This window comes from Trachypithecus francoisi, unplaced genomic scaffold (genome assembly GCF_009764315.1).
Source record: "Trachypithecus francoisi isolate TF-2019V2 unplaced genomic scaffold, Tfra_2.0 Lachesis_group19, whole genome shotgun sequence".
In the NCBI taxonomy this organism is placed as follows: domain Eukaryota; kingdom Metazoa; phylum Chordata; class Mammalia; order Primates; family Cercopithecidae; genus Trachypithecus; species Trachypithecus francoisi.
In genome coordinates this window covers 24,184,988-24,293,831 of record NW_022681464.1, presented here as the reverse complement: position 1 = coordinate 24,293,831, position 108,844 = coordinate 24,184,988, and the positions used below count along the sequence as shown (strand labels likewise).

The 108,844-nt window shown below is 41.2% G+C and overlaps 1 protein-coding gene and 3 long non-coding RNA genes across 6 annotated transcripts; 3 read left to right on the top strand and 1 right to left on the bottom strand.

Annotated features, from left to right (window-relative positions):
• Window positions 1-41,238: 41,238 nt before the first annotated feature.
• LOC117064014 lies at window positions 41,239-60,260 on the top strand. Of its 2 annotated transcripts, XR_004429222.1 has the most exons (4): window positions 41,239-41,980; window positions 58,881-58,941; window positions 59,201-59,401; window positions 60,189-60,260. It is a non-coding gene; the product is annotated as an uncharacterized LOC117064014 (long non-coding RNA). The 2 variants fall into 2 exon arrangements; XR_004429221.1 differs by lacking the exon at window positions 41,239-41,980 and having other exon boundaries at window positions 58,779-58,941.
• A 16,927-nt stretch (window positions 60,261-77,187) lies between these two features.
• Window positions 77,188-78,889, bottom strand: SLC25A52 (solute carrier family 25 member 52). Its single transcript, XM_033178055.1, has one exon. The coding sequence runs from the start codon at window positions 78,275-78,277 to the stop codon at window positions 77,363-77,365; it is 915 nt and encodes a 304-aa protein (XP_033033946.1). The 5' UTR covers window positions 78,278-78,889; the 3' UTR covers window positions 77,188-77,362.
• A 686-nt stretch (window positions 78,890-79,575) lies between these two features.
• LOC117064009 lies at window positions 79,576-98,269 on the top strand. 2 transcript variants are annotated; one of them, XR_004429217.1, is made up of 3 exons: window positions 79,576-79,660; window positions 92,315-92,413; window positions 98,226-98,269. It is a non-coding gene; the product is annotated as an uncharacterized LOC117064009 (long non-coding RNA). The 2 variants fall into 2 exon arrangements; XR_004429216.1 differs by lacking the exon at window positions 98,226-98,269 and adding an exon at window positions 93,917-94,128.
• A 47-nt stretch (window positions 98,270-98,316) lies between these two features.
• Window positions 98,317-103,993, top strand: LOC117064012. Its single transcript, XR_004429220.1, has 3 exons — window positions 98,317-98,353; window positions 99,468-99,616; window positions 103,765-103,993. It is a non-coding gene; the product is annotated as an uncharacterized LOC117064012 (long non-coding RNA).
• Window positions 103,994-108,844: the final 4,851 nt, after the last annotated feature.

Sequence of the window (108,844 nt, the reverse complement as noted above, 5' to 3'; positions counted from 1 at the left end):
CCTGCTCCGCCTTCTGCTCCGGGCTGCGGCGTCTCGTGCCTGCGCGGGGCTAGCGTGGGCGCCGGGGCCGCAACCAGCGCGCGCGACGCGCGGGGGCCCGCGGGGGTCCTGGGGGCCGAGGAGCTGGGCGCTCGCCTTCACCGAGCCTCCTCCTCCTCATGCCGCGCCGGGCCCCGGCGCCCCGCGGCCGCCGCGGGAGCTGAGCACAGGCCAGGGCGGCGTCCCGGCCAGCGACGAACGCGCTCCGACTCCTGCCGCCGCCAGCTGCCTGCCTGGCCGCAAGGGCGGCAGCGGCATTACCGCCGCGCGCCCGGGGTGAGGCGCCCCCGCCGGGCCCGCGGACACCAGGCGAAGAGCGACCGGGCGACGCGCGCTGCGGGAAGAGCCGGGGAGCCCGAAGAACAGGAGGCCGAGCGCCGTCGGAGCCGCGTCTGATTGGAGAAAGAGGCGGACGTGAAAGGGCGGGGGAGCCGCGGAGGAAAACCGGGACCGGCGGGCGCGCCCGGAGACCCCCGCGGGCTCCGCGCGCTCGCTCGGAACTCGGCAGGCGGCGCTGCGCCGGCCCCGAGGAACCCTGGAGGCCGCCGCCCTCCCCGCGCCCGAAACACCGCGCGTCCTGATAGGTCCGCGCCGAGCAGCCCCCTCCTAGCGCCGGCCGCACCGGGGCCCCGCCGCCTCCTGCGTCACCGCCGCTCCCGCCCGCCCGGGGACCGGCGGTGGCCGCACTGCTGGGGACTAAGGGTCGCGTTGCGAGCCCTGGATACATTCTACCCTGGGGGTACATAATGAAGGATGTTGTACCTGAAAGGAAAAGGGCATCTCCAAAAGGAGACTTCGCGGGTGGAATTTCCTTCCAAAATCCTTCCTCGAGGAACAAGGTGTATTTCTGACCTGGATTAACGAATCCCCCCTCCCATCCCGCCCTTCTTGTAGAAACTGTGTCAGGATGTGGCGCGGACCTGTGTGCGTCCCTTATACCAGGACTTGCCTTCACCGCTGAAGGTGAACCCTGGGTCGTCCTTGCTGTATTCAGGCGGGGCTGAAAAGGCTTCCGGGCAGCCAATAGGCCCTTGACGCCTCAGCCCCATCTTGCTTCAGGAGGCAAACGGACGGGTGTCTTCATCCACCTCCTAGGTCGTGGTCTACCGTTTGTTCAAATGCTTCTTCCTGCTAGCTGATTTTGTCCAGGTCCTTAGCTATATCACATTGTTCAACTATGTGTGCGCAGGTGTTTCTTTTTCAACTAATCATGCAGGAAATGGCGGGATGCCCTACTGCCATTATTTGCTCAGTATTTGCAAATGGAACTGTCGTTGATAACCAATAAATTTGGTACGTTTTTATCAGGATGCCCATGCCCTAGATAGTCTCTGAGATAGTGCTGTGCAATGTGGAACCTGAAACACCTAATTTATAAGCCCAAGCCTTACATTAGTATTAACTGTGAGACCCCTGGAAGCTACTACTTTGTGTGAGCCTGTTTCCTTCACCCTCAAACAGTGGATATAATACCCCCTTGCAAGGCTCTGAGATTAAATGGGTAACTGTGCATAATGCTAAGCACGGTGTCTGGGACGTAAGAGATTCCGTTATATCCCGTTAGTTCACTAGGTGGAATCACCAAGTTGAAATTCATTTTTTAATATTTTGCTTGTTGGAGTACTCACAACTCAACTTCTTTGGCTAATTTGATATTTAATATGAAAGGTAATGACACTATTTTGTAACATTTTTAGTTGCTTAAGGGAAATTTGAAATGCAAAGTGGAACAACATTAAAAGGAAACTCACTTGTAAACTAAAGAAAACCTATGCAAGCAAATTAAGTCATGAATGCTGAGGAAGCAAAAATTGTGGTATTCCCCTCTCCAATCCCACTGACTTTTCTTTTTATTTGCATCAGTTCAACTGGTTGATTACAAAGCAAATACCACCATACCACTAGTCAAAAGAGAGTTACATACCTTTGCTGACCTAGTAGTAGACCATTCTTCTCAGGCAAGGTTGGCTTATTCAAAGGAACGGTTACGATAAAACTAAGAGAGAAGTAGTAACATGGTAGGATTTGATGATTCATCTTTAAGAAATCTGAAGACTGTACAGATGACAGATGAACCTAGCTGGCATAGATGACTGCCATCGGTATCTCTCCTCATTTTAACCCTATCTCTTGGCAAGTGTCCCCCACAGTACTTGTTAAGACTGATTCTGTCTCCCCAGGTGTGGACTTTTATCTATTGTACCAGAAAACAACCCTAGTCAGTGCAGTCATTGTTGTGAGGATTAAATTAAATGAATCAATGCCTGTAAAGAGCATGGGAGAGGCTGGTACATGGTAAGTACTATTTGAATATATGTAAAATATATTTTTAGAAATCTCTCAGTCACTCTCTGTCCACAGTAACAAATGATGGTTATCTCTTCCTGTTTAAACACCAAATTTCCTAGTGGGTCACCCGTTAAGTCTGTCTCTGATAGTCTGAGGGATGCCTCAGGGTCTCAGCTCATGTTTAAAACAGAGATAGATTAAATACTCAGTGCCCAAGAAATGCTAACTGAGCCTTTCCAAACCCACAATATCAACTGATACTTCCTCAGGAGCCAAGTAAGCCCCATAACAGAGGAATGACCTGGCAGAAATCTAAAAGTCTATCTTTCAATGCCATTAAAAAGATCTTAATCCTATAATAGTAAGACATGACTTACAACAGTAAGACAAATAAATTTTATTTAATGGCTTTGTTCTAAGTTTATTACCACCAAGTATTCCTTTTATTATTTTCTGTCCACTAGGGACACCATGCTCTTAAATATTTGGGTATCAAACGGAATAAATTAAGTCATAATTAATGGTTTTCTAGTTGTATTAATAAGTATACACAGAGATTACAATTAAAACAAAAAAAAGAAAAATGTACTTGTTAATGAGATGGATGACATTTTACTTGGTCTGTGCTGTCTGAGTGAGGATGAACAATATACACTGTGTTTTGAATTTGCTCGTGAGCATGGTAAAATAAAAATATCTAATTTTTTTCAGTGAATTGGGGAAAGAAATGAAAGGAAATAGCGTATAGAATCTCACTTTTACGGTGGCTAAAGATTCAGATATTCATGTTACAATCACTGATTAAAAATAGTAATTATATCTGTTTAAATGCATGGTCTCAGCATCTGAGACTCAGCTAAAGAAAATTATTAGGTTGATGAATTATGCTTAGACAATTGAATTTGTATTTATATAATTGTAGATCATATAAAAGACATTGGCATGATTCATAAAATGGAATATTTATATACATATAATTGAGTATATATATGTATATATACATATGTAATTCCAAAATGTTGTGGTACAGATACTTCTCATAAATACAAATTTGCATTGTGAATATGGTCAGATCTCTGGTGAGAAAAATGATATTGGTCCTTGTATCTTATTTAGATTATATAAAATAAATTTTAAATAAGATTTACATTTCAGAACAAATATGATCACTTTAAAGCCAAATTTTAATAATTCTATTTATGTGAAATAATATATAACTCTATGATAATTCTGTATTGTAGTTAAAATTTTGAAAGAAAACTGCTGTAGTGGTAGCAGCCCTACTTCAGCATTTGACCCAAATTTCTTACTAATCTCAAAGTGCCTGAACTCTTTGATCTTAGATCCAAGATCATTCTTTGACATCATACAAATGTCCTAGCATTTTCAAGCATTCCAACCACTTTGATATCGTTTTCACAACATCCCTTTGGGGTTGGTATGGCAAGTATGATTATGTCCTTTTGAGATGGGGAAACCAAAGCTCAGGAGGTAAGATACCGGGCCTGAGGTCACATAGTATAAAGGTAGCAGAGCTGGGAAAAAAGTCCAGATGTTATCAGCCTAGTTCATTGCCCTTACTACAAACCACACCAGCTCTCATCTTCACACAGATTATTTTGCCTATCAGGGTATGTGTTTTCTTCATGTATTTTTTTCATTTTTTAGAAATAAATATGCATAATCCATATTTCAAACTTTCTTTACCAATTTTGCCTTAGACCTCTCTGCCAAGAAACTATATAAAGTGTACTACTACATGGTACACTGATAGGGAAAAAACTGGTACATAAAGTGAAGGCCCCACTATCTAGTCCTTGCTTGTCATCAGTTGGTAAGTCAAAACGAGAAAATTAATGGATGGTGTTAGCTTTGTTCATTATTTTTCTCGGCTTAATGCTAGGTTTATTCAGTAGATTGCTGGTTTTGCCTTACAGGGGATCTGAGCTGCCAAACAGTAGCCACTGACTGGACTCAAGGCCAGCAAATCCTAGGCTGATTGGAAAAAGAAGCCAGCCCAACAGAGATGAGAATTTGTTCAGAAAACTATGCGGTTGGAAGGTGGGAAGGCAGACGAGGAGAAGCAAAGATAGAAGACTGAAAGAATCCAGTCACACAACATGGTGCCTACTGCCTTCCATAGTAAGGGATGATACATAAGCACTCACCAGGATAAATAGAAGAGGCTGGGCCGGGCGCAATGGCTCATGCCTGTAATCCCAGCACTTTGGGAGACCAAGGTGGATGGATTGCAAGATCAGGAGTTCAAGACCAGCCTGGCCAATGTGGTGAAACCCCATCTCTACTAAAAATATAAAAAATTAGCCAGGCATGGTGGCGCATGCCTGTAGTCCCAGCTACTTGGGAGTCTGAGGCAGGAGAATTGCTTGAACCCAGGAGACGAAGGTTGCAGTGAGCCAAGATCGCACCACCGCACTCCATCCTGGGCGACAGAGCAAGAAAACAAGAAAAAAAGAGGCTGCCTTCACCAGCCTGAGGCTTAAGCTTTCTGGGTGCCAGGCAGCCCCCTGAAGGTTGAGGGAAATCAGTCTTGGCACCTATGTAACCCAGACACACAGGGCACCTTAGGTATTGTGCATACCAGCTGGGCAACTCAACCCTCGAGAGAAAGTTCGTAAACTTGGCTACTGAACAGACAAAACAATATCCGCAATACTAGATCTTCCTTGAATTCTACACACCGTTACTCCTGAGAATCTCAAGAGATAGCTTTCTCGTAGACACATGCATCTTTCTTAAAAGGATAAAAGAACTATTACTTCACACAGTTCAAAAGAATTAACTTATTATGGCCAAAATAGCCTACCTTCAGTCATTTAATGTTTTGGGAGTTTTTTGTTTGTTTTAATGAGACAGATTCTCTCTCTGTTGCCCAGGCTGGAGTGCAGTGGCTTGATCTCTTGGCACACTGCAACCTACGTCTTCTGGGTTCAGGCGATTCTCCAGCCTCAGTCTCCCAAGTCGCTGGGATTACAGGTGCCCACCACCATGCCTGTCGAATTTTTTATTTTTAGTAGAGATGGGTTTTCACCGTGTTGGCCAAGTTGCTCTCAAACTCCTGACTTCAGGTGATTCGCCTGCCTCAGCCTCCCAAAGTACAGGGATTACAGGCATGAGCCACCATGCCCAACCCCTGCAGTCATTTAATATTTTGTTGTTGTTGTTTTGTTTTGTTTTGTTCTGTTTTTTAGATAGAATTTCACTCTTGTCGCCCAGGCTGGAGTACAATGGCATGATCTTGGCTCACTCTAACCTCCGCCTCGTGAGTTCAAGCGATTCTCCTGCTTCAGCCTCCCGAGTAGCTGGGATTACAGGCGCCCACCACCACGCCCAGTTAATTTTTGTATTTTTAGTAGAGACGGGGTTTCACCATGTTGGTCAGGCTGGTCTCAAACTCCTGACCTCAGGTGACCCACCTGCCTTGACCTCCTAAAGCACTGGGATTACGGGTGTGAGCCACCACGCCCAGTCCCCAGTCATTTAGGTGCTTTTAAAAGTCATTTTCTTACTATGTAGCCATAAAAAAGAATGAGCTCATGTCCTTTTCAGGGTCATAGATGAAGCTGGAAGCCATCATTCTCAGCAAACTAACACAGGAACAGAAAACCAACACCGCATGTTCTCACTCAAAGAGGGAGGTGAACAATGAGAACATAGGGAGGGGAACATCACACACCGGAACCTGTCGGTGGGGTCGGGGGCAAGGGAAGGGAGAGCATTAGGACAAATATCTAATGCATGTGGGACTTCAAACCTAGATGACAGGTTGATAGGTACAGCAAACCAGCATGGTACATGTATACCTGTGTAACAAACCTGCAAGTTCTGTACATGTATCCCAGAACTTAAAGTAAAATTTTTTAAAAAGTCATTTTCGGCCGGGCGCGGTGGCTCAAGCCTGTAATCCCAGCACTTTGGGAGGCCGAGACGGGCGGATCACGAAGTCAGGAGATCGAGACCATCCTGGCTAGCATGGTGAAACCCCGTCTCTACTAAAAATACAAAAAACTAGCCGGGCGAGGTGGCGGGCGCCTGTAGTCCCAGCTACTCGGGAGGCTGAGGCAGGAGAATGGCGTGAACCCGGGAGGCGGAGCTTGCAGTGAGCCGAGATTGCGCCACTGCACTCCAGTCTGGGCGACAGAGCGAGACTCCGCCTCAAAAAAAAAAAAAAAAAAAAGTCATTTTCAGAACATGATTCTATTTTGGTGATATATGTTACTATCCTAGAACCTAGTACAAAAACAGGGCAATAAGTAATTATTGAATGAGTGGATAAACATAGTCTTAACCTCTCACAAAATTATATGTGTGTGTATGTGTGTGTATATATATATATATATGTTTTGTGTAATGGAATACAAGTTAGTTCACCTTAACTCATCCAGAGCATATTATCAAAAGAGCCGTCTTCATAGGTGAATGGCTCACAAAAGAAAAAGATAAAATATATAGATGAAAGGTAGTATGCTATGAAAGTGTTCTTTTATCATATCAAGAATCTTATTCCTGTAACCAAGAGAAGCAATTCAAGAAGTGTGATTATGATACAGAGTATAACTTTTAATGAAGAATATTTCTAGACCATTTTCTATTCATTTATCATATTTAATGTCATAAGGCTCATACAATTTTCTCGGTCTGTTTTAGTGACTGAGTCGTTCTGGGGGGAAAACAGTTTCTAAGCTTTAATGGGTTAATATTGAATTAAGAAATAGTATTCAGGTAAATTTGATAAAGGATTTCAGTGTTTCTGTGTCTGAAACAGGAATTCTGGAATAGCAAGGTCCTCTCTTAAGCTAAAATCCACAAGTTTATGGTCACAGGAATGATTTAAGTTACTGTAAAAAAAAAATAATAAGTTTAGGTATATCAGAGCTATTCAAAAGAGAGAAAGAAACCGACCTTTTCAGTCTGCAAAGTAATAATACCAGTTTGCCATGACCAATATGAAACAGCTAGAAATGGAAGCACCTGGCAACATTAAGCAAGTTATTGACATAATTCAACATATAAAGTCAAAGAAAAAAATACAGTATCTTTTATTTTTTAGAATGATTATATATTCTAAATATCTATTATCATATTATTTGTTAATGAACATTGCTTTTCAATTTGAGTCAATAATAAATTGAACTAGCATAAATATATGCATATGTGCATGCATTTCTGTTGGTTATATACTTAGTAGTCAAAATTGCAGGTTTTCTGATGTGTGTCTACTCAGATTTAAGAGATGCTGGCAAACACTTTCCCAAACTGGTTTTACCAATTTACGCTCCTACCAGCAGCATTTAAAAATTCAAGTTGCTCGCATTCTTATCAGTACTTTCTATAGCCAACCCAATTTTACTATTACCATTTCAGGTAGAGCATAGTGATGTCTCATTTTGGTTTTGATTTGTACCTTTCTAAGAGCTAATGGGATTGAGCAGTTTTCATACATTTTTGGGGTACAATGTCTTTTATAGAGGCTAGGAAGCATTTGATATGATTAAACAATTTCTGATATTAAAACTCTTCATAAAATAGGGATAAGAGGATGTGTTCTTATTTTGTAAAGAGCTATCTTAAACAAGTTGGATCAACATGATTAATGTAGGATTATCTCCATTCAAATAACAAAAAAAGACATGATTGATAAGAATTAGCTAATGCATGTGGATGAGAAAACTAAGAGGTAAAAGTAAGGAAAAGAAAGTTATAAAAATTATTGTTATTTGTAGTTTATACTATTACCCCCAAAAATAGTGTTCACTAGGAAACTCATTAGAAATAACAGAAGAGAGTCATTCAAGAAACGTGCACACTTACCCAGTTTAGCGTGGGGATACATTCCTAGATGTTAGGGCTCTAACTGAACTTACTTATATGGGGTCCTGTAGTTTCTATGGAGATGTAGTATAGGTATTGTACTTAAGTGATTGCTTAACCCTCAGTTTTAGCAATGTTTAGAATGTCCTTCAAAATGTCAAAGACTTCTACCAATCCTCTAATTTTCTTTATTCTCTGCTTCCTCAAATATTTCCTTAAAAGCATCACAAATTGGCAGAAAATGTGTGTCCTCAGCTCCTTTCTGATTCTCTGCCCTTGTTGGTACCATAGCTTTGGAAGTCAATACATATAAAAATGATTTACTAGAACTTAAGACAAAAACTGGAAGGAGAGGCTGAGACAGAGAACACAAGAACAACACACGTTCTGGAACCACTCAGCTCACAATGGTTTGGACTTTGCTTATTGCTTGCATACACCAGTACACAAGTACACCAGTACATCACTGGTGGAACATATGATGGCGCTCAGTGCATGAAGAAAAGTCCTATTAACAGAATATCATAGGTGAATATGTAAATACCTGTTACACATATAGCATATTCTACTTTTTAAAATATCATAAAGACAAACAGCAAATGGGAGATATAATATACCTCATTATATTATAAAATTAATAAAATATTATAACTTTATACAAATGTTAACATGAGATCACATGATAATAGCCAAAAGATCTCAAGTGCAGTAGCAACAAAATATACATAATACTATAAATAAACTGAAAAGGAAATATACAGAACTAATGTGAAGAAAATACTCAACAAAGTGAAGACAAAAAAGAAGGCTTGAAAATGAAAAGGGCTGGCTGGGTACAGTGACTTATGCTTGTAATCTTAGCACTTTAGAAGGCTGAGGCGGGAGGATTGCTTGAGCCCAGGAGGTCAAGACCAGACTGGGCAATATAGTGGGACCCTGTCTCTATTTAAAAAATGCAAAAATTACCAGGCGTGGTAGTACACGCCTGTAGTCCCAACTACTCAGGAGGCTGAGGTGGAAAGGTCACTTGAGCCTGGGAGGTCAAGGCTGCAGTGAGCCATGATCGTGCCACTCCAACCTGGGAGACAGAGTAAGACCATGTCTCAAAAAAAAAAAAGAAAGAAAAGAAAAAGCTAGCCGGGTGTGGTGGCACACACCTGTAATGCCAGCTACTCGGGAGACTGAGGCAAGAGAATCGCTTGAACTCGGGAGGCAGAGGTCACAGTGAGCCGAGATTGTGCCATTGCGCTCCAGCCTGGGTGACAGAGTGAGACTCTGTCTTAAAAAAATAAAATACATATATAAATAATGAAAAGGATAGGAAATTCAATACTATAAAGATGTGAATTCTTCCTAAATATAACCATGAATGTTGGAGAGTAACCAAGCTAGAGAATTACAATCAATTATCTCAAAATAGATAAAGGCAGGACAGTAAGCATGCCTCCATGGCAAGAGAAAATACCCTTAAACATAACAATATTTACAATCATGACCGATTATGTTTCCACTATTCTTCACCTGACTAGGCATGAATAATAAGCCTGAGAAAGAAGATTAATCTTTCTATGAATAAATGAAGTCTTTCCTTCGGGAAGCTGTAAATAGGAAGAGCTTCCAGATTAGTCTTCTAGAGTCTGAAACAGAGATCAGTACATATAAACAAGACTTGCCTTTGTAGGTGGAAACACTATTGCTTGCATTAAGCACAACACTTCTTTCCTTGGCAGAGATGTGTCCCAAGCAAAACTGAACATCTTCAAACACACCAACCTCTTCAGGACAACTGAGCACTAGATAAAGAACAATCGCTCAGAGTCTCTCTCTAAACTCTGCAGTTAGTTGCAAGAGCCAGTGTACCAAGGAGAGGCCATGAATGACTTCAATCAAAGTCCTTTGCTACAAAGAATGAAAAGTGCCTGTTGGACTTTTGTTCACAGGGATATTTGCAGCAACTGGCAATTATTACTGAGTTATAATTGACTTAGGTTGTAGTCCTGATATAAGTTGTCTTAAAATAACTTCTTTCAATAGAAATATTCCCGGTTTTTGCTATATGATAGAAAATTTTCAACTGAAATATCACTTTACCAACATGAAATTTCAAAATAATATGTGTAACTGTGAAACCAAGGGTACAAAACAACTCAAATTTTACCCCTCTGCATCTCACATACTAGTTATCCCAGACCCTGTTTGTCTTTAAACTGTTAACGGTAGAATAACTTTAGAAATATGAATTGCATAGTGATTAATACATAGATATTTAATTTTAAACATTCTTGATTGAATCCCTGACCCCTGTTTATAAAATGACATTAAAATCTCCTAGGAGACTTCATTGTATAACAATTCTTAAGAATCATGCTATACTGTGGAGAAGGAATATTAATGCCATCAAGTACAAATCATTAAAATAAAACAAGGGCGACTTTTTTCCTATCTTTGAGAAAAAAATTTCCCACTGCCACAGAGAAAATAGGCTAGAACAAAAGTATTACACATGTAGCAGGAGAAAAACTTGTTAAAGGAGGGACTGGCAGAAGGTGGTTTCCAGTTTAAACTAATGAAATAAAAATAGCTCTGCCACTTCTCCTGCCTGGAAAAAACAAAATTCAAAGATGCCAGAAAATGCCTAAAATCCTGAACAATAGTATATGAAGAAAGCCTGGGAATATTGTCCCCACAGTTAGGGAGAATGCCACATGAGGATTCCTGCTCAGTACACTTGGGACAGAGCAGAATTCTTTGTAGTGGAATCCCCCCGGAGGCAAAGCAGCCACTGCCTCCTGTAGGAGGAGAGGCCAGATCTAGGCTGCCTGGACCTCTCTGACCTCTTTTGACAATGCGGGAATGGAAGACGTTTTCAACCAGCAATGCATAGACACAACGTTTCTGTAAGAAGTAAGCTACTGATGTGCAATTAGAGGCAAAACCTTGGATCATCTCACAGCCCTGAGCTCCCAATTTCTGTAATCTGGAGTTGTGAAAGCTAAGGCAAAGGTAAACACACTAGAAAACTATATAATATGGAGATTCCTGGGAAAAATGGTGCAACTTCTTCCAACCAGGTTAGAATCATGCCACAAGGCAAAATGTCAGTGAGAAAACTTTCATAGGCAACATCTTGTAATCCAGTTGCTCCTCAGGTACACTCCCTAGCCCATACCTCCAAATAGACCAGAAATAAGTCCATTCAAAGCAGAAATAACCAAGAAGGAGCCAGGACACAAAAAGAAGAGGAAGAAAAAGAACATGGCATATGAAAGATAGATAATCAAATGCCAGAAAGATTATATGAAGAATGAGATTGAAATTGATTTTTTTTAAAACTTCAAATGAATTTTACACACACACAGACACACAATCCCTGGGAAACATGGAGAGTTGGAAGGGTTCACGAAAGCTGATGCAAAATGAGCTGGCAGAGCTCAAGAAGAAAAATGAAAGAGAAGAACAATATCATCACAAAAATCATGGGCACATGGAGAACAGACATAAAAAGATAACAGATGTTGCTGAAAACACAACTTGATGTGAGATAGCAGGCTTGAGATAACTGAGCAAAGTAAAATAATAGAGAAAAAATAAATATGGAAGACAGGCAACATGATCCATCATATGCATGTTTGGCATTGCTGAAGAAGAAAACAAATGCAATAGAAAAAAGTTCAAAAATACAATTAAACTAAAAAGAAGGAGGCCCTCCATTCAATTTAGATTCTCTTGGCTTATTTTATTCCTATCAAGTCTTGCCTTTGATTTATCAAGTTTTAATTCATTGCCTTTTCTTCTTCTTCACTTTTCTACATTCTATTATTTTATGGATAATCTTCAAATTTTTAATGTATAAATTTTTATTATTTTTAAGTAGTTCTAAAATTATTGGTGTCTGTTTCTCAACCAAAGATATAGAACAATTTAGCTTCTCTCCAAATAGTTTCCATTCCAGATAACATGCCATGTCTACTATTTCATTTCGTTTTGCTTTAAACACCATCAAATTGCTTTTTAAAAAATTGTTGCTATTGCTTTTAGGAGTAATACTTAGGTAGATTTTTCTAAGAGGTTTTACCCATTTCTCTTCTCACCATGGCTTTTTAGATCTGTTGCTTCATGTGGGCTTATTTTCTTCCTTCCTGCAGTATGGCCTTTATAGTTCTAATAGTAAAGGTCTGTGGATATTAAACCCTGAGTCATTTAACGCAGAAATTTGTCTTTATTTTGCCCTCACTACTAACGATTGTGTAGTTGAGTCCAAGCTTGTACCACTCACAGCACAACAGCCAGTTAGCTGAGAGACGAAGTGTTGTGGCAAGGCAAGTGACTTTAAGAGGGCCAGCTAGGCCGGGCATGGTGGCTCACACCTGTAATCCCAAAACTTTGGGAGGCTGAAGCGAGTGGATCATTTGACCCCAGGAGTTAGAGACCAACCTGGGCAACATGGCAAAACCCCATCTCTACTAAAAAATACAAAAATTAGCTGGGCATAGTGGTGCACACTTGCAGTCCCAACTACTCAGAAGGCTGAGGTGGGAGGATCACCTGAGCCTGGTAGGTAGAGGATGGCTGAGATTGTGCCACTGCATTCCAGCCTGGGCAATGGACTGAGACCCTGTCTCCTCCCCAGAAAAAAAAAAAAGAGAGAGAGAGAAAGCCAGCAAATGGAGAAGACGGCAGACAGACTAATGTCCTAAAGAACCACCATAAGTTAATAGAAATTTCAGACTTCTTGAATGTTAGTGGAAGGGGGAAGAGGGAGGGGGTTGAGGTACAGAGGTGACCAGTGATCACAGACATCTGGGTGGCAGCAAGGGTCGGGGGTAGGTGGGAGGGTTGGATTGAGAAACTTTGTCCTTTGTCCTTGCTTCTAGAAGTCCTTAACATAACATTGTTACTTATGTGTACACCCTCATTATCTCTTCGGTTAGTTTAGGGGGAATTATTATCATCCTTGCTTTAAAGTCAAACTACAAACTAAATTCCTCCCATAGTTAGCTTGGCCTATGTGCAGAAGAAAGCAAAAACAGTTAACCTAAAAATATTGCATGAATGAGGGGACTAGGAACAAAATGGGTTTAGTCATGCTAAGCCTCCTTTTCACTGTTACATTGTAAGCTTGGTATAGAAATGTAGGTTGATGGGTTTTTCCCCAGCCTTTGAAGATATTATTTAATTGTCTTATGGTATCTGTGGCTGCTATTTGTCTAATTATCATTCTTTTGTAGGTAATTTTCTATCACTATTATAGTTTTTTTTCTGATGCTCTGTGGTTTCAATATCTTGTTTCTCAATAATGTATTTTCATTTATCCTGGTAGAGACTCGGTGTTATGATGTCTTTCTTAAAGTCTGGAAAGTTCTCAGCCATTAGCCCTCTGAATATTGCTTTCCCCTCATTCTCTCTATAGGCTCCTTCAGATATTCTATTTCGCATATGTTGGATCTTCCCATTCTCTGCCTGTCTTTTGCCTTCTCTTTTAATTTTCCATCTCTTCATCTCTATATGCTTCATTCTGTGTTAGATTCTCAGCTGTATATTTAATTCAATTATTGCCTTACTTTTCTCTTCTTGTTTTTGACCTTTACAATGTCTTTAAGAGGGAAAGGAGGCTTCCCTCTTAGATACTCAGTCTACCATCTTACAAGAAGTTGAAATCTTAAATCAACAGGTTCAAAGAACACAACATTGGCCAGTTGCAGTGGCTCACACCTGTAATCACAGCACTTCACTTCGGGAGACCGAGCGGGCAGATCACTTGGGTCAGGAGTTGAGGACCAGCCTGGACACCATGGTGAAATCCTGTCTCTAGTAAAAATACAAAACAATTAACCGGGCATGGTGGCACGCACCAGTAATCCCAGCTACAGGAAGGCTGAGGCAGGAGACTCGCTTGAACCCAGAGGTTGGAGGTTGCCATGAGCCGAGATCGTGCCACTGCACTCCAGCCTGGGCAACAAAGCAAGACTCTGTCTCAAAAGAAAAAAAAAGCGGGGGGGAAAGAACACAACATGTCCCAAGAAAAAATTAATATAGATTTGATCACCACTGACCAGTATACTCAGGAAATAGCAGAAAGGAAAACATCTTAAGAGCATCCAAGCAAAAAAAAGTTCAGCTCATTAAAAAGAAGAAGTAAGGCCGGCCATGGTGGCTCATGTCTGTAAAGCCCAGCACGTTAGGAGGCCAAGGCGGGTGGATCACCTGAGGTCAGAAATTTGAGACCAGCCTGGCCAACATGGTGAAACCTTGTCTCTACTAAAGTACAAAAATTAGCCAGGTGTGGTGGTGCACACCTGTAGTGCCAGCTACTTGGGAGGCTGAGGTGCAAGAATCACTTGAACTAGGGAGGTGCAGTCTGCAGTGAGCTGAAATTGCACCACTGCAGCCTGGGTGACAGAACCAGCCTGGGTGACAGAGCAAGACAAAAAAAAAAAAAAAAAGGAAGGAAGGAAGGAAGGAAGGAAGGGAAAGAAAGAAAGAGAGAGAGAGAGAGGAGGGAGGGAGGGAAGGAAGGAAGGAAGGAAGGAAAGGAAGGAAGGAAGGAAGAAAGAGAAAGAAAGAAAAGAAAGAGAAAGGAAGGAAGGAAGGGAGGGAGGGAGGAGGGAGGGAGGGAAAGAGAAAGAAAGAGTAATTTTTTTCCGCCTTTAATGGCTCAGACTTCTCTATAGGGACATTGAATTCTAAAATAATTTTCAGAAGTAGTCATCAGGGAAAGAAAACACCATGTAATAAATTTATACCCACACACATGGTTGCTTAGAATAAAGACAATAGACAGATAATTTCCTTTTTTTTTTTTTTTTTTTTTTTGAGACAGTTTCTTGCCCTGTTGCCCAGGCTGGAGTGCAATGGCATGATCTTGGCTCACTGCAACGTCCACCTTCCGGGTTCAAGCAGTTCTCCTGCCTCAGCCTCCCAAGTAGCTGGGATTACAGGAGCATACCACCATGCCTGGCTAATTTTTTGTATCTTTAGTAGAGATGGGGTTTCACCATGTTGGTTAGGCTGGTCTCAAATTCCTGACCTCAGGTGATCCGCCTGCCTCGCCCTCCCAAAGTTCTGGGATTTCAGATATAAGCCACCACGCCCAGCCTAGACAGATACTTTCAAACATGAAAGAAATCAGGAAATACACTTCCCATGAGTCTCTTCTTGACAAAAAGAAAAAACCTACTATACGAGAACTGTGACTCTCAAAGCACTAAAGGAAGAAACAATGGTGAAGGGAATAACAGTGACCATTGAATCAATAGAAATTTAGAAAGAACAAAGACTGAACAATTTTAGGTTATTGTATATGATGTGTAATAACTCACTAAAATGGGGAGGAGGAAGCAAAGAGAAGATAGACAGTAGTTACGTAAGTTTATTTGTTTCCCCATCTATCATAAAGGGAAGAAAAGGAATTTGTTTGAAGCTGATTAGTCATGTGATAGAGATCTAATGTGTTTGAAAATAAAGAGGAAATTACAAAATAATTATTTTAACCCAGCAAAATCGGATGGTGGGAAAGAAGGAAGTTTATATGAAGATCAAAAACAGGCAAAACTAATCTATGAATTATTTTTGGCAGGGTACTAACGGAGAGGGCAAGAAAGCATCTCCTGTGATCCTGGTGGTCACACATAAAGAATCATCAATCTCTACACATATGAGGTGTGTCCTTTACTATATGTATATTATAACTCAATACATGTTTTTAATTCAAAGAATTAAGTTTTTAAAAATTGTTCAGCAAAGCTAAAGAAATGAAAAAAATAGTAGAATAAATATAATTTATTCTTCTTAATCTAAGAAAGTCATGTAGACATGAGTAAAATATAGAGGAATCAAATGATGTAATTAAGCATGTAGATCTAACTAAAATATATGTGAAACTTCATACTCTGTGAAAGAGAATATACTTTTGCTTCAAGTGCTTATGAGACATTTATAAAATTGACCTTTTTTTTGTTTGTTACGGAGTCGTGCTCTGTCGCCCAGTCGGGAGTGCAGTGGCACAATCTCAGCCCACTGCAAGCTCTGCCTCCCAGGTTCATGCCATTCTCCTGCCTCAGCCTCCTGAGTAGCGGGGACTACAGGCATCCGCCTCCACACCTGGCTAATTTTTTTGTGTTTTTAATAGAGATGGGGTTTCACTGAGTTAACCAGGATGGTCTCGATCTCCTGACCTTGTGATCTGCCTGCTTGGGGCTCCCAAAGTGCTGGGATTACAGGCGTGAGCCACTGTGCCCAGCCAAAATTGCCCATATTTTAGTTAAACTACAAGGATGGTCTTTGGTGTCCTAAGATCAGTGCTGCCTGTATCAACCTGGTTCTGGTTCTCTGAGTGACGATGTGGATCAAAGACCCACCCCACACCCATTTGCAGCAATCAATCCACATTGATATAGAGTCTGAGGGAGAAATGGTCCTTCATTTTATTAAGCGACTGATATTTCAGGAATAATTTACATCATGGCATAGCATAACCTATGACAACTAATAAATTAGATTAACAAAAACAATGGAACAAAATAGAAATTCAGAATCAGACCCAAATAAACATGGAAATTCAGTATATATTAATATGGTTTGGATCTGTGTTCCTGCCCAGATCTCATGCTGAATCGTAATCCCCAGTGTTGGAGGTGGAGCCTGGTGAGAGGTGATTGGATTATGGGGACAGAGTTCTCATGAATGATTTAGCACCATCTCCTCAGTGCTGTTCTTGTGATAGTGAGTGAGTAAATTATCACAAGATCTGGTTGTTGCAAAGTGTGTAGCACCTCCCTTCCTCTCTCTTGCTCCTGCTCTGGCCACGTAAGACATTCCTACTTCTCCTTCACCTTCCATCATGGTTGTAAATCTCCTGAGGCCTCCCTAGAAACAGAAGTTGCCATGCTTCTGCACAGCCTGCAGAACCGTGAGCCAATTAAACTTCTTTTCTTTATAAATTACCTAGTTTCAGCTATTTCTCTATAGCAGTGTAAGAACAGACTAATACATATATAAAAGTGGCATTTTTCAAGTCATGGGGAAACATTAGAATAGTCATTAAGTGGAGAAGGAACAATGTTAACATCTGGAAGAAACTAGACCTGCTTAATTTTTTATATCAAAAATTTCCACAGTTCAATGTTTTAAACATAAAAATGTAAAAAGTAAAATGTTTAAAATACTAGGAGAAGGTGTGAACCTTTCTATTGTCTCAGGGTGGGGAAGGTCTTGCTAACAAAGAAAATAAATGATTGATGAATGTTACTGTACAAAATTTAAATTTTCTTTATTGGAAGTGTTTCAAAAGTAAAGTTATAAATCAATGCAATATGAAAATAAATATTTGAAATGCATAAGAGAGACAAAGGATTAATTTCCTTAATATTTAAAAAAGCACTTACATAAGAATATATTACATAATATTTTTAAAAGCACTTATATAATATTTTAAAAATCACTTACATAAGAGAAATAGAGAAAGGAAGTTCTCAAGGAAAAAATCATTTTAAGTACATGGAAAGTTGTTATACATCTTAAATTTTGAATATGCAAGTTAAAATGGCAATAAAATACCTTCTTGCACCTATTGGTTTGGCAAATAATTTGCTATAATGGCAAGACACTGTCAGTGGCAGTATAGACTAATACAAATCTCTTTTTTTTTTTTTTTTTTTGAGACGGAGTCTCGCTCTGGCGCCCAGGCTGGAGTGCAGTGGCCGGATCTCAGCTCACTGCAAGCTCCGCCTCCCGGGTTCCCGCCATTCTCCTGCCTCAGCCTCCGGAGTAGCTGGGACTACAGGCGCCCGCCACCGCGCCCGGCTAGTTTTTTGTATTTTTTTGGTAGAGACGGGGTTTCACCGTGTTAGCCAGGATGGTCTCGATCTCCAGACCTCGTGATCCGCCCGTCTCGGCCTCCCAAAGTGCTGGGATTACAGGCTTGAGCCCCCGCGCCCGGCCTAACTAATACAAATCTCTAAGTGGCACACTTGTCAGTACTTATTAATATTTCTAATACAAATACTCTTTGGTGTAACAATTACTATTTTTAAAAATTAACCTGCAGTTAATACTTATACATATGTGCAAAGATACAAGCACAGGGATCTATGTTTGCGGTAAAGTTATACACAGGGTGACTGGAAACAACCTAATTGCCATGAATAAGGGACAGAATAAAGAAATTACATCAGTGCAATTGGAAATTATGCTTATAAAGGCCTCAGGTTGATTGCATGCAAGTTGATACAGCCTGACAGCTAAGCTCTAGAAAATCATATGTGTGGTGCTCCCGTTTGTATCTTTGGGATCCCTATAGGCAGCAAATAGCACAGTCATGCAAGATAATCTCAGTTTTTTTTTTTTTTTTGAGACGGAGTCTCGCTCTGTCACCCAGGCTGGAGTGCAGTGGCCAGACCTCAGCTCACTGCAAGCTCCGCCTCCCGGGTTTACGCCATTCTCCTGCCTCAGCCTCCCGAGTAGCTGGGACTACAGGCGCCGCCACCTCGCCCGGCTAGTTTTTTGTATTTTTAGTAGAGACCGGGTTTCACTGTGTTAGCCAGGATGGTCTCGATCTCCTGACCTCGTGATCCGCCCGTCTCGGCCTCCCAAAGTGCTGGGATTACAGGCTTGAGCCACCGCGCCCGGCCGGATAATCTCAGTTTTAACAGGAGACTGTTTATAAGTTCTGGGTGGGGTGCGGAGAAACCTCCAGAAATAGGATGAGCCACTGTAACCACAAAAAGGCCTAAACAGGTGAAGGAAAGGCACAAATACCATAAATGGAAGAAGAGAGTAGCCGGAGAGAGCCACAGTGGGATCTCAGGAAACCAGGCCAAGGCCCTACTTCTCTTCTCTTCATTCATCTTCCAACATGAAGCCCAAGGTGTGGGAGCCAGAGGATGCATCCAAGGGGAGCTCTAAGTGGGAAAGGAAAGGTCAAGAGTGGATATGGAGGGGAAATGGGAGGTATGCAGCACAATACTTTTCAAAACATGGGGACATAGACACACTTATGTACCCAAGAAACTGCCGCAAAGAGATGCCTTTGAGTAAGAACCACGAGAATTAGGGCCTTGCAGTATGAGATGAAAGGAAATCACACTTTCTCTGCATTCTCTTTTCTACTGTTGAAAGTTTTTTAATCTTATGCATGCATTATTCTTTTGATTTAAAAAATCAGCTGGTGGCAGAGTTTCTTTTAGAGGGAAAACTCTTTGGTTTGACAAAGCATCTTGATAGTCATCTTAGCTGAAGGAAGGGAGGTCTGAAAAGCAAAGGAGCAAGGAAAAGAGGGGAAATAACCAATTCTGTCTTCATATCAATGGGTAGAAAGTGGGGAAAAGTGAAAAATTTGAGGAGAGATACAAGGGCTCAGAAAATGCTGGGTAGCTGGGGTCTGAGGAAAAAAAAAAATACAAGAATGACACAGATTTCTAAGGACAAGATTTTTCAGTTTTATATTACGTATAGCCTTCAGAAAAGCCAGCTACATCCACTCCCTTGTTTATAGTGCGTGGTTAGTTAGGGTCAGTGGGAGAAATTAAAGGAATATGGACTCTACTTCCTGTTTGGATTGTTTTAAGACTGAGAATCAAAAAGAGTTACTGTTAGATCAATACGAAAGAGAAATTTTCATCCTCAACCAGAAATTGGGACAGAATGTGACTTGAGAAAACATAAGCCCCTAGAAAGTCTTCTGCAGTATAGGAGAGATGCAGATTTTTACCATATTTGAGGTCGGAGGTTAAGCCAGTATTAGGAAAAGAATGAGCCTAAATAGCTTGTGCTTTGAGCATGCCTGGGGAGCTGTGTGATACATAGAGAATTAAAGCAGAACTAAACAAATGCATTCGAGGACAGATCTGTCTCAGGTATTCCCATAGATGTCTAAGAATCCATATGGAGAAATATGTAAAACTCTGAGCTCAAGTATTTTGCATTGGTTATTTTGCATATATATCAGCAGGGGTAAGAGGTTTAAACATTATTCTGAAAGTGAATAGTCAGTGCTTTATGATTCAGAAGAGGCGAACCATCAGACTGTCTTCAATCACAATAAATCCAGAATTTTAATCCTTTTTTGTTATCTCCATTTTCCACAAAAACAACATTAATGACAACAGCAAAAACTGAATGTGAAAAATTGGTCTTAAAAGTTTTGCAATAAATGTAAAAACATCAAGTACATATAATAATAATTTTATAATTAGCTACTAACCTGAAGAGGATTTCAAGATATCTAAAAATAATATAATTGGTTAGGCAAAACCGATATCTTTTTATGAAAGAACATGAGAATTTTTTTTTTTTTTTTGAGACAGGATGTCACTCTGTCACTCAGGCTGGCGTGATCTCAGTTCACTGCAACTTCCACCTCCCAGGTTCAAGTGATTCTCCTGCCTCAGCCTCTTAAGTAGCTGGGATTACAGGAATGCGCCACCACGCCCAGCTAATTTTTTTTGTATTTTTAGTAGAGATGGGGTCTTACCATGTTGGCCGGGCTGGTCTCGAATTCCTGACCTCAGGTGTTCCTCCTGCCTCAGCCTCCCAAAGTGCTGGGATTACACGCCTGGCCGCAATCTTTCTTATATCAAAGGCCTGCATCTATTTTTAGTACAACTTTTGTCATACCATATTCCAAATATCTAAAATCTCTGATAAACACTCAGGTATTTGGACTTGTTTTTCTAAGAGTAACAATGGGTTGCATTTTTAGAAGATACAATATGTAGGGTTTTGCTCTCTTCTCACCAACAATACATACTTGTGAATTAAACAGTTGGTTTAAGGATACTAGCAATGACCATGGAAGAGTTTTTTTCATATTAAAGTTCAACAACCCATAATAGGCTCAAGTGTACAATACATACAATAACCAAGTAGAGTAAGTGGCTCAGAGTCTTAGGAAAATGAAAAGGCTCACATAGTTATTAATTAATTTACAGTTTGAGTGATATATGTAGAGAAACATACTTGGCATACAAAGTTAAATCTTTTTTGAGGTAACTATATTTTCTGTCTACCTACCAAAAGAATTTGACATAACTTGTAATTTTAAAAAATCACAGACACAATATAATGCCAAATCAGGCAAACAAGACAAATAAGACAAAAGTCAGGTAATAAATATGAAACTAGACAGATATAGTTATTCTGTATTTATAGATAGGAATATAGACTAGAGATGACCTACTCAAATTCAGGTCTTTTTACTGCCATCTAAGTATATGTGATTTAACATATTCAAATCTGATTTATTTGCTTAACACTACCAAGTGAAAGAGGATAATAAATGTACTTATACAACAGGGTATGTTAAAAGGTATCATCTAAAACTTGAATGTAAAGCAAGGAGAGTACCATATGTGCTTTCAAGGTCCTACTAGGGCATTTTTTAACCAGCTCACTCATGGATTATTTCATTAACTAGGGCAACTTTCCTTTGACTTTTATTTATTTATTTATTTATTTATTTATTTCGAGATGGAGTTTCAATCTTTTTGCCCAGGCTGGAGTGCAATGGTGCAATCTCGGTTCACTGCAACCTCCACTTCCCGAGTCCAAGCGATTCTCCTGTCGCAGCCTCCCAAGTAGCTGGGATTACAGGCACCCACCACCATGCCCAGCTAATTTTTGTATTTTTAGTAGAGTCGAGGCTTTGCCACATTGGCCAGGCTCTTCTCGAACTCCTGACCTCAGGTGATCCATCTGCCTTGGCCTCCCAAAGTGCTGGGATTGCAGGCATGAGCCACCACACTCAGTCCGTTTGACTTTTATATGGATCTTTTTGTATGATTTGTATAAAAATTAAGAGCTTAGACTCTGGAATTTTATGGTAACTTGTATTAATAGATAGAGTCAGTGGAGCTACAAGTAATTTCTGAACGGTAGAAAAGATAACCTCAAATGTTATGGTTTTTTATTGCACTATAGAACAATCTTATTCTAATGTTTTTCTCAAATGCCTATAAACACCCAGTTCCTCAAAATACTCTTTAAACCACTTTGTCATTTTGCTGACTCCCTCATTAATGAGTTAATACATCTTTAACATGTGCTTCTTCTACATTGAAGTGAGAATCATGTTTTTAGCTTTTTGGAAATTGTATTTAGACAGGTAGTTATGCTGGTTAAATGAGACAACATGCCTAGAACATAGTAACTGTTCAATGAATGTTAGATTTAAGTTTCATGCCCTAATCCCTCCAACATTATAAGAAAAAAATACAGCTCTGTTTACAGAGGGAATACACATATGTATAGGTATAAATGTGTTTGATGTACATATATATAGATACATTCATAATACATACAGGCAAGAGGAGTATATATAATATATATTACATATGTAGGTATATAATATATAGATGTATTTCTATTTATCAAACACTATCAAGAACATTATATAACTTTTTGGCTGAGCACAGTCCTCATGCCTGTAATCCCAGCACTTTGGGAGGCCGAGGCAGGCAGATCACTTGAGGTCAGGAGTTCAAGATCAGCCAGGCCAACATGGAGAAACTCTGTCTGTACTAAAAATACAAAAATGAGCCGGGTGTGGTGGTGGACACCTGTAATCCTAGCTACTGGAGTGGCTGAGGCAGGAGAATTGCTTGAACCCAGGAGGTGGAGGTTGCAGTGAGTTGAGATCACACCACTGCACTCCAGCCTGGGCGACAGAGTGAGACTCCATCTCAAAAAAGAAAAAAAAAAAAGAAAAGAACATTATGTAACTTCTAAAGACTCTCTTCATTTCCATAATTTTATGGTTGATTTTAATGTTTTCTAGCAAAATGTAACATTAATAACCAGTAACAATGTACTCCAGCCTGATTTTGGTTTAAGATCCCCAGCTGAAAGAGTTTAAACAGACCAAATCAGAAACAGCAATAGCAGTGTCATAAAGATAACTTCCTAAGAACTGTGCTGTTTCATCAGAGAAACTTACTGAGTACTCTGTGAGAATTCTAAGACATTAACCATGTTAATATACCTAAATTGCAGGAGCTGTGAATCTACAAACACTCATCTTGAATGGACATTTGTCTGCCGCGATATGTATGGGGGTGGGAGGTGTAAACGGCAGAGGGAAACAATACAGAGAAACGTACATTACCTCTACTACTCTGTCCTTTTTCTCCTTCATAGGAGTGACCACACAGCAGAGTGTCTGGGAAACTATTTACCTTGCAAATAAAAGTATGGTCAACTTTTTCCAAACGTTTTACTCAGGGACTCAAAATTATTAACCATGCCCTATCTGAGAGAAATGGTACATTTATTATAAAATTTCTTTTCTTTCTTCCTTTTTTTTTTTTTTAACATTTAATGACATGTAGGAAAAACTGAACCTATTCTCTGTCTCCAATAAAACATTCACTCACGTTCTAAGATACTCCAGTGTTAGTATGCAGTAATATATTTCAGGATTGCCTGTGACCCAAACAGTGTGTCTGTCCTGAAAGATGATCATTTTATTCTTTCTCTTAGGAAAGCTAGTCAACTGGCCTCATTACGAGTCGTAGCTTTTGCCACAAAAAAAGGTGGGCAGTGAATTTTGTTTTCTTTCCTATTCTAGATGAAGAGGTTAATTTACAAGATAAGTTAAACATGTGCTATCTGTAATTTAGAATGGTCGAAAAGAGTAAGCTTAAGGAGAAGATGAATAACACATTTTCACAGTGGTAAATTATTTAAATAGTATTAGTTAATTGAATCTTCCCTGACATTGTCATTTAAGGACAGAAGCTCCTAGGCAGTTTCTTATTTTAATACTTCCCCCCCCACATTATGCATGGTTCATAATAGACTCAGCATAAAAATTCAAAAGTGGAACTATATTGAGCAGAAAGTGGAAGTCCCTAATACCACTGTAGAACAATGGTTCTATATTCTTTCTGATATTATACCTATACACATACACATTCACAATATGCTATGATTGCATGCATATGTTATATGATATATATTACAAAATAAATGAAATCATCTTAAACCTATTATTCTTTCACCTGACCTTTTCACTCAACATGTTATGGACATTTACCAACGTCAATTCATATAGATCTACATTACCTTTTTGATGGCTACACAGTATTCATGTGCATGAATTTATCACGATTTGGTGCATTAATTAGCAGACTTCAGTGTGTGTTACGATCACCTATGACGTTTGGTCATTCTCCTCTTGCCAGTGTCCAGCTTCTACAGAAGGTCTGGCATGAGGCTCACATGTTCATATTTTTAGTAGTGTTTGGAGGAGACTCTGAAACATACCACGTTTTGAGAACTACTTATTTAAGGAATTTGTTGTTGACATGCATTTAGTTTCTTTCTAATTTTCAAAAACACAGCACTACAGCTGGGCATGGTGGCTCATGCCTATAATCCCAGTACTTTGGGAGGCCAAGGCCGGCAGATCACTTGAGGCCAGGAGTTCAAGACCAGCTTAGCCAACATGGTGAAACCCCACCTCTACTAAAAATACAAAAATTGGGCCGGGCGCGGTGGCTCAAGCCTGTAATCCCAGCACTTTGGGAGGCCGAGGCGGGCGGATCACGAGGTCAGGAGATCGAGACCATCCTGGCTAACACGGTGAAACCTCGTCTCTACTAAAAAATACAAAAAAACTAGCCGGGCGACATGGCGGGCGCCTGTAGTCCCAGCTACTCGGGAGGCTGAGGCAGTAGAATGGCGTAAACCCCGGGAGGCAGAGCTTGCAGTGAGCTGAGATCTGGCCACTGCACTCCAGCCTAGGGGACAGAGCGAGACTCTGTCTCAAAAAAAATAAATAAATAAAATAAAATAAAATAAAATAAAAATAAAAATACAAAAATTGGCCAGGCGTGGTGGCGGATGCCTGTAGTCCCAGCTGCTCGGGAGGCTGAGGCAGGATAATTGCTTGAACCCGAGAGGCAGAGGTTGCAGTGAGCTGAGATTGTGCCATTTCATTCCAGCCTGGGAGACAGAGTGAGACTCATCTCAATTAAAAACAAAAACAAAAACAAACAACAAACAAACAAACAAAAACCACTAGAATAATATTGACACCTGAAAATAGAAAAAAATAGAAAGCTGGAAGGAGAAATTACATTTTTCTCTCTTCCCTTTATTTCTTTCCACCTTTCTTCCTGTTTCCCTCCCAGAGTCTGAATTTCCCACTTTTTCTCATTCCATGGAAGGAAAAATAAGAAAAGATTAGATAGATCTGGGGAGAAAATTAGAAAAATGCTAAATGGTGATGGCAACGGGGGAGAGAGGCCATCCTCAGGTTTTGGAATAAGTGAATGAAAATGGTGAGGCCAGGTTTCTCCTTCTAGGTGCACCATTAGGAAACAGGAATGCCAATTTCCATTTCATCAGGGCTTCTATCTATGTACTTAACTTTCACAATTGTTGCAAATGTAATTGTAAGCAATAGAGGTGAATGGAGCAAGCACTAGACTTTAGTGCTCTCTCTTTCACTCTCTAGATGTGTGACCTTTGATACGTCAGCCTCTCTGTGCGTTAGTTTCCTTGTCTGTAAAATGTGTGAGCTAGATTAATCTACAGTCCCTTTCAGGTCTATCATTCTTTAATTCCATGAAAGAACATTTTGTTTCATTTTGTAACCAACACCATTTCAGAAAAAGAACTTTTAAAAAATTCTAATTTATTTATTTTTTATTTTATTTTTTAGAGATGTGGTCTCACTATGTTGCCCAGGCTGGTCTCAAACTCCTAATCTCAAGCAGTCCTTCCCCTTCAGCCTCCCAAGTAGCTGGGATTAACAGGCATGCACCACCGCACCTGACTTAATGCTAATTTAAAAACCTGAGGGCATTACAGTATGTGACAATGAGCATTCTGCAATTTATACATGTATATATATATATGGTATATTCTCTTGGCACTCTGTGTTTCAGAATAACATATGGTATCCAATGTACCTTGGATGAGAAGGGTTACAGTAGGATATATATGTTTGTGTATATATATATATATCCTTCTATGTAATCCTGCATCGATTACATGAAGGTTTAATACTTCATGGAAATCAATCTGCAAAGACTAATAAGTGGCAAAATGATGCTCTAAGATATCAACAATTTAAAACAAGTTCCAGACAAATAGGAAATTTAGGCTCAAATTCAAAGACTGTAGTCAGGTACTTTTCATCTTTCAGAAATAAGAAGTGTGGCCGGGTGTGGTGGCTCACACCTGTAATCCCAGCACTTTGGGAAGCTGAGATGGGCAGATCACCTGAGGTCAGGAGTTCAAGACCAGCCTGGATAACATGGTGAAAAACCCATCTCTACTATAAATACAAAAAATTAGCCGGGTGTAGTGGTACATGCCTGTAATCCCAGCTACTCGGAAGGCTGAGACAGGAGAATTGCTTGAACCCGGCAGGCAGAGGTTGCAGTGAGCTGAGATTGTGCCATTGCACTCCAGCCTAGATGACAGAGAGAGAGAGACTTTGTCTCAAAAGAAAACCAAAAAAAAGAAAAAAATAAGAAGTGTGTTCATTAAATCTACGCTTTTCTGATTCAGACAATTGTCTGGTAACAATAAAACCAAGTCACACAAGTATAAAATGAAGGTCTGCCAAGGCTAAAATAGACACCAAGTAAGTGACAAATACTTGAATAACAGTGAAGCATAAACTGATATAAATAAGAAATTCAGTGATCACATGATATCAGCTAGGAGATTTCTGCCTAATATCTTACCATGACTCCTTTTATAGTGGGTTAAATGGCGGCCTCCCAAAAAATATGTTTACCTGGAACTTGTGGACATTACTCAATTTGCAAAAAAGGGTCTTTAGAGATGTAATCTGCAATTTAGAGTAGCCCTAAATCCAATGGCAACTATCCTTATATCAGAGGAGAAGACAATGGGAAGACAGAGGCAGAGATTGGATGATGCACTCCAAGCCAAGCAGTGCCAAGGACTGCCAACAGCCACAAGCAACGAGGAGAGAGGCCTGAACTAGGTACTCCCTCATAGCCACCAGAGGAAACCAACCTGCAGACACCTTGATTTTAGACTTCTGGAATTCTGGCCTCCAGAACTACGACAGAATAAATTTCTGTTTTAAACCATCCAATTTGTGGTAATTTGTTCTGGCAGCCCCAGAAAACGAATGCACCTCTTTAAAAATATAGTTTCCAAAAATACTAATCTACTTAGTTTCCTGAACACGCTACACACACACACACACACACACACACACACACACACACACACTATAATCCCTAAATCTTTTAAGGATTAGGTGATCTTGGCCTAAATCCTACTTCTATGACCTGTGGTAGCCAAAGCCCTCCTCCATGTGTCCTGTAAATTTCCATGCATACTTCCTCACGTTTGAGGCCGCCACAGTGAGTTGTACAGACTCCCTGGCTAGAAGACCTTCTGTAATGCACAGCCTGCAATCTACCAGCACTGTATCCTCAAAGCTATGCACCCTGCCATGGGGCTACAATGCCTGTTTTTCACACAAATGTGTCACTCTGTCCCAAAGAGGTATCCCTTAAAAATTTGTACAAAAATGGCATGTTACCAGGAGTGGTTCTCCCTGTCCACTGTCTTGCCACTGATCCTTGCCACAGTCTCCCAGGACTGGTCTCCACAAATTATTCTTTCATTTTACATTTTTTTTAGGTTCAGGATACATTGCAGGTTTATTATACAGGTAAATTCATGTCACAGGGGTTTGTGGTACAGGTTATTTTATCACCCAAGTACTAACTTCGTACCCAATAGTTATTTTTTCTGATCTTCTCCCTCCTCCTGCCCTCCATCCTCAAGTAGACCCCAGTGTCTCTTGTTTCCCCCCCTTTGTGTTCATGTGTTCCCATCATTTGGCTCCCACTTATAAGTGAGAACATGCAGTATTTGATTTTCTGTTTCTGCATTAGTTTTCTAAGGGTAATGCACAAATAATTTTTAAACCTAGTGAGATTACCAGAGGTTGCACAGAAATTACATCACATACCATAAAATTTCATCATCATGTTCAGTTTTTCATTCATGTTCTCTCCTTTCCAATGTCCTGAAATTCTTATAAATGACTTTGCTACTGATATAAGCCATGCCATCAACTCTGTCTGTGCACCACATTCTGGAGAATAATATTTCCCCCATCTTCTTTCACTATTTTAAGTATCAGAGCCTTTGAACATGCTGGCTCTTTATCCCTTTGTCAGAAATAAACTCTTGTCTAATTATCTTTCAAACACTATTTCAAAATGAAAGAAATTGAATTATTAAAAAGTAAAGACTATACAATACCAAATTCACCAGTCATTGTCTATCTCCCATAGACAGGCCTCTGTTCTCTCCTACCTCTCCCCAACTGGATGATAGCTGTTTAAGAGCACAGCCCTGACCACTTGCTCCTCCCACCCTGTATTTAATCACACACTCAAATGTTTGTTTTCTAAGCACTTTTCTCATAATCAGATCTCCTAAGAGGATTGTAGTCAAATGACTATAATCAAGTTTAAATTCCTGTCATTTTCCAAAAATCGATAAAATTAAAAGTCTGACAAATTCTGCTGGCTACCACTTTGTCCAGTGACTTAGACACAGGCTATAATGGAGTCTTTTTCTTTTTTGCATGAGATTTCTGCAGTAGTTCAGAGTTGCCCTTGTTTTTTGCAATTCTGCTGGGACGGGACATCATTTCTTTTTTCTCTTTTTTTTCTTTAGACAGGTCTCACTCTGTCACTGAGGCTGGAGTGCAGAGGCGTGATTTTGGCTCACTGCAACCTACACATCCCGGGTTCAAGCAATTCTCCTGCCTCAGCCTCCTGAGTAGCTGGGATTACAGGTGCCCACCACCACGCCCAGCTAATTTTTGTATTTTTAGTGGAGGCGGGCTTTCACCATGTTGGCCAGGCTCTTCTCAAACTCCTGATCTGTCTGCCTCATCCACCTGCTTCAACCTCCCAAAGTGCTGGGATTACAGGTGTGAGCCACCATGCCTGTCCAGTCACTTCTACATCTTTCCTTTTGCTTTGCTCACATAGTATCCTTTAGGAAGAACACTTTCATTTCTTCTTTCCTAATCCTTTGGGTGTGCTCACATTTACATTCATTGCCCTATTTTTCAGGGCTTTTAGTGATGTTATGCTCCTTCTGAATTTGATTTCTTTTTCCATTTCTGGTTCCTTTCCAATTCCAGATTAAGAATGCCACTAAGCAGCGAACATCATCTTGACAAGCTCAAAATGCAGTTACATTTTGGCATGGTGTATTAGATTGTGACCAATGAGATTAACTCAGAAATCATATAAAAACAATATTTTATTTTATTCCTTGTATATAGGCTGCAGCAATTTATTTTTGATATATTAACAAAAAAAAGTCTGTTTTCCTTGCACTGTTTGGTTCTTACCAGTTTCTTTCCAAAAGTGACATTCTTATCTAAATATAAAAATTATAAATGGGCCAGGCACAATGGCCCATGCTTGTAATCTCAGCACTTTGGGAGACTGAGGCGGGTGGATTACTTGAGCCTGGGAGTTCAAGACCAGCCTGGACAACATGGTGAAACCCTGTCTCTACAAAAACACAAAAATTAGCCAAGCATGGTGGCACATGCCTGTAGTCCCAGCTACTCAGGAGGCCGATGTGGGAGGATGGCTTGAGAACAGGAAGTAGAGGCTGCAGTGAGCCAGGATCATGCAACTGCACTCCAGCCTGGGCAATAGCATGAGACTCAGTCTTTAAATATATATAAAAATAAGTTACTTTCTAAATTTTAAGTTTATTACTGAGCATAGACCTTAAGCAGTATATACACCTCATTTCATTAGGGCTTCATAATAGCAATACAAGGTCCCTACCATTACAGGTTTGATGCTGCAGATGGAGAAACTGAGTTTCTGAGAGGTGAAGGGACTTGCCCAAAGTTGTCTGTTTAGAATGTGATGGATCCAGCATGCAAGCCTGCTCAGATAGTTTGAAGCCTCTGCCTTCCTGTACTTGGCCTTTTCTTAGTTTTTTAAAAAACTTTTTTGTAGAGATGGAGTCTCACGATATTGACCTGTCTGGTCTTGATCTCCTGCTCTCAAGCAATTCTCCGACCTCAGCCTCCCAGAATGCTGGGATTACAGGCATGAGCCACAGCACCTGTTCTGGAACTGTCTTTTTTTTTTTTTTTTTTTTTGAGATGGAGTTTCACTCTTGTTGCCCAAGCTGGAGTGCAATGGCACGATCTTGGCTCGCTGCAACCTCTGCCTCCTGGGTTCAAGCAATTCTCCTGCCTCAGCCTCCCAAGTAGCTGGGATTACAAGCACATGCCACCATGCCTGGCTAATTTTTTTTTTTTTTTTTTTTTTGGTAGAAACAGTGTAACCATGTTAGCCAGGCTGGTCTTGAACTCCTGACCTCAGGTGATCTGCCCGCCTCAGCCTCCCAAAGTGCTGGGATTACAGGCATAAGTCACCATGCCCGGACAGGAACCGTCTTTTTTAATGGAATCACAGTTTCCTGTAGTGGAACATCCAGCGACTCATGACTATTACCTTCATTATGTTATCTGTTCATCACAACAACCTTGTAGAGTAAAAGAGACAAAAAGTCTACTTACCTTGTCAATGAGAAAACTGAGGCTCAGATACTTAAATTTTTCAGGTAAAGCTACTAATAAATGGCATACCTAGGACCCGAACTCAGGTGTTCTGGGTTCCCATTTCAATATTTATTGATCTATTCAGGGCTGTGAATGAAAGGGGATGGCAATAATGAGTGAGAGAAAAAGAGAATTTTTCATTAAAAGTATGGCCACATCACCAGTTACCACTCTTTTGATTCACACCTTTCCAGCCCACCAATCAATTCTGAAGCAGAAGGAGAAGCCCAGGGACCCAGAATTTAAAAAGTCCCACATCGCCAGGAATCAAGGCGTCTGAGAGAGAAAAAGTTCAAACTGGATAATACAATCAAAATAATATGGAAATTGGCTTTTGGACTGGTTATGGCAGTGACAACAGTGAATGTCTGAAAGAACTGTTGTTAAACTATGTAATGAGATACTACACCTGTAATTTACCTCCACCACCTAGTTCATACCCTGGCATTTTCTTACAGTAACCTAATGAGTAAGCTCTGTGCCTCATCTGACTCCGAGTGCTACACTGCAGTGAACAGGGTCAGAGAAAGGTAACCACTATAAAAGGAGTGGAAGTAGAGGGAAACCATAAACCTAGGCTCTAAGCTCCAGAGGGCAGATAACTAACTACTCTGCCCAACTTGAATGCCTGGGGGTGGTGGCAGAAGTTGACCTGCCCTGGAACTCATCTCCATAAGCTCTTTGTTGTTGAGAGCAATCTCTTGGAGGTACCCCAAGTCATCACACATCCACAATTACATGGGGCATTAATGTGCTAGAAAAGATTCATTCAACTGTAAGAAATAAAATTAGTAGGCCGGGCACCACTCACGCCTGTAATCCTAGCTCTTTGTGAGGCCGAGGCAGGTGGATCACTTGAGGTCAGGAGTTAGAGACCAGCCCAACCAACATGGTGAAACCCTGCCTCCACTAAACACACTAAAATTAGCTGGGTGTGGTGATGGGCACCTGTAATCCCAGCTACTTGGGAGGCTGAGGCAGGAGAATCACTTGAACCCGGGGGTGGGGCAGAGGTTGCAGTTAGTGAATATCGTGCCACTACACTCCAGCCTGGATGACAGAGTGAGACTCCATCAAAAAAAGAAAGAAGGAAAGAAAGAAAGAAAGAGAGAGAGAGAGAGAGAGAGAGAAGGAAGGAAGGAAGGAAGGAAGGAAGGAAGGAAGGAAGGAAGGAAAGAAGGAAGGAAGGAGAAAGAAAGAAAGAGAAAGAGAGGAAGGAAGGAAGGAGAAAGAAAGAGAGAGAAAGGAAGGAAGGAAGGAAGGAAGGAAGGAAGGAAGGAAGGACGGAGAAAGAAAGAAATGTTTATAGCAGTTTTATTCAAAATAAGCAAAAAATGGAAATAATCCAAATGTTCAACATAGGAGAAAGGATAAATTATGATATTTATATACAAAAGAATACTATTTAATCAATTATACCTTAAGGCTGTTAAAAATAAAGAATAAACAAAAGAATACTATTTAGCAATAAAGTCAAAAAATTAAAATAGCAGTTGTCTCTTTGAATAAGAGGTACCTTATGGAATTGACTGAAAAGAGGCACAAGGGAAGCTTCTGGGTGCTGCAAATGTCTATTTTTTATTTGGGTGATGGTAACTTGAGTAAGTATACTTGTGAAAACTTATCAAATTGCATTTTCTGCATGTAAAACATGTACCTCAATAAAGGAAATAAATGGCTAGTTAAAAAATAATAAAATTACAATATAGTCATATAATGAAATAGTATGCATTTAAAATTATGATGTAAATCTATATTTATTGACATAGAAAAATGCCTACAATATATTAATAAATATAAAAGCAGAATCCAAAACAGACTGGAGAATACCATTTTTATAAAAAATATGATATTAAATATTGATATGGGTACGGACAGGAAAAGGAAGTCATGCAAAATGAAACTGCCAAGATATTAAAACTGGTTACTAACATTTTATGATGAGTTTTACTACTTCAAACAGAAATCATTAAGATAGTTCCATATTTTTTAAAAGCACAAAATGAAAGCATTGCAACAACATCAAAATAAGACCAAGGTCTAAATTCGTGTTTCTCAATAGAGGTGATTTTTCCCCCAGGGGACATTTGGCAATGTCTGGAAATATTTTTGTAGTCTCAACTAGGAAGGAGTGATGGCAACATTTAGGGTAGAGGCCAGGGATGCTGCTGGACATCTTACAATGCACAGGACAGCTCCAACAATAGCCATCTGTACTAAAATGTTTATAGTGCCAAGGTTAAGAAACCCAGGTCTGCCTAAATGGACATAAGATAGGGCCTATTTATAAGACAGAAGTAGTACAGTGTTGACTTATTTCTCTTATTTCAAACAGTTCAGAAGTTGCCTCTCATTCAGAATCTCCATAAATCCCGTGGCAACCAGCCTTCTCCTGCACCTAACATAACGCTCTCTGCATATCTGGAGGGATGGCTCTTGGAGAATCAGTTGTGCAAGGTCACTAAGAGCCAACCTTGACTTCCATATCAGAAAAGAATACTTATAGAGGCAGAAACCTCTGAACTGGCCATGAATAGCCAAAAGGAAGGGTATGATATTCCACTCCCTGCCTCCTCTCCACTCCTTCCGCTACCAGGAAGGGCACTGATTCCTGGAAGGACCAACTCCATCACATTAACCTCCTCATGGGCCCTCATAACCACTGCTTCCCAGAAGAGGGATTGAGATGTTGGGTTTTTGATAGCATAAGTAGTTTTTTTTGAATCCTCAGCAAGATGTTACCAAGATAGGTAAGAGTTTTCTGGGGAATGTGAGGGTGATCTGGCTGTGACATATGTCATCCCATTAATGGCCAGGATTGACTTAGCTGATCTGGTTGGCTAGGCGGGTATCCCCTTCCTCCCTCACCCCTCCATGTGCATCCCTCCTGAAGCTGCATGTTCGGTCCGAGAGGATGACCATCCCTGATAGAGGAGAACTGGTCTTTGGTCAAGGATATACAAGTAGCTGCACTCCCCTGCTAGAACCTCCAAACAACCTCTCAAGGTAAGAGTTTTTTGGAGAGATACATAGTTTTCTGCATTCTTTAAATTCCAATCAGTATATCAAGACTTAGACCTTGCTGACTTCACCATTAAGCCTGGAATAGGGAGAACTCAGGCTATGCTCTAAGGGAGACCTCTGCCACGTGGGAAGGGTAGGGCTGACATATGCCATTCCCAGAGCAGGGGGCAAGGAGAAAAGAGATGCGGGAGCAAAAAGAGGCAACTCATCCAGCAACCTGCTCCAGACCAAATTCCCAGAGGGGAAAAATCAATGGACACATCTAGGCAAATATGAGGGAAGCTTGGGGCTAGTTGTTTTCTTCACCCTATATAACCTAAGGGAGCTGAGAGCCTCCAGAAAAAGATCATGTCCTGTCTGAGGGTGTAACCACCCAATCTGTTCACCTTGCCTGCTGCCTAGACAGAGCCAATTTACTAAGACAGGGGAATTTCAATAGAGAAAGAGTAATTCATGCAGAGCCAGCCATGCAGGAGACCAGAGTTTTATTATTACTGAAATTAGTCTCCCTGAGCATTCTGGGATTAGAGTTTTTAAAGATAATTTGGCGAGTAGGGGCAGGGGAAGTGGAGAGTGCTGATTGGTCAGGTTGGAGATGGAATTATTGCTGGTCAAAGTGAGTTTTTCTTGCTGTCCTCTGCTCCTGGGTAGATATGGCAGAACTGGTTGAGCCAGATTACCTGTCTGGGTGGTGTCAGCTGATCCATCAAGTGCAGGGTCTGCAAAATATCTCAAGCCCTCATCTTTGGTTTTACAGTAGTGATGTTATCCCCAGGAGCAATTTGGGGAGGTTCAGACTCTTGGAACCAGAGGCTGCATGACCCCTAAACTGTAATTTCTAAATGTGTAGCTAATTTGTTAGTCCTACAAAGGCAGACGGTCCCCAGGCAAGAAGGGGGTCTTTTCAGAAAAGGGTTGTTATTAATTTTGTTTTAAAGTCAAACCATGAACTGAATTTCTTCTTAAAGTTAGTTTGGCCTATGCCCAGGAATGAACAAGGACAGCTTAAAGGTTAGAAGCAAGATGGAGTTGCTTAGGTCTAATTTCTTTCACTGTCATAATTTCCTCACTTATAATTTTGCAAAGGTGGTTTCTATACGAAGAAAGCCAGGTGGATGAACCTGAAATACAGCCCCTATTCCCTCACTTCTGAGCAGAGTGTGCTGTGGATCCAGACACTGCTGTGTTCCCTGGGAATGGGTAAAGAGGTGCTGAGATAACCAGCAGGCTCCCTGAGGCCTGGGCTGGAGAGAGATCAAGGACTGCAAAATTATGGGCAAATGGCAGGACTTCAGCTATGGGTGCCATTGTGATATCCAACACCACAAGGTACAACTAATCAGTAGCACTTCAAAGGACACCAGACCTGGAGCAGGAACAAGGGAGGTCCCAAAAGGACTGACCCCCACTACGTGCATTAGAGGTCCCTCAATTCCTTGTCCCCATGAGGTCCCCTGAATCTTTCCTTAACCCTGACTGTATCCACATGCCAATTTAGAGAAGAGAAAGGGGGTTGGTGCAGGGGTGGGGGGCGTGGGGGAAAGAAATTTGAAGATGGAACATTGACCTGAAAGAGACTGTGTAGATTGAAATGGACTGAAATAATGTGAATTGTCAAGTGTGTCACCGTGCTCACCTTCACTACCCATGCCACAGGTTCCTCATGACCAAGGTTAGGCCTGTCAACCTAAATAACAAACCAAAAGAGACTCCCGAAAGATAATGAGCTTATTTGGGAGTGCACAGAGATTTTGCAAATCTGGCATATGCAGGCTTTGGAGACTGGAGGCACATCCAAAGTGGCTGAGGCAGGGGGAAGTGTTTAAAGGCAAAAGGGAGAAGTATACACCATTTGTTTTAAAACAGAGAATGTTGGCTACAGGGGCTCATCACAGGAGTTGACACCGGTTCATTCATGGAGACAGTGTGTCAAGCAAGTGTTCTTGTGCATCCTGCTAGCTGTCCTTGTGACTCATGTAGCAAGCTGCAGTTTAGGAAGTTCTTGGCAGAAGTTTTTACTACAGGCATATGTGCATGAGAGTCCTTCAGAAAGTCTTTGTAACAGTATATGTCAACTTGGCTAGGCAAGCAAGCGTGTGCAGTTGTCTGGTTAAACAATAGTCTAGGCATTGCCATGAAGATATTTTGTAGATGTGGTTAACATCTATAAGCAGCTGACTCTAAGTAAAGCAGGCTACCCTTGATAATGTGGATGGGTCTTATCCAATCAGTTGAAGGTTTCAGAACAAGGACTAAGATTTCCCAGAGTAGGAGGAATTTACCTCCAGGCTAAAATATAGCCATCTTTCCTGAATTCCAGCGTGCTGGCCTGCCCTACACATTTCAGACTCAAGACTACAACATTAACTCTTGCCTGAGTTTCTAACGTGGCAGCCTGACTTACAGATTTCAGATTTATCAGCCCTCACAACTGTGTGAGCCAATTCTCCCTCTCTCCCTCTCTCCCTCTCTCTCTCTCTCTCCCTCTCTCCCTCTCTCCCCCTCTCTCTCCCTCTCTCTCTCTCTCTCTCCCTCTCTCTCTCTCTCTCTGTGTGTGTGTGTGTGTGTGTGCATGTCCTATTGGTTCTTTTTCTCTAGAGAGCCCTGATTGATGCACTTGGCAATATATATCAGGTTGCAAAGGCATATACCCTTTGAACTAGGAATTCTACACTAGGAATTCCACCCTCAGCTGTACTCATGCATAAGTGAAATTATGCATACACAAGATTCTGTAAGTACTGAATAAATAATTAAATGCCCTTTACTAAAGTATTTTAAAATTATAGTACACACATAGCTAGAATAATTTGCAACCATAAACAAAAAAAGCTTCCTGTATTCTTTGATTGAATTTCATCCAAGATAATGTTAAGTGAAACCAAGATACAGAATTGAGTATATGTTTACTACCATTCATATAGAAGGAGGAAGGAGCGAGGGCATTGTATACACAACACACACACACACACATACACACGCACACATACGTATTCTCTGGAAGAATATTTAAGGAATTGCTAATATTGGGTAATATTGATTCTGGAGAATAAGAATATCTTTTTGTAACTTTAGAGTTGGTACCACATATCATGAAAACAAATCAATTGTGAGTGGAATTAAAAGGCACACCACATAACATTTATAAAGAAAGGATGCAGAATCCTGGGTGGCTGCTCGTATTACAATGAGTCTTCCTCAGTAGTGCTCTCGGGTTTGTGATTGCTCTGCCCTCTAGAGGCGGCTTTGAGAAGTGCTTGAGATGAACGTCTGTGTGACCTCCCTCATCAGCAGGCTCCGCTTAGTCTAGGAGCACAGGCCTGAAGTGGGTGCTTACAGGATGGTTTTCCTTTGGCTACCTGCCTTCGTTTCATCTGGCAACAGTGGTTCCGGTAATGTTGGCAGTCAGTAGCTATTATGGTGGGAAGAATCAGAACTTGAATAAATCACAGCGCTACTAAGATCCCGTTCTTAAAGGCAGAATCACACACAGTAAAAGAGAATTTGAGGTCTTCAGTTACTAATGAAATACCAAGACTTCTTTATTACTCAATTTGGGTCAAAAAATATCAACTAGAAAAGAAAGTTGGGAATGATTATCCACGTATATTTATGAGTGTAGCATCTGACGTATAAATGAATTACATACTAATCATGAGGTTGGATTTTAAATCTTGACATACTCAAAATGTACAGAAAGGACTTTGTAATCACATGTTTTCACTGCAGGCTGCAGCTGAATAGTGAGATATGAAAAATACATGATTGAACTATTTAATTTTTTGAAATTTAAACATATAATTTAGCAATATAGCATATATATAGCAATATAGCATATGTATGTATACAATATAGCATACATACAAATACATATTTCACTATCAGGCAATGTTAATATTTTTTATTGGCTTCTAATTTCTTTAATTATTATTTTATAATAGATGCCTTTTATTGAAAGCTCACTGTTTGCAAAGCAGTCTACATTTATTATCCCATGAAATCCTCAAACAACAAAAGGTAGGTGTCAATACCACTGCCAGTAGGTGACTCTGCCAGACAATGAGTAATAAGATAGGTAAGAATGGCTACGGGGAAAGTCAGCTGGGTTTTAGTTATAGTCGCATTTCAGAAAATTATGTAGCATGCTGACTTTAACAACCTAAGCGTCTTCTCTGAAGGGGTGGCCTGCCCCTCCACACCTGTGGGCATTTCTCGTTAGGTGGAACGAGAGACTTGAGAAAAGAAATGAGACACAGAGACAAAGAATTGAGAAAGAAAAAGTGGGCCCAGGGGACCGGCGCTCAGCATACAGAGGACCCACGCCGGCACCGGTCTCTGAGTTCCCTTAGAGGGATAATTGATAATTATCTTTACCATCTTAAAGATAAGGGAGTGGCAGGATAATAGGATCATTTTAGGGAGAAAATCAGCAGTAAGACATATGAACAAAGATCCCTGTGACATGAATAAGTTTAAAGAAAAATGCTGTGCCTTGATATGCATATGCAAACATCTCCATAAACCTTTCAGCAGCATTGCGCCAGCAAGTCCCACCTTTTGCCGTAAGGCAGTTTTCTCCTTTCTCAGTAAACAGAGCATACAATCGGGTCTCACACTGAGATGTTCCATTGCCCAGGGACTGGCAGGAGACAGATGCGTTTCTCTATCTTAACTGCCAACATCCACCAAAAGGCCTTCTTTCCTCTTGTACTAGTCCTCCTCAGCACAGACCCCTTCACGGGTGTCGGGCTGGGGGACGATCAGGTCTTTCTCTTCCCACGAGGCCGTATTTCAGACTATCACACGAGGAGAAACCTTGGACAATACCTAGCTCTCCCAGGCAGAGGTTCTCGCAACCTTCCGCAGTGTACGTGTCCCCGGGTACTTGAAATTAAGAGAATGGTGATGACCTTTAACCAGCAAGCTGCCTTCAGGCACTTGTTTAACAAAGCACATCCTGCACAGCCCAAAATCCATTAGGCCTTGAGTCACCACAGCACATGTCTCTTGCAAGGACAAGGTTGGGGGTAGGGTCACAGATTAACAGCATCTCAAATACAGAACAAAATGGAGTCTCTTATGTCTACTTCTTTCTATATAGACACAGTAACAGGCTGATCTTTCTTTCTTTTCCCCACATTCTCCATGTGTGCACACAGGGTAGACCTTTGAAGAGTGGCGCTGTAGCTTCTAGGGTAAAGGCTGTGTTAAGTCAAGGCAGGATGACAGTTCCGCTTCCTCCCAGGCTAGTGCAAAGGGCTATTCACTAGGATTAAAGCCTTCTCTCTCAGACTGAATTGCTCACCCCCCTAAACCCCTCCGACAGAAAATGTGGAGTCCTCATTTATACCCTGGTAGCCCCTACCTAATAGGGTGGTAAATTAATTACCAAACACGCAACAAAGGATATGGAAGGTTTAGCAGAAATGGCAACATTTTGAAATAAATGACTGTAATGTGTGCTCTGCCTGCCACCCTAACTGGCACACATTTTGCAGGTCAGTTGCTTTCCCTATGGCCAAGAGGAGGAAAAGCATCTCTCGGATTTTAGCTTGGAGGAGGAAGAGTTCAGGCTGCCAGAACTGGACTGGCACTGCTGAATATCCCGAGGCGAGGTCCGAAACTTCCTCGGGAAGCTCTGCCGCGCCCCCACCCACCCCACCAGACTGCTGGAATCTTGGGACCGCAGACCCCACGGCCCACATCCTTCCTCGCTGAGGGGAGAGGAGGGGTGCTTCGGCAGGGCGGGGCGGGGCGGAAGGGAGGTTGGGGCTGGACTGTGGGATAAGATCGCCCTGGTGAGGCGGAGCGGATCTGGACCCCAGTCTAATAAAGGCTGCGTAAATAAAGGTGACGTTAATAAAGGACGGGACGGGGCGCGCGGTTGCCAGGGGCGCCAGCGTCTCGGGGCTGCCCTAATGGCTCCGGCTCAGTGCGCAGCGCCAGCGCGTGTCTTGTCCCGGCTGCGTCTCTGGGCCCCACGGGCCCCTCCTCACATGGCAACGATTGTGGCTACTAGTCCAGGCGGCTTAGCCTCTACAGTGGGTCCAGGACCCGCTCCAGCTGACTTCCGACTCGCTGGGGCCAACTGAGCCCTGGTCTTCCCGCTCCTCCGATCTCCCACGCGAGTCGCCGCCTGAGCTAACTCCCCACCCCCGGGCAGACCCGGGAGGGCTTTGATTACCTGGGGTCTTCCGCTTCCTCCAAGATGTCAGCTCCGCTTCAGGAACCGACTGAGACTTTGGCTCAGACTTTGGTTCCATTCCTGGACACCAGTTCAGCTGGAGAGCTGCCCCAGGGCCACAGCAGTTCGCTGCTGTACACCGGGATCTGAATGACAGGCTTACTCGGCAAAGAAGGCTCCGGGAGCCAGAGGTGGTTGCAACGCTACACTGGGATCAGAACCAGGCCCCAGCTTGGCCTCTTCGCCTCAAAAGTAGGTTTCTAACTGTAGATCTAGATCAGGCTGCAGATCATCAGGCATATGAAATACTTGTTCCACCTCTAGATAGAAATCAAAAGCAACGAACTTGACTGTTTTGCCCAAGAACCCGAAGAAAGATCTAGCTCAGCATCAAAGGCTTGCCAGGGTTGTTGTCGGAACTCCATACCGATTCGTATCAAAACCTCAGCGTCAGAAACAAACTCTGCATTTAGATGTATGGATATACTGTATCCAGGCAGCCTGCCTCCAGAACTCCAGGTGAACTCAGATGAGCCTCCAGGGCCTCCTAAGCAAATTGGACTTGCTCAGTTCCATCTAGAGCCTGAAACTCAAAATCCAGAAACTGTTGAAGAGATCCAGTCCTCTACTCCAGCAAGAAGCTGCAGCGCAGCTTCCATACCTCCCTGAGGTGGTAGAACCTTCTTCAACCAAAGCAGGAGGCCCCAGCCCTGCCTTCACAGTCCCTTGAGGGGGTCCCCTCTTCCACAGAGCAGGAGGCCCCAGCAAAGCAGCTACCTGCCTCTGAAGAGATTGTAGTTCTGCCATTGATACATCATGAGGTAAATGTTCCATTGAAAAGTTGGAGTGAAGCTCAGCACTCACACTTGCCCAGTGTCACAGTCAAACCTGTGCATGTGGAGCTTACGGTAACTCCAGAGCCAGGTAAGGAACAGGCCCCAGCTCAGCCTCCAGAACACCCCAAGGAGGTGGGCTCTTCCTCAACCCAATTAGAGGCCCCAGCTCAGACACCAGAGCACCCTGAGGAGATGAAACCTTCTGCAACCCAGCAAGGGACCCCAGCTGAGCCTCCAGGTCCTCCTGTGGAGCCTGAACTTTCCCCCAGTCAACAGGAGAAGCCTACTGAGTTTCCCAGGGAGGTTGAACCTTCTGAGACCCAGCAGGAGGTCCCAGGTCAGCCTCCAGAGTCCTCTATGGAGAGTGCAGCTCAAACTCGACCGAATCGTGAGGTGACAATTCACCCTCCAGGTGAACATCAAGCTCATTATAACTTACCCAGCATTACAGTTAAACCTGCGGATGTGGAGGTTACCCTAACTTCAGAGCCTACCAAGGAGACTGAATCTTCTCCAGCCCAGCAGGAGGCCCCAACCCAGCCTCCAGAGGAGGTGGAAACTTCTGCAACCCAAGAGGAGGCCCCAGCTGGGTCTCCAGGTCCACCTGTGGAGCCTGAACTTTCCCCACAGTGAGCAGGAGCAGCCAGATGAGCCTTCTGAGTTCTCCAGGGAGGCTGAACCTTCTGAGACCCAGCAGGAGGCCCCAGCTCAGCCTCCGTAACATCATGAAGTCACAGTTTCACCTCCAGGTCACCAGCAAGCTCAGCATTCAGATGTGCCCAATGTCGCTATTAAGCCTCCAGATATGCCACTCACCATAGCAACAGAGCCTACTGCAGAGGTGGGAACTTCTCCAACCCACCAGAAGGCTACAGCTCAGCTCTTGGGGCCAGTTAATGATGTAGAACCATCTGCCACCCAGCACCGGGCCCACCTCTGCCTCTGGAGTCATCGGAAGAGGCTGGACCTTTACCAGTTCAACAGGAGATGTCAGTCCAATCTCCAGAACCTGTTATGGATGAGAACCCCTCTCCAACCCAGCAGGAGGCTGCAGCTAAGCATCCACAGACCTCTGAGGAGGCTGAATCTTCTTCAACCCACCAAGAGTCCCCAGCTCAGCTTTCAGAGCTCCCTAATGAATTTGTAGTTCAACCTCCAGAGCATCATGAGGTAACAGTTTCTCCTCTAAGTCATGATTAAGTTCCGCCGCCAATATTACACAATGTCACTGTTAAACCTGTGGATCACATGGTTACCATGACTCGAGTTCACTAATCAGGTTGAAATTTTAACCCAACGGGGGCCCCAGCTCAGTCCTTAATGTCCCCTGAGCAGTTTCAACATTTGAAAGACCAGCAAGAGATTATAATTCAGCAGCTAAATACCCCTGAAAATGATGAACTTCCTTCAGGCCATCAAGAGCCCACAACTCAGCCTCCAATTCGGCTCTCCTCAGATTTTGTAAGTTCATTGAATGATGAGATGGTATTTTCACCCCTAGATCTGTCTTCAATATTCAGAAGTAATTCAACTTTGCCTGATACCACAGTTAAAAATGTGGATATGGATGTTACCATACCTACAACAGTCACTATGGAGGTTGAACCTTCTCCAGTCCAGCAGGACAACCCTCTTATTCCCACTGAGCAGGCTGACTTTCCTCTAATCCAGCCTGATCCCTGTTCTAAAAAACAGAACAAAACAAAACAACAAACTCCATGTGTCTAAAAGTGAAATCACTGTCATTCCTCCAAAACTGTTCCTTCGTTCACTATCACCCACTTAGTCAACCAGATACTGGGTTCTATGCTATTCTCCTTCCTTGCTTTCATATCAAATTCTACAAACCTGTCCAATTTTACTACCTAAAATGTTAAATTATCCTGTCCTAGATCAGACCCTAGACACCTCTTACCTGCACTATTTCAATCATTTCCTGATTTCTTAACTCTTTTCCTGTCTCCAGTCTTTCCTCCCTCTACATTCATCCACAACGTAACCAGAATGATGGATCCAAAATGCAGTTCAGAGACAAACTATTACTTTTGGTCACAAAACTGGGTCTGTGAAAAAGCATGAAGCCAAATAATCCTACTATATCTTCTGATTTATTAAATATACATGTTTTTCAATATGTGGAGACGTTTGTAATATATAAGCAGAAGTTTCTAAGACAGTTTTCTACATACCATTACCTGATGTATAAACGTCTCTCACCCAGACAGAGATGTCTTATTCAGGAGTTCACCTCCACATTGAACAACTCCGGAGACACTGAATTCTGAGGGATGCCCTTCTAATGAGAACAGTTTCCCCTAGAATCGGCAGCAGGGTCGTATTGCTTAGAGGCCCCCTCTCCTCTGTGCCAGAATTGCCCCTTCCCATCACGTTTACTTTCCTTTTCCTTCCACTGCTGAGAACAGTGGGGCTCTCTGCCCGCTCCTGATATTCTGGGGACTCTTGTGTGATTCCCTACTATCACCTAGGTCACCAGGGCCCTCTTTAACTGCACAGCGCTCCCTCCGACGCCACAGGAACTCTAGGAACCTCACTGCTGCTGTGGATACCCTACAAAAACAGCAGAACCAGAATGGGCTGTGAAGGAGCTGTGAGTTGGTCCCACTTAGTGGAACCCAGAGTTAATTTTGTCCCAGAAATAACGCGGTCATCCTGGTTATGGTTTGTACTATTGCTACTACCATCATTAACTTCAGAGGTGCTGGCCAGGCGCAGTGGCTCACGCCTGTAATCCCAGCACTTTGGGAGGCCGAGGCGGGTGGATCACCTGAAATCAGGAGTTCGAGACCAGTCTAGCCAATACAGTGAAACCCCATCTCCACTAAAAAATACAAAAATTAGCTGGGCATGGTGGTGCATGCCTGTAGTTCTAGCTACTCAGGAGACTGAGGCAGGAGAATTGCTTGAACCAAAGAGGTGGAGTTTGTAGTGAACCAAGATTACGCCATTGCACTCACTCCAGCCTGGGTGACAAGAGTAAGACTCCATCTTAAAACATAGTAAATAAATAAATAAATAAATAAATAAATTCAGAGGCGCTAAATAGGACTTTGGGTTCATTCTAAAAAATTAAACTACTACAGATGCACTATAGCTACGGGAAAATGTGTGCTGAACTGACTTACCAGGGACCATTTGGAGTACAGTCGACCGATATTTGAGCCCAAATAAATGAATCTTAGAATCATGTTAATGTTAACTTGATTTTTTAAAAAAGTCATTGGCGATACTGTATACATGAACTATAATACCCATCTTTTTTGCATTATTCATTTTATTTTACTTTATTTTTCAAGTTCAGGGGTACAGGTTCAGGTGTGTTACTATCTAAAGTTCAGGACTATTTTACTATCTAAAATGTCAAATTATCCTGTCCTAGATCAGAACCTAGACACCTCTTACCTGCACTACTTCAATCATTTCCTGATTTCTTAACTCTTCTTCCTGTCTCCAGTCTTTCCTCCACATAGTAAAGTTGTGTCATGGGGGTTTACTGTAGAGATTATTTCATCACCCAGGTATTAAGCCAAGTATCCATTGGTTGTTTTTCCTGTTCCTCTCCCTCCTTTCACCCTCCAACCTCCAATAGGCCCCACCCATCTATGTGCCCATGAGTTCTTATCATTTAGCTCCTACTTATAAGTGAGAATATGCAGTATTTGGTTTTCTGTTCCTGCGTTAGTTTGCTAAGGGTATTGGCCTCCAGCTCCATTCATGTCCCTGCAAAGGACATGATCTTGTTCTTTTTTATGGCTGCATAGCATTCCACAGTGTATCTGTACCACATTTTCATTTGTCCAGTCTATCTTTGATGGACATTTAGGTTGATTCCAGGTCTTTGCTATATAATATCCATCTTTACCAGTACATGTATTCTCAGATGTTTTCTCTAGCACTCCAGAGCAATGGACATGGCTTGCTTGTGTAGGTCATCGTATCCATGTAACAGAATACACCCTGAGGTGGAACTTCCAGTATTTTGAGGGAGTAGTATAAATAAAGCTGACTATCTGAAGTCATTTGGTAATGTTATTGCTCTTGCACCTTTACTCCAGCCTCACTGACTTTCTTGCCATTGCTCAAAAACACCAAGGTTATGCCCACCTTAGTGTACTCCTATTATCTGGCATGCACATCTCAAGATTTTGCTTGACTCTCCCATAGCTCCTTTTGTTCTGTTTGCAGGAAAAGCACAGCTGAGTGCCTGATTTAAAATAGCCTTGTCCTACCCAACCCATCTCATCCCTTTGTTCTGCTTCATTTTTCTTTAAAACATATATGTATTGTAAATATATAGGTTATTTGTTTGTTTTCTGCTCCTTCAACTGTTATGTAAGGCCTATGAGGATGAAGAATTTCTCCGTCACTTTCACTGCTGAAAGTGTCCAGCATGGCATATAGTAGACATGCAATGGATATATATTTTGAAGGAATGAATGAATAAATTAGTCAGTCTTAATATTTCATCTTTTCTCTTTTCCCGATCAGAATTGTTACACTCTCTAATTGATCTCTTCCAAGTGCAGTGCGTTGCAAAGAATAGTGCAGTGGTTAGAACAGACCCCGAAATTTGGCTAGAATTCTGGCCTCAGCACTTACTTTACTTTATGGTCTTGGACAAACTGTATCACCTCTCCAAGTCTCCATTCCCCTTCTATTGTATAGAGCTAACCAAAGAATTTTCCTCCCAGGATGTGATCACACCACGTACACTCAACACACACAGTAGTTTGCTCCTTAAGTAATAAATTTCTACTCATCTTTTAAAATGCACTTGTTGGTATGCTGGGGTGGTTGTTAACATTCTAGATTCTATATTCATAGGTGGCCATTTGCTCTACATTTTCAGCTTTATCCCCTCTGATTGCTAGTCTTGCTTAAATGTCTCATTATTTTCCATTTATTGCCTATTTTAATAAATAAAAGGTCAGGGATTTTCCCAAGTGTGGTTGGTAGAATATCAGTTGCTTTTTTTAAAAGAGGGAGAAAAAAAACATTCCTAGGGCCTCACTATTGAACAAGAGCCTCCTGGGGTGGGGCTCAGGAGCATGCATTTTAAACAATGTCTAGAGGAGTCTTATATGCCCTAGAATTTGAGGAGCACCAAAGGAGGCTTCTAGATATTGGCTGCTGGTGCAGGTTTGCTCAGCTTCTGTAGGTTAGTGTGCCACGGAATGAAGCCCTACTCTCCTCCTCCTCCTCATGCCACCTTTCCTCCGCAGAGGGCTGCCTGCAAGAGTTATCTGTGCTGTTTGCACCAGGTGAGCCCAGGGGACCGTGCCACAACTTACTTCGCTACATGTTGGCCTTGACTGGTATTCCTGAAGTCTTTTGGGCATTTCTCTCCCACTGCTCCCTTGCTTTAGAGGAGGAAAAACTGGCTCCTTTGGTTAAAGGAGAAGAAAAAATTGGTTGGCTGAGGAGCTCCTTTTACTTCCAACACTATTTGGTGGAGAAATTTACCCTCCAGGTCTGCCAGTCTTGGCATCTTTCATGAAGAAAATAACTCCAGGGAATTTCCTATCTTTGCCAAAGCTGTGCATCTAGCCCTTGTGCCTCTTAGGTGAGAGGAATTAGCAGGAGACCTCAGTATTACCCCCACTTGCCTTCTACCATCCAGCAATGTACTAAACATCTGTCCGGCTGTCAGTTGACTGCTGAAGTCTTTCATTTTTGTTCAAATTGTGCTTTACTCCTTGTAGTTTATTGTCCACTCTTCAGCACTTTGTTAGCTTCATCCCAGGTATAATTTTCTCCTTTGTTATTGCTTCATTGGAGAATTTTCAATGGCTATAGGGAAAGTATTTATTTGGTCTCCATTAACACTACCATCTTTCTCCAGACAGCAGGTTTTAGAAGATAAATCTCCTGATGGAATCATTTCATTGCTGTTTATTTATTCTCATCTCAAAGAACTAGTTACTGACCAGAAGAGGAAAGAGCTATGCAGCCTCCACTGCAGTCTCCAGAGACCTGGGGAGTCTCTGGAAGGAGTTGTTGCTGCCTGGAAGGAGCAGGAGGCCTCAGGTCAGAAGGCATGCTGCAGACCACTCATGAGTGATTCACATCCAAAAACCTTTGTATCTCCAAACTGAAACTCACATGGAAGAGCTTTTGCCTGCAAAGACCATCTGAGAGCAGCCCTGCTAGTCAGTGAAAGGTTGTGGGACGGGCAGATTTAGAGCTGTTAGTAAATTTAGGAGAGTCTTAGACTCTGGTCAATACTCACACCAGGTAGTCTTATTCGTAATTATTATCCTTTTGAGAAATAAAAAAATATCTTGACACAAATGAAAATGGAAACACAACATACCAAACCTTAAGGGATACAGCAAAAGCAGTTCTAAGAAGGAAGTCTATAGCAATAAAAGCCTACATTAAGAAGCAATGGAGGCCGGCGCGGTGGCTCAAGCCTGTATCCCAGCACTTTGGGAGGCCGAGACGGGCGGATCACGAGGTCAGGAGATCGAGACCATCCTGGCTAACACAGTGAAACCCCGTCTCTACTAAAAATACAAAAAAAAAAAAAAACTAGCCGGGCGAGGTGGCGGGCGCCTGTAGTCCCAGCTACTCGGAGGCTGAGGCAGGAGAATGGCGTAAACCCGGAGGCGGAGCTTGCAGTGAGCTGAATCCGGCCACTGCACTCCAGTCCGGGCGACAGAGCGAGACTCCGCCTCAAAAAAAAAAAAAAAAAAAAAAAAAAAAAAAAAAAAGAAGCAATGAGAAGATCTCAATAACAACCTAACTTTATACATCAAAGAACTGGAAAAAAAGAACAGACTAATCCCAAAGTCAGCAGAAGGAAGGAAATAATATCAAAGCAGAAATAAATGAAAGACAGAGTAGAAAAATAATAAAAAAGATCAATGAAAATAATAGTTAATTTTTTAAAAAAGATAAGCACAATGGACAAACTTTCAGCTAGACTAAGAAAAAAGAGAGAAGGTACAAATAAATAAAATGATAAATGGAAGAAGATACATTTACAACTGGTATCACAAAAATAAAAAAGGATCATAAAGACCAGGCACAGTGACTCACACCAGAAATCTCAGCACTTTGGGAAGCCAAGGTGGGCAGATCACTTGAACTCACGAGTTCGAGACCAGCCTGCGCAATATGGCAAAACCTCGTCTCTGTAAAAACTATAAAAAAGTTAGTCAGGCATGGTGGTGCTCCCCTGTGGTCCCAGCTACTTGGGAGGCTGAAGTGGGAGGATCGCGTGAGCCCAGGAGGCGGAGGTTGCAGTGAGCTGAGATCACACCACTGCACTCTAGCCCCTATACAAAAAAAAAGGAAAGAAAAAAGAAAAAAAAAAGGAGCATAAGTGACTACTGTCAACAATTATATGCCAACAGTTGGATAACCTAGAAGAAATGGATAGATTCCTAGAAACATAAAACCTAGCAAGTCTGAATCATGAAGAAATAGAAAATCCGAACAGATCTATAATGAGCTAAGAAATTGAATCAGTAATCAAAAACTTCTCAACAAAGAGAAGCCCAGGACCCAACAGCTTCACTGGTGAATTCTACCAAACATTTAAGGAAGAATTAATGTTAATCTTTCTCACACTCTTCCAGAAAATTGAAGGAAAGAGAAAACTTCCAAACTCACTTTAGAAGGCTATTGTTACTCTGACACCAAAACCAATAAGGACACTGCAAAAAAATGACAGACCAATATTCCTGATAAACATAGATATAAAAATCCCCAACAAAATACTAACCAAATTCAACAACACATTAAAAGAATCATATGCCATAATCAAGTGAGATTTATCCCAGAGAAAGGGTGGTTCAACATATGCAAATACATAAGATCACATGAACAGAATAAAGAAAAAAATTATATGACCATTTCAAAGATATAGAAAAAGCATTTGACAAAGTTTAATATCCTTTCATAACAAAAACTCTCAACAGATCAAGTATAAAGGAATATACCTCAACATAATCAAGGCCATATATGACAAGCCCACAGCTAGTATCTTCCTCAATAGTGAAAAATTGAAAGCTTTTCTTCTAAGATTAGGAATCCAATGAGAATGCCCACTGTTACCACTTCTGTTTAATATAGTACTGGAAGTCCTGGTAAGAACAATTAGGCAAGAAAAAGAAATAAAAAGAATCCAAGTTGGAAAAAAAGAAGTAAAATTGTCTCTATTTATAGATGATATGATCGCATATACAGAAAATCCTAAAGACTCCACCAAAAAAAAAACCTGTTAGAATAGACAAATTTAGTAAAGTTAAAGGATACAAAATCAACATAGAAAAATTAGCAGTATTCCTATATACTAACAACAGACTATCCAAAAATGAAATCAAGAAAACAATCCCATTTACACTATATCCAAAAAAAAGTACTTAGGAATAAATTTAACCAAGGAGATGAAAGACCTGTACATTGAAAACTATAAAACACTGATGAAAGGATGAAGAAGACACAAATAAATGGAAAGATATCCCATGTACATGAACTGGAAGAATATCACTAAAATGATCATTGGCACCAAAACAATCTACAGATTCAATGCAATGCCTATCAAAATTCAATGACATTTTTCCCAGAAATAGAAAAAGAATCCTACAATTTATATGAAATCACAAAAGACTCCAAATAGTCAAAGAAATGTTGAGCAAAAGGAAGAAAGCTGGAGGTCTCATACTACCTGATTTCAAATTGTACTACAAAGCTATAGTAATCAAAACAGCATAGTACTGGCATAAAAACAGATGCATAGACTAAAGGAATATAATAGAGACCCCAGAAATAAGTTTATGCATTTATGTTCAATTGATCTTCAAGAAAGGTACCAAGAACATACAATGTTCAAGAAAGCACAGTCTCTTCAATAATTGGTACTGGGAAAACTGGATATCCACATGCAAAAGAATGAACTTAGACCCTTCTCTCACCCATAAAGAAAAATCAACTCAAAATGAAATAAAGACTTAAATGTAAGACCTGAAATTATAAAACTACTCAAAGAAAACATAAGGGAAAAGCTCCAAGATATTGGTCTGGGAGATGATATTTTGGTAATATATGACCCTCAATGCACAGGCAACATAGTGAAAAGACAGAAATGGGATTGCATCAAAATTAAGAGCTTCTGTACAGAATAGGAAACAATCAACAGAGTGAAAAGGCAACTTATGAAAGGGAAGGAAATATTTACAAACTGTACACCTGACAAGAGGTTAATATCCAAAATATATAAGGAACTGAAACAATTCAATATTAAAAAGACAAATAATTCAATGTTAAAACAGGCAAAATACCTGAATAGATATTCCTCAAAAGAAGATATTTACAAATGGCCAACAGGTATATGAAAAAATGTTCAACATCACTAATGATCAGAAAAATGTAAATCAAAACCACAGAGAGATATCACCTCACACCTGTTAGTATAGCTATTATCAAAAAGACAAAAAATAGTAAGTGTGGGTAGGGGTGTGGAGAAGACAGGACCCATGCACACTATTGGTGGGAATGTAACTTGGCACAGCCATTATGGAAGACAGTATGGAGATTCCTCAAAACAGTAAAAATTGAACTACCATATGGTCCAGCAATTCCATTTCTGGGTATATATTCAAAGTAAATGAAATCATTATGTGAAACAGGTATCTTCATTCCCATGTTCATTGGAGCATTATTCACAATAGCCAAGAGACAGAATCAACCTAAGTGTCAAGAGATAAATGGATAAAGAAAACGGGATATATGAAAACCCTAGAAGAAAATCTAGGTAGTACCATTCAGGCATAGGCATGGGCAAGGACTTCATGTCTAAAACACCAAAAGCAACGGCAGCAAAAGCCAAAATTGACAAATGGGATCTAATTAAACTAAAGAGCTTCTGCACAGCAAAAGAAACTACCATCAGAGTGAACAGGCAACCTACAGAATGGGAGAAAATTTTTGCAATCTACTCATCTGACAAAGGGCTAATATCCAGAATCTACAAAGAACTCAAATTTACAAGAAAAAAACAAACAACCCCATCAAAAAGTGGGCAAAGGATAAGAACAGACATTTCTCAAAATAAGACATTCATACAGCCAACAGACACATGAAAAAATGCTCATCATCACTCGCCATCAGAGAAATGCAAATCAAAACCACAATGAGATACCATCTCACACCAGTTAGAATGGCAATCATTAAAAAATCAGGAAACAACAGTTGTTGGAGAGGATGTGGAGAAATAGGAACACTTTTACACTGTTGGTGGGATTGTAAACTAGTTCAACCATTATGGAAAACAGTATGGCGATTCCTCAAGGATCTAGAACTAGATGTACCATATGACCCAGCCATCCCAATACTGGGCATATACCCAAAGGATTATAAATTATTCTACTACAAAGACACATGCACACATATGTTTGTTGCAGCACTATTCACAATAGCAAAGACTTGGAATCAACCCAAATGTCCATCTGTGACAGACTGGATTAAGAAAATGTGGCACATATACACCATGGAATACTATGCAGCCATAAAAAAGGATGAGTTTGCATCCTTTGTAGGGACATGGATGCAGCTGGAAACCATCATTCTTAGCAAACTATCACAAGAACAGAAAACCAAACACCGCATGTTCTCACTCATAGGTGGGAACTGAACAATGAGATCACTTAGACTCGGGAAGGGGAACACCACACACTGGGGCCTATCATGGGGAGGGGGAGGGGGGAGGGATTGCATTGGGGAATTATACATGATATAAATGATGAACTGATGGGTGCTGACGAGTTGATGGGTGCAGCACACCAATATGGCACAAATATACATATGTAACCTGCACGTTATGCACATGTACCCTAGAACTTAAAGTATAATAATAAAAAAAAAAGAAAACGGGATATATCTATGCAATGGAATATCATTCAGCCTTAAAAAAGAAGGAATTCCTGTTATTTGCAACAACATGGATGAGCCTGGAGGACATTATGCTAAGTCAAATAGGCCAGGCACAGAAAGACAAATACTGCATGATCTTACTTATATGTAGAATCTAAGAAAGTTGAAATCATAGAAATGGAGAGTAGAATGTCGGTGGCCAGGTGCTAGGGCAGAGTGGGGCTGGGATGAGAATGAGGAAATGTTGGTCAAAGAGTACAAATTTTCAGTTAGACAGAAGGAATAAGTTCTGGAGATCTCTTGTACAGCGTGGTGACTATAGTTAATAATGTATCGTCTACTTGAAAATTGCTAAGAGAATAGATTTTATAATGTTCTCACCACAAACTAAGTATGTGAATTGATAGATATGTTAATTAGCTTGGTTTAATGGTGTCATAATGTATACATATATCAAAATATCACATTGTACACCTTGAATATATATAACTTTATTTGTCAATTATATCTTAATAAAGCTGGTGAAAAAATAAAAATAAAAAGTAAACACACACACAGGACAACTGAAGATCACTTTTTATTTTGTAGAGACAAGAGTCTGGTTGTGTTGCCCAGGTTGGTTTCAATCTCCTGGCCTAAGTGATCTTCCTGCCTTGGCCTCCCAAAGTGCTGAGATTACAGGCGTGCGCCACCATGCCCAGCGGAATATCACTTTTACTTAGGAATATAGGTCAGAAATATTTTTTTAACTAGCAAATCAAATCTAACAATATATTAAAGAATGAATTTAACAAAATAGGATTTAATTTAGGAATTCAAGAATAGTTTGATCACTGGAAGAACATGATTTAATATGTTAAGAAATGGAAAGAGAATAAAAACATGATCATAATAACGGAAGCTACAGATTCAACCAGACACTTTTCATTCTTTAAAAGTCATTTCAGATAAAGAGAAGCTTCCAAACATGTTGAAGTTTATTTCCTAGAAATCAATTATAAACATTTCAAATAAACACAAATTATTTTCATTAAAATAGAAAAAAGAAGAATGCTGTCTACTGTCCCTAATGGTCAACAGTCATTGCAGGGAGCATAATAGATAATGTGGTAAAGCAAGAGAAATAAATATGTAGCTTAAATATGGGGGAAAACCTTTTTGATATCCTTTTCTATTTTGATTATAAATGTGCTCAGGTTCTTCAAAAGATGTAATCTGAGGATAGCACATATTAGGATCATGTCTTATTACTACAGGCTGTTCCAGAAACGCCATGGGGCTTTCTCTGTTTATGGGAACAGCTGAATGTGATCAAAACTGGATGGGCCAAGTGCGTAGGACCTGTGTTGCCGAAACATGCCTTCAAAAATAGGAGTGAAAATCCAGTCCCATGCTTACATATCAAATATAGCACTGGCCCTCAAATTCAAACTGCTAGAGTATACTCAAATTGCTTCACTCCGCTAATTTTGGGAGTATACTAATGACCAAAGGATGTTTTACTATAAAGTGACATTTGTTAATAGAGTTTCAGGCTCCAAAATGCAGTTTCCAGGATACTTGTAACAGAACGTAGGATAACCTAATAATTCTACCATTTAGTCACAAACCTATTTAATCCAACATTTTTTCAAATTCATTTACTTAAGAAATTAGATCATTCATTACAATTAATTTGGCAAGCAAAGACAGCCAGCTGCTCAAGTGAGATCCCAAATTTTCTAATAAATTGAATAAACACTAATTTGTTTATTTGTTGATATGATTATGGAATTAGCAAAATGGCCTATTCCTCAGCATGAAAAATTCAGGTCCAAATTGTTTCGTTGAGGCTTATTTCTGTTACAAGTTAAATGAAAAAGAGAATCTATTATTCACAAATTTTTAAAAATCGTTATTAAAAATAAAGACCATCTGAGCATAGTTTGAAACTTCTAACTTCAGGTTTTCATCTCCATATGGTCCTCACTTTTTCTCTAATGTGGAGTCCACAGCATACTTTAAATGGCACTCGTCATTCTGAGACCTCTAGTCTCAAAGTGCCTCCCCCAGATTATAGGAATATTTATTATTTATTTATTTTATTTAAAGAGACAGAGTCTTGCTCTGTTGGCCAGGCTGGAGTGTAGTAGCACAATCATAGCTTACTGCAGCCTCAAACACCGGGCTCAAGTGATCCTCCTGCCTCAGCTTCCCGAGTAGCTAAGACTATAGGTAGGCACTACCATGCTCAGCTAAGTATTTTATATTTTTTAGAGATGGGGTCTTGCTGTGTTGCCCAGGCTGGTCTCAAACTCCTAGGCTCAAGACATCCTCCCACCTAGGCCTCCCAAAGCGCTGGGATTAGAGGCATGAACCACTGCACCCAGTCAGAATCTTATTTTTATTTATTTATTTAATTTATTTATTTTGAGATAGAGTTTCACTCTGTTGCCCAGGCTGGAGTGCAGTGGTGCAATCTCGGCTCACTGCAACCTCTGCCTCCTGGGTTCAATTGATTCTCCTTCCTCAGCCTCCCAAGTAGCTGGGATTATAGGCACACACCACTACACCTGGGTAATTTTTGCATTTTTAGTAGAGATGGGGTTTCACTATGTGGGCCAGGCTGGTCTCAAACTCCTGGCCTCAGATGATCCACCCACCTTGGCCTCCCAAAGTGCTGGGATTACAGACATGAGCCACCTCACCTAGCCTTTATTTTTAATAGGATAAATTTTCATGAAGATTTTATATTGTATACCCTCTATACACATTTCCACTATTTGCTATAGTTTTTCAGAATTTCAGGAGAATGTTAAATAAGTTAAGCTTTATTGTTTTCTTATCATTTACATTTAAAGCACATTAATTTACAGAAATGATACACTTTGCTCCAAAAAATATTTTTTGTGCCTCTGAGGAAAGGGAAATGCTTATTTTTATAAAGAGAAGGCACAGTACTAAAGAATATTTCAAACTTCTTTTCAATGCTTCTAACTTCTTGCTTTCCTTGAGACAAAGACAGACTTACCTGTTCAGAGATAGAGGGGGCAAATAATAGGTTCACGTTTGGTTCTTTCTCACTCTTGCTGCAGATTCATTTCTCTTCTAGCTCACTGCCAAGCCATGAACAGTGAGCTACACAGTGAGTGTACCAGGGAAGGGCCTAGGGCTGCTGCTAGGAGCCCAAAGCACTGTGCAGTGGATAGGTCTTGAGGCAAGCTAGGATTCTCCATATGACTGGAGAGACAAGTATCTTAATCTCAGATCAGAGCAAATGGGTGCAAAAGCTCTAGATTTGTGGTAGCACAGGAATATAGGAAGATCTAATCCAACTCAGCATACTAGAGGCCTTATGTTTGGGGATAACTATTTGATGATGTTCTTTCAGCCTGTTAAATATAGTGAACTCCAAGTTCCCCTTCAAAGAATCATTATGTCAGTATGTTCAGCTCTCTTATTCTTTGTTCTCCATTTTATTTTATTATTTATTTATTTTTTTTGAGACGGAGTCTCGCGCTGTCGCCCAGGCTGGAGTGCAGTGGCCGGATCTCAGCTCACTGCAAGCTCCGCCTCCCGGGTTTACGCCATTCTCTCGCCTCAGCCTCCCGAGTAGCTGGGACTACAGGCGCCCGCCATCTCGCCCGGCTAATTTTTTGTATTTTTTTAGTAGAGACGGGGTTTCACCGTGTTAGCCAGGATGGTCTCGATCTCCTGACCTCGTGATCCGCCCGTCTCGGCCTTCCAAAGTGCTGGGATTACAGGCTTGAGCCACCGCGCCCGGCCTGTTCTCCATTTTAAAGTTTAACTTCCTGGTTCTCTTTGCCCCCTTGCCTTTAGTTTCAGTAAACAACTTTCCTGCCAGTTCTAATCAGTAGTTCACATCTGTTCCCCTGGTCACCAGCTTTAACCTGAGTCACCCCTGGTCACCTGCTCCTTCCTGACTCATCCTGAGTCACCTGTTCTGTAATCGCCTTTCCCACCAAACTGCTCACCCCGCCACTCCAGCTCGTACCCCTGCTCTCTTTAAAATAGCCAGTGGGAATTACCTTAGACTATGTGGTCTAACCCTAGCCAATAGGGGAACGACACAGCGGTAGGAGCTAACTGTGTCAGGAATAAAAACCCCTTCCCCTCCCTTGTTCAGGTGTGCTCTTGCCATTGCTCCATCCGCAAGTTGCGTCCTTCTATAGAAGTAAAAAATGCCTTGCTGAGAAAATTAACTTTATGTTTGAGTGCTATTTCTTTGGCAGCACTGAAAATTTATTTATAACAAGTCTCATATGGCTCTTATGTCATTTTTTCCCCAAATTTATTAGAAGGCCAGAAGAAGTATATTTATGTTGGCACAGGCCCACCCTAACCCCAACACAATCACCAAATCATCCACTTTGTAGTCTTGAAGACTCCAAATTAAAAGACTACTGGAAATTATATCTCTGCATTTAACCTTAAATAACACTGGCCAAGGGGGTAGGGGGAGAATAGATTACTGAAATTCTGAGTAAGCATCTAAATTCAACACTAGATGTCTCTATCCTGACATTTTGAATTATACACAAAACCTTTTTTTCTGTTTTATATTCTTCCTAAAAATAGAGTAATAAATGCCAAATATTTCACCCTAGATTATCGTCAGCCAGGTGACTTTTTTTTTTGGAATGCTTCTCCTTGCCATTTATCTAGTCTCTGAGAACATAAAGTCTGAATCACTGCAACCATGTAATGTTCTAGAGCAAGGGTTCTCAATCCTGGTTACACATTAAAATAGCTTGGCAAACTTTTAAGAAATACTGTGCCTGAATCTCCCCCAAAGATCGGATTTAAATGGTAAATGATAGAGTCTGGACAGAAGTATTTGTTTAAAGTTCTGTAAACCAAAATTAAAATTCTAAGACCCCTCCTCCACCCTTGACTATCTCAATGTGATAGGGCTCCTTCACATCGTGGGATGTGAGAGACCAAGAAAATTAGTGACACGGACACACATGGAGTGGTTTCAAGAGGTGGAAAGTTTAGTAGGCAAGAAAGAAGAAAACAGCTCCCCTGTGTGGAAGGAGGGGGGGCTCCAAATGCAAAAACCCCACGTGCAGCAGAAAGCAGTTATATTGGGAGGCTGGAGGAGGCGGTGTCTGATTTGCATAGGGCCCAGGGGATTGGTTTGACCAGGTGTGTCATTCACGTAGCCAGCGAAAAATCTGGCCCTACCACCCCAGCCTTTTAATATGCAAATACGGGTTGCGGTGATGTCCTGCACATGTGGCTTTATCTGGAAGTTATCATGACACCTGGCACACATGGTGACAAGGAAAAGAGGGCAGGAGACACCATATTGAATGTACCTGGCTTCCAGCCGCCAGCATTTGCATATCAGTGTTTGTCAGTCTGGTTTTTCAAGTCGCTTTCTATTAGAAAAGAAATGCTTTTGGAGTTGCTTTCATTAAAGGGAAATTCCGCTGAGAACTTTCACCCTTTCTAGCTGCCTAAAAATTATTTCTAAATAACTCTCGTACTATTTTCTCCATCAGGGGAAGGAAACTTAACTGATGTTAGAGGGTGTTGGATGACGATTCTTTCTGGCTACTTTCTGCTAAAAAAGGGGCATCGTGTGAGGGACGGCAGTTGGGCCTCCTCCTGAGGTTGATCTAAGAGTTCTCAGAAGAATGGTGTGTCCATGTGTGGTTCTGTCTGCAGCACCATTTGGAGTTTGATTGCTTCTAGATGAAAAGAGATACATTTTACAAGAAGGTTTAAAATGTAGAGTTAGGACATGAATATTAATATTACCACTGTTGGCTGGGTGCGGTGGCTCACACCTGCAATCCCAGCACTTTTGGGCCGAGGCCAGCAGATCACCTGAGGTCAGGAGTTCCAGACCACCCTGGCCAACATGGAGAAACCCTGTCTCTACCAAAAATCAAAAAAAAAAAAAAAAAAAAAAATTAGCCGGGCATGGTGGTATGCACCTGAAGTCCCAGCTACTCAGGAGAATTGCTTGATCCCAGAAGGCAGAGGTTGCAGTCAGCCGAGATCATGCAACTGCACTCCAACCTGGGTGACAGGGCAAGAATCTGTGTTTAAAAAAAAAAAAAAATTACCACTTTTAGTGGAAGTCTTATAGACCCTAACAATGACAATAGAGTTTGATACCTGTTACAGCAATGGATTGTAATACTGGTTTGTCTCCACTAGATGTCGCTGTACATTACTAGAAACGTTAATATAAAAGTAACATTCTCCTTGAGAAAAGCATGCACTTCCCCCTTGACTTGCCAGTAGAGAATAATTTTAGGCTTAGGCCATTTTGTAACTTGCAATATGATTGGAAGAAATACATTATTGGGTGGCTACAATAACTTTAGTGTTAATCTTGATAATTCCTTTCCTTTAATTACTAAACTCTTTCGTGACTGAATTTCACAGACCCTCTTACAACATACTCAATCTTTCTGACCTGTTCTAAACACCCTTCCTTTAAACAATCAGTTATTTTCAGCTGCAGTGAGGATCTGACTTAGGAGCAACATAACACCCCTCCATGTGAGGTCAAATACCTGAGTTAAATTTTGGAAAGTTTCTGTATACCTGTCAGGGTCTTTAGAAAGTCGGCCTAAGTCTCCCTTTATTTACCTAAGGTCCTGCAATAAGAAGGGGACTTCAAGGGGCCCCAAATAAGGGGGATCCTCAGATGGTTCCTCTGGAAGTTGCTTCTCTAATTTGGGGGAATTAATCTCTTTGGGCCTGCCCAATGTGATTGCTAAAAGAGCTGGGTTGATCTTACAACACTTGAAAAGGTTTAGTAAAGATGCCATGCCCTTGTGCAAAAAAAAAAAAAAAAGAGCCGCTTTTCAAAGTTCTGAGATTAAAGAAGTTCCAGTGTTTAAGAGTGCAACTCCAGAGGGGTCAAGCTGAAGATAATCTGTTACCCATCTAGAAAAAGAAGTGAGAGAAGGCATCCCTCTAGTCTCCTTCCTTTCTATAAGTGACCCAGGATGGAGAAGAAGACAGTGGGAGCATCCCCTCAACTGTTTTCCCTCCCTGGTTCCTGGTTCCTGGCACCCTGTTAAATGTGCTGCCCATGGTTGTAGGCATGACCCTCCAAGCCATGGCACCAGAGAAACTAAGCGTTGGGGGCTAGTCATGCTCACCCAAGTAGCTCTAGTCCTCTGCTTATGATTTCCCTTTGACTTCCTAGACTTGGTGACCTGTGTGCTTCCCTAAAATAAAAATGGATCTTGGGAAAGACTACATGAAAGGTAAGGCCCCTTGAATGGAGGGAATGTGGTAGATTGCCTGCTATTATAGCCCGTGCTAAAGCATTTACCCTGAGAAAAATGGTTCTGGTTAACTTCCAGACTTCAAATCTCTTTACTAATTAAGTACTGTCTTAATCAGAGACAGGGTAGGGGGGCCTAATGGTGATTTTCCTGCTGATGGGACAGTATTGGGACCAAAATTTGGCTGCAGAGGACATATTACTCCTAACTGTTGAAGGCAGAATTTTCTCATTCACAGGAGCAGCATGAAGCCTGGTTTCCAGTAGAAAGGTGCAAAAAGGAAAAATTGGGAAGCTGCAGTGTACCACAGAGCACCAGCAGTGTGTCTTATAAAGAGGATCTCTATTTCCACTACGTAATGCTGTTGGCTTAGTAATACCATGTGCTGGGCCGGGCATGGTGGCTCACACCTGTAATCCCAGCACTTTGGAAGACCGAGGTAGGCGGATCACCTGACGTCGGGAGTACAAGACGAGCCTGGCCAACGTGGAGAAACCTTGTCTCTATTAAAAATCCAAAATTAGGCCGGGCGCTGTGGCTTACACCTGTAATCCCAGCACTTTGGGAGGCTGAGACGGGCGGATCGTGAGGTCAGGAAATGGAGACCATCCTGGCTAATACGGTAAAACCCTGTCTCTACTAAAAAATACAAAAAACTAGCCGGGCGAGGTGGTGGGCGCCTGTAGTCCCAGCTACTCGGGAGGCTGAGGCAGGAGAATGGCGTGAACCGGGGGAGCGGAGCTTGCAGTGAGCTGAGATCCGGCCACTGCACTCCAGCCTGGGCGACAGAGTGAGACTCTGTCTCAAAAAAAAAAAAAAAAATCCAAAATTAGCCAGGCATGTTGGCACCTGCCTGTAATCCCACCTACTTGGGAGACTGAGGCAGGAGAACTGCTTGAATTCGGGAGGCAGAGGTTGTAGTGAGCTGAGATTGCGCCAGTGCACTCCAGCCTGGGCAACAAGAGCGAAACTCCATCTCCAAAGAAAAAAAAAGAGAGAAAGAAAAACAGGAATACCATGAGGAATATTAGCAAAAAATATATATATATATATTAACAAGGAATATTAGCGATAAAAAAGAAATACCAAGAGGAATATTAGCAAGTGACCTCACTGTGAGGGGAGGGGAGACCTCTGTTCCTAGATTACAACAGCATTTCCCTGAGCTATATCCATGGTTACTAGAGCATTTCCTGATTTTGCCTAACGGATTACTTCTTCCCTAGGCTGTAAAAATTCCCACACATGTGACACACAGAGAGAATAAGAGACATAACGACCACTGATAGAAAAAGAAGGCAAGTTTTCGCCTGGCATGGTGGCTCACGCCTGTAATCCCAGCACTTTGGGAGGCCGAGGTGGGTGGATCACCTGAGGTTGGGAGTACAAGACTAGCCTGGCCAACATGGAGAAGCCCTGTCTCTACTAAAAATACAAACGTTAGCCAGGCGGGGTGGCCAGCGCCTGTACTCCCAGCTAGGCTGAGGCAGAAGAATCACTCGAACCTGGGAGGCGGAGGTTGCGGTGAGCTGAGATCGTGCCATTGCACTCCAGCCTGGGCAACAGGAGCGAAACTCTGTCTTAAATAAATAAATAAATAAATAAAATAAAAAGAAGTAAAGTTTTGCAACAGGATAGCTGAGGATCTTTTACCAACACCCAGAGCAGGCTGTCAGAGGCTGGGTCCAGTCCAGAAGCCTTTGAATAACACCAGGGTGTGCCCCAGCCAGAAATTCTGTTATTTCAGAACCTTTCCTGGCCTCGCACAAGGGAAATGTGTGTTGCCCTGATGTCCTGCACATGTGACTTTACCTGGAGGCTGCCATGACACCTGGCACACATGGTGACAAGGAAAAGAGGGCAGGAGACACCATATTGAATGTACCCAGCTTCCAGCCACCAGCATGTGCATATCAATGCTTGCTGGCCTGGTTTTTCAAGCCACTTTCTGTTAGAAAAGAAATGTTTTGGGGGTTGCTTTTCATTAAAGAAAAATTCCACTGAGAACTTTCGCCCTTTCTAGCTGCCTAAATATTACTTCTTAATAACTCCCGTATTGGATGGACCCCTCCTCTCTGCCGAGGACATTCCAAAGTTAACCTGAAGTACTAGTTTAGACCATGATGAGAAGGGGATAGTCAGACATGCCTCGTTATACACTCTTCCCTTTTGGAATTCAAGAAAAGCTGACCAGCATTAACATCAACACAGACCTTAAGTCTGATAAGAAACATTTACAATCTATTTGCCCTGGAGCCTGCTACCAGAGGCTTCATCTGCGTGATAAAACTTTGGTCTCCACAAATCCTTGTCATCGCAACTTAGACATTCCTTTCTATTGATTCTAGGTTGTTAGAAAATAATGAACTGGCCGGGCGCGGTGGCTCAAGCCTGTAATCCCAGCACTTTGGGAGGCTGAGACGGGTGGATCACGAGGTCAGGAGATCGAGACCATCCTGGCTAACACGGTGAAACCCCATCTCTACTAAAAATACAAAAAACTAGCCGGGCAAGGTGGCGGGCGCCTGTAGTCCCAGCTACTCGGGAGGCTGAGGCAGGAGAATGGCGTAAACCCGGGAGGCGGAGCTTGCAGTGAGCTGAGATCCGGCCACTGCACTCCAGCCCGGGAGACAGAGCAAGACTCCGTCTCAAAAAAAAGAAAAGAAAATAATGAACTGTTTCAAACAATCGCCAATCAGAAAATTTTAAAATCTACCTATCATCTGGAAGGCCCCCACCCTGCCTTTCCAGATTGAACCAATCTACATATTACATTGTAATATTATAGGTTATATTGATGTGCATGTCTCCCTAAAAAGTATAAAAGCAAGCTGTACCCCAGCCACCTTGGGCACATGTCATCAAGACCTCTTGAGGCCTTGTCATGGGCGTATCCTTAACCTTGGCAAAATAAACTTTCTAAATTGGTTGAGACCTGTCTCAGATACTTTTGAGTTCGCAGTTCATTGGGTGGCTCTGATGTGAAGCAAAGACTGAAACCCTCAATATTGGTGGTAAATGGCTGCTAAACTTAAGTATACGTTCTAGTCATCAATGAGGTCCTCAAGAGACCTACTGTAAGATTGGAAAAACAAACACTGTTTTTCCTTGGACTACACTCACACTCAATACACTTCTGTCACCAGGTGTGTGGGGTTTTCCCACACTGATCACTTCTCTGACACCAGCTGGGTGTCCTACAATGCAATTCAATTCTGACACTAACTGGAGTCTGTGCGGACCCCACAGGTTTAGGGTCCAGTCCCACACAACTGTCGCCCAGTTCAGATGACAATTCCAAGTAGTAGGTCCCTGGGTTACCCATAATTTCTCTCTGATTTGGCTACAAATCAGAGGTTCCCACCACCCCCTTCTTGGGTTCAATAATTTGCTAGAGCAGCTCACAGAACCCATGAAAATAGTTTATCTACAACTGCCAATTTATTACCAAGGATATTTTGTTTGTTTGTTCGTTATTTACTTATTTTTGGGAGACAGGGTCTTGCTCTGTCACCCAGGCTGGAGTTCACTGGTGTGACTATAACTCACTGCAGCCTTGAATTCCCAGGCTTAAGCAATCCTCTTACCTCAGCCTCCTGAGTGGCTAGGATTACAGGGCATGCTGCTGTGACCAGCTAATTTTTTATTTTATTTTTGTAGGGATGCAGGCTCACAATGTTGCCCAGGCTGGTCTAGAACTCCTGGGATCAAGTGATCCTCCCACTTTGGTCTTCCAAAGTGCTGAGATTACAGGTATGAGCCATCACACCCAGCCACAGAGGATATTTTAAATGATGTAAATCAACAGCCAGAAAAAGAGTCACAAAGGGCCCAATCTAGAAGGGTCCCAAGCACAGGAGCTTTTGTCCCAGTAATGTCGGGGTGTGCTACCTTCTGAGCATATTGACGTGTTTGCCAACCACATAAAACTCTCCAAACCCCATGGTTCAGGAAGTTTTATGGAGGCTTCATCACATAGGCAGAATCAATTACTACCTCAAATCTCCAGCCACTCTCCCTTTCCCGGAGGATGGGGTTGGGACTGAAAGTTTCAAGCCTGTAACCATGGCTTGGTCTTTCTGGAGACCAGCCCCCATCCAGGAGCCTACCAAGAGGCACCTCATTTGAACAAAGACACTCCTATCACCCAAGAAATTCCAAGGGATTAGAAGCTCTATGCCAGGAACTGGGTCAAAGACTTATTAGAACAAAAGATAGACTTAGCATCCTTATTGCTCAGGAAATGACAAGTGCTTTAGGAGCTCTGTGCCAGTAACTGGGGCAGAGAACAAATTTATACATTTTTCATTATGTCATACCTACTCAATCAAAATTTCTGGTATGAACCCCGAAATCCATATTTTTAAGTGATCGAACTGAGACGTGCCCCAGAATTTAAGAGTCACCAGACTGATTTCCACTTTAATCTATCCTCCATGATCTTTTCAGACATGCTGCATCACACCTTCTCTTGGATCTCTAATTTAAGTCCCAATCTCTTCATATCTAGATTATTCTAATAAGTCGGTGTTTTCCCTCCTTCAACTCCTCTTGAATGCTGCCACAAGATTTGCTCCAAAAATATGACTTTACTGCAGATATTTTGACAGAGGATACATTTTGCCACTGTGCCACATCAAAGGATCCTATCAAAGTCACTTTTTACAAAACAGTTTAATACTAAGTACAGAACTTTACCAGGCCGTCCTGCCCCAGTCCATTTCTAACCTTCAACAAGTTGGCTCAGAGTCTTCTCCCAGCTGTCCCTTATTTCTCACTCAGACCCATCACTCCTTCCCTAATTCCATTTGGAGCCACCTCATTCCCCACTCTCACCCCTGACCACCACCCCAGGGATACAAATCAGCAATCATGTGAGGCTCAGGGATGGAGTGAGGACTGACATTCTGCAGATTATCGGTGACCTAAAACCCTAACATTTGTGATTTTCCCTCCTAGATTACACCAACGGCCCCCCTTCCACCAATATCCAAGGTTCAGACTCCACATGTCCTATCAAAGTCACCTGTGGCCCAAGGAATAATTCCAGGGGAACATCTGCCATTGTTTGAGGAGTAAAGGAAGTCATAGTATGAGGGATATCTGGTCACAGAAATAGAAAGGGCCATTTTCAAAAGGGAGAAGCTCAGGGAGCATGTGAACTCAAGCCAATGACAATGCCTACCATTGCTGCAGAAAGCTGTGTGGGTGATAGCTTAGTTCAACTGCTCACACAGGATTCACTCAGGTTTCTCACTGCAGGGAGCCCTGTGTTCCTGTGGACTCACTCTCTGGTCCAGCAAGAACAGCATCTGGCACTCCTGAGGCAACTGTTCCATGTCTCAAATGCCCTGGCTGCTTGTGGATTAGCCACAGCTCCTGCAGCAGCCTGATGATTTTGCTGGCTCTGTTTACTTCTCAGACTCACCCCCTACCACATGCAGACTTCCTTTAGGTCATATTGAATGGGATTAGTGAGAGAAGGCATCCTTGCCTTGTGCTAGTTTTCAAGGGAAATGCTTCCAGCTTTTGTCTATTCAGTACAATGTTAGCTGTGGGTTTGTCATAGATGGCTCTTATTATTTTGTAGTATGTTCCTTCATTGCCTAGTTTATTGAGAGTTTTTAACACGAAGGATGTTGAATCTTATCAAAAGTATTTCTGCATCTATTGAGATAATCACGTGGTTTTTGTCTTTAGTTCTGTTTATGTGATGAATCACATTTATTGATTTGTGTATGCTGAACCAAACTTGCATCCCAGGGATAAAGCCTACTTGATCGTGGTGGATTAGCTTTTTGAGGTGCTGCTGGATTTGGTTTGTCAGTATTTGGTTGAGGATTTTTGCATCTATGTTCATCAAGGACAGTGGCCTAAAGTTTTCTTTTTTTGTTGTGTCTCTGCCAGGTTTTGGTATCAGGATGGTGCTGGCCTCATAAAATGAGTTGGGGGAGGCACCTATCCTCAATGTTTGGGAATAGTTTAATAGGAATGGTACCAGCTCTTCTTTGTACATCTGGTAGAATTTGGCTGTGAGTCCATCCAGTTTTGGGCTTTTTTTGGTTGGTAGATTATTTCTTACTGATTCAATTTCAGAACTTGTTATTGGTCTGCTCAGGGATTCAATTTTTTCCTGATTAATCTTGGAAGCATGTATGTGTCCAGGAATTTATCTGTTTGTTCTAGATTTTCTAGTTTGTGTGCACAGGGGTGTTCATAGTAGTTGCTGATGATTTTATTTGTATTTATGTAGGGTCAGTAGTAACATCCCTTTGTCATTTCTAAGTATGTTTATTTGGATCTTCTCTCTTTTCTTTATTAGTCTAGCTACTGGTCTATCTTATTTTTTCAAGTATCTGACTCCTGGATTCGTTGATCTTTTGTATGGTTTGTCATGTTTCAATTTCCTTCCGTTCTGCTCTGATTTTGGTTGTTTCTTGCTTTCTGCTAGCTTTGGGGTTGGTTTGCTCCAGCTTCTTTAGTTCTTTTAGCTGTGATGTTGTTTATTTGAGATCTTTCTAACTTTTTTATGTGGGTGTTTAGTGCTACAAATTTCTCTCTTAACAATGCCTTAGCAGTGTCCTAGAGACTCTGATATTGTACCTTTGTTCTCATTAGTTTCAAAGAACTTCTTGATTTCTGCCTTAATTTTATCATTTACACAAAACTATTAAGGACCATTTTTTGAAAAATTTTCCTGTAATTTTATGGTTTTGAGCAATTTTCTTTGTATTGAATTCTATTTTTATTGTGCTGTGGTCTGAGAGTGTAGTTGGTGTGATTTCAGGTTTTTGTTTTTAATTTGCTGAGGATTGTTTTATGTCCAATTGTGTGGTTGGTTTTAGAGGAAGACATACATGCAGCCAAAAAGCATATAGAAAATGCTCAACATTACTAATCATTAGGGAAATAGCAAAGACATGGAATCAACCTAAATGTCCATCAACAGTAGACTGGACAAAGAAAATATGATACATAGGCTGGGCGCACTGGCTCATGCCTGTAATCCTAGCACTTTGGCAGGCCATGGCGGGCAGATCACCTGAGGTCAAGTGTTCGAGACCAGCCTGACCAACATGGTGAAATCCTGTCTCTACTAAAAATACAGAAGTTAGCTGGGCATGGTGGTGGGTGCCTGTAATTCCAGCTACTCAGGAGGCTGAGAAAGGAGAATCACTCGAACCTGGGAGGCAGAGGTTGCAGTGAGCCGAGATCATGCCACTGCACTCCAGCCTGGACAACAGGAGAGACTCTATAAAATATATATAAATATATAAAATACATATACACCATAAATATGATACATATACACCACAGAATAGTATGCAGCCATAAAAAAGAACAAGATCATGTCCTTTGCAGCAACATGGATGGAGCTGGAGACCATTAGCAAACTAACACAGGAACAGAAGACCAAATACTGCATATTCTCACTTATAAGTGGAAGCTAAATAATGAGAACTCAGGAACACAAAGAGGGGGACAACAGACACTGGGGCTTTCTTGAGCATAAAGGGTGGAAAGAGGGGGAGGATCAGAAAAAATACCTATTGGGTACTGCATGTTTAGTACGTGGGCAGCAAAATAATCTGTACGTCAAACACCCATGACACAAGTTTACCTGTATAACAAACCTGCACATGTACCCCTGAACATAAAATAAAAGCTAGAAGGAAAAAGGCAGGTTATATTGTCTCACTCCCTGGGGTAGTGGCCTCCTCTGCCTCTCCTTCACGCATTTCCTTTACAACATAGAACTTTCCAAATTTGCATGATTCTTGTATTTTCTCTCTGTAATGCCACCTATTCCTCTCATTTCCCTCTACAGAGCCTTCACGTCATATATCTTCTCATTAATGCTTTTCTGATCTGTATTCTCACCCAAATTTCTTCACTACTTCCTCTTGGCAGAGTAATCTGTGTAAGAATAAAATAGATGTAATCTAGTAGTCTTTCTTATGCTGATGAGGGTTGTATGATTGAAGCACATTTTATCATTCTAACATAATAGGAGGAAGAGTCATCATCTGCTGACACAACACAAAGTCTGTCAGCAAGGGATTGAGAAGAACAAACAGTCTGTTCTGTTATAATTAAAGCATACTGTAGAGCATTTCATACCATAGTTTAATGTTGCAAATGCAGCATAAATTCTGTGAGCAGAGGCAGTAAGAGAAGCATAATTTTTTTTTTTTTTTTTTTTTTTTTGCGACAGAGTCTCGCTCTGTCGCCCAGGCTGGAGTGCTGTGGCCGGATCTCAGCTCACTGCAAGCTCCACCTCCCGGGTTCACGCCATTCTCCTGCCTCAGCCTCCCGAGTAGCTGGGACTACAGGCGCCCGCCACCTCGCCCGGCTACTTTTTTTTTTGTATTTTAGTAGAGACGGGGTTTCACCATGTTAGCCAGGATGGTCTCGATCTCCTGACCTCGTGATCCGCCCGTCTCGGCCTCCCAAAGTGCTGGGATTACAGGCTTGAGCCACCGCGCCCGGCGAGAAGCATATTTTTATCTAAATTACATTAATGCTATTTCCCAAGTAATTGTCAAGGGTAATAAAACTCCAAAATTATCAGGCAGATTGACTGCAGCATATTAGTCATTAAGAAATTTCTTCGGCCGGGCGCGGTGGCTCAAGCCTGTAATCCCAGCACTTTGGGAGGCCGAGGCGGGTGGATCACGAGGTCAGGAGATCGTGACCTCCTGGCTAACACGGTGAAACCCCGTCTCTACTAAAAAAAAAAAAAAAAAAAAAAAAAAGAAATTTCTTCATGGCCGGGCGCGGTGGCTCAAGCCTGTAATCCAGCACTTTGGGAGGCCGAGACGGGCGGATCGCGAGGTCAGGAGATCGAGACCTTCCTGGCTAACACGGTGAAACCCCGTCTCTACTAAAAATACAAAAACTAGCCGGGCGAGATGGCGGGCGCCTGTAGTCCAGCTACTCGGGAGGCTGAGGCAGGAGAATGGCGTAAACCCCGGAGGCGGAGCTTGCAGTGAGCTGAGATCCGGCCACTGCACTCCAGTCCGGGCAACAGAGCGAGACTCCGCCTCAAAAAAAAAAAAAAAAAAAGAAATTTCTTCATTATAAGTGAAATTCATTATTAGATCCCACAATAACTGATCTATGACATTCTATAATTAAGCAGCACATGGGATGATGATAATACAGGGTCAGCATATTAGATGTAAATTATCATGCACAGTACAATTCCCCACCATAACAACTTAAAATGACATGCAATTGAAAACAAACTGCAAGTAGGTTGAAAACTACAGTGATCCTTAATGATGTTCACTTCTTAATAAACTTTGAGAAAAGAGAATGAAATGAAACATCTTCCATTGCTCTTACCTGGTACAGAGTGGTTACTAAATAATTATTTTTCACATAATGTCTTGAACCTCATGTTAGCTAGCCTTACCATCATTTCATTCTCCCTGGAATAGTATTATAAGCCTTCTCTCTTTCTGGAACTGAAACTAACTCTTCAAGCACCAACAGATTACCTAATTTTTTCCTAGTTAACTCCCTTTTTGGACATTGAGTAATCAATCATAGGTAAACTGTCTTTTCAGTTCTGCCTGTAATTATAGAGCTTTAGGCAAGTTTTCTGGTTTTCATATATTAAACAAGAAGTTTCAACTGGAAGGTCATAACTCTAAAGCTTTAGTGTGCTACACCTTACATTATTTTGATACATATCAGGAGGTACTATGCACATCTACCTTTCTTAGTCCTCTCTATCTCTTCCTTTTTCCTGTTACCCTTCATTCTCATGCCCTTTCTTCCCATTTTCCCCTACTCCCAAAATGGATAAAGCTAAATTTTTAACATATACCAATACAGACCCACGGGGGCCCTGAGTTCTTCTGGGCATGAGCTCTAAGAAAGAGACCAGAGGCCGGGCGCGGTGGCTCAAGGCTGTAATCCCAGCACTTTGGGAGGCCAAGACGGGCGGATCACGAGGTCAGGAGATTGAGACCATCCTGGCTAACACGGTGAAACCCAGTCTCTACTAAAAAAAATACAAAAAACTAGCCAGGTGAGGTGGCGGGTGCCTGTAGTCCCAGCTACTTGGGAGGGTGAGGCAGGAGAATGGCGTAAACCCCGGAGGCGGAGCTTGCAGTGAGCTGAGATCCGGCCACTGCACTCCAGCCTGGGCGACAGTGTGAGACTCCGTCTCAAAAAAAAAAAAAAAAAAAAAAAGAGAGACCAGAATTCCTGCTCTTATTCCTAAGATAACTTTTATAAAATCAAGAATTTGCCCTGGAGTGATGATCACCGTTAATGGGATGATGGTGGGAGGGGTATGGGTTGTAAAGAGGAAGGTGGAAGGTGATAAATGCAAACTTGGGAGACAATTTGACTGAACTACAGTGCAGATCCTTGGAAAGCAGGAGAGCACTGGTTACCTCTGGCAGGTTGCCCAAGCGTCAGTGAAAACTAGGAGACAAAGCAAAGTTATTCTATAGAAATTCAATTTAATGAACTTCATGACTTTGCTTAGAGTCAGCTATAATCACATCCATTCATGTCTGTTCAAAGTTAAGCACATTCCAAGACTGTTATCAAAAATGTTAGAGATAGCAAGTGTTGGAGAGGACATGGAGGAACAGGAACCCTTGCATGCTGATGGTGGAAATGTTCAACTGGTACAGCCATTATGGAAAATAGCATGGAGCTTCCTCAAAAAACGTAAAAATAGAGCTACCACATGATCCAGCAATTCTATTTCTGGGTGTATATCCAAAGTAAATGAAATCAGTATGTCAAAGGGAGATCTTCACTCCCATGTTCACTGAAACATTATTCACAATAGCCAAGATATGGAATCAACCTAAGTGTCCATCAGCAGATGGATGGATAAAGAAAACATGATATATATATACACAATGGAATACTATTCAACCTCAAAAAAGAAGCAAATTCTGTCATTTGGGACAACACAAGTTACCCTGGAAGACGTTATGCTGAGTAAAATAGGCCAAGCACAGAAAGGCAAATTCTGCATGAGCTCACTTATATGTAGAATCTCAAAAGCTGAGCTCATAGAAACAAAGAGTAGAATAGTGGCTACTGAGGCTGAGGTTGAGGATTTGGGGGAGATGTTGGCTTAAGGATATGAAATTTAAATTAGACAGGAGGAATACGTTCAGAAGACTATCGTATAGCATGGCGATTATACAGTTGACCATTGAACAACATGGGAGTTGGGGCACCAACCCCACTTGCAGTCAGAAATCCATGTATAACTTTTGACTCTTCAAAAACGTAACTACTAATATCTCACTGTCGACCAGAAGCCTTGCCCATGACAAACAGTTGATTAACACATATTTTGTATGTTACATGTGTGATATACTATATTCTTAAATAAAGTAAGCTAGAGAAAAGAAAATGTTATTAAGAATATTATAAGGAAGAAATGGAAGTGGATCATCATAACGGTCTTCATCTTCCTCATCTTCATGTTGAGAAGGCTGAGGAGGAAGAGGAGGGGTTGGTCTTGCTGTCTCAGGGGTGACACAGGAAGAAGAAAATAGTCATGTAAGTGGACCCACGCAGTTCAAACCTCTGTTGTTCAAGGGTGAACTGTAGTAATAACAATGTATTGTATACTTGGAAATTGCTAAGAGAGAACATCATAAATAATCCCACCACAAAAAATGATAAATTGTGAGGTGATGAATATATTGATTAGTTTGATTTAATTATTTCACAGTGTATACATGTATCAAAATACCATGTTGCACACTATAAATGTATATAATTTTTATTTGTAAAGTTAAAAAAGTAAAAATAAATTTTAAAAAAGAAGTTAAATACATTCAGCAAGTAATGATACTCTGTAAGATGGGACTAAGTTATTTCTTCTCATTTAAAAGAAGGATTCTCTGCAAAAAGCAAATGATAAATACAGGCAGTCTTTAAATACACATAATTATCAAAAATATACAATAAATTAAGAAATGTTTATTTGCTCTGTTGAACTCCTCAAAATATCATTATGTAATAAATCAAAACTAAATTTATTAGAACCTTCTGCCAAGAAAGAATACATCCTTGACAGTCTTGGCAGCACCTCATAAGGGGAATCAGAAATGGAATACTTATAGGGCTCTGAGGTCTGAACCCAAGTGTTTTAAAACAGGCCTTTCAAGGAATATATATACTCTCTGCCTTGAAAGACCTGTTTTATATATAGGGAAATATAAATGTATTTCTATAATGTATCAATACAAAGTTAATTGTATGTATAGTATACAAAAATTGTTTATGTATTTAATGATACATAAAAATGTTTATATATAAATATATATGTTTATACAGTAGTTTAAGTTGGCAGTCATAGCAACTCAAATAGGTAAACTGTGGTTAAAAAGCAAGGGTTTGCCCAGATAAGCAATGTATTGTCTCCAATAAATTGGTCTGTGAATTTTGGAATTCAATGTATTGTCTCCAATGAATTGGTCTTGGGATTTCCTGAAGCACAGAGAAAAATTACTTATTGGTGTGCAACCTTATATTTTCTGAATAGGTGTTTTCAGGAACAAAAAAACAAAGTCATGTTGACATGGGTAGTTTTCTTAGTCCATTTTTTTCTTGCTATAACAGAATACCACAGACTGGGTAAATTATAAAGAAGAAATATTTATTTCTTACAGTTCTGGAGGCTGGGAAGGCCAGGGTTCAGGGGTTGCATCTGGTGAGGGCCTTCATGCTGATGGCAGCTCTCTGCAGAGTCCCAAGGTGGCACAGGCCACCATATGGTGAGGAAGTAAGAGTGTGCCAGCTCAGGCCTCTCTTCCTCTTTTTATAAAGCCACCAGCCCCATCATGGAGGCTTCATCCTTCATCCTGATGGCCTTATCTAATTCTAATTATTTCCCATTGGTTCTACTTCTTAATACTGTTACAATGAGGATTAAGTTTACAACACATAAATTTGGGGGGAACATATTCAAACCATAGCAGTGGCCTATAGTCTTTTAAAAGAATCAACATACTTGCAAGGTATTTGCTCTTGTTAGAATTAATGAGTATATAAGGTGAAGAGAAGACATGGAGAATCTAAGAATGGCTGAATTGTTCCACATAACAGCAAGTGTGGAGATACTCAAATAAGAAATAAGGGAACTGCAGAAAGTAGGAAGAGCTTGGCAAACTGAGTACTGGGGAGAGAAGACAACTAATTTGGTGGTTTAAAGGAGAATGTACAGAAGAGACAATAAGACAGGAAAGAGAATGGACATGAGAGCGTCTGTGAAGACTGGAACTGTGGGGAGAGGGAGAGTTATCTAAATATGAGCACTAGGAAGCTTTTGTGGGTGTATGTGCATTGTGCAATATTAATTCCCTGCTCCTAAATGCTCAAGAACTGTTTGGTAAAGACTTACATGAAAGTCCAGTTTGTGCTTCTTTTAGATGTGTAACCATTCAGAGATTGGCTTCCAGGGGAACTGGGACATTTAGGTTGTTCTTTAAAAACAGGAAAGGTTACCTGTACATTCCAAGTCATTATTCAATAAATAACATGTCAACTGGCAGATTCTAAGATTACCCTGAGATGAAGTTTGATGTCTAAAGTTAGAAACTTTGATCATAGTTATCAGTATAACCAGTCAAGAAGAAAAGAGACCTCAAATAGTAGGGGAAATAAAATGGGCAAAATAAAGTTATTATATCCAGGCAGTGAAAACATTAGAGAAAAACCAAAATAACAGGTCAAAATCAGAAAGGAAGAATTATATGTTTGAAAGGAAAGAGTAGCCAAAGATTAAAATAGAATCAACATTGTAAATGTCAAGTGGAAGCTATTTCCACAGCAAAAAGATATTGGGAGAAATACGAAAGGTAAAAGAAAAAGGAAAAGAGAATAATGATAATAGTTTTGTGTCTTGAAAGCCTATTTGTAGATGCCATAGTAAGTGGCTTACTTGGCATTTTATTTTACTGATAATTAAAAGCAACCATTTGCAGTAAATATGTTATTTTACAGATGAAAGAAAAACCCAGAGTCACTTGCCTAATGACATATAACTTGTCAGTAACAGAGTTAGAGTTTGAACACAGGTATATCTCATTCTTTTTATTTACTTTTTATTTTTTTGAGATGGAGTCTCTATCACCAGGCTGGAGTGCAGTGGTGTGATCTCAGCCCACTGCAACCTCCACTTCCTGGGTTCAAGCAATTCCCGTGCCTCAGCCTCCCGAGTAGCTGGGATTACAGGCACACACCACCATACCCAGCTAATTTTTGTATTTTAAGTAGAGATGGGGTTTCACCATGTTGGCCAGGCTGATCTCAAACTCCTGACTTCGTGATCCATCCGCCTCAGCCTCCCAATGTGCTGGGATTACAGGCGTGAGCCACCATGCTTGGCCAGGTATATCTCATTCTAAAGCTTATATTCTTCATTATTTGTGGTCTACACTGCTGGTTATTATAGAACACAAATCTGGTGTGTTATTAGAGAAATACATGCATGAAGTTTACCACCATTAGCTACAGATTCTGATGAGAGAAAAAAATTTCCTTAATGCAGAATGTCAGACACCACTATACTGACAGAAGGTTAACTAAGGCTCGTGTGAACTGCAGTCCTACGCATCAACCAAAATGTAAAAGTAGTCTGAATAAACTCCCATCCCACAACCGCCTGATGTGTGAAAAGAAACCCTTTTATTTATTTATTTAGTTAGTTAGTTAGTTAGTTAGTTTTGAGGGGGAGAGGGGCTTAAAAAACAAACTTTATTCCAAAGTATCAAAAAAAAAATATTAACTCTGAAACATTTAACAGATTTCATTTAAACTTACATGGTCATAAAACTCAAACTATCAAACAAAAATAGCATTGTGCGCTTAACCACTTTCAATAACGAACCTTCGAGAGGAAACACTTAGAGACTCCCACACAATTTGGGAGCCATTAGGCAACACATATTTAATATTAAGCAAATACAGCATTCAAAACTAAAAATCCTCAAATTTCAAGAGAATGCCTGTTCAAGTCTTTGATACACATTTGCACATGAGGAAAGAAATATTTTAATTTAAAAGAAACCAAGTCTGAGTGCTTACCCTTTCTTCAAATGTAATCTCCTGTCCACCCTTCATTTTATGACTGCATACCCCTCACTCTATTTCATCTACACTGAACCAGTGTTAGTTCAACATGATTGGCTTCACTTGAAGCTCTCTAGATCCCATTTCATATATCCCATCAACCACCATTATTCCCTTACATGTTTGCACAGCCTTATACTGAGTATTGCACTGTAACTGAGCTTGGGAATTTCAGGTATGCGAAGGTAATTATTCACACAAACGATTCTGCTTTATTGTACAGTTCACAATATAGCCGGTGATTATACAGCCAACCATGTTAAGATGAATATCGACTATTTAGACAAAAACATCCATTTTCTCCCCAACCACTAATGAAACAAGAAAGACACACATATTTGCCACCATATCAAGGTTGTGCTTAGTCTGTGGTGCAGTCCTGAGGGCTCATACCACTCTCAGTGTGTTCAATACAGAATCCATAACATTTCTGGTGGCATCACACACGAAGTATAGGACACAAGACCATAAGTGCCCTGCACTCATGAGCCATTTGTGCCACATACGTAACAGAAAGGCCACTTTTAAAGCTTTCCAGATATTCAATCGTTTGCCTTTTCAATTGTTTTTTTTTTTTTGAGACGGAGTCTCGCTCTGTTGCCCAGGCTGGAGTGCAGTGGTGCGATCTCAGCTCACTGCAACCTCCGCCCCCTAGGTTCAAGCGATTCTCCTGCCTCAGCCTCCCGAGTAGCTGGGATCACAGGTGGGTACCACCATACCTGGCTAATTTTTTGTATTTTTAGTAGAGATGGGGTTTCGCCAGGTTGACCAGGCTGGTCTCAAACTCCTGACCTCAAGTGATCTGCCCGCCACGGCCTCCCAAAGTGCTGGGATTACAGGCATGAGCCACTGTGCCCAGCCTGCCTTTTCAAAGTTATTACCACACTAGTTCACACTGAAGGTAAAAGCAATAGTTAGCATCTCTTATTAACAACACATTTTGACTTCAAGTTCAGACAAAGCTGTTGGTTACAAGTTCTGCTAATTTTTTTGTCAAATTTAAGAAGTCTATAGGACAACACAAAACCGTCCCTGGTAATGTATTTGCAGTTTGGTCTTCAAAAGCTGTAAAGAGTGACAAATTTTTTTTAAAATGCTGAGTTAAAACCATTAAAAATATTTATTAATAATTGTTTTAAACACCACTTATTTGAGACAGCAGAAACCAAAGCATTTTACTTAGAATTCTCACTTAGCTTGTATTTCACAAAAGTGCTTTAGAACTCAGATTTCTACCACCTGTATGGCGTGTAAAGACAAAAGGAAGCCGAACAAAACCAAAGGCCCAATGGTGTCTATTTCCAGGACCAAGGTATAACCCCAGGCTAACCCACCTGCCCTGGGCTGAGTAGCTGGAAGTGCCTGTGAGTGCTCAAAGTCACACACGTGAATGAGGGTGTCAGGCACCAAGGTGCCTTTATTTATTCATTTCTCAAACTCAATTTCCTTCAAATCCTGACTCTATTTAATAGGCCAAAGGATGCTACTCATATTCATTTGGTGACAAATTATTATTTTTTAAAATCCTTACATCTGCACCTTGAAAATAAACTGCAATATCCAGCACAACATTGTCAGACAGAGCTGCTGTATGGCTATTTAGCTTTATTAATGTCTGGCTAATGCTTAATATGCTTCATCCTTTACAGCTGGAAAAAGGGTGTTCACTGTATTTCACCAGCCACAGTGCATTCAGAGGTAAACAGCTTTTATGGACTATTTGCCCAGGAACTTTCAGTAAACTACGAAGTTGAGGCCTTTATTTTGGTCAGTATGTGCACATATTCACATGCAATTACCCAGAAAGAAGAAAAACTGGTTAACAAGAAAGTTACCGTCATGTCAGATGCTGGAAATAATCTTTAGCTACATAATATTTACAGAAAGGGTTTTAAGATTCATAATCCACTTTTTCAAACTGTCTCTTATAGTTCATTAGTCACTTGGAGTGGCATGAGTTTCGTCTGGAAAAAATATTTTCACATTTTCTAATTCCTTTGACAAAGAAGTTTTCGTCTGTTAAGGGATGAGGATGCTATTTGGCTGTTACCTACTTTTAGAATTCAAACTAACCCTTCAAATGTCTTTATTTAGATCATACGCTCTCAAACTATCTTACTGTTTTACTGACACAATGGTAAAACTGGGTTCCTAAAATGTCAAAACCCTAATGGAGTCTCTATTTCCAAGAGTAAAATAAAAGACAGCGAACACTGTGGGGTGAAAACCATCCTGAGTGTTTTCCCCTCCACTCTGTAACATTTAGAAACTAGGGGGAAAAGTGGGATTGCATTAGTAGACCTCCAAAACAAAATGTTATGGAAGTGTTTATTTTTTAAAAGGAGAGTTTTAAGAGAACAGGATGCTTGAATATGACCAACTCCTACTCCACAAGAAAAATAACCACAGACCTTTGCTGAGATGGCATCAATAATTCAAAGAAACTAAGCTAAACAGAATTTGATCTATACACAATATGAAAACTTCTTAACAGCATGGAACACCTATAATAACATTTAAGTCCCTTCATCTTTCAGCAATGAAATAAGTGGAATTAATATAAGAATATTTTGGAAGGGTTGAAGGTCACAGTCAGAATCAAACAGAAAACTTTCAAACCTAGAAAGCAAAACGAGAACTTTCATAGCTCCTTGATCTACCATATCTAAATAGAAATAGTATAATGACTATCTGATAGGTGCTTAGTTTCAAAACGAATACAAGCAATTTATCATGAAAAGCCAATACCTATTAAGCTGTTTTTCTTCTCTGTTCTGCTCCTTTGTCATATGCTTGAGCTTAATGAAAACTATCCTCTGCAGCTGCTCCTGAGGGCAGAGAAGCAAGCAATGGAGTAACAAAGGAAGCCTGAGGAGCCCCTGGCCCCTGAGGACCCTCTTTCCGCCGGTCATAGCCACTTAATGTTTCAACGCAGGAGATTTCAAGACCGGTTTGAGAAAAAGAATCTTATCTTGGGGATTAGGTTCCCTGTCAAAGGCCATCAGATGGACAGCTATTTACCAGGCAATTAGCCTAAAGCTGTTAGGTCATGATAAAAAACAAAACAAACAAACAAACAAACAAAACCCTTATATTTTCCTATTGGAACATTTTATTCTGTTTTGTTGATGCTTAAGGAAAACAGCTTTGCCCATAACTCACTGTGGCCTGGAGTTATGACACCAACTTGTGTTTGGCCAATTAAGAAAGAGGCCAAACTGCATTCTTCTTAGAAGGTCTATTCAGTTGATAAATGGCACCTAACTGATGGGTTTTTTCATATAACCTTTAACAAGAACTCATAAGTTGCATTGATTATGCCCCAAGAGATAACGGACCGATGGTAATTCAGATGAGCACCTCTGAAAAGATTTATCAGTTTTCTGTCCCGTTCCAGCCAGATTTTTTGGAAAACCTTGGGGAAAGACTGAAATTCCCCACCAATCTGAGACTGTATGCGAGTTTTTACAACATTAATTGGAAAAATCAAGAATCCCAACATGGCACCCAATACACCTCCACTGATAAAATCATTGACAAAATGAGCACTGGGAGTCGTTGCGGTAGGCAGATGCTCCTTAATGGGACCTCGAAGGCCGAAAAACAAGACATTGCTGAGTCCATTCCGGAAAAGAATGGGCACCAAGCCTCGATAATACTCTCCAATTCCATAACATTTCAGGGCCTTGAAAGCCTGACAAGTGTTGGTAAATTTGTCATGATGCTTGTGGTCTTGAAGCAATGTCTGAACTCTTTCCAGTGGAGTGAAAATTGCTTCTGTTGTCCCTGCAAGCACTGCCGCCACACCACGGGTTGCAAACTCTGGAGCACTGACATGCTTGTGGAGAAGGCAGGATAAATCCTCATACAGACCAAACATAAGTGAAAGTGTAGTTGTTTTCTGCATCAATGGGGGAAGGATTCCACGATACAAATTTCGAAATCCATCCCTTCTCAACTGAAGTATTGCATCCCGGGTTTGGATGCCATACAGCTGTTGTCGAAAGAGGACCTTCTGAATGGGATATGTGATTGCGACGTTGTTGAAGGCTGCACAGCAGCCACACAAGTAATGCTTCATTTCACCATCATTTGTAATATGAGGTGATATATCTTGTTTTGAAGATGTAAGTATTGGTGGCCTCTTTTCATGAGCTTCTGAATCCATCACGTTGCTTAAGATCTTTTTCATGAAGGACTTTTTTTTAACTTGTTACATCATCTGAGCCTGGAGTTTGGCAGGATGATAGCTTTGTGATAATGTTCCCAATTTCTTCCATTGTTATTGCTCCGTTAGGTTCTCTCTTCTCGAGTCCATTTTGATAACTGGACTTCCGTTCTCCAGGCGTCCATTTCCCCAACCCATCGCCACCGGCGTCCTGCAGGACGGCGTGCAAACCCGGGCCCGCGCAGGCGCAGACCGTGACCGACCCCCAGGCGGGGGCGCAGCGCGACGCTCCGCGCCGTTGGGATCTGAGAAGAAACCCTCTTAAAGCAAGCATGGCAATTTCTTCTAAATAAGCTGGATAAAATTAAAAACCCATTCATCCAAAGATCCTAAAAAATCAACAAATTCCTAGATATTAAATGGTATAGACACTACAAGTGTTTCTTAAATCACATAACCTTTTCCACGGACACTATGAAGATGTGTTCCCAGTGGATTCCCTAAGGGAGTGTGAAACTTTGTAAATAGTGGTTCACATCTGTAATCCCAGCACTTCGGGAGGCCAAAATGGGAGGAACAATCGAGGATAGGAGTTTGAGACCAGCCTGGGCAACATAGCAAGACCCCTGTCTCCATCCAAAAAGGAAAAAAGAAAAGAAAGAAAAAAGTAGGTGATAAAGAGAAGTAAGGAGAAGACGAATAATTTTTTTTAAATAAAAGTTCTGCATACTACATGAAATTTTACTGGGAGGAAAGTGTTTGAGGTTTTAAGAGGCATAAATTAAATAACCTTGAAACCCATTTTGCTCTAGGACTATCCATGTGTTTTCTAGAGTGACCAACGTGTATATTCCATGTATGTGTATAAGAGATGAAAGGAAACAAAAATAACTTCCCTCCCAGGACAGTGGAAGGCTTCAGCCAACAAAGTAGGCCACAGCATCAGACTATATTGCCTGCTGATGTGTACTGCCTAGTTTTGAATGGAATCAGATGACAGCTTCCTTGAGATTAAATGACAGTTTCCCTGACCATCATCCTAAAGCATGCCTGTGGTGGATCGCTCTAGAATGAACCATAAACCCCGAGTTCTCTTTAAGCTTTAGTGAAACGAAATAGTAAAAGCTTTTCATGGAAGGAGAAAGGAGTCTCCAACATTTATACTGATTGATTTTGGCAGCAATGACTTTCATTAGAAAAGTAATTGCTGGGTATGCAAAAATTAGCACTGTTGGGGCTAAAGAGATCTTTGTTTTCTTTTGTTTTATTTTGCTTTTTTGCCTAATGTTGATAGTGTTTTCTCGGTTTTGCCATAGCCCTTCTGTCAAGATGCTGGCAATCAGAATATCATGAAAAACAGAGTGCCCTTTCTCGCATTTATTGAAGAAAGATTCTCATGATCCTATGGTAAGATAATAATTGCTTTTTCTCAATCCATCCTTACACTGCAGCCAAAGTGATCATCTTAGTAACAAATGTGACCATGTTTTCCCCCACTTAAATCTTTAAATGATTTTATATCTGAAGGACAAAGGTCCCCCATGGTCTGATGTCTTCCTACCCCCGGCACCATCTGCCTTCACATTTCCAAAGGCACCTTCCGTCCCAGCCATATCAAACTACTTGGAGTCTCCAGAATGAAGGATAATGTGCCATCTGACACTCCTTTGTCTTTATTCGGTTATTCCTTCTGCCTGAAACGTCCTTCCCTCTAGTTCCTACTCAGCTTCTGGAAGCCTTCGCTAACTCCTCAGTCCAAGTGAGGACCCTTTCTCCACATCACACTCTATATACACTGTGAGTGTGGCACGTGTCACACTGTACAATGTCCACGATTCACAATGCTGAGGGCTTCTCCGAGACACAGTCCACTTCTCATTCAACTTTATTCCACTTTGTGTCCCCAGTGCCTGGGCATCTGGTTAGGTCTCCAACTGCTAAAGGGTGTAAAGAGTGTTGATGACTCCTCTGTTACTCATGGTTCTTGGTTATGAGAGTCAAAAGTATCATTCCAACTGATGCAAGCAAATCTAGGGGGTAAGGAAAGGAGCAGGAAGGAGGAAGAGGAGAAGAGAAGGAGGTAAGAAATCAAGAAAGGAGAAAAAAAGGTGGCATCTGGACAACATTTAAAGCAATTTTCCAGCTTCTCTCATTTGCACCAGTAGGAGGGGGCCATGTGGCCACAGAGGGGAACATTTCCTAATACCCCTTCTGGATCCTGGTGGTTTTGGGGAGTACTTACCTCCTTCTGCCCCAGCACCCAAAAAGTGCCGGATGAGGCAAGTGAATTCCTTTGAAAAAGAGGAAAGAAAGGCGGGAAGTCTGGTTGTGAGAAAATAACAAGAAAAAGTGAAGCAGGGGGAGAAATGTATTAGTTCTTGTAATGAAAAAGTTGAGAAATCCAGAAGTAGCAACCACTTCAGGCACTGCTGGATCCTAGAGGTCAACCACCATCACAAGTACTTAACATCTCTCTCCATGTACATATTTCCCAGCTATATGTTCCTCAGTTTTAATTTATTTTCAGTCAGCTCTTTCTATAGAGTGACATCCTACCCGAAGCTTATTCTACTAATTTAGCAACTGAAGGATGAAGTGCTTCACTTTCCCAACAGTTCCTGCAAAACAACCCTAGGATCAAGTCGTAATGCAGTTACTTGGTCTGAACCAATCACTGGGATCAGGGGGATGGAAAATGATGCTAATCAAACCTGAGTCACTTGCCTCATCCTGCACTTGTCAGGTAAAGGGGGCAGAAGGAAGTAAGCCTCCCATCCCACCTACCACCCAAACCACCAGGACTTAGAAAGGTTTTAGGAAGTGTTCCCCTCTGAAGCCACACATCCCACTGCCATTGGTGCAGATGAGAGGAGCTGGAAAATTGCTTTGGAAGTTGAGCCATTGCCACCTTTTTTTTGTCCAAGCTTGCAGTTTCTTGGGCAATATAACTACATAGTTCGAAATCATGTAAATCGGGGGTGGGCGGTGGGGGGCGCAGTGGCTCACCCCTGTAATCTCAGCACTTTAGGAGGCTGGGGTGGGGCATCATCTGAGGTCAGGTGTTCGAGACCAGCCTGGCCAACATGGTAAAACCAAAAGTAGACAGGTGTGATGGTGTACACCTGTAATCCCAGCAACTTGGGAGGCTGAAGCAAGAGATTCGCTTGAACCCAGGAGGTGGAGGTTGCAGTGAGCTGAGATCACGCCATTGCACTCCATTGCAACAAGAGTGAAACTCCATCTCAAAAAAAAAAAAAAAAAAAAATATCAGGCAACTCTATTGACCGATGGCCCAAGTCAAATATGTTTGGTCACAGTCCTAGATACCAGACCCTTTATTGTGGGATCTTTGTCTCAGTGTAGGCCCTAATGCTCTGCCATCTCACCTACTCCTCAACCTAGTATTGTCCATGCTGGCTGCCCCAGGACAGAACCAGCACCCTCAAAGCACAGATAACTTGGTCCTTGCCCCTTGGTTATGTCCGATGGATGACTCTTTACAGTGGAGACCATTGTCACCTTTCTCAGGCTGCTAAATGTCTGAAAGATGTTTGGAAGAAGCCTAGAAGAACAGGAATGAAGCTTCTCTCTGATTCCTATCTTATCTTCTGATATGTTTTCCACACTCTAGGCTTTGTGAGAAGTAATATTAGTTGATGACAGAGAATCTTACTTTTCAATTCAGCAAAGCTCAGAGACATCTATCTAACTTTCTTTTATTTTATTTATTTAACTTTTTTGAGATGGAGTTTCACTCTGTTGCCCAGGCTGGAGTACAGTGGCACCATCTTGGCTTACTGCAACCTCCACCTCCCAGATTTAAGTGATTCTCCTGCCTCAGCCTCCCAAGTAGCTGGGACTACAGGCACATGCCACGACACCTGGCTAATTTTTGTATTTTTAGTAGAGACGGGGTTTCACCATGTTGGTCAGATTGACCTGGCCTCAGGTAATCCCCTCAGCCTCAGCCTCCCGAAGTGCTGGGATTACAGGTTTGAGCCACCACGCCCAGACAGAGACATCTAACTTTCTAAGTTGATAGCTATAGGAAGAAAAGGGCCTCCCGTAGCAAAGCTGTCTTTTCTTCCCTTGCTGCTTTCAGATGGCTCATTTCTAACAAAACTTGTCTTTCTGGTAGGACCTAACTGAAGGCTACAAAATAAATTCATCTTATTCCATCAGCCTGATGCTTTTCTATCATCTCTCTTTAACTTTCACCCTCAGTAGCCCCATGGTCAGAGCACCAAGATAAAATAGGATACAGTTTAACCACTGCTGTGGTACTACTGCACAACAGAAATTGCCAGCTTCCTGCTCAAAATCGAGAGGTCCTCACTGCCCCATCCCACCTTAAGTGAGCCGATTCTCTATTTGACAATCTGCAACTTGTACTATCTCACCTCCAGATACGAATTTAGAAAGTGTTCAGAGCCTTGTATTAGTTTTTTCAGGCTGTCATAACAAAGTACCATAGACTGGGTGGCTTAAACAAAAGAGATTGATTTCCTCACAGTTCTGGAGGCTGGAAGTGCAAGATCAAGGTGATGGCAGGGTGGGTTTCTCCCAGGGCCTCACTCCTTTGCTTACAGAAGGCCACCTAATTGCTTCGTTCTCATATGGCCAACTCCCAGTCTGTGTGTGTCGGTGTCCTAATCTCCTTTTATAAGGACACCAGTTATAGTGAATTAGGGCCTACCCTGATGAGCTCGTTTTAACTTTATCTCTTTAAGGATCCTATGGAAATACAGTCACATTTTGAGCTACTGTAGTAGGTACTGTTAAGACTTCAACATATGAATTAAGGAGACACAGTTCAGCCCCAAGAAGTCTTTCCATGACAAAAATGCCACTCAAACTGGCTTGAGCAAAAAGAAGGAATGTGTTGTCTCTCATAACTGAAAAGTCAGTAGGGATTGGTCTAAGCTGGATGCAGGGTCACATAACATCAGCACGAGCCATTTGTCTCTTTTTATTATCTTTTTGTGGATTGGCTCTTTCTGTGGTGCAGTGATGGTTGGAAACAGCTCCATGTGTACAAACTGTTCGTTTGGCAATGTCATTTGATATAGATTCGCTTTACATATAGTTCCAGAAAAGTCTTGGGGTGGAAACTCATTGACCTAACTGGAGTCACATGTCCAACAATGAACCAGTCCTTATGGCCAGAGGAATGAAATATATCAATTGCCCATACCTGAATATCAAGCCCACATCTAAAGAAAGAGCATCAGCCCATCCAAACTAGGTGAGCTCAGACAAAAGGCAGTAATGTACAGAGGTTAGCATCAGAGTCTGGAATTTGATCCCTGGGTTCAAATCCACACTGACCAGCTGTGTGACCTTGGGCAAGTTACTTAACCTCAATTGTGTAAAGCAGAACTAATAAGGAAATCCAACACCTATAATAACACACCTCTGTATTTCTTACTGTGCAACATAAAAATGTACTTTCACTTTTTTTTTTTTTTTGAGACAGAGTCTCGCTGTGTTGCCCAGGCTGGAGTACAGTGGCATGATCTCGGCTCACTGCAACCTCTCCTTCCCAGGTTCACGCCATTCTCCTGCCTCAGCCTCCAGAGTAGCTGGAACCACAGGCACCTGCCACCATGTCCAGCTAGTTTTTTTTTTTTTTTTTTTGTATTTTTAGTAGAGATGGGGTTTCACTGTATTAGCCAGGATGATCTCGATCTCCTGACCTTGTGATCCGCCCACCTTGGCCTCACAAAGTGCTGGGATTACAGGCATGAGCCACATTGCGCCACCTACTTTCACTTTTTCTTGACCACAAGTCAGAAGTCATTTTAACCTAAAAAGGCCTTAATCGGGGAGAAAAAAAAAAAAAGGCAACAACTTTGGAGCCTTCTTGATGTTCCTGACAGAAGAAGAAAAAGCAAGGAAGAGAAGGAAAAAATATATCAATTAGAATGTTTTTGACAGCAAGTAATAGAACACATGCTAAAGTGGTATAACAATAAAAATATTGGTGTCTCACTCACCAAGAAGTCAAGAGGAGGGCTACCCTGGAGGTCACACAGCCTCAGCAATGTCAGAGCTCTGACTCCATATCTCTGCCATTTCTTTGACCTTCCCCACGAAACATGACAGCCACAGAAAATCAAGTATAATGTCCTCTGATGACACTGTTCAAACTTGAAAGGAAAATAGATTTCTTTTTGTAACATGTTCTTCTTTTAGATGAGAGGAAGACATTTCTTTGGAGCCCCTAGAAGACCTCCTCTTACATCTTCTCTGTTGCATGCCCACCCCTAGATCAATCACTGCCAAGGAGAATAGAATTACCACATTAGCTGAGACCAGCCAGAGCATATGGCCCTCCAAACAAAACTGGTGTCCTGTTAAGAGGAAACAGGAGTGGCAGATGGGGAGGTAACCGATGGTGTCTGCTAATGACACAGAATAAGAAAAGAAAGGAATGGAGAAAGATATCAAAAGAACCAAGAAAAACAGTGATATACAAAGGAGGCAGGTGGATGAGACCATATGTGCTGTGGAGGAAGCATAGCATCCTCTCCCTCAGACACTCTTCCTTATCATCTGTCATCCGTCAATTCCTCAGTAGCATTCGGGGCATTTATGATTCACACCAAAGGCAGCACAGCACAGTAATACAGATAAAGGCCTGGACTAGCATATTAGCCATCTATTGGTATGCTGGGACTCAGAAAATAGTACCCCAAAATAAAGGCCTTGGATGCAGCCTTGGAAGCAAAAGTTTTTCTTTGTTCTTCTCCTGCCCTCCTGTCTCTCAGTCCCATCCTCTCCCGAGGCTAGCCGTAGAAACTACAATTCCTCTTCCCCAAGGTGGGTCATGGAAACCAGAGCCCTTTTTGGCCAAAGTCAGTCATAAAGCCTGAAAACATCACTCTAACTTTGCCTCCATCTTTCCATGTAAAAATTGATCATAGGGAAATTATCTAACCTAACTTTTTTGACTGTAGGTCCTGAGATCTCCATTCCAGAGAGGGCCCTGCCCCACACCCAGAAGAAAGGAATGCTGCTTAGAGAGGCCAAGAAGAATCTAGATGGACAGGCCTTGTGGGGTTTCCCCACTCAGTCTATTAACCTTAGATCAAACCCTTTTTGTCCAATCATATTCCCATATGGATGTCTATATTTTGTTGAACCTAAGCATAAAAAATGGACAATGTCACCTGTATCTTTGGGTCTTCATTCTGAAGGCTCATGTGTACACATGTTAAAGAAAGTTGTGTGCTTTTTCTCTGACATAGCCAGCAAGTCAGAGGTGGCTTTTGGCAGAAGGCCTTAGTTCTTCCCCACGGGGCCTCTTCAAGAGTCTGCCTAAGTTGTCTTGCAGTCTGCAAGCCGACTTCCTCAGTCTGAGTGATACAAGAGTGAAGGTAGAAGTGACAATGTCTTTTATGACTTTGCCTTGGAAATCATCCATCTACACTTCTGCCACATTTCATTTGTTAGAAGCAAGTAAATAAGTCCAGCTCATATTCAAGGAAAGAGGAAAAGCCTATTGAGGAGAGGAATTTTAACATATGTCAACAAATTTGTGGACATATGTTAAAACCACCACAAGAAGCTCCCATTTCAAGCTATCATAGGTTGACTTCCTTCAGGTTTGGAAGGACTCAACTTTCACCTGACTACATCCAGTCTGAGTCCCTTGGTGTGGTCCCTTTCTGCAATAGTTATATTGTTTCTGAATTGCTAATTCCTGCCTACCACCTTATCTTTGCTTCAACAGCACAGGGCTGCATTTGACCCTCTTTTGAGGACCCCTTTCTTCCTGAGTAGTTGTTAGTTTATCTATTCATTTATTTATTTGTTCTTTTGCTTTCCCCCTTTTCCTTCCTTCTTCCTTCCTTCCTTTCTTATTTCCTTTCTTCATCAATTATCTATACACAGATACTGTAAAGAGTAAAAACATACATAAGACATGCTTAAAAGGTATTTTGAGTTAGAGATTCTCATTCATAATGGAATTCCACTCATCAGCCAAGCAAATTCACCAAATCTCTGAATCTGGTAAACATAGATTCGGATTTCAAGATATTTGTATTATAGTAAATCTAGGCATTGACAGCATCAAACATATTCTTCCAGAGTGAAAAGTCCTAACAAATTAAGCTCTTTGGCTTGTAATGAATACAGACAAAGACAAGGAAGGGGAAGGGGGAAACTGAGTTTAGGGATTTTGTAGGGTGCTGCTAGGGAGTTAAAGAAATTCTTGGAAATCAGAAGGAGACAAATTTAGGGGAAAAAGCAGAGAAAAATTCTCTGATTAAAAGAATGTTCTAAGACATTGAAGTATTGGCAGAAGAACAGACAAATAGATAAATGGAATGGAAAAGAGAGGCTAGAAATAGACTCAGACAAATATAGTCAACTGATCTTTGATAAAGGAGCAAATGCAATTCAATGGAAAAAGGATGGTCTTTTCAATAAATGATGTTGGAATGTCTGGATATCCACATACAAAAAAGAGAAAAATGAATCCAGACATAGACTTTATGCCTTTCACAAAACTTACTCAAAATGGAATAGACTATATGATGCAAACTATAAAACTAGAAGATCACATAGGAGAAAATCTAGGTGACCTTGGATTTGGCGTGAATTCTTAGATACCACACCAAAGGCAAAAAAGAAAAAATGGGTAAGTTGTACATCATTAAAATTAGAAACTTCTGTGCAAAACACCACTGTTTAAGGGAAAAAACAATAAGCCACAGACTGGGAACAAATCTTTGCAAAACACATAGAAAAGGACTGTTGTCAAAAATATGCAAAGAACTCTAAAAACTCACCAATAAGGAACCAAGCAAACCAATTTTTAAAAATCTAAACAGACAGCTCACCAAAGAAGACATACATTTGGCAAATGGGCATATGAAAGGATTCTCAATATATTAATTATTAAGAAATTTCAAATTAAGACAGCAATGAAATATTACTACGTGACTATTAGAATGGCTGGAATCGAAAACACTTGACAATACCAAATGCTAATGAAGATGTGGAGCAATAGGAACACTCATTCATTCCTGGTGGGATTGGAAAATGGTACAGCCACATGAAAGACCATTTCTTACAAAATTAAGCACACAAATAACCCCATTAAAAAGTAGCAAAAGACCTGAACATACACTTCTCAAAAAAAGACATCCGAGTGGTCAAAAAACATATGAAAAAATGCTCAACATCACTAATCATCAGAGAAATGCAAATCAAAACCACAATGAGATACCATCTCCCACCGGTCAGAATGGCTATTTTTAAAAAGTCAAATAACAACAGATGCTGGCAAGGCTGAAGAAAAGGGAATACATTGTTGGTGGGAATGTAAATTAGTTCAACCAGTGTGGAAAGCAGTTTGGAGATTTCTTAAAGAATTTAAAACAGAACTACTATTCAACTCAGCAATCCCATTACTGGGTATACATAAAAATACAAAAAATTAGCCAAGTGTGGTGGTGGGCACCTGTAGTCCCAGCTACTGGGGAGGCTGACGGAGGAGAATGGTGTGAACCCAGGAGGCAGAGCTTGCAGTGAGCGGAGATGGCGCCACTGTACTCCAGCCTGGGCGACAAAGCAAGACTCCACCTCAAAAAAAAAAAAAAAAAAAAAAAAAAGCTTTCTATCAAAAAGACACATGCACTTGTATGTTCATTGCTACACTATTCACAATAGCAAAGACATGGAATCAACCTAGATGTCTATCAGCAGAGGATTGCATAAAGAAAATGAGGTACATACACACCATGGGATACTATGCAACTATAAAAAAGTATGAAATCATGTCCTTTGTACCAACATGGATGCAGCTGGAGACAATCGTTGTAAGCAAATTAACACAGGAACAGAAAACCAAATACCACATGTTCTTACTTATAAGCAAGAGCTAAACACTGGGTGCTCATGGATCTAAATATGGTAACAATAGAAACTGGCAACTATGGCCGGGCACGGTGGCTCATGCCTGTAATCCCAGCACTTTGGGAGGCCAAGGCAGGCAGATCACAAGGTCAGGAGTTCGAGACCAGCCTGGCCAATATGGTGAAACCCCGTCTCTACTAAAAATACAAAAATTAGCTTGGTGTGGTGGTGCGTGCCTGTAGTCCCAGCTACTCAGGAGGCTGAGGCAGGAGAATTGCTTGAACCTGGGAGGCAGAAGTTGCAGTGAGCCAAGACCACCCCACTGCACTCTAGCCTCGGGAACAGAGCGAGACTCCATCTCAAAAAAAAAAAAAAAAAAAAAACCTTTTTGATTGATTAATTCCCATGCTAAACAAAATCCCCAGTTCTGGAATATTTTATTTGAAGCACTAATACTTTCATTCAAACCAGATTTCAAGGTCCTCCTTCTTTAGGATTGTCAATATTCATATTTTAAACAAAATCTTCATTTGACAAATTAAAACCATTGCCTCCTGGAAAATGAGTTAATGGTGTTACAGGGATCCATCCAGGTGCTATATAAAGGGAGAATCTGTTTATGCTTCAGACCCCAACAGAAGTGACTCTTCCCAACAAAGATGTATTAATAGTTAAAAATAGGCCAGGCACGGTGGCTCATGCCTGTAATCCCAGCATTTTGGGAGGCCAAGAGAGATGGATCACCTGAGGTCAACAGTTCAAGACCAGCCTGGACAACATGGTGAAACCCCATCTCTACTAAAAATGCAAAAATTAACCGGGACATGGTGGCACACACCTGTAATCCCAGCTACTCAGGAGGCTGAGGCAGGAGAATGGCTTGAACCCAGAAGATGGAGGTTGTGGTGAGCCAAGACTGCACCATTGCACTCCAGACTGGGCAACAGCCAAACCAAGCTCCTTCTCAAAAAAAAAAAAAAAAAAAAAAAAGGCACACACACACACACGAAGTTCTCAGCACAGGAAGGCATATAGGAGAGAAGCAAAGACTTGCTTGGTAAAACTAAGGAACTTAGATTCAATTCCTAAAGTAAATGTTTGTATTTCCAGATGTCAAGACTAAAAACTGTCTGCAAATCCAAATCCATAATCTCTCATCTGAAACCCTTGAAGCAGTTGTGTTTCAGAAATCAGAATTTTCAGGATTTTAGAAAGGACACTGTGAAAACCCAGCTAACGTGGAACACCCCTAGCAGGATGTGTAGCAACATCTCATATAAAACAAATTAAAACTTCCGCCACCAATTCTTAGTAATGTCCATATGAAGGGGTGAGGAGTGTGACTAGCCTCTCTCTGACTCAAGCATGGTTGTGCAGGCAAATCAGAGCAGGAGAGGGCAGTTTCGCCACCAAATGAGCTTCATTTTCAGAGTTCTTGGACTTTGAAATTGTGGATAATAGACTGTTAGCTGCTATAGTAAAGAGATCTAACACAAGAAAATGATACGTTAGAGTAGCGGAGGGTAGGAAACAAGAATGTGGGAAAGAGGAAAATATTAGCAGACTCTGAAAGAGAACAACAGACCACACAGGCAAACTAATCATTTTCTTAACCCCAGTGGCTGAAGGTCTTCGTGATGTGGAACTGGAAGTTGGTTTCAGAAACCACTGCATGTCTTTAAAATTACTCTGTAACAGGAAGAAAAGCAGCCCTCTCCCACACATTTGAGGACCTGAGAATGACAGATGCCCACCCCAACTCTCTTTCTTTTAGAAAGCTTACCTGAAAAACTGTCTAAAAATTCAACACAACAGCAAAACTAGAAAGAACAAATTTTTTATTTTAGAGCCTTTGATAGGTTTAGGAATGAGCACTACTAGGGGCTTTGTTCTTTAATATATTCCAAGGTACCATCTGAAAAAAGCAAAGGGAACAGAGGCAAGTGCCTCAGTTTTTGACCCTTTACTTAACTGTATTTTTTGGCTGCAGCAAGCATCCTGAGTATTTTGCAGATAGAAAAAGGTATATGGATGTATTATACTGGCATTTGTGTGAGAATCAATGTTTCTCCTGGGGAGCGTACTGTGTGTTTGTGTGTGTGTGTGTGTGTGTGTGTGTCTAATTGATATATGTACTAGTTACCCATTGGAAGTTCTGAAAGGATGAAGAAACATGTTTGTGTCTGCCATTGCCATGGAGACCACAAAGGGGAGTCGACTTGAAGTGGCAAAGGTGAAAATGGACTGTTCTTTGATGCTGAGAGTTGCAAGGGCGCCTTGGTTTGAGCTGCTTAAATTCCAATATCCCAGCTCCACTCCTCACTGGTGCTGCTGAAGACTGTGTAAGTTAGACTTAGGAAACCTCATGCTGAGGATTACCACATCCCACAAGCTACTCAAGATGGTGATTGGGTTCAGGACATGCTACCTCAAAATATGGCACCTTGGTTGGCATTTGAGGAAACAGCAGAAGCAAGATGGCTACTGTGATCTTCTCCTGCCCTTCCCCTCTAAAGACAGGCCATGAAAGAATTCTCTGGCCTTCCACTGAAGTAGGTCATAATGCCCTCATGTGCCATATACCTGTGTAAAAAGTAAAGTAGAGGTTCCTCTTCAAAGACTTTCCTCCCTAATTAGGAATAAATAGTAAACTCTCTAAGAAGCAAAATGTATTCAAAGACCTGCGCTAACATTCTTAAATATCTGCTAGCCATAATAAAGAAATCAATGCACTTTATATTCTCAGCTCCCACAATGTAGCCTAAATATTTGCCCTGGCATGCCTATACTGGTCCAAGCAAGCATTAGGTCATAGCCTGTTCCTCTTCCTTATTCAAAAGTGTTTTTACCTTTCTCAGCATTCCACAAGTTACTTCCTCCTTCCTTTGTTCTTCTCTACCTTTGCCTCTTTTAAAAAGCTCTAAGTTGCTAGCCGATTGGGACAAACACAGAATGTGAGGTCCCGTTCTAGCCAGTGGAAACTGGACGCAGCAGTAGGGTGGACGCGTCAGGTTATAAATGACCCTGTCTCGTTAGTTCAGTATACTCTCGTGGCAAAACTGCTGGCGAGTGTATCCTTTCTGCAGGAAGTAAAAATGGCCTTACTAAATAAATTAAATTTATGTTCAAGTGGTATTTCTTTACGGCATAGGGAACAAGCATTTCAAACACCTGGAAGAAAGGAATGTCACACTGGGGCACACAGAAGAATCTGAACAACCAGGCCTTGCGAAGTTCTCCCTAGTTTATTACCATTACATCATATCCTTTTGAAAGTTGCACATACCAGGATGAAAGCACTTTCGTCAGACCCAGACAAAATAGAGCTGAGAAGGCCTGAAGGAGCGGAGGCTCATGCTACGTGTCTGAGAAAAGAACTGTTTCCAAGGGCTTTCTAAAAACCCTTCACGCATCTTTTGCTTTGATAAGGCTCATCACTAGACATCCTTTAGGAGCGCAGTAATTCAGGTAAGACGCACTCGGAAGAACACTTGCCAAGTAATGGCATCTCCACCAACAAACTGACAACAACTCTGGCTTCAACCCTCCAAAACTAATAATAAACTTCTAAGCAGCTTGTTCAAATTTCTTTTTGCTAATAAAACTTGCCCTTTACCCTTCTCTCACCGAATGCACTGGTGGCTTGCATTTACTTCATGCATCCTAGATTATAATCCTTATTTCTATTCCCGAGTGTTCTCAACATATTTAGAGTGAATTTTTTCTAGTGTCTTTTTTTTCAGGTTGACACTTTTGTCCCCTAATCTTATTTCTCCACAACTGTCCACCTTTTCATCCAATTTAATATAAAAATACAGAAACTTCCCTGTTTCTTTGGGTCACATTTCTTGAGGGTTCCCAGGTCACATAAAACATATATTAAATAAATTTGTGTGCTTTTCTACTGTTAATTTATCTTTTATTACAGGTGCCTCAGCCATGAACTTAGCAATGGGTGAGAAATCTTTTCTCCCCTACAATGACAAGATGGGAGTTGATGGGGAGGGGTGGCAACCTAGAGCCAAATTATCGGCCTCTATCAGGATTTACAAAAAAAAAAGGGGTAGGTGTCTAAGAAGACTCAGAGAAAGTTGTGAACTGGAAGACAGGAGAGGGAGGCTAGGATTTGAGGAGTTCCACAAGGTGGACCACCGTTGAGAGAATAAATTTTTGTGCTTTTCATTTGGACTACAGGGAAAATTAAATGAAGCTATTACTGATGTGGGAAGAATAGCTTCCTGTAACAGGAGACTGTGGCTTCCTATAACAGGAGACTGTCACAGTTACCAGCAGGTATGTGAACAGTGGCCCACTGCAGAATTGGGAGCAGAAATGAATCAAATTTCCTCATTTCCTATTATTCTGGAGCAGTGCTTCTCAAAATGTAATGTGCATATGAATCACCTGAAGATGTTATTGTTGAAATGCAGTAGATCTGGGGTACGGCCTGAGTTTGTATTTCCAACAAGGCCCCAGATGATGCCAGAGCTGCTGCTCCTCCAAGCACACTTTGAGTACACTCAGACAATGACCACTGAACAAGGGAGGGCAGCCAGCTCCAATACAAGTAGGGGAAGCAGCATGTTGGGTACCTAATATTTATCCATTGTTGTATGGTGAGATAATTATGGTTCTTTGATCTCAAAAAGCCCATCATTATCTTCAAAAAAGGCTAAATTAATGATGCCTCTAAGATATTACTGTAGATTGTTATTTGGAGCAGGGACTCATTTGACTTTTCTTTGAGATTTAGTCTCTCAAAGTGGACAAATATTTCTCTAACTAGTTGCTGGCAGTGTTTACTAATCATTGCATTAACAGAGGCAACAATGGTCAGAAATTATTACTGGGATATTGAAAACACCTTGCAAACATTGTGACACTGAGAGAAGTCTAGCATGGCTGACTCCATCTTACTTCTAACCTCATAGGCTGGCTGTCTTCACTCATTCCTGGGCATAGGCCCATCAGACCATGGGAGAAATTTAGTTTATAGTTTAACTTGGAAGCAAAGTACCTCCCTGAAGCTGACCCCCTCCCTGTTCAGGGACTGAAACCACATTTGTAAGACTAATAAAAGATCACAAGATTAAGATTATGGGAGGAGCCCAAATTCTGCTACAATGTAGGCATAGTTAAATGATAACCAGCCTTTGTTCCCTGGCTTGCTTTTCTAGAATCCCTTACTGCTCAGGAGTCATAAAGCTGGAGGTCACAAGATTTGTAACTTCCCCAAGTGCTCCTATAAATGACATCACTATTGTCAAACCTAAGATTGGTCTTTGAGATATTTTTTAGACTTTTGCATTCTGATGACCGACGGACTCCACCTGGACTCATACAAAGGAACTGACGCAACTGGTGACTCCCACCCAGAAACTGACTCAGCACGCCAAAACCATTTGGGCACTCCTATGATTTCATTCCCAACCAGTCTGAAGTATCCATTCCCTACCCCCCTGCCCACCAAATTATACTTACAAACTGTAGTCTCCAGGCTCTCAGGGAGGCGGATTTAGAATTAATCTCCTGTTGTTCTGCTTGGCTGGCCCTATGATAATCAAACTTTTTCTCTGCTGCAATACCACTGTCTCAGTGAATTGGCTTTATCTGTGCAGTGGGTTAGATGAACCCATCAGATGATTACGATATTTGTAATTCCTAATAAAAACTACAAGAAGGTTAGAATTTTCTGGGATGAGCCAAATTAAGAAAAAAGAAAAAAAGAAATTCCAAATTATAGGGATTATCAGACAACATTAGCAAAGATTTTCATCATGTTACTATTATCCTTAGAACATCGCCTGGATTGCAGCCTTGTGAAGCCATGAGAAGAGAACCCAGTGAAACTGTGCCTGGACTTCCAGCCTATAGCGACTGTGAGACGATAAAATGGGTGTTTTTCTAAGTCATTAAATTTGTGGTAATTTGTTGCAAAACAATTCTATGAAGCAATAGAAAGCTACTATATTTACTGAACTTTTTTCCTACCTACTCTAATCTGTTAAGCCTACTGAATGAATTTTTAATTTCAACTGTTGTACTTTTTTATTGTATAATTTTTCTTTAATTCTTTATTATAGTTTCCATTTCTCTGATTATTCATTAAAACCATATTTTCTTTAAGTCCTTGGTATGTTTATGTTTATAACAGCTTTTTAAAAGTGTACATTTGTTAAATCCAATGTCTGAGCTATCTCAGCATCTGTTTGACTTTTTTTCTTAGCTCTTGCTCTTCTTTGCATGTCGTTAATTTTTTTTATTGTTTAGTAGACATTGTTGGTGATACATTTTATAGATTCTGAATTTCAATATCTCATTCTCTAAATATTAAGCTACGCTTTTAAGCTGTTAATGATCACTTTCAAGTTGCATGGGCTTCCTCAGGGAAAATCTGTGGAAGCCCCAAGATATTTACTAAGCCCACAGAAATCAAATTCCAATCTCTGTTTACCCAGTAGATTTTGACAAGGCTTTGTTTTAGAGGCTTTTTTTTTAGAGTGATCTAGAATAGGCCTTGCTCCAGGACATAATCCTCATCCCTAAGGCATGGCCTTTATAAATTCCTGGGATATTAATGAGGTCACTCTACTCTGGCTGGAACTCAGTTTCAATGTCTGTTAGCACTGTTTGATTTCTCATATTGTTCCAAACTCAACTGTACAGCAGCAACTCTCTGGTAAGACTCCCAAAGGTTCAGTCTGTGCATGTACAGCCCAATCCTCAGATAAAAACGCAGAGATTCCACAAACACATACCTGCACCCCCCATTTTGCACAGGTGCCTCCTTCCCCATTCCCAGGCCTACCAATTCCAGGCATCCAGGCAGCCCAAACTCTGATCTCTGCCTCCTTTGCCAAAAAGACCACTCATCTTGGCAAAGGCTCCACCCCCCTATGCCATAGCCTGGAAATCACCCCCAGACAGAGATTCTAGATGCATATAGAGCTTACCTTGTGAGTTTTTCTTATTTCAGTGATCACAGTCTTCTACTACCTGTTACCCAATTTATAAAACTGTTGCCTCATACGATTTTCTTGTTTTCATTCAGCAAGAGGCCTAGTCTGGTACTAGGTGATCAGACATGGCTAGAAGCAGAAATCTTTTTTCATCCCTTTTTAAAAACTGTGTTAAGAACATAACATGAAAGTTATCTTTTTAACACATTTTTAGGTATACAATATAGCATTGTTAACTATAGGCACGAGGTTGTACAGTAGAGCTCTGGAATTTATTCATCTTGCATAATCCAGGCTTCATGCAGATTGATTAGCCACTCGTAATGATCCCTTTCTCCCAGCCCCTGGCAACCACTATTCTACTGCCTGCTTCTATGAGTCTGACTACTTTAGCTACCTCATGTAAGTGAAATCATGCAGGATTTATCCTTCTAGAACTTAGCATAACGTTCTTAAGGTTTATTCATATTGTTGTATATTATGGGATTCCCTTCCCTTTTTCAAGGCTGAATAATATTCCATTGAATGTATATACCACATCTTTTAAATCCATTAACCTATCCATGGACTCTTATGTTGGTCCCACACCTTGGCTATTATGAATAATGCTGCAATGAAGATGGGAGTGCTAATGTGTCTTCAAGATCCTGATTTCTATTCTTTTGGATAAATACTGAGAAGTGAGATTGCTGGATCATATGGTTGTTCTATTTTTAATTTGTTGAGGAAAATTATTTCATCAATATTACACCAAAATCACAGGCAACAATCATAAAAATAAGCAAGCAGGACAACATCAAACTGAAAAGCTTCTGTACAGCAAAAGACACAACAGAGTAAAAGGCAACCTATGGAATGGGAGAAAATATATGCAAACCATATATCAGATAAAGAGTTAATTTCCAAAATATATAAAGAACTATGACTCACTCACAAGAAAACTAATAACTCATTTTTTTAAATGGGCTAAAGACTTAAATAGATGTTTTCTTTCATCCTTCCTTTTAAAATGATTGTTTTTATTATCAATTTTAACATTGAAATAGCTCTTGTTTTCCAACTTTTCATAGCCTATGATGCAAAGGCTCATCAAGTGTTTTAAACTTGGAATCGGTTTTTTGTATATAAAATCAGAGTGTATATATGCAACAAAAAATGCTGGAAAGCACTATTACTGCTTTGTCGTTTCTGTAAAGTATCATTATGACACATGTACCATTATAAAGTATTTCTCAGGCTGGTATATATCACACAAAAATCTTATCTTTTGATACAGTCTGAGTGGCCAGATCAAGGTCACTTTAACTCATTGCTATTTCTTAATCCTGCGATGAGCAATGAGTGGTAAGAAAGGGAAGGAAAGATGATTAGGTAGTCTGCCAACATACTGGTCCTCAGATGAGGGGAAAGGGATGTAGAAGTATGGGGCTAAGGGAGAAGGTGACCCAGCGGCTGCCAGCCTGCCAGCCAAATGCACCAATGAGAGCCAAAGTGGACAAACAGAAGCTTGGGTGCTCTGATGCCCCAGGAGGAAGGGAGGAAAAGAACATGATTTTCTTCCCTGATGCCAGGCAAAATGTGACATACAAGTTGAGCATATCCTTCCCAAGTTTAGGAGTCCATGTAAATCAGGGATATTAAATTAAGGACTGACTAACGATTACTACTGTCACAACAGCACTTACGTGTCAAAACAGGCGTATCTTCACTAATGTGCCTTTTAATGTTTTCTTTTAAAACACTTGTTACATTAAGAATTGACACCAGGCGGGCGTGGTGGCTCACACCTGTAATCCCAACACTTTGGGAGGTCAAGGCAGAATGCTTGCTTCAGCCCAGGAGTTCAAGACCAGAATGGATAACACAGTGAGAGCCCGACTCTACAAAAAATTTAAAAATTATCCAGGTGGGGTGGTGGGAGCCTGCAGTCCTAGCTACTTGGGAAGCTGAAGCAGGAGGACTGCTTGAGCCCAGGAGTTTGAGGCTGCAGTGAGCTATGATCCGGCCACTGCACTCCAGCTTAGAGACAGAGCAAGAATTTAAACAAATAAAACAAGTAAACAATAAAGAATTGACATCAACATAAACCTACGATGCCGTAATAATCATAAAATTCAAATGTCAGCAAATGTCACTCTGTAACTGAAGATTTAAACAAAATTAGCTGAAACATTCCTACCTACAAAGTGTAGGAGAGCTAATGCTGTCTAAAGATTTCTGCAGTTTTCCCAGGGTTTGCCTTCTCATGTGCAATTCTGGCTCATGGTTTCTGCTCTGGCAGGACTTACGAATCTCAGTGAGGTGTCACCTCTTGTATACCAAACTAGATGTCAAATTCAACTCCTTGTCCTTGGTTTACACACACACATGCGTGCACACACACACACATGAACTCATACAAGGCATTCATGTGTATAGCAGAGTTTACTGAGGTTTGGAGTCGACAGAGGCATGCACAATTCTGCATTTCCAACAACTTAAAAATTAGAGGAAGCCTGTGTTTAGATTTCCTTTGGCTACCTTGCCACGTTGTTCGTGGCCTGCATACTTCCAACACCATTCTCCTCCCAGAGGAACGCTTCCTCAGAAAATCCACAGAAATTTAATTTCCTCACTTTATTATGTAAAGCAATTAAACTCAACCATGCTCTTTAGTGATATCAAGGAAAAAAAAGTAGTTCCCAAACTAAGAAATGGAAGAACTGTGTATCCTGCACCTTTTGTAGCTTGAATAAAATAATTACAGGCAATAACCTGTTTAAAATATCACTGTATTGGCCCCATTTGATCTTTTCACGTTGATTGGCCTAATCAGCACCTCAGTCAGGGGATGAAACTTTGTTATTCCAATTAGTAGCACCACAGATGTATCTTCATCATTTGCTTATAGATGGTCTTTCTTTCTTGACTGGTAAATAGTTGCCTAGCATCTCAGACCACCTTACTGGAGACATTTTTCTAACCACGGATAGGGTCATGATGAAATGACCTACAAATGTAGGAAATGAAACTGCAAACTATTCTTACATTAAAAAACATTAGCTATCTATGCAATTATTCTCTTTCCTATTTAACCCCTTTATTATCAGTCTCTCTGTCTTGTTATTTCTCTCTTTTTCTCTCTCCCTCCCATTTTCACTTTACAGGTTCCATTGACACTAGCAAATTAATAAATTCTGATATAAACTCACTATCTAATTTGTCTAAGGACAATGAACTCTTCTAAATAAATGATCACAAGGTACATGGAAAGATGCTCAACATAATTATTCAGGTAAGAAATGTACATGAAATCCACTATAAGTTACTACTCCATACCTATTAGAATGGCTAAAACTTAGACTTGACACAGCTACTCTGGAAAACACCAACAATTCCTAACATGGCTAAGTTTACACTTACTATGTTATGCAGCAACTCCGCTCCTAGGGATTTGTCCAAGAGAAATGAAAACACATGTCTACACAAAACTTGTACATAAAAGTTCATAGCTGTTAGCTATGTACATTGTGATAACCTAAATCTGGAAATGACCTAAATGCTGAACTATAGGTAAATGAATAAATTGCAGTATATCCAAAAAGTAGAATACTATGTAATAAGAAGAAACAAACTATTGATACGGACTGCAACATGGGTGAATTGCAATGTAATTATGCTGAATGAAGGAAGCCAGACCAAAAAAAAAGAGAACATGCTTAAAATTCCATGTACGTAAGGTTATAGGAAGTGCAAACTAATGCATAATGATAGAAAGCAGATGAATGGTTGAGGAGAAACAACAAAGAAACGTAGGGAACTCTCTGTGGGTGGGTGGGTGGGTGGGTAAAAGATATGTTCATTATCTTGATTCTGGTGGTAGCTTCACAGGTGCACACATATATTAAAACTTATCGAATTGTATATGTTAAATATGTGCAGCGTACTACATGCCAACTATACATCAGTAGAGCTGTTAAAGATCTTGGCTATCCTCCATAATCATTCCCTAAATGACAATAAGAGAATGTTCTATGGAAAAGAACTACCTATGTTTTCATCTTTGTTTCATTTTCTAAATACATTTGATATTGTGATAAAATGTGAATTATGCGTGATTTTTATTATTTTTAAATGAGTAAGTTTTTAAAATACCTATGAAATGCTATAATATACATATTTTTTATTGGAATAGGTATCGGGCTCTGTAAGAGTTCACAGGAAGTTTAGAAAATGACACTTGTTATGAGTTAGATTGTGTCCTCTCAAAATTCATATGTTGAAGTCCAGACCCCAGTACCTCAGAATGTGACCTTATTTGGAAACAGGATCTTTACAGAGGTAATCAAGTTAACATGAAGTCATTAGGTTGGGTCCTAATCTAATAAGACTGCTGTCCTCATACAAAGGAGAAATTTGGAGACAGGCACAGATACAAGAACCTGTGTGAACATGAAGACAAGTCAAGGCGAGAGGCCCGAAGCAGGTTCTCCCTCACAGTCCTCAGGGGGAGCAACCCTGCAAACACCTTGATCTTGACCTTCCAGCCTCCAGAATGGTGAGATAATGAATTTTGCTTCCTAAGCTATCGAGTTTGTGACACTTTGTTACAGCAGCCCTAACAAACTCATACAACACCACTGTGTAGCAGAGAGACAACATTCTCACCTGGAACTCAGGTTCAGCTCTGGCATTTTTGAAAGAACCCATGAGGAAATTATCACTTGGACCACTCAGAGTAAGAAGCTAATTTCAGCAAAAATAAATATATATGGCTTGAGAGGATTAATAATTCCTTAACTAAGTTACAAGGAAAAGAATGTCAGTGAACAGCAGTGACCCTCTGGTTGCCGTTACAAGTTTCTTAAGAGGCGACGAGGGAGAGTCACTGGAAAGAAGCTTGAGACTGAAAGGCAGCAGCTGACAGAACTTTGACTTATGAAGAAACATTTTTTTAAAAAAAGTTATCATTATTATTTTTAGAGTCACAGTTTTACTGTCACCCAGGCTGGAGTGCAGTGGCACGATCTCTGCTCACTGCAACCTCTACCTCCCCGGTTCAAGTAATTCTCCTGCCTCAACCTCCCGAGTAGCTGGGATCACAGGCATGCACCACTACACCCAGCTAATTTTTGTATTATTAGTAGAGTCAGGGTTTCACCATGTTGGCCAGGCTGGTCTCGAACTCCTGACCTCAAGTGATCCGCCCACCTCGGCCTCCCAAAGTGCTGGGATTACAGGCATGAGCCACTGCGCCTAGCCAGAAAGTTATTTTTTTAATGTGAATGTAAATGTTAGTTAACAGGTAATACTAGATAACAGTTTGAATGTGCTTGTTCTCCTGCGTATTTCAGATATTATATTATGTTATTTTTTAATAAATAGTTTAACTTACAGTGATCTTAAAAAGCTGCTATTGAACACCACTGATTATCAAAAATTAGATATTACATTTATAACCAAGAAAAGTCAGAGAAATAAAAATAAGATCAGAAGTTACAAATACGGCACTTACGCCCGTGATTTTATTCATTTTGCTCATTAATGTTTAAAATAGTTAAAATAATAAAATAAAATTTTTAGAAATAGTTAAAATACAAATTCAACATGGGTGAGGATAATAATCACCTTATAAATGGAGAGCTTCACAGTAGCTGACTTTTAAGAGCAATGCTCTCCCGTTTTTAATCCCACTTTCAGGGGTGCCTGAGAGCTATCTGAATGCTAATTGTGACTCTCATGGAAACAAGAAATTCAGCCTCCTGACAATGTCTTTACCAGAAAAATCTATCAGGTAGCACAAAACAACAGCCATTAAATTGATGAAACACTTAATGTAACCATTCTCCAATAAATTTCTATTAATCTAATTTTCTTGTATCATAGTCAATGACTTTTATTTGAAAAATGCAACAGAACATTTCCAAGTACCGGCCGTTTCTACCCAATCCCAGCCAGCGGCTCTCTGTTCTTGGAATATTGCTCTGAAAGTGAACAAGTGAAACTAGAATATATCCAGACCCTTCTCTTAATCAGTTATTCCCCATGCTCCTAAGGATATTTTTAAAGGAAAGAAAGTGAAGGTTTCTAATCTCCTCCAGTCATCCCTAGAAGCCAGTGTAGTTCTTGTCCAACCTGGGTTTTTCAAGAAGTCTGAATGTCATAAAATTTGATGACTCTCAGGAAAGACTCATACCCAAATTTCTTCCTACGTGGGTCTGCTATTGGTGATTGAATTCTCCACTGTTAAAGAAAAATGACTTTGCTTAAAATATTGCCCTTTTTTTAAACGTAAAAAGATCCCAAGAAAACTAAAACTAAACAAAGGTCTATATTTAATGGCTCAGTTGATAAATGATAGCTGACAGAAGATATTGATTGGATGTAAATACACAAATGATATTTTACATCCGGCTAGAGCAGGGTTTCTCAATCTTACTGCTGTTGGAGCTAGATAAGTCCTTGTGCTAAAGTTGGAGATCTGCGCAGGAGGCTGTAGTGGGCATTGTTAAATATTTAGAAGCATCCCTGGACTCTAAACACTAGATACCAGTAGCAACTCCTCAGTTGTGACAACCAAAAATATCTCCGGACAATTTTAAATGCCCCCTGGGAGCAAAACTTGATTGAGAACCACTGGACTACAGCTTTATATATAATGAGGCTACTAATACATGCAGTAACACAGAGGAATCTCAAAACCATTAGGATAAGTGAAAGAAGCCTTGCCTGAAAGAGTACTATTGTATGATTCCATTTATATGAAGTTCTAGAACAGCCAAAACTAAGCTATAGGGGAAAAAAATGGAACAGTGGTTGTCTATAGGTGAGTGGGCACAGGGGCTCATGGGATGAGATATGACAGGATTTTCTGGGATGATGATAATGTTTTATAGCTCAGAAGGAATTTGGGTTACACGTGCATGCATTTGCCAAAAGTCAGCAAATATACACTTTAAGATTTGTGCATTTTATTTTATCTAAAGGAAAAAATAACACTAAAAAAATGTTGAACTAATGACATGGATGCTGAAGTATTTAGGGGAAATATACTGATGTCTTCAATTTACTTTGCAATATATTTAAAAAAGTGACTTGGTGAATGAACAGAGGATGGATAGAGAGACATGTGATAAAGTAAAATGTTCATGGTAGAACCTTTGTATACAGTGGTATATGGTACACAATTTTTTTAAGTTGTTTAAATGTTTAAAATTTTTTCGTAGTAAAACACTGAGGAAAAAAAAAATTGTATGGCTACTAAGTGGTGTTCAAGTTCCTAAGTCAGCAGCTTTATAAATATTTGTGCTGATAAAGCCAGCACTTTGCTCCCTCACTTCATCCACGTCTTCATTCAAACACCACCTTTTCAGTTATCTCTGACCCCTCTTCTGTAAAATAATGCCACAATCCCCTGCCAAGTCCCCAACTTTGTCTTCTGCATCATCTTTCTTTATAGCACTTACCATAGCCTGACACATATTTATTTCCTATTTATCTCCTTCTGCCAGAACATAAGCTCAATGTGATCAGATTCATTGTCTGTTTTACCCACTGTGGACTCCCCAAGGTCTAAAACCATGTTTGATACATAGTAGAAGTTCAATCATTGTCGAATGAAAACCATGCTGAAAGGATCAAAATTTTTCATGTGCAATTGCGGTGTGCAAGATGCTGGGCCAGACATACAAAGCAAGATTGGATATACTCTCTGTTCTCAAGGGATCTTCAGTCTAGTTGGGCGACACAGGATGCTGATAAATAAGATAATCCCAACACACAGCAGTATATGCTAAGTGCCAAAGGAAAGCTAAAGAACAAAGCACAAAAGGCTCCTTGGAAGAGAGGAGACTTAAGCTTTCTCTCAAAGGAACAGTAATGACTGCCTGGTTTCCTTGGAAATTATACTTGTCATTATAAATTAATACATTGGGATGCCACTTTTGAGGGTTGTGTGATGTATTAGTTCCCATGAATTCACTCAACTTGATGGATGCTGGCATAATAACACTGTGGGAGTTCCCAAAGCGTTACTGGGATAATGAGATGGGTAATGAGAGGAAGGGGCAATGAGAGGCAGACTTTGAAGACCCAGAATAACTAATGGGATGAGTCTCAGAAGAAGGAATGTGATTTACAGCCCAGGTAGAGAAATTTACTTGGCACAGGAAAAAGAGGATTTCTCCTTCTGAGCCTACAGGGGAAGAAGCTGCTTATAACACTAGAATTGAGTAGGCAGGAAACAAGAAGATAATGGTGTCTGTGCCTTCATTTTCCCTCTGAAAGGGTAAAAAGGACCTTGGTCAAAGCCTGAGTGTCCAGGAAATGGATAGAGGTGATACCACATCGTGGTTGAGATTCTGCAGACAGAATCCTGGTTAATGCCAATTCTGTTACTTAGCAGCCGTGTTACAGTAGGTAGACAAACACGAGCAGGGCGGGAGGGGTCCCCCAACCCACCCCTGATAGGAATAGCAGGTGACCATCAGGAGATGGTCAGGCAGTTCTTAAATGTCTATGTCTCTCTAAAATAATAATTGGTTGCAGCCAGCGCCAGAGAAAGGCAGTCTCCCAGTAGACAGAAAACACCTGAAACTGTTGATCAACAGCTTCCCGATAAGGTCTCAGGAACTGGGTGAGTGGGCTCAAGCATGTGCACGAAGAGGTAAAATAGCAGAGTTTAACTGGTATATGACCTTCCTCTAGGAACACTGGACTGGTGAGGAAAGAATGCTTTAAGTGAGCATGCGTGCGGCCCCTCCCATGTGCTGGCAGGCCACTGTGCGTGTGGACAGCCCACCCCAGGGGAAGAATCAGGGGAGAAGTAACACAACCCGGAAGCATGTCCAATGTATGAAACCCCAAGTCAAAGGTCAAAATGCGCTTGATCTCTAAGTCACTCACTTGGCCCTCCTCCAAGTGTACTTTACTTCCTTTTGTGCCTGCTCTAAAGCTGTTTAATAAACCTTCACTTCTGCTCTAAAACCTGCCTGGGTCTCTCAGTCCGCCTAATGCCCCTGGGTCAAATTCTTTCTTCTGAGGGGCCACGTGACTCAGATACATTCCCCAGTGGTAACAGCTATGTGATTCTAAGCAAGTTATACAACTTATCTGTGCCTTAATTTTCTCATCTGTAAAATACAGATGTGAGATTATAATAGTATCTCTTTCACAGGGTTGTTAATTTAAATAAGTTAATACGTGAGAGGTGTTTTGAATAGTGCTTGGCACATAGTATTGTTTGGAGGTCTGAGGAGAGTAGGGAAGATTCGTGAGAACTTTGCAAGAAAGCATTAAGAGAGGAAGGTTAGGCCAGGCGTGGTGGCTCACACCTGTAATCCCAGCACTTTGGGAGGCTGAGGCAGGTGGATCACCTGAGGTCAGGAGTACAAGACCAGCCTGGCCAACATGGTGAAACCCCATCTCTACTAAAAATACAAAAATTATCTGGGTGTGATGGTGGGCCCCTGTAATCCCAGCTACTCAGGAGGCTGGGGCAGGAGAATCACTTGAACCTGGGAGGCGGAGGTTGCAGTGAGCCAAGATTATGCCATTGCACTCCAGCCTGGGCAACAAGAGTGAAACGCTGTCTCAAAAAAAAAAAAGAGAGAGAGGAAGGTAAAATGAATTTTCTCTGATGCCCAAATGAGGTCATAGACTGTCGATTAATTGTTGTACTAATCTAAAGACTTAGATTTTCTGTAGAAACAGTCAGCCCCCAGTTGTTGGAGAATAGAAAGTGGACTTTAAGATGTAGCCAAGATTGAAGGCCTGCAAAATGAGTTGTGTGGAACCACAGTGAATCTACGAGCTGAAAATGCTGGAGAAAGGAGTAGTTCAACTGGTCAACTTGAACACACAGGTCTAACAGAGAAGGTTGTAAACATGTGAGTTCGGGGCGTGGGGTCTTACACTCATGGAAGTCACCCAGGGTGGCAGCAGGAGCGAGGGTAGAAAGGAGGATTTGATTCTGGGGTGAGAGTCATCATGTGTATGGGAGACTCCTGACGTTCAATCAATGGCGACCACAGGGAAAGGTGTGGAGAGGTGATGTTGTCCATAGAGAGGGGTTAAAAGACTGGGGTCATTTAGGGAGAGCAATTAGCTCTTTCAGGCCTCACGGAGTGGTATTCCTGGAGTGGCGGACAGGAAAGCGAGAGTGGTATGGACTGAATTGTGTGCCCGCCTCCCCCAACTCGTCATTTGTTGAATCCCTAATCCCTAATGTGACTGTATTTGGAGATAAGGACTCTAAAGGGGTAATGAAGGTTAAATGAGGTCATTACCTCATTTTGCTCATGCAGGGCCATTACATGCCAGTCTTTTTAGCCTAATGTCACAACTTGCCTTAGACCCAAAGAATAGTAGCATATAAAGCCTTCCCTTTCCGTTCCTCCTGATTTGGTGCCATCCTTCGTGGTGCTGTGCCTGGGTTGTTACAGGAGTATATAGAAACAGCACACCACCACTGTTCTACCCTTTCACCCCCACGACTAATGTCCTTATAAGAAGAGGAGGAAGCCCCAGGGGTGCACACTCACAGACGAAAGACCATGTGAGGACACAGTGCGAAAGCAGCCATCTGCGAAGCAAGGAGAGAGGCCTCGGGAGAATCTAACCGGGCCTGCACTTTGATCTTGGACTTGCAGCCTTCATCACTGAGAGAAAATAAGCTTCTTTGAAGCCATCCAGTCTGCAGTATTTTGTAATGGCAGCCCTAGGAGACTCACACAGAGGGCATGGCCCAGGATCTCACCTTTGTCTTTGCAGGACTAAAATCTAATTTTGTTTGTTCACATGATAAATAGTCATTCCAGAACTCACTCATATTTACCAAACTCATAAAAAGTTGCTGTGTAGACCAGAAGAGTAATTTGATTAACATAGCAAAATAAAGCCTCCAGAGAACTGGAATACACCCTGTCACTGCGAAGGCATTCTTTTCCCGTTGGTAAATATTTGGGAAGCTCAATTATTATTCGAAGGTCACTTGGTGAGCATGGTTTTAGAAGAAAGAGAAGTGAAGAGTACTGAAAGACATTGCTGTAACTCAATGCTGCCAGTGACATGGGCCTGTGACCACAAAATAGGTTTACATCCTCTTTGCTTTTTCAACTTATGACTCTAACACCCACTGGTCTACTTCCTTCAAAGTGTCTTGCCAGTCATTTGTGGGAGTTTTTCTAGGTCTTGCCTCAAGGGAACTATACCACAGATCCCTGTTGCTTCTTAACACACAGAGCCGACCATCTTTGTAAAATAGTCCCCTGGTGGGGACAGCTGTCCCTCATGGTGACCACTCTAATGCTTCCACTCTGCCCCCAGTGTGCAGACCCTGTTGCCACTAATTCCCTGGAGGACAGTTCAGACCAGACAGTGGCTTTTATTAATTTTTAGTAAAGTAGGAAGACAGAAAATGATGCAGAAACTATCTTATAACTGCTACTAACCATAACCTCAAGAGTTCCTGGCGAGCTTGCAATAGACCTCCTCATAACGAGAGCAGGCCTGACTCTCCAGGCATCTCTAAGCATCCCCACAAATTGAGTTCAGACCCCACTGCACCCCAGGGGATGCCCTCTCCCACTCCGTCCTACCTCAGGATGACTGGCAGTAGAAACAGGTATTCCCCTAAGGGGGGGAACCCTCACATTCACCATGTGGTGTGGCTTCATGGCTCAGACATGGCAAGAGCAAAAGCCAACAGTACCCTCCGTCTTAAAACCTCCCTTTTCTTGACACTTCCACCTACTAAAGATGCCAAGTATATGGATGTGATGGTGAAATGTGCCCAGATAAATCCTGAGATACAATATTGACCCCTGAGGGTGAAACCAATAAATTACAACCTAACAGATGTGGTTCACCCTGTTCAAAGGTTACTTTAGAGGTTATACTTTCTCCCAGGCCATAAACAGGAAGAACACATAAGGGCAACTGATGCTTGATTGGACACAAAAGGAGACTAGCTTTATCACTCCTATGGACACATCAGAGACAGAATAGGTGAGCAGAGGATGGTGTCTACAGGAAGGTAATAGATGGGTATTGGATAATGAGAAGCCATTCATCAGAGCCCAGGAAGAAGAAACCCAGAGCCTGGGAAGATAAAACACTGAATCTGAGACACTCAGTCACCAGAGAGTACTTTTCTGGGAAGCTGTGGTTTATGGAAAAGCAGGAATGCAGGTTGGAAAAGCAAAACGAAGCAGAGGACAGCTGCTTCCTAATTCCACAGGTAGCTCCCAGCTGGGCCATCTCTAGTGTATGGCTTTGGAGACTTCATATTTACGTAGATTCTGCTTTACAGTTTACAAAGGACTTCATCTGTCTCTTCTATGCTGAGGAAAGATAGTGGTGTTATACTCATATTGCTGAGGTTGACTGAGGCAAGATTTCAGAACTAATAGAACTATAGAACTGATCTAGCACCCAGATCTTCAGCTTCCAATTCAAAGACATTTCCCCTCTAGGACTGCTGATCCAAACCAGAAGCTTGTCTCTGCAGCTCTGTCTGCCCTTTCTTGTCAAGCCTCCTCATGCCATTGCACTTTCCTACTTGCCTGGAATGCCTTCCCTTTATATTCCTCCTGATTTGGTGCCATCCCATTCCTTGGTTGTTACAGAGAGTGTATACAAACAGCACAAGGCCATTGTTCTCTCCTTTCACCCTTTGAGATGCAAGCACTATTTATCTTGGAATTTTTCATTGAGGTAAAAACTAAACAAAGAATTATAGTACCTACTCCTTTCCTCCTTCAGCAAGGAGTCCTCAGGCAAGGTAACACTAACGGGGCCAGGTTCTGGGAAGAGCAGACTGCCAGGAGGAGAAAGAGGAGGAGGAGCCATTTATCATTCTTTGTATTGTTAGCTGGTGAAGTAAAATCGATATATATTGTCTCTACAAACACACATTACAGCCAATGAGACGTAAAAAAAAGGTGGAAAATGGGCTACATTTAAAAAACATTATTTGCCTTGCATATTTTCCTGAGTCTCCTTGACCCTGAAAACTGAGGGAAAAAAACCTTCAAAGCAGAGAAGGGAGGTAGTGAAAGGAAACCAAACCAGAATACGAGATGAACATCACTGACATCAGAAATCAACTGCTGGTCTCTGTTGTTAAGAAACACCCGTTAGCCTGGCTTAACGGGGACAGATCAGACAGCATGAGGTGGATTGTGCTGAAAGAAAACATGCAGCTGTCCCCCACCCTTTGGTCTCAGGCAGGCTCTAACATTAGGCTAAGAAGACTGGCATTTAATGGCCCTGTATTTGTGTAATGACCTTCCTTCTGTAGCTTGTGCTATCTCAGCTAATTGCTTTAGAACACTTCTGCCACATCTGGGGTTTTTTTGTTTTTGTTTTTGTTGTTTGAGACGGAGTTTCACCCTTGTTTCCCAGCCTGGAGGGCAATGGCAAGATCTCGGCTCACTGCAACCTCTGCCTCCTGGGTTCAAGAGATTCTCCTGCCTCAGCCTCCCAAGTAGCAGGGACTACAGGTGCCTACCACCACACCTGGCTAATTTTTATTTTTTGTTTTTGGGGGTTTTTGTTTGTTTTTGAGATGGAGTCTCGCTCTGTCACCCAGGCTGGAGTCCAGTGGCGCAATCTTGGCTCACTGCAACCTCTGGCTCCCAGATTCAAGAGATTCTCCTGCCTCAGCCTCCCGAGTAGCCAGGACTACAGGTGTGTGCCACCACGCCCAGCTAATTTTTTGTATTTTAGTAGAGATGGGATTTCACCATGTTGGCCAGGATGGTCTTGATCTCCTGTCCTTGTGATC

Excerpts from the sequence above, each read along its gene's own strand:
- SLC25A52 (XM_033178055.1), bottom strand. The coding sequence starts at position 78,277 with ATGAAAAAGATCTTAAGCAACGTGATGGATTCAGAAGCTCATGAAAAG.